This window comes from Neomonachus schauinslandi, chromosome 11, assembly GCF_002201575.2.
Source record: "Neomonachus schauinslandi chromosome 11, ASM220157v2, whole genome shotgun sequence".
NCBI classification, from domain to species: Eukaryota; Metazoa; Chordata; class Mammalia; order Carnivora; family Phocidae; genus Neomonachus; species Neomonachus schauinslandi.
This window is the reverse complement of record NC_058413.1, coordinates 49,615,087-49,756,215: the sequence shown is the minus strand read 5'-3', so window position 1 is coordinate 49,756,215 and position 141,129 is coordinate 49,615,087. Positions and strand designations below refer to the sequence as shown.

Sequence of the window (141,129 nt, the reverse complement as noted above, 5' to 3'; positions counted from 1 at the left end):
TCCTGGGATCGAGCCCCGCATTGGGCTCCCTGGTCGGCGGAGAGCCTGCTTCTCCCTTTCCCTCTGCCTGCCGCTCTGCCTACTTGTGCTTTCTATCTCTCTGTCAAATAAATAAAGAAATAATATCTTTTTAAAAAAATGAAATCTTACCATTTGCAACAACGTGGATGGAACTAGAGGGTATTATGCTAAGCGAAATAAGTCAATCAGAGAAAGACATGTATCATATGATCTCACTGATATGAGGAATTCTTAATCTCAGGAAACAAACTGAGGGTTGCTGGAGTGGTGGGGGGTGGGAGGGATGGGGTGGCTGAGTGATAGACATTGGGGAGGGTATGTGCTATGGTGAGTGCTGTGAATTGTGTAAGACTGATGAATCACGGACCTGTACCTCTGAAACAAACAATACATTATATATTAAAAGAAGAAGAAGAAGAAGAAGAAGAAGAAGATAGTAGGAAGGGAAAAATGAAGGGGGGGAAATCAGGGGGGAGACGAACCACGAGAGACTATGGACTCTGAGAACAAACTGAAGGTTCTAGAGGGGAGGGGGGGTGGGGATGGGCTAGCCTGGTGATGGGTATTAAAGAGGGCATGTACTGAATGGAGCATTGGGTGTTACATGCAAACAATGAATCATGGAACACTACATTAAATTAAATAAATAAATAAATAAATAAATAAATAAATAAATAAATAAATAAATAAATAAAAATAGGAGCTTCTTGGCATTGAGGGAAGAGAAGAGGGAAGCTAAGTTAATAATTATATACCAAGGGCCCACTAGTATATGAAACAAGCATTGTTACAACTTTAAAATACATGCAGCATTGTGAAAGGATGGAAAGATAAATTCAATATATCCTTGCCCTCAAAAAGTTTACAGTATAGTGGGTAATGAAACAATTATACAAACAAAATATAATGAGCATCACACAAGAATGCAACTTTGGCTAAGAGAAAGAGATCACAAGTTTTTGAGAAAAGTAAGAATACTGTTTTGATCAACTGATTATATCACATAGATTTGAGTAGGGGCATTTAAGAGATGATTTCAAGAGCCCACGTGAGAAACAATGAGATTCTAAATGAGGATAATGGCAATGTAACAAATAAGGGACTTGATTTGTGAAATGTTGCATACCTAGCTCCTTCAAGATTTGTTGACGAATTATATATAGGAGATGATTGCAGAGGAGACAAAATGTTTGAGCATTGGTAATTGGGACAGTGGAGGTTGGGTTAACAGAAGTGTTAAATAACAAACTGAAGCATACTAAAGTTTTTTTTAAAGATTTGTTATTTATTTGAGAGAGAGAGAGAAAGAAAGAGTTGGAGGGTGGGGGCAGAGGGAAAGGAAGAGAATCTCAAGCAGAATCCGCACTGAGCATGGAGCCCTAGGCAGGGCTGTACACGGTGCTCTATATGGGGCTTTGCTCGAGGCTGGAGTCTGAGCTCTATCTCAGACCCTGAGATCTCAATCAGAGCTGAAACCAAGAGTCCCGAGCCTCAACCAACTACACCACCCAGCCACCCCAAGCATATTAAAGTTTTTAAGTTTACTTAAGCATTTATCCATTCCAACCAGATTGCACCAAATCCGTCAAGTGGCTAGGAGCACTCCATGACAGGAGCCAGGGTAACAACTTAAACTGAGAGAGTCTAGAAGCAAGATAAGGAAATTATTGATTGGCTATTGCTTAAAGCCTAGCTGGCTGTTTGTCACTGGTTGTCCTTAGGTTTCAATTTTACAACCTTGAGGCATTTATAGGCTTAAGGTTTGGTTTGCTTAGGTGGGCTGCCCCAGTATTAGAGCTACCTCAGTCTAAAGGCCTCCTTCTTTATATTTTTTAAAAATTTTATTTTTTTGAGAGAGCGAGCGAGCACAAGCAGGAGGAGCAGAAGAGGGAGAGGGAGAAGCAGGCTCCCCACTGGGCAGGGAGCCTGAGGTGGGACTGGATCCCAAGACCCCGAGATCATGACCTGAGTCGAAGGCAGATGCTTAACCCGCTGAGCCACCCAGGCGCCCCTAATGGCCTCCTTCTTTAATTAACACAACAGAAGTAAGGGAGAAAAAAGGAAATGGAATGGATGATGACAAGCTTACTGTTTGAGATGCTGCTTTAAATGCAGTGTATATAAGAGGTTGCTGATCATATAGGGTGTGGCCATCTTTTCTTGGCCAGCAAAAACTCCTGTCTTCCCATGCTGTCTGTTCAGTTACATCCCCAGTCTGTAGACACTCTGTGCACCATAAGTATTTATGCCTTGAAAGCCATGCTTAAGATCCATGCCATCACCACCCACCTCCACCCTCTCGCCTCTTTATTTAGCTTTCTCTCCCTGTGAGTAACTCAGATGCCTACAGTTTTATTTTCCTCTATGTGCTGACAAGATGGAGATGAGCCTGCTCAGCTGGACCACAGGAGCACTTCACTACTGAAGCTCTGTCAAGAGAGGAACGGCTGCCTGCAGAGATGCCGGCTCTAACCAAAGACCATCTCTCCTCTGCATGTTTTTGGCTTCTCAGCATAATCTGAAAGTCCCTGATTTAGATGCTGGACAAAGAAATGTACAAGATCAAGACACTATTCTCCATTAATCAAATGAGGCTGTCTTACTAAAGAGAGTCTCTTCAGCTCTTCGTATTCTCCCTGTGTCAGCAGAGAATTGCCTCTTATCTTCCCACCTCCGCTTCACACTCATAAATTCCATTTTCATTTCTAACATCTTTTACTCACTTGAACCTACATTTTATTGTTGTTTAACATTTTTTAAATATTTGCTTTTTCCTATTGACAGCACTAAGATGTACTCATCCAAAAATAACCTGATTTGGAAACTAAGGAAAAAGTATAAAGAAGAAAATATGTGACCTGTCCTCTCATTACGGTTAACATTTTGGTCCTGTCTTCCTCCTCCTAGGCACATTTTAATTTTAAGATGTAGCTGGGATCATACTGCATAAATGATTTGGTTTTCTCATATTTTAAATCATTGTATATTGAAATTTTTCTCATATAATCAAACTTATTTTAAGCCATCATCTTGATAGCTACATGAAATTACATTATGGTGAATGTTGTATTTTTCTATGTGGTATTATCTTCTATGCTTAACTCTTCATAATAGAATTTTCCTGGGCTATGCATATTCCTATAGTTACAAGAGCAAAAGGAAAGAATAAAAGCCAAAATTTATATAAAGAAAAAAGTTACAGAATTCTTAATTCAAGATTTCTGTTCATACTTCTGCTGTGAAAAATATATGCAGCTTGCTTAAGAAATATACAATTTTTTGACAGTGATTGTATGAAGTATTTATATATATTTAAAAGTTAGAAAAATAGAGCTATTTTAGTTATAACCTGAGGACTTTTTTTTTTTTTTTTTTTTTAGAGAGGGGTGGGCAGAGGGAGAAAGAGAAAATCTTAAGTAGGCTCCACACCCAGCATGCAGTCCAATACGGGGCTCAACGTGGGGCTGGACCTCACAACCCTGAGATCATGACCTGACCCAAAATCAAGAGTTGGACGGTTAACTGACTAAGCTACCCAGGCACCCCTAGCTTAAGGATTTCTGAATTAGGTAGAATTTTCCATTTTTTATTACCAAAATTCATACATATTCACAAGTGCAAATAATTGGGGAAGAATAGGAAATAAAAAATATAAGCATAAATTTTCCCATCCCAATGCCAAAAAGTAAATTGTTTTTCTTAAGATTTGTTTATTTGAGAGAGAGAGAGAGAAAGAGAGCATGCACCTGTGCAAGCAAGAGGAGGGGCAGAGGGAGAGGGAGAGGGACAATCAGACTCTGCACTGAGAGCACAGCCCAATGCAGGGCTTGATTCCACAATCCCAAGATCATGACCTGAGCTGAAATCAAGAGTCAGTCACTTAACCAACTGAGCCATCCAGGCACCCCAAAAGTAAATCATTTTCAATGACATATATATTATACATTTTTTGTAACTTTATTTATTTTATACATATATATTTTTTTTAACTGCTTCCAATTTGTCTTTTTTTATTATTATGTTATATTAATCACCATACAGTACATCATTAGTTTTTGAGGTAGTGTTCCATGATTCATTGTTTGCGTATAACTCCCAGTGCTCCATTCAGTACGTGCCCTCTTTAATACCCATCGCCAGGCTAACCCATCCCCCCACCCCCCTCCCCTCTAGAACCCTCAGTTTGTTTCTCAGAGTCCATAGTTTCTCATGGTTCGTCTCCCCCTCCGATTTCCCCCCCTTCATTTTTCCCCTCCTGCTATCTTCTTCTTCTTCTTCTTCTTTTTTTTTAACATATAATGTATTATTTGTTTCAGAGGTACAGGTCTGTGATTCAAAGTCTTACACAAGGAAACTGCTTCCCACCACCAAAGAAGCCTCCTGTTAGTTCAGTGAACAGATGAACTCCTTGTAGTGCATACTAGTGGAAAGGACCCTCTGCATATCTAGATAAAGATGTCCACTATGATTCAATATTATTCTAGGAGTTCTACCCTATGTAATGAGACAAGAAAAAAGTGTAAAATATGAAAAGACGTCATTAATGTTAACTTAGCAAAAGTGTGATTCCATTAAAAATATATATGTATTTTATACATATTATTTAATATTTAAAACATTTAATTCATATTATTCTACATTTGCTAAGTTAACATTAATAATGTTATCTTATAATGACAACCAGAGTACTTAGAGGACAACCAACGGCTGTCCTCCCTCAAAGAGCCACTCTCAACCCATTTATCGGTTTCTTTTATTTCCCTCCATGTAAACCACTCATATTGCTATTTCTTGTTTTTGACTTTATTTTACTTTTCCACTATGGAAATGAGGATTTAGCTCTTAACACCACCACTCCTATGCATCCTACTCCACCTTCATGACTTAGTTACACTGTTATACACAAACTTGTTTATTTAAGTTTTCAGGAATGTAATTTTATTTCTCTATTAATTTTCAGTATTGATTTGGTTTCATTTTAATGTTATATTAATTTAGTTGTAACTTGCCATTCTTAACTGGTTTGGGAAATTTATGAAATATAATGAAATTAAAGAAATATTTATGAAATATTTTCTGAGGTAGAAAATATATGCATGTTTGTATGTGTGTATATGTATATATATATATATGATATATATATACACATACACTTACATATATGTGTGAGTGTATTCATACATACACATATGGGTATATATGTACATGGGTATATAGATAGAGAGGTTTCCAAAGGTCTTCCAAGAAACTGAATTCAATTAAGGTAAACACTGAAATGTTTTAAAGTCTATGTAGGTGTGTTGTATGTGTGTATGAAAAAGTAAGCAGGTTTAAGTTATGACACTAAGGAAAAATTAAGTCTATAATTTAATCCCCCCAAATTGTAAGGACTAGAAAATTTTAGCTAAAACTCCATCAACAAGTGTTTGTATGTATTATCTATTAATTCCTAGTCTCTATTAATTGCATGGGAATGCTGTATGAGAAACTAAGTACTCTGGTTTTTGGAGTAATTAGTAACTCTGGCTTCGTGTTCCCCAGTGTTCCCTTGGACGAGGTTATAGTTTCCTTTAATTTTCAGAAATATTTGTATTATGTTCAAATGATTCTAACACCCTCTTTGGACCTATATTCTATAAAATCAATCTTAATTTTCTTAAACTGTCAGGAGGAAGGAAATGGTACATACTTATTACACCATGCCCCATATTTGCTCTACCTGTATATTTTTCTCATCATCTTATCATCTTGGAAAATATCTTAAAGTAGGAAAGAGGAACATAAATGCAAACCCTGTCCATCTTTGATAAAACTAGGAAACGTGAAACAGCCCAAATCACAAATAAGAAGTGCTGTCAAAGGCAGTGAAGATCAAAGCAAGAATGACCCCAACTGCAAATCACAGAAGATGCACATGTACAGAGCTGGCAGAACGTACTTCTCCAAGGTGAATGGGCGCATCCTGTGCAGAAGACATAAAATTTAGTATATAGCAATGAGAATAAAGTCTGTAGGCTGCTGGCCCAAGGAGCTTCCTTAAAACTAGTAGTTTCCTTCTTATAGGAGTAGAGGTTGCAGAGCTGAACATGGAATCCAACAAACAATCATTTAACAGCAAGTAATTTCAGGAATCAGAAGAGAAATTTTGCATTAATTGCTAGAGAAAAGAAAAAACTCAACACTACCAACTCTGTGTCATAAGAATTCCTGCTAGCCTGGACAATTGCCCTGGCTCATTCACCATATAGTGAACATCCTCCAAATATAGTCCATAAGAAATCACCTCCTTCAATGATAAGCAATAGTTTAAAAAATTGTACAAAATTTAAATAAAGTTACTCTGAGGGGGAAAAAAGGGAGGAAAGGAACTAGCAAAATAAATGGCAGATGAAAAATATTTTTTAAATGCTGCTATAGAGAGGAGGAAAATTATGATCTAATATTTCTTCACGAATTTTAAAGACTTGGCAGTTCAAACTACATAGAGATGCAAAACATGGGCGGGACAATGTGCTGTATATTAGGTCCTCCATTAATTTATAGGCTATCAATTATAAACATTTAAAGATCCAGAGGTTCTTGAATTGGGAATTATCTAAACAATCAAATGCAAGACATAATTTTGTGACATTAGGCCTGATTCTTTTTATTTGTAAAAGTGACATGATAGTGATCCCTACTTTATAGGGCTGACATGAGAATCCAATGCAGAGCTTGGGAGAAGGTCTTAATAAATGTAACCTATTTGTGACCAATTCTTGGGAAGTGCAATCTCAGGAAAGCAAGAGTGAGGGAGAAGGAAGAATTGAGATCCCACCAAAAAAGGAAGTGAGGCAAAGAAGGATGAAAAACAAATACAAGATGGTACAACAAGTGAACTGGCTATAGCTTCTCAAAAAATGTTGATTGATGGGCCATATGGAACCCCTTCAACATGGGAATGGTCCCTTTGGGCAGCTGCTTGGTTGGACCTGAGTGCCAGAGGTGCTGCAGATTGCTCCCACAGTGCCTGGTGCAAAGGAGCTCAAGCCAAAGCCTGGCCCTTACCCCCAGATAGCCAGGACAACAGTTAGTCTTAGGAGATGAGACAAATGTGGTAACTATCAGGGCTTGCATCTTGATCCAGGAAGCAGGGCTAGTGGCTGAGGGCCTGAGGGCAGCATGGGTATGGCTACACAGATCAAGAAAGGACATAAAGGAAATAACATGTGTTGGCCAAGATGTGGAGAAAAAGGAACCCTAGTGCACTCTTGGTGGGAATGCAAACTGGTGCAGCCACTGTGGAAACCAGCATGGAAGTTCCTCAAAAAGTTAAAAACAGAACTACCCTATGATCTAGTAATCACACTACTTGATATTTACCCAAAAAACATAAAAACACTAATTCAAAGGGATACATGCACCCCTAAATTTATAGCGACATTATTTACAATAGCCAAATTATGGAAACAGTCCAAGTGTCCATCAATGGATGAATGGATAGAGAAGATATATATACATACAATGGAATATTAATCAGCCAGTAAAAAAGAATGAAATCTTGCCATTTGCAATGACATGGAGAGAACTAGAGAATATAATGCTAAGTGAAATCAGTCAGAGAAAGACAAATATTACATGATTTTACTCATCTGTGGAATTTAAGAAACAGGAAAATAAAAAGAGACAAATCAAAAAACAAACTTTTTTTTTTTAAGATTTTATTTATTTATTTGACAGAGAGAGAGACAGCGAGAGAGGGAACACAAGCAGGGGGAGTGGGAGAGGGAGAAGCAGGCTTCCTGCTGAGCAGGAGCCTGACGCGGGGCTTGATCCCAGGGTCCTGGGATCATGACCTGAGCCGAAGGCAGACGCTTAATGACTGAGCCACCCAGGCGTCCCCAAAAAACAAACTCTTAAGTATAGAGAACAAACTGATGGTTACCAGAGGGGGAGTGGGTGGGGGGATGGGTGAAACAGGTGAAGGGGATTAAGAGTATACTTATTATAATGAGCACTGAGTAATATATAGAATTGTTGAATCACTATATTGTACACCTGAAACTAATATAACACTATGTTAATTATATTGGAATTAAAATTTAATAGATCGATCAATCTCTCCCTTTTAAAAGATTTTTTTTTTTTATTCATTCGAGACACAGAGATACAGAGAGAGAGAGAGCATGAGCAGGGGGAGAAGCAGAGGGAGGGGGAGAAGCAGATTCCCCGCCGAGCAGGGAGCCCGATGCAGGGCTCGATGCGGGGCTCGATCCCAGGACCCCAGGGATCATGACCTGAGCCGAAGGCAGACGCTTAACCATCTGAACCAGCCAGGTGTCCCTCTCCCTTTTAAAAAAAAATGGAAATGGGGTGCCTGGCTGGCTCAGTCAGTAGAGCATGCACCTCTTGATCTTGGGATTCTGATTTTGAGCCCCACACTGGTGTAGAGAACACTTAAAATCTTTTAGGGAGAGGAAAACAAATGATAAGAGACTTCTAATGATAGAGAACAAAATGAGGGTTGATGGAGGGAGGTGGGTGGGGGATGGGCTAGAAGGGTGATGAGTATTAAGGAGGGCACTTGTGATGGGCACTGGGTGTTATGTGTAAGTGATGAATCACTGTATTCTACTCCTGAAACCAATACTGCACTGTATGTTAACTAGAATTTAAATAAAAATTTAAAAATAAAAAAAAATAATAGGGGCGCCAGGGTGGCTCATTCAGTTAAGCCTCCAATTCTTGGTTTTGGCTCAGGTAGTGATCTCAGGGTCAAGAGACTGAGACCCAAGTCAGGCTCCATGCTCAGCATGGAATCTGCTTGAGATTTTCTCCCTCTCTCTCAGCAATGCCCCCCCACTCTTATGCTCTCTCTCTCTCTCTCATAAATAAATAATCTTTTAAAAAACAATAAAATAAAATGTCTTAAAGTAAATAAATAAATAAGGACATAAAGTGGGCCTAGAATATTTTTAATAAAAAATATTTGAGATTAATTCTAAACAATAGCCAAAGAACATAGAAATAATGTGTCAGATCAAAGAGAAAATTAGAATCAAACTAAGGGACCGAATATGTGAGAATGACTGTGAGAGGTAAAAAAAAAAAAAAAAAAAAAAAATCATGAAAACTCCAAGGAAAAAGAAGACAAAGGACAGACAAAGGAAGCAAGACTGTATTGTGGTTTCTAGGGGCTCTACGTACTTTTGCCCTCATGGACTCCTTCATCCATTAAAAAAAAATTGTATTTTACAACCGTGTTTGTATAAAGGCCAATATAATATTAAAACTTTTTTTTTACCTAAAAGTTCATTTTTTCTTTTGATTAAAAAAAGTAAAACACTCTTATGGCCCAGAAAGGATTGTGGGCCCCAGCCACTGACTCTACTATGCCTTAATTGGCCCTGAGAGGAAACGACAGAGCTCCAAAGAAAAATAAACAGGGCTCATCCAAGAGCCAACTCCTTCAGGCAGGTTCTTATTTATCCTTGTGTTCACAGCACCTCACTGGAATAAATTTGCATATTTTCCAAATATCCAGTAAATGCCTACTCTGCACCAGGTGCTATGCTAGATGGTGGGGACACAAAGAGAAGTAAGATGCTTCCCTTGCCTTCTGTGTTGGTTCCAGCATCCATGGGGCGGTGTCTATTGGGCATCTTTCACTTGCAGGGGAAGACCAAATACACTAAAAAAGCTAAAACCAAGGTTAAACAAAAAGTATGTTTATTAGCTCACATAAATGAAAATGTCTGTGGCAAGTGCTGGGTTCCTGCCTGACTGAATTTAGGGATCAAGTGATCATAACAAAACAACCATGAACAGGGCGCCTGAGTGGCTCAGTTGGTCAAGCATCAGCCTTCAGCTCAGGTCATGATCCCAGGGTCCTGGGATCAAGCCCCACATCAGGCTCCCTGCTCAGCGTGGAGCCTGCTTCTCCCGCTCCCTCTGCCATTCCCCCTGCTTGCTCTCCGGCTCTCTCTCTCTGTCAAATAAATAAATAAAATCTTTAAAAAAACAAAAACCAATAACCATGAACATTAAGCTCTCACGGGCCTGTCACCATCCTGAGCATTTTACACATATCCACTCATTTAACTCACAACAAACCTACAAAGTAGGTAGTGGGGGGTTTTTGTTCTGTTTGGTTTGGTTTGGTTTGGTTTGGTTTGGTTTGGTTTGGTTTGGTTTGGTATATAGCTGCATAATGGAATATCATTCAGCAGTAAAAAGGAATGAAGTTCTGATACACTCTACAATGTGGATGAACCTTGAGAACAGTGTGCTAAGTGAAAGACGCCCAATCCAAAAGGGCACATATTGTATCATTCACTTTATATGAAATATCCAGAATAGACAAATCTGTAGAAACACAAAGTAGATTAGTGACTGTCAGAGAATTGAGGGAGGCAGGAACGGGGTACGGGTTTCTTCTGGAAGTGATGAAAATATTCTACAATCAAGAGTGTTGATGCTTGCACAATTTCGTGAATACACAAAACTCATTGAATTGTATACTTGAAAAAGGTGAATTTTATGGTACATGCATTATATCTCAATAAAGCTGTTATTAAGAAAGAAAAACATCATTCCAACACTCTGGCAGGCTTCAGGATGGTGAGATGAGTGATAGGACCAGTGGATCCTGTGTTCATGTGCCCATGCAAACACTTCTTTTGCTCTAAGGTGGGTTCCTTGATCCCATAACAAAGTAGATAGTGTTATTAACTCCATTTTGTCCACAAGCAAAGTGTGATACTCAATGTCTCTCCATTTCTCAGCTCTGCCTTCCAGTGGGCAGTGTTTCTTCTCAAGTCTTCATGGTGGCCCAAATTTATTAGTTATTTATGAGAGAAAAATTCACAAGAATTCTTAATAAAGAATCTACAGGATTTGGTAACTCATTGGATGTAGGAATTGGGGTGGGGGGGATAAGGGTCAGGTCTTTGGTTGTAACACTTTCTAAGGTAAGTACAGAAGAGAATCTTGACTTTTGAGAAAAGATGCACACAGTTTGGTATATGCTGGATTTAGTATTTTTTTTTTTTAAGATTTTATTTTTTATTTGCGAGAGAGACAATGAGAGACAGAGAGCATGAGAGGGAGGAGGGTCAGAGGGAGAAGCAGACTCCCTGCTGAGCAGGGAGCCTGATGTGGGACTCAATCCCGGGACTCCAGGATCATGACCTGAGCCGAAGGCAGTCGCTTAACCAACTGAGCCACCCAGGCGCCCTGGATTTAGTATTTTGATGAGATACTCAGACGAGTGTACTTTTGTTTTTACTATATCTCAGGTCCTTCTAAAAAGTCGCTTGAGAAACTTACATAAGAAGAAATAATACGGGGCTCCTGGGTGGCTCAGTCGGTTAAGTGTCTGACTCTTTGTTTCAGCTCAGGTCATGATCATGGGGTTGTGAGACTGAGTGCCACGCTGGGCTCCACGCTCAGCTGGGAGTCTGTTTGATATTCTCTCTCTATCCTACCCCCCAGCCCTCCCCTCCCTCAAATAAATAAATTTTAAAAAATAAATAGAAATCAGGATGGAGGGAAGATCATTTCTCCTCAGGAGACCTCCTCTGTAATTACTACCACCCCTGCTGGGTTAGAAGCCCCATTTGTATGCTCCCATAGCACCTATATTTTTCTCATCATAGCATTTATTTAAAACCTTATTACAACTGCCAGTTTAATATAAGTTCTATGAAGGTTCTATTACAGTTCTATCAAGGTTCTATTACAGTTCTATCACATCCCTATCCATGTAATATATCATCCATCTCCATCACATAGTACAACAAAGTTAAAATAAATGAATGAGTAAACAAAAAATCTTATTTAATCCTTCTAAGAGAGCTGGGAAAAGGAAATTATCGTTCGCCAGCAATGAAGCTCAGATGTCTTTTACTATGAAAACCATGCCTCTTTCCATGTACCTTAACACATCCCTATTCAAAATGCATATGAGCAAACTAAAACAATCCACAAAAGAATGGCCAAGATTTGATAACAGATCACAAGGAATGGCTGAATAAGTCAGCAATGTTTGGCCTGAGGAAGATAGTGTGGAAGAGGTTTTAGACGAGGCAGTTGTGTGGCCTGCTGGAGTTGGACTCCAAGGACAGACACATCATAGAAATAAAGAAATTTTGTTTTACAGATGTTGCTGAAGGGAAGCCAACCACCACATAGGAAAAACCATAAAGACAGATTTTGATCTCAGTATAAAGAAGTTTCCTATCAGTCAAAGTTGCCCCAAAATAGAGTTGCCTGAGAGGTAGTGAGTTCCTTGTCACCTGGCTTTTTCAAGCACAGGCCAACTAAGGATTGGCAGCCAGATGGTAGTGGATGTTGTTTTGAAAATGCAGGTGGATTGGATGGCTTTTGGGTTCCCTTCAAAGCTGCGGTTATGTGATTCAATTCTCAATAAAGGACAGACAAAAAGATCTCTAGTACTTAACAAGAAAAGAAATTTCCTACCAGGAATGTATGTATTTTTACCCATGTAGGAGGAATACCACAGCAGAAAATGGTCATACCAGGTTGGGTAATCCTGTTGATTATCTCCATCCCATTTCCACCATTCTATTTTCTTACACTTTAAGACTGTACTTCGGCTTCCCATGCTGCAGAATGGAAAATGTTCTGAATAGCCAGCTAGCTTATGCTAGTTCACTTAGCCTTTGGATTTCTCCAGGATTTCTCCAGCACTTCTGAGGTCAGTTATTGCAATCAGTCTCTCTCAGCCTAATCACGCTGGAACACTTAATAAATTTGTGCTTCTGGTCTGAAGAACTGAGAACCAAACTCTGAATTTTGGTAATCCACCAGTGTGCCTCCCCCCTGCTTAAAGCAGCCACCTAAGTGCCACATATGCTGGAAGACAGGTGGGTACTCTGGGTCAGTCTCCACTCCCTTTAGTTTACAATATTAATAATCATAGCAATAGAGGTAATGACAGAGCACGTAATGAAACAAAGAGAACTATTAAGAAATTAAGCTAGCTTTGTTTTAACTTTTTATTATTTCTCCTGTAGAAGCATCAAGAAGGAATAAAAAATAACACCCGCGCCCAAGTGAGCCAAGACTTTAGCTTCCTAGAGGTCAGAGTCTAGGCTCTGAGCCTTCATGTGCTTCCCAATGAGCTATCAAGACATCTTACGTAAGAAATGTGCAGTTGGGCTCTTAATTTTGTCTATGACTTGAAAGGAGGAAATTGGAATTGGGTATATGTCCAAGGATTTGGAAAAAGAACAAGAATTTGTTTTTCCTTGGGGATAGAGAACTGAGCCTGCTCAGACCAGCCCCTCTGTGATGGCATAACCTTGAAAGGAGTGGGTGCCAGGTAGCTGATACAGTCTACAAAGCCTGCAGGGATGAGCCCTGAATTTCTCCAGAGGAAATGGAGCTATGACAGAGCCAGCCTCCATGGAAGGACCCCTCCCTGATTTAGGGGCACAGAGCTGGACAAGGAGACCTCTGGGTTGTTGAGACATCCACCAGGACACTGGTACCCCAACAGTGGCATCGTGTGGTCACAAGAAGCAATAGCAGCAGAGACATCCACGGTCTGAGAGACAAGGAGATGGTGTGAACCTCCTGGTACACCTGTATAATCTAAGGAAGGAGAGGAGCCCTAAAGTGATTGGTAATAGAATTTCCGCCAATCATGGCCAGTGGGGGCTTAGACTCTTCTAACTGAATCTATATGAAAAAAAAATTTTAAGTCACTATTGAATTCTGCTCCCATTTTATTTTCTCTTTTTTAAACATTTTTATTCATTTATTTGAGAGAAAGAGCATGCGCACAAGGGGGGGAGGGGAAGGGGGAGAAGCAGACTCCCCACTGAGTGTGGAGACCTACCGTGAGCGGTTCCCAGGACCCCGAGATCATGACCCATCTGCTCCCATTTTAAATCCCCAACTTCCTCATCTAAAGTATTCCCCTGCCCTGTCATCATCTGTATCCTTACTCCTTTTTTTCCTTCAGAGCCCATAACCAGAAAGCCCTTCTAGTTCATATGTTTGCATGTTTTTATCTGTCTCATAGGTATACTCGTTTATGGCTGGTCTCCCCCTACATAATCCACAAAAGCAGGGATCTTGTCTTTTTTATGTGCCACTGTATCCCCAGTTCTTAAAACAGTGCCTGGCCGAAACTCCAAGCTCAGGAAATATTTGTTGAGTAACTGGATGAATGAAACAAGCTCTGCTCCAGGCACTGTGCTAGACACATATGTAACTTAACCCTCACAGCAGCCCAATAGGGGCTCTCATTATCCCATTTAATAGATGAAGGAACTGAGAAGCCAAACCATAACCACTGAGCTCTCCTGCCACTCACCATTTCTGTTTCCCATCCCACTATTTACCTTTTCCAAGAACACTGCGTTAAACATCCCCCCACTTCTCCTCCTGCAGGTTAGGTTGTGTCCCTTCTGTCTTTCCTCTCAAAATAACGTATGTATAACAATCACTACATTTACATCATTCATGTTTGTATCTCCCCAAGCTCTGAAGTCCTTGGAAGGCCTCAGGATTGTCATCTTGGTGTTCACAAGACCTAGGAGAGGGCCTGGAATACATTAGGCACTCAAAATGTTGTTATATGACAGTAACTGAATGAATGGGCTGATGACCAGGCTCCCATCCCTAGCTAATCCCCTCACACTTCTCACTTCTCCTGGGATGCTCTTGCTTCATGAGGGCCTACTGTGGGCCAGGCATGGTATGTGGTGTGGGAAATACAGAAATTAATAAATTAACAAAACAGCAGAGGAGCCGCAGTCTAGTGTGGCATGGGGAGAGTAATGGCAAACAATCACAGTCAGCACAGTTAGTACTGCGGTGTATAGGTGGTGCTTTGGGAGCAAGGAAGAGAAGCACCTGGGCCTGAAACAGGGTTCCCTTGCTGGATTTTGCGGGAGAGTAAAGATGAGAATGACAGCACACAGCTCAGTGTAATTCAATAGTAGAATGAGGGAAAGTGGCAAGCGGCGAGGCTACAAAAATGGGCAGAAGCCAGATAGTGAAAGGTTATGTTAAAGATGTTGAAGGAATATTCAAGAACTCACTTTATTCTGAAGGTGATGGGGAGCCACTGAAGGGTGTGAATCAGGAGGATGATGGGATCAGATTGGCAGTTCAAATAATAGTCGGGTGAAAGATAAGGTCTTTAAAAAGTGGTCAGACTGCAGAGGTCAAAGCAATAGGATAACTGTTTCCGAGAGGGAGGGGAGTGAGAGATGGAGGAGCCAGGGAGGACTCCCAGGTTTCTGTGTGGACGATGGTGCCACTCCTTGGTAAAGAAAACACAAGAGGAGGAGCAATTTCAAATGATACATAGTAAGTGCTCAATAAATATCTATAAAATTGAAATTGGACTCAAAAGGTAGATTGCTTGCTTTGGACAGACTGAGTAGAGGTACATTTCAACTGCAACTCAGGACAGTGTGTGTGGCTGTTGGGAAAGGCCGGAGAGTAAATGTTCACAGAGGAGTACCCAGAATGAGAAGAGGGCTGAGAACAGAGGAAAACCCATTAAGAGGTGGAAGAGGAAGGAGAAACTAAGAGGAAAACCACCTGTTGACATTTACTGAGCACCGACAGCAAGAGACTATACTGGATGCTTCTCTGTGAGTAAAGTGCTCCAGACACAAGTGGCCACCAGGGTATTTCTATGTGCCACTAATCAGAGCCCAAGATTCACTGGGAATCTGAGAAATGACACAGTGCTCTTTTTGAAACTGAAACCACATTCCAGGTTCTAACATCTATCTTAGGCCTTGCAAGCCTTTTCCTCCCACCCCTTCACATGGAGTCCGGATTAGGTGGCATGACTTTTATTGACGGTGAGTGCAAGCAGGTGCAAGAGGCTGCTCCTTTCAGGGGACACACGCTAGCCTGAAGGAGCTGGGAAAGGCCAGAGCTGGGCTGTGGGTGCAGGATTCACTCCTTATTTGGGCGTGAATGCTGCATTCTGAGAGGGAGATTTATTTTGGGACCAGGCACAGGAAAGGCAGGCAGCGCCAGCCCTTAGGCCGCACTCTCTATTTGCAGCACCGCGGCTTCGGCAGCCGCAGGCCTCCCGGGGTCTTCCTCGGTGTCCTGTGGAGGTTCTGATTCCGGCTTGGGCTCCAGCGCAGGCCGGGCTTCCGGCTGGCCATCAGTGCTCCGGCCAGGCCCGAGGCGCGGTGGCTTGACCGGCGTGGGCGTTGGTGCTCCAGGGCCTTTCCGGCCAGACAGGGCCCTCCGCAGGCTCTGTACCTTCTGCAACCCGGTGCGCCGCAGCCGCCGGGCCCTGGACTCCACCGGCTCCTCGTCCGAGCTCTCCTCAACTTCGGCCTCGGGCTGCTCTGGGCCGAGCTCGGACTGGTCCGCTGGGCCTAGGGGCTCAGGCGCCTTCTGGAAGGCGCTGGCTGGGATTTCAGCCTCCTCCTGCATGTGATGAACACAGCTCTGACCGTGGCAGTCCCCGACCCCGCAGCAGCCTGAGCCTCACTCCTTAATTACACCGGGGAACCCGCCCCGCCCTTGGCCTCCGCAGCCCGAGGGGCAAAGAAAAGGGAGACGTGGGAAAGTAGGGAGCAGGGGTGGAGAGGAAGGGAGAGCTACTGGGCGAACCGCAAAAGTTTGGAAAGTAGGTAGGACCCGCTTAGGCAGGATGGTGGTCGCAGGAGCAAGAATCGGAGGCAGCGAACTGTCGCGGGATGCACTCCCGCCACCGTTCGGGGATGGGCTGGGACTTGGAACAAATTCTGTGGACGTGGCCTGAGCTCGAGCTGGGCGAACTCTGGTTGGCCAGGCTGGGTTCAGGAGCTGACGGATGGCGCAGCGTGGTGGGAAGTGGGTGCGGCTTTAGAAGTCCGTGCCACCGCGTGGGGTCAGGAATGCGGGTGTGGTAGCCGGGCGGGGGGAGGGGACGATGGGGGGAGGAGGCCCCGGGGGGTGGGACGCCTGAGGTCACTGACCTTGAAGAGCAGGACGTGGAGCTTCCCGCGCGCCACCAGCAGCCCGTGGTTTGCCTCCAGCCGCTGCACCTGGGCGGCGCGGCGCACGGCGCGCTCCTGCGCAGCATCCGCGTGCGAGCCCACGCGCTCCGCCTTGGCTAGCAGCTGCGCCAGCGTGTTGCTCGTCGTGTCGTGACTGCGGCTCAGCGCGCCCAGGCCGCTCTGGATGCGGCGCACCGAGCCCGCTAGGCCGCCCTGCCTCCGAGCCAGGCCCCCCTGCCGCTCCCGCAGCGCCTCCAGCATGGTGGCCAGCTTCTCCAACAGGGTCACCACCGTCAGGGCGTGCACCGGGCCCCCCGCCGGCGCTGCGGACACAGGCCCCGGATCCAGCGCGCTCTCCCCCATGATCCCCGACCGCGCTGCCTGCTCTCCCTGCGGCCGCTGGCTGCACTCTGGGCTGGGGCCTCCTTTCCCCGGCTCCTCCCCGGCTCCAGCCGTGACTCAGGCAGGCGGAGCGGGCCCTCCCGGGAGGCGGGAAGGGGAGCAGGGGGCGGGATGGCGGCGGCGGCGGGATCATTCGGAAGCGCTCCCCCTTCTGCTGCTCCGCCCCGGGGGCCTCTGCGGGGAAGCTGGTCAGCCTCGTATCCGCCCCCCCTTCCCCAAACTCTCTCCCTGTAAGTTTGAATTCCCCTCCTCCCGTCCCAGTTCCCTGGTGTGCCTCTTTCTGGAACGTACTCCCACCACCGCGGAGGGTGAGCCATGGAAAATTTTGTTGCGCACATCGAGTGGGTAGAGAAACTATGTAAATGCGGCACAAGGATAACCTGAGGGACTCCCACAGCCACCGCCTTCGGCCTCCCACGCCCCTGAGGACTGTATTTGTGCCCCCGGGTTGGGCGCGGTAAGCAGGGAGGGATGCTACGCTACAGACCCAAGACTGTTTAGGGCGGAGGCCTCGCTTCGTGACCACACAGGCTGCTCAATGCGCACCGGCAGGCGGAGCAGCCTCTGGTATTTTCCTAATAGTGATCGCCAGGGTTTAGCCACAGGCCTCCCTTACTGCCTCTCTAGGTCTTACTGTTGGGTAGCATTGCCCTGTTTTCTTTCTTCTAGTACTCTTACCTCCCTTTCTTTGTGCTTCAGTGGTAAAGCCCCAGCCACACCTAGCTCTTACACCCTAAGCCTGGAGGGCAGGCAAGACACCTCTTCCTTTGAAACCCTTAAAAGGGTTATTGTAGGTGCTGGTATGTCTTTGTTTCCATGGAGGTCGGCTGTGGCTCCTGCCTGATGTTTCTGGGTTGTTGGGGTTTTTTTGTTTTGTTTTTTGTTGTTTTTTTAATTTTCTCTAGAAATAGCTGAGAATACCTGCAGCGGGTGAAGATTTGAAATTGCTGCTGTAGAGGGGGAGAGAGTGTGTCTGGAGGGTCCAGTTACTGTGGATCATGAATTTGTAATGCCATCAGTTTGGAAAATCCCCTGTCCTGTCTTTAGCAGAACTTGGTAAACTGATTGTAGGCTCAGGAGTCCAAGCAATCCATTGATCCTGATCCCTCTCCTCACCCAATCTGTGAGGGCCACTTGATAACAACTGTGGAAAAAACTATCACTGGGCATAGTTACATGGAAAGGACCCGCAGTCTGACACATACAGGGTATGTACATAAGTACCCCCAGAGGATGGCAGCTATTGCCAGATTTCTGGGGATGCTAAGTTGATGACTGACTTCTACAAATATGAGGTTATGGAGCCTGAGCCCTCTGCTTCACACTGAGGAAAGACTCTCTTGGAAGCCTGATGGGAATCACTCTCTCTTCCATTGGATCTTCCATTTGCTCAAACAGACCCATCAGGATGTGCCAGATAAAATGCTTTCAAATCAGGGGAATAGAAAGCCCAATTCAGGTCTTAGAAGCAAGAAATCCAATCTGAACATAACTGGAAAAGACCACTGTAGAGTGATGATTAATTGTGGGTCAGTCACAGCTTCAAATCTAGTTCTTGACAGTTCTCTAGACTGTGCAGCTTCATTCCCAGGAGTCAGCTTCATTCCCAAACTAGGCACAAGGTGGCTACAGCAGTTTCAGGCCTCGTATCAACACATAAGGTCAAGAGAAAAGAAAGGACCATCTTAAAATTTAGGACATCTATTTCCCAGAAGCCTCCCAGAATCCACTTGCCTTCCACTGGGTTACATGGCCATTCCAGAGCCAAATTCTATGGCTAGGGAAGTTTCCTGCATTGGTAAGCTTTAGCCTGGGTTCCTTCACACATCAGTGACAAGAGAGCTGAAAATTACATTTTGACAAATTAGGCCTACTTCTAGACCTTCCCTAGAAACATGGATGGCATGGGAGGAAAAGTGGATATCTCAGCACTGCTAGGATTAGTCAATCAAAATATCTTCTAGAGGGAGCCTATGAAAGAATCACCAGCCTTGAGGAATAATGCTAAGGGGTCCAACGAATTTGGAAGCAAGACTACATGAGCAGGTATTTTTCAAAGACCTGCTAAATCCCTCTCTGGATGTATAGAGCAAGGAGGAGCATAAAACTTAGCAATAAAGCTACTGATGATTCTATGGGTCTCTCTAAAACCTTAGGTATAAAAGTGTAGGAACTGACTGATGTTGGGAAAGGGAAGCCCATAAGGTAGATAAAAATAACTTGGGGTGACCCAGAAGAATGCCCTGAGTCAACAAAGCCCAGACTGACAGAAATTATGATAGTGTAACCTTGTTCATGGAGTATCCAAGAAGAAGCCATATTGCAGTTTCCAATTAGGATAAGGAAAAAACAAAACAAGGATGCAGAATGAAACCCTCTAAGGCAGTGTAACCTGATCTTAAAGATTTCTGGGGTATGGCTGCAACCCACTCCCTCAAACTCCTTGGTATGGGCATGAAAAGTGGAGACCCACTGCTGTAGGTTTATTGTGTTTCCCGAAAAAAGTATGTTCAAGTCCTAACCTTTGATGCCCATGAATATGTTCTTATTTGGAAACAGGGTTTTTGCAGATGTAATCAAGATGAGATCATACTAGAGAAGCATGGGCCCTTAATCCGATAGGGCTGGTGTCCTTATAAGAAGACGTGGAGCACACAGAGAGAATACCATGTACTAATGGAGGCAGAGATTGGAGTTATGCTACCAGAAGCCAAGGAATGCCTGAAGTGACCAGAAGCTGAAAGAGACATGGAAAGGTTCTTCCCTAGAAGCTTTGGAGGGAGCATGGCCCAGCAACACCTTGATTTCAGACTTCCAGCCTCCCGGAACTCTGAGAGAATACATTTCTGTTGTTTTAAGCCACAGTTTATGGTAATTTACTTTGATAACCCTGGAAAACTAATCTATTCACTAATTAATCACCAACATCATCACATTATCCCTTTACATAGGTTGCCCTCCTCAGTGGCCTCCCCAGTTAATTCTGTGGAAGTACGAAATTCTCTGTAGGAAAAGTTAATAGAGCCTGAAGACTCCTTGTAGATCATAGACAATTAAATTAACAGTTGCCCAAATATAACTGATCTTGCAAAAATTAGTGGAATGCAATGGTGGTGGAGCCAACACAACCTTTAAAAAACTGAAAAAAGGTATTACCTGCTCTATTTGTCAAGGGTTCCTTTTATACACTGGCCCATCCCCTTCCTAGAACTTGCCATACTATGAGGAATGGCTGGCTTTATTAAAAAAATAAAAATCCACTACGCCTCTCAACAGGGTTAAATCTGCCTAACAAAGATCTGCTCACGGATGGCCCTCTGTCTCTGCTGGTATCAAGAACAGTTGGATGTTCCCTTTACTTTCAACGAGAGAAAGGTAAAGGAAACCTCTGAGAGCGACAGACCAGGTTACAGTGCCTTAGGTGGTATCACTCTGCATCCTTGTTTTCTTTCTTCTTTTCTCAGCCATCAGGTGCCCCACTATATGATGTTGCAAAGATCCCCTGAAACAAAGTGGCAGAGGCACTGAGGGGATGAATATGCGCCATCAGTTCTGGGGACCAGCTACAAGGAATCCGGCAGACGGGTTAAGAAGTAGTGGTACTTAGGCCTGGGGCAGGTAGGGAAGCATATGGAATACCTCCCACCACAACAAAGAACAGCTGCTAATGGGGGTGTTTGGGTTTTAGAGTTGGCATATGCTCCACCTTGGAATTCTTTTTTTTTTTTTTTAAAGATTTTATTTATTTATTTGAGACAGAGAGAATGAGATACAGAGAGCATGAGAGGGAGGAGGGTCAGAGGGAGAAGCAGACTCCCTGCCGAGCAGGGAGCCCGATGCGGGACTCGATCCCGGGACTCCAGGATCATGACCTGAGCCGAAGGCAGTCGCTTAACCAACTGAGCCACCCAGGTTGGAATTCTTATACATTCCATCTCTTGGATTATCCAAAAAGGCCACATACTTTGAACAGGGTTCAGAGGAGCTTCGGTGACGGCCCTGACCAGGTCACAGTCTGGTCAGCTCTACCCCTGGTGCCCTATAAGTCAGAAAGAAAGATAAGACTTGAGGCCTCTCTGATTTCTGCCTCTTCCCTCCCTGATTTGGGGCAGGGAGGGAAGGAGGCAGATCCAAGCAGGAAAAATATACCAGAAATATTTCGAGTTTAAATTAAGGCAATGCTTCCAGCCTCTGAGAACTATGTTGTTTTTGGAAAACAATTGATTGTGATTCTACCACAAAAGCTAGTGGAAAGATTCACCAGAGGTTTCAGGGTTGTTTTGTAAATTGGAATGCTCTGTCTCACGCTGCAATACAGACTAACAGTCTTTGATTATTAAATGGGGGGAAATCTAAGAAAGGATGAGGGGTGGCTATGTGAGTTAATTGTACAAGAAGCATCCCTGACCCTAAACCTCACCTTCAGCTGCCCAGACAAACTGGGGCATCCTCTAGGGACTTAACCCTTGAATCAAGAGTAACAATGTGCAACACAGGCAGAACCATGCATTTAACAGGGAATGAGCCTCAGTGGACAGGTGCTACCTTCCACCCTTTGTCATAGACATCCTGTCTACGGAAGGGGTAAGGCCATTCCACACAATGACGGAGCTCTGTGTCACTGGCAATTAAGAGAGCTATAAGTTTGGGGCAACAGGAAGTAGGAATCTGAATTGAATCCAGAAATCAAAATCACCAAATGGATGGAAGATCCTGGAATGGTTTACTATAACCAAGAGGTTTGGGGATGCCTTTTTATAAAAATCAGGCATACTATTAAATTAAGCCACTATTTTTTTCTTGTATTTTTAGTGAGTTGAATGGTGTCCCCAAAAAAGCTATGTCCAAGTTCTAACCTCTGATACCTGTGAATGTTAGCTTATTTGGTAGTAGAGTCTTATTTGGTAGTAGAGTCTTACCAGTTTTACTCTCTTACAGTAGAATAATTATGTTAAGGATATTGAGATGAGATCATCCTAGTTTTAAAATGGGTCCTAGGGGCGCCTGGGTGGCTCAGTTGGTTAAGCAACTGCCTTCAGCTCAGGTCATGATCCTGGAGTCCCTGGATCGAGTCCTGCATCGGGCTCCCTGCTCGGCGGGGAGCCTGCTTCTCCCTCTGACCTTCCCCCCTCTCATGTGCTCTCTCTCTCATTCTCTCTGTCTCAAATAAATAAATAAAATCTTTAAAAAAAAAAATGGGTCCTAAATCCAATGAATAGTGCCCATGTAAGAAAAGGACTAAACAGAGACACAGAAAAAGAAAAAGGTGATATGCAGATTGAAACAGAGATCGGAGAGCAGTCACAAGACAAGTAACACTGAGGATCACCAGGAGCCTCCAGAAGCTAGGAGAGAGGCATGGAGTGGATTCTCCTTCAGAACGCCCAGTGGTGCGTAGCCCTACCAACAGATTTGTGCTTCTGCCCTCCAGAACTGGAAGGGAGTACATTTCTGTTGTTTTAAGCCACTAAATCTGTGGTAATTTGTTATGGCGGCCCTAGGAAACCATTACACAGAAAGACACCTACCAAAAGGATTAGGGGCAGAAAAATTTTAACAATGAAGTAAATCAATATGCCATGGATGAACATTTTGGCCAAAGCACATCAGAACATCATGCACCTGAGATGAGACCGAGGTTGGCCGAAGCCCATAGTTTTGGAGTATGTAATTGCTGCTGGAGCCAATGGTCAGGATGCGGGAGTTGAGCTTTTCCTGCAGAAATGTCCTGGGACATTCCAAAAGGCAAAAAGCCTAGAACACTTACTGAATAGACTCCATTGAACCTCTTCTGTAATCTGAGGAACTCAGTGGGCTCTGACAGGGAGGGCCTTAGCCTCGCCTGGATTTGAGCTTGCATTCTTTGGCAAATAACCAAGGAGCCACCATCAAAACCACTGCAACCCTCTACCTTGAGCTAATATGGCATATCTCAACTACAGCCTCTGATCTGGGACCATATTTTGCCTCCCACATAATAAAGGACAGGACAAATCATTAGGGAATGGTGTGCCCTCCCTCTCATAGGGCAGCCCTCTAGACAGAAAGATACAATGTGGCACGGAAGACAGTCTTAACCATGATGCCATGGGCAGTGATTCCAGACCAGTGGTGACTAACAGGAAATTGTATATAGCTAGAGTCCTGCAGCCACATTCATCTTAGTACAGAGGTCCCCGTATATCTCAGGCTGGGTCCAAGGAAGGAGAAGTCATTATGAGCCACCTAGTATCTATCACAACTGGGAAATGTGGCTTATAAGATTTAGCACTGCATTAGTTGGATGGTGTTTAGTTGTAAGATTTTGTTTGAAAAATAACTCATTTGTTTGGTGTCTAAAAAAAGAGAGAGTTGCTAATCAATTCAACTAGGGAAGTGAGAGAAGTAAGCTTTACCCTGGCAGAGAACAGCTTTGGCTCTGTCATCCCATCCCACTCTAAGGCAATTGGCATGGTTTAGCAATACTGCACAACACAAAGTACCCTATTAAATATTTCTTATCCTATTTGGATGCAGTGGATTTTAAAAGCAGAAGAGAAAGCTCTCAGAGCCAGTATGAATAATCATTCACTAAGCCAGCCAGGTATGGCAGTTAGAGGCTCTGAAAAGGGTAACCATGTTTTGATAGGTCTGCAAGGTTACCCATTTAAGCCAAGAGTGAGAATGATCCCTATGACTGATGGAATGGTCCTTGAGGCTGGTACCCCAGCTTTTTGGTATCAGACCCCATCCTGTCAAAGGGGATGGTATCAGAGTAATCCACTGAATCTCATGGAGGTAATATACTTACAAAATGAGTGCACTGCCAACTAGTTAATTTGCCTGTTTGTGGGAGCTGCAGATTAATCATGACTCCTCCTAACTGTGGGGAGTTGGATGAAGGAAGTATTAATTGAACAGTCAGGACATAAGGTTTAAGACATGCTTGCTGTCACCAAGTTGCATCTAAGCCACACAATGAATGGACCAGAGAGCAATGAGCAAGGCACTCCTTCCCCACAGGAGTACACAGGGCTGCTTCAGGGCCTGGACCAAGGAGAGAGACCAGGGGGAGGAGGTGGGGCTGGTCTTGGAGGCATGAGATTCAGCCAAAGTTCAGTTTGCTTGGAAGCTAATGTAGGTGGGGGAATGCAGGAGGGGGCTGGAGCCGTCCTACTGATGTGGGCTAGAGATTTATGTTAAAAAAGAAAGAGAGAAAGAAGGGAAGGAAAGAAGAAGGATGGCCATGGAGGATGGACAGAGAGGAAAGAAGGAAGGGAGGGAGAGGGAAGGGAGGGCGGGAAAAGAGAAAGAAAAAAGAAAAGATAGATATTTACTGATTGATACTTCCACGACTGGAAAATTTGTGCAATATATTGAGGAAACCATATACTTGCATGGCTCCAACTAGAATAAGAAAGTTTATAAAGATAGAAAACTGCAATGTCTGGATGCTGCTGTACTTATAAAAGTTGTAGAGTTACAATGCAAATCCTCCAACAAAGAATGGAAATGGCTCCTTCCAATTAAGCTAGGGGTTGAAGGATCCTTGGGAAGTCAGATTAGAGTGCCACCTGGTAAAGCCTAATACAAGCAGTGTGATCCAAAACCCATTTTCCTAAATTTGTCTCAGGACTTCTCTAGCCTGGCACTGTCCAGTATGATAGCTACTGGCCACTGGTGGCTGTTTAAATTTAAATTACAATTGAAGGGGGCACCTGGGTGCCTCAGTCGGTTAAGCATCTGACTCTTGATCTCAGCTCAGGTCTTGATCTCAGGGTGGTGAGTTTAAGCCCCACTCTCAGTATGGAGCCTACTTTAAAATAAAATAAAATATAAAATAAAATAAAATAAATTACAATTAAAACTAAGTCCTCAGTCACACAATCCACATTTCAAAAGCTTAACAGCTACATGTGTCAAGTGGCTACCCTACTAACCCACCCACCCCTAGTTAATACTGCCCCTAGTTAATTAACTACTCTAGTTAATACTGCAGGGGTGTGTGAGCCACCCGAATGTTACCAATAACAATAACACAGGTTTCTCTGAGAGATGAGACAAAGAAATCTTCCATTTCACCTGAGAGCCACATCTTAAGGACAGGAAATGATCAGTGTGAATGAAATCACAAAGCAATTAATGGAGAAGTGATTTCTTCCATCAGCATTGGGGACCATTTAAAACTGGTAGAGAAGGAAATAGGAGAGTAGTTTCTGAAATGCTTCAGGACCTAGATGAGCACTCTCAAAAATATATACCTTCCAACATGGTTTATCTTGATTGTGGGAATATTATTATTGGTTTTTTTTTAAGATTTATTTATTTATTTGAGAGAGAGAGAGCATGAGTGGGAAGGGCAGAGGGAGAGGGAGAGAGAACCTCAAGCAGACCTCAGGCTGAGTGAGGAGCCCAACTCAGGGCTCAATCTCACAACCCTGAGATCACGACCTGAGCTGAAACCAAGAGTTGGACAATTAACTGACTGTGCCACCCAGGCGCCCCTATTATTGTTGATTTTATCCTTGGGGGGGGGGGACGTATTGTAAGAACTGTCTGTCGAAGTTAACAAGATCCCTTCTTGTAAAAATGCTCAGGATGTTCACTGCAAGCCTGCCTCACCCTGGAAAAGGGATGTGAGGGTTATGAGAAGGATGAGCATGTTTAGATTGGAGCATGCAGTTTTGAGTAAAAAAGTAAATGTAACCTTGAACCTACCCACAGCTGGTTACCACAGATATTTTAGTTCTTAGTTTTAATAAACAAATGTTAAGCACACAAGAGCCTGGAACATGAAGGCGCCCAATACAGATTTGTTAATTGAAGAAAACACAAAATTTGCTTCATTAAACAAGGTAGATCATGCTTGCAATGACAGCTTAAGAGTCGATGTGTTAATAAGAATTAAGCCCCTGCTTCTGACTGGCAACCTTGGGAGAGAGAGACCCGTGAGAAGCCGTGACGGGAGTGGGGGAAACACCACTCATGGGCCGAGTTTGGTCACGGGCCAGCACTACTATATTTGGAGCAGTGAACCTTGCTGGTGTCAGTGATGCTCCTTGGCTTTCCCTGAAGCCAGCTCACCTGTCCAAAAGGAGTCAGCATCATATTCATTGCCAGATGTGCCCGCCCTGAAGGAGAGCCTGTAGACTATGGAGATATCTTGGCAACAAAAGTTGAGAAAGGAAAGGAAAGAATGCACTGCTTTGCTTTATGTCTATTCCCTCCCCTTAAATAACCCTCTGCTTAGGCTCCTCACAGGACTTGCTTTGTTTTATCTACACAAGTGAGTGAAGGGGAGGCAGAAATAAGCTTTTTCTACAGCTGAACATTTTAAGCACCGCCTCCCCCCCCCCCGCCCCGCCCTTGATCCCAGGCTCAATCTAGGACCTAGATGCCTCAAGAGGGCAACACATAGTGTCTTGGTTGAAACCAAAAGCAGTAACCATAGGGAAACTCTTGGCTTCCCCATGTAGTGCACAAACCTTGTGGGACCTGGATCTTGAGGAAGGGGTGTGCAGAAAGACCTCCTGACACGACTCTCAGAAAGTGGCCTGCACTACCGAGTCCTTGACTGAAGCTTGTGTTCGCCAGGTCAGGGACTCCCTCTCATATCCTTCCAGCCAATCAGGGACCATTAGAATGAGAGGGCAAAATAAACTGGGAAGATTTGAAATGTCAAATATTATGAGGAAGAGGGAAAGAGAGAGAGAAGGAGAAGTTGGTTAAGACTAGAGTTAAAAGCTCAGAAAACAGATTGAGTTAAACATTAAAAGGGGTACCTGGGTGGCTCAGTTGGTTAAGCGTTGGACTCTTGGTTTCGGCTCAGGTCATGATCTCAGGGTTCTGGGATCGAGCCCAGTGTCAGAAGATCATTGAGCCCAGTATCAGGAATTGAGCCGTGCTTCGGTCTTCAGGTTCAGCAGGGAGTCTGCTTCCCTCTCTCTCTGCCCCTCCCCCTGATGCTTTCTCTCTCTCTACAATAAATAAAATCTTAAAAAATATATACAAAATAAAAATAAGCTAAATTTAAATCAAATAAAATCCCATCCCATTTGGATGAGAAATTGATGGTTGAATTTTAGAAGTAAAACTGATCTTTATTTTGTCTGTCCTCTATAGTGCATCTCCTGTTTCCTAGGCTCTTAACCAGTACCTACACTGCTTAGGGTTTCTTTACGAAGTGAACTGACCCAAACCTTCATACTTCAGAAGAGTCTGAACCCTTGGTGAATTAGTCTAGAATTGTGCTAATATTTTAAGTAACCTTTACTACCAGATATGGCAGAATAAGAAGTCATGCCAGGGGCTCCTCATATTCTACCCATAATTCTCCAGGCCTCTATTATATTGGGCGCTACTTAGGCATCACTTTTTTGCAATAAGCAGAAGCCCACTCAAGCTGCCCAGGCTTCACCAAACTGCTCTGCCCAGGATGAAAGAATCTTTACCACTTGATACCATGCAGCAATGCTAGAGACAGTATCCACATTCTTTTGAGGCTCTATTGCTTGCAAACCTAGTTGTCAGAACCACTTTCTCTTCTAGACAAGGATCAGTTGGTTGCAAGGAACAGAAACTATCTTGGTTAATTTAAATGAAGGTGGGTTTATTATAAAAGAATTGGCAGCTACCCCAGCTCCCAAAGCAGACTATTGAAACAATTTATTGAGTCTCGAGCCCTTCCTGAATTACCAAAAGGGAGGAGCCATTAAAGGATAATATAGCTTATTTATTCTTTCAATAGCTTCCCAGGCAGAGCAGGAAAGAAACCAGACCTCTTTTCTGAACAATAATGGGGCCCACTAACTCTGGGAAAAAGGCGAGATGTCCTTCTAATTGAGGAAATATATCCTTTTTCAATATGAGTCTAGATTGTACTCTCTAAAAATTAATGTCTGTTCCTGGGAGCAGTGGATGAGCTAATACAACAATTCTATTAATCAAACGAACTGACATGATTGTTGTTCACACATATAAGAATATGGAAAAGGAAATCTGGCCAGGAAGATCTAAATCCACAACTAATTACAGACCCAGAAGTTCTTCTTCTTCCCCTCCACCCCCGTCTCTTCCCCTATACAGTTCTGTAAGACTTGGGTGACAACAGGCATCATTTTGAACTAGCTTAACATCCTGGGGGCTCACCTCAAATTGGCACAGTGTGACTTGGGATGTTGGGGTGAGGTAAGGATGGTGAATTTGGAGAGAGAAAAGATCCAAGAAGTGAGATCCCTTCCTATGATTGGTGTGGAAACTGGCGGGGTTTCAAATGGGGCAAATTTTAAAAGGAGGCCCATGAAGAAGAAAACGTTGTCCAGCTAAAATCCAGGGAGCCTGAAGGATCTAGATCTGTACATACCATCCCTCTGAGAACTAAAGAAAAAGTCTCAAAAAAAAAAAGTTAAGAGCACTTTATCCTTCCCCTCTCTGACACTGAATCTCCCTTCTGAAATTGCTTCAACTCTTTGGTGAAGAAACCTGCATATAATCACTTAGGCTGTTGGTAATTTGGGAGAGACTAAAGGAAGAGACCTGCGAGGGGAAGGAAGATCTGCCCCAAACACTCCTCCTTTGATGTAGTGGAAAGAGACCTAAGTGGGCTCTAATGGGGAGCTCCTGGTGGTGACAGGCTATACTGAGGGCAGGGGGAAATAACCATAATGATAGGGCGGCCTGGCAGAGATGACAAATTTGAGGGGCAATATGACTGAAGCTTTGGGGTCTTTGTGTAGATTACAGGACTCTGCCCTCAAAAGAGGAAGTGAAGGAGGCTCACATTCCAAGTGACCGATATCATCCGGTTACAGTTAGTTCTAAACGTCCATTTCAAGCCCAAAGTTCTACACACTCTGATCCATTTCTACCATACACATGCATGCACACACACACACACACACACTCAGGGCTCCTACACTCCCTTGGGCTGCCTTGATTCTTCCAAATGAATCTGGGTGCCAAGCACAGACGCTTCATCAACTTTCACTAAGGACATTGAAAATTTCCTATTTCAAGAGATCAGAACTCCAAAGTTTCGGAGGGTTGGTCATGGGAAATGTCACATTAATGTCGCAGACTCTACTCCCCACACTCTTACTCTCTTTCTTCCTTCTCTCTCCAGAATAAGAAAATGCTTTTCCTTGCTCCAGCAGATGTTTTGTCCATACTCAGGCTCCCTGGCTTCTTAGCTTCTACCTCAAGTGAGCCCATCACGAAAGTTCTTCCAGAAAACTACAGTGCTGTCTCTTCAGCAAGTCCAGGGAGTACAATTCCCTCCATCTCATCAACCTAGGGTGAAGTGACCATCTCACTGACTCTAAGACCCAAAATAAGCCTGTGGGACCAGAATAAGGTCAGAGAGCCCGTCTTCTGACTCTGATTCTTAAAGATCTCCTGATCACTTACCTCCACTCCTTTCTGTGTGCCTGCTCCATGCCGCTTCCCTGAAGCTGAGTCTCTGTACCTACTTATCAGCAAGGCACAGGGCCAGAAAATGTCTCTCCCAATCCAGTTCATGCACCTGCTATCAAATAATTAAAGTCACTGTGTCTTAGTAGAATTTCCTGAAAGATAAAGAGAGTGAGCATCTACCTGGTAGCTTTGGGTGAGGTCCAAACAGCTATTGCCCAGGGGTGAGGGAATGAGATGAATACAGTAAATATGGCCAACTCTTTTTTTTTTTTTTAAGATTTTATTTATTTATTTGAGAGAGAAAGCCCAAGCATGAGCGGGGCAGGGGCAGAGGAAGAGGGAGAACCAGACTCCCCGGTGAGCAGGGAGCCTGATGTGGGGCTCGATCCCAGGACCCCAGGATGGTGACCTGAGCTGAAGGCAGATGTTTAACCAACTGAACCACCCAGGTGCCCAATATGGCCAACTCTTAATAGGACCTGTGGGCAAGGAAGGCACAGAAGCTTCTCTAACACAAGTAGCTAGTCTATTTATCCCTGGTGGTTGTTGTAGAGTTTAGAGGCTCCAATAAATAATACCCACCCCATTCTCTGCCTGAGTTCTGAATCAATTGAGAAATAATGCAAAACAATAAGGTATGAGAGGTCAAAATAACAACACTACTGATAAAGTTGATATTGATAGATGTGGCTTTATCATTTAGTAATTGGGCTTCTTGATCCTGAACCCCAGGATTAGGGAAACTAGCCCACTCATTCATAGATTGTGCAAGAAAACTGTAGCTCTCCCTACTCCCCACTCCATCCTCCACCCCATCCAGGGAAGACCCCTTTAAATTTTACTTCCTGGAGGAGGAAAGGAGAATGTATATATCCTGGGAGAGTCTGGCTAAAAAGAGCCAGAGGAGCTGTATTGAGCATACCCAATTCATTCTTTCCAAATTTACCAGAGAAATGACCACTTTGCCCCAAGGGGTCAAATCAAAAATCAAATCTGAATCTGATCAAATCTCTAAATCTAACTACTAATTCACCAGCAATATATGAGACAAAGAAACATTTTCAATGTTATCTAAGCAATTCATGCCTACTGTGGGACCTTCTGCAGGATAAATGACTCAGGTTCCTCAGCCAATAAATTTCAAAGAAAAAAAAAAGATGGAAAGTAAATGTATAGATTAAAAGAGATCTAAGAAACTTATAAACTAATATTAATGATTGGATCTTATTTGGACTCTGATTCCAAAAACAAGCTGAAAAAAATTATGACATAATCTGGGAAATTTGAAGTCTAATTGAATTTTTTAAGGCTAACTGAACATTAAATAATATTAAGGAAATAAGTTTGAGTATCATAATGGCTTTGTGGTTATGTTGGTTTTTTTTTTTAAAGTGTTTTGACTTCCCATGCAGTTGAGGGTACTGCAGTCAAAACCTGGTAGAGGTGAATTGGAATGTTCTTGGCTACTGTTCTCAGTAGATAAACTGATAAAGTCAACAGAATATGTCTGGCATACAAAAAAAGTAAACTACGACTTTATAATTTGCTCACACTATGATTTCTCTCATTTTGAGAAGCTGCCTCTTACTGGGTTTCCTAAATTTAGCATCTTTGAGGGAGTCATTCCAGTCAGCTCTGAAATCTGGACTTTCTTATCTCTTTCTAGATTTATTTAGGATCTAATCACTGTTTCTGAGCTAATAAAAATTCAGACATCTTACTCTGTTCTTATACCCTCTTTAAGAGCAACTAGACCTAGATGCATCTCCTTTTCCCATTTTTATCCACCCATTCTGGTCTTCTCAACATGTAGTGAGAGGAGGTTAGTCTCTCCATGGTTCCCTCTCTTGGGTGAGGTAATTTCAAAACAGCATTATTTTGGATCAAGTTTGGAGCAGTCTGATGAATAATACACCTGGTAAACAATTGCTCTGCACCCCCCATGTCTGAAAGGCTCCTATACAGAAGGACTCTTTTCTCCACGACTGAGGCCTTCCTGCTTCAGCTACCCCTGCTTATTAAGGCACTGCAGCCCACCAGCATCTCTGTGTGGCCCCTTCGTGGCCCATGCACAAATGCTAAGTCTAACAGCCGTGTAGATCAAGGCCGTTGTACCCAAGGTTCTCACTTTTACCGTGGCTATGCCTTTTATGAGAGCAGCGTGGCCAGTACGGGCTTGCTAGATTCTGTGCAGCAGGCACCTGCTGAGGCCAGTGTCAGCTGAGCCATTCCCACCTGCCCCACCCCTCGGACCCTGGCCCAGGGTGGTATCTGTCTAAATAAATCTTGAGGCCACCCACATGCACTGAGACAGAGTAATTTTGGCTGAAGGCAGGACGGCCTGCCCCTGTATCTTAAAGCCAACCCACCGCCCAGCCTCTATAAAAGCAGATCCTCACCAGTTGATAAAGTCCCAAGTCGTGGGGACCCACCAAGGAGAAAACCCCACACACCTGGCACCAAAAACCTGAAGCCGCCATCCAGTTACAACAGATAAGAACCAACTCCACCCATAAACAAGCCATCCACGTGGCTCCATGTAAGCGACCACAGACCACACAGTCACAAATACATGCTTACTAAAGTCCGTACGTACCTAAAGCTATGCATCCTAGCCTCACCAGAAGCCTCTTCACATGTTGGTTGGATCCCCAAATTCTACTCCTTGTTTATTTCTTAAGTCTCCTTTTTTTTTTTTTTTAAGATTTTATTTATTTATTTGGCAGAGAGAGACAGCGAGAGAGGGAACACAAGCAGGGGGAGTGGGAGAGGGAGAAGCAGGCCTCCCACTGAGCAGGGAGCCCGATGCAGGGCTCGATCCCAGGACCCTGGGATCATGACCTGAGCTTAAGGCAGACGCTTAACGACTGAGCCACCCAGGAGCCCCTATCTCTTAAGGCTTCTGATCCAGTGAAATTGGATCTTGAAGTTCTATGGATCCTCAGTAAATAGTCCCCTCTTCCCTCTCCTCAGTTCAAAACCAATTAAAAGGTAGAAGTCAACATACTACTTTTATTATTGATAAAGCTCATATTGGAGAAGGTGATTTATATAACTGGATAAACTTTCTAATAGTGAGTCCCAGAAATAAAGAGAGATTCACCTACCCAGTTACAGATCAGCCTGGAAAACGAAGGTCTCCCCGCTGGGGCAAGTCCCTTGAAAACGTCCTACGGAACGCATGCTTCTGTAGCCAGTCCGACTGCCAAAGAAAGACATGGAAGAGCTGAAACAGTGTGCTACCCTTGTTCTCAAATTTTCTGGTAAGTTACCGACTTCTCTTCTGGGGAGAGAGGCCAAGAGTGTCCCTCCAGAGGAACTCCCTCTGTATGAAACAAACCCCTGAAAGGGAGGGAAAACCACTTTTCTCCAAGAGTAATGTTAAAAAGAAAACCATCGGCACACACCGCTTGCCTGAGGACCTCCACCCCAGTCCACCTGCTCCTTCCACACTATCATCAGTGATTGTATACTGGGGAGCACCCTCTGCTCAGCCTCTAGTTCACCTTTCCTGCTGGCTGACCAACTGGGAATGTTCTATATCTTGACGGAAGTATAGCTTACATAGGTGTGTGCATTTGTGCAAATGCACTGAACTATACACAAAAGATCATTGTTCATGTGTGGATCATGTTCAATCACACTGTGTTGATGTTCACACCATCCTATGGATTTGCCAAAACCTATGTAACTGTATACCACAAAGAGTAAATATTACTGTAAGTTAGAAGGGAAAAATTAATACCCCAGGTAGCGGGGGGAATGCAAAATAAAATACAAACTATAGCAAATGAGCCTACCTGCTTGACAAATGAATAACATAACTACAATGAAGGAGGTGAGGAGGAAACCAAATTTACTTTGGAAAACTATATTTTGAACTGAATATAAAAGTACTGTCCATAAATTATTCGGTATTTCTTTTTTTTTTAAGATTTTACTTATTTATTTGAGAAAGAGACAGGATGAGTATGGGGGGGTGGAGGATAAGGGGGAGAGGGGCAGAGGGAGGGTGAGAAGCAGACTCCCCACTGAGGAGGGAGCCTGACAACAACTGGACGATGACATGGGGCTCAATCCCAGGACCCTGGGATCATGAGCCAAGCCAAAGGCAGATGCTCAACTAACTGAGCCACCCGGGGGCCCTATTCTGTATTTCAAAGATGTGTTCCTCATAATGATACTGATTACCAGTTCTGAAATGATGTGTATACTAGGGTTGATCAACTATATATATATAATATAGTTTATGAGAGCCAGTTTCTCCTGTCAAAGAAATATGTTACAAACAAGGAAAAAGAGAAGGGTGGGATAAACACTGTGGTGTTAGATTGGAAAAGAAAAAAAAGAAAAGAAAAGAAAACCACAGGACCAAAATGGAGTCACTTAAGCCAAGTCACCAAACCAGGTCTTAATAGTAACTTAATTGTGTTAACCAGGATGCAACGGGAAGTTACTCAAATAAGAGGGCTGAAAGCTATCAGCAGAAGGGAGGCGGGGAAGGGACAAAAGCAGGGAAGGAACTATTTTGTTTCAAAGAACCTACAGTTGCCCCCAAGGAGACACCCAACTAGGTGTTTCACCTGATAGCCCCTTGCTAAGTGTGTCTCGCCTGGTATCTCCTTACTGAGCCAGTTTGAGCCGGATTGGAGCTGAGGACCTGCGCAGAAGCCCCCCTGAGTTGTCCTGAAGTTACCTTTAGTTCATTATAATACCAAGATCTCCTTCTACGGCAGTTTTCTGCCATTGTTAGAACATATGATGTATGCACTAGCATGTTGCCATGCTAGGCATGCCCAACTGAACCAGAAGTGCCTAAACTCCCTGCCCCGCCCACTAATACACTAAATCAAAGCTTCCTGTGCTAACCCCACAGGGAGACAGTGCTTTGAGAGCTATCTCCCTTCTCCTTACTTGTACCAAGTAATAAAAAGCTCTTGGCTTACAAATTTCCTTGGGTTGTGTTCAATTTGATACCCCCAAGTGGCAAACCCCTGGAGTTCAGTTACAATTGCAATTTCAATCTCCCATAGAAATGTAATCTAAACCAGTCAGTCAGAACTGTTCTGGTCAGCACCAATGAAGCCATCTGTCACATGGGCCCTGTCCATCCCCTGACCCCCAGAGGAAGATGAGCTAATCTGCATGGTAAGACCCCCTGCCATTTCCCCAAGGGAAGGTGACTCTGCCTGAAACAATCCTTTCTTTTCCTTCTGCTAATAATGTCTTGCCACACCCTCCTTCCTATAAAAATCTTGTATTTTTGTACAACTTCTCAGAGCATCTCTCTACACCCACTAGATGGGGTGCTACAGGATTCACAAATCACTTAATAAAGCCAATTAGATCTTCAGATTCACTCAGTTGAACTTTTGTTCTTTAACAGTCATCAAGATTAATCATCCTAGACAACACTAGGACACCTTTTGTTCCCTTTCTGTTGTGTGTCATGAGAAATGTAAAATGACCAGTTTCCAATTTAGTGGAATCATTACTACAGCCCCCTAGTGGAAATGTTCCTGAGTTGGGTAGTAAAAGAATCTTGGTGTCAGGAAGCCAACATTTTGAGAATGGTACTAAAGTATAATTATGAGTAAGGACACTCCCATCTTCCAAAGAACATCTGTGTCTTTTGCAGAGCTTTGTGCCAATCGGGCATTTTTGTTGTTACAAAAAAGCTGCAATGAATATCCTCAGGGCCCTTCTGTCAAAGAGCCTGAGAGTCTAGTGGAAGAGACTAATATTAAGTCAATAGTTATGAAAATAATTACTTAATTATCATCGTGGCAAATGTTAGAAAATGCTGGGACAGGGCATTATGCGAAGGTCTAACCACATGGGGTTGAGGGTGAGTCACAAAAGGCTGAGGAAGTCACATTTAAGGAAGTCACTAAGAAAGTGACATTTAAGCTGACACTTGAAGGATGAGTAGGAGCTGGTCAGGCAACAGGGTAGAGACAGGTATACAGACGAGGCAGAAGGGTCAGCATGTGTGAGGGCTTCCTGGCAGGGTGTGCACCACCAGCACACCACATATACAAGTGCATACAGGCAAGAGAGGTGGGCCCTTTAGGGAATTAGTTGCTAGCGAACCTGTCTGCCTGATCCTTAGAATGGGGCAGGGAAAGGTGGAGGGGTGGCAGGGACTGGACAGCCAAGGACTTTATGTGCAACTGGGAAGTGCTTTGTATTTAATTTATCCCCTACACGGTAGAGGGCTACTGGAGGGTTTTCAGGAAGGATTTTCGGAAGCTCTAGCTTGTGGCAGTGTGGAGGATGGTCTAGAGAGGGATAGGCTGAAGACAGGAAAACCAGGTTGGGGACAGAACCAGCTGTGTGACCTTTGTTTGGCAAGTCACATAGCCTGGCTGAGCTCCAGTTTCTTCATCTGAAAATGGGGATGATAATTCCTACTTTATAGAGCATTGTCATGGTGGCTGAGATAAAGTGTTACAGACGTTAAATGCTCAGTAAATATTCACATTTATTATTTGCCTAAATTCTTCATTCTTCCTAACTTTTCACATCTACTTTGGTACAAAATCCTATTCATCTTCCCTCCTAAATACCCCTAAATCTGTTTTCTCCTCCCTATCTCCCTTCTTTACTTAATGCTCATAAATTATAATTTGGCTGCCCACCGGGGTTCCTGCATGCAATCTGTTCCTTCCCTAAGCCACCCCACACCTTGGCTACTGGCAAATTAGACAGAACCCTGAATTTCATCTGCCTACCTGAAAACCCCCCTGATTCTTCATGCATTAAACAGCCATAACCAAATCCCCAAATATGGGTTATAAGATTCTTAATGATCCCCCCCACCTGTGTATCTGTCATCCCTACTCCTTACCACCCTCCCAGCCCATCCCCACCCAGTTCCCTCTACTGCAGACATTTGGAGTGCACAATGATCCCTCAACACCCCATGCTCTTTCACACCCCACATCTTTATTCACACTTTTGCTTCTACTCCAGGAAAGTTCCTCACAAACAAAAACCCTGATCATACCTGGAGACCCTGGGTCAGTGTCAACTCTTTCTTCCTTTATGTTCACAAACTCTCCAAATTCTATATTTCTTCCTTCCCTAGACTTCTACAGCACTGGGTACATCCTTATAGTCCTTATCACATGTATTATAATTATTTTGTTTATATTAATGTTTCACCTCCAAGACTATGGATTTCTCAACAACAGCCACCTTCTTTAATCACCCTTGTATCTTCCCTCAGCGCCTAGCACAAACTCTATCAGGTACTAGACCTGCTGAACAACTCAAGGCATGAATGAATCAAATGTAAAAAGTCATACTGCATTTAGTCGGCCTGGCAATTAAGAGGACTTGGCCTCTAGGCGGCCTATGTTTAGGGGATCTGCTTGGGCCATCGTAGCCTGGTTCCTCCCTGCCTCCAGGGAATCTGGTTAGAGGAGCAACTAATTCCCTTTCTCTTGTCTCACCTGCTTGTACCTGGACCCCACCTTGGGAAGCCAGCCAGCAGCCCTGTCCTCCTGTGAGACTGCAGTGCCATCTACTGGTGCCTGGAAGACCTGCAGATCAGGCTGAAGGAGGAAGGGGAGGAGGAATTAAGGGCCACTTCGGCTTAATCTGGCCATAGAATCGCAGTTATTGGACCCCACACTGGACAGTTTTCCCCACCTATATGAGCCCAGACTTGATGGAGGCCTTATTTGTATTTCCCATTGACCAAAGACCCTCAGCCATATCTCAGTGGTCAGAGCTCTTTCTTCAAACCTCTCAAAGCCAGGACCCCCAACCCACAGTCCCCTTAGAAGGTAGAGACCCTAAACATCCTCCTTGGTCCTCTCAGGGAGTAGAGCCTCTCACTTAGGGCCTGCTGATCACACTTGAGAATCTGTGACAGAAGCCTCTCCTTTAGACTGGTTAAGCAGATGCCTCCATCAAAAGCTTCAGTAAGCAGGGCTACCGACAGATGCCTCAGTGATGAGGTACACTTCCTCAGGTCCTCCATGACCAGAGCACCTTGTTAGGCCCCTCACTGACCAGAGCCTACCCTCAGCAATGTCAGTGACTGAGGACCCTCACTCAGACCTCAGTAATGACATCCCAGGTCAACCCCCTCAGTGACCAGGACCCTCACAGAGACCCCTCACTCAGTTATCCAAGCTTTTCCCTCCATTCCCCCAGCCCCTCACTCAGCCTCTCAGTGAGCCAGTTCTTACTCAGGTCTCAGTGACAGGGCCTCTACCTCAGACCCCTCCTCAGGCATGGCATTACTGAAGTAGAACCACCAAAACGAAACTGAAAAAAAAAGTTTTTAAAAAGAATTTGATATTTGCAGAAAAGCATCAATGTAACCATCACAGGATAAACCTGAACTGTATTACTGAACTAAACTTATTTTGTGGTTTGTTTTACTTTGAATGACATATGGAGACCAACCACAATCTTGAACATGTTTAGACCTTTCAGAGTCTTGATCCAGCCCCATTCCCTCAGGGACCTAGTGCCCATCACTTAGGGCTCAGAGATCAAGGGGCCTTCATTAAGGTCTAGTGAGCATAACAAGAGCTAGACAGTCCCTCCAGACCTCCCATCTCCTGCTTCCCTCTGGTCCCCGAAGAAGCTGCCAAAGCCCCTTGCCTCCAAGACTTCTGCCTCCTGCTTTATCCCTGGGCCCCTTGTCCGACAGGGGCCACAGCTGGGCCCAGGTCTCATGAGAACGAGTGAGCCTGCTGGGCTAATTGGTAAATCCCAGGGATAATCTCCCAAAAGGCCAGCTTTGGCCACCTCTGCCCCAGCCCACATGCATCAGAAGTGATTAGCAATAACCCTCCTTGAAACGTTGCTGCCAAACAGTAATCCATGTGAACAGTATAACAGATAAACAAACCAACTTCTACTTTTACCCCAGGTCCCCTGGGAACATAGTACAAGGTCCAAAGTAAATATGATCATGGAAGAAGCTGGTGGGATGGATGTAGGAAATTGTGACTCACCATCCCCACTCCCATTCCCACTCCTCCCAGAACCTTTTGTTCCCTCTATTTTGGCCCAAGCAGGCTCCCCTGCACTTGACCAGACTGCCCATGGAGTCCCTTTAAGCATTAACCACTGCTGTTGGTCACTAACCGCCCCAAGGCCTATTTTCCCCTTTCACAAACAGATCTTTCAGCATTAAGGCTTCTTTTCAAAAAAACAAAACCATCCCCTGCTTATCAAAATCATTGTGGGTCAATCATTCAATTCATTCGTTCGTTCGTTCGTTCATTCATTCCTATCACACACCTTTATTGAACTCTACTATGTGCTGGGCCCTGGGCTAGATGTTGGGGATACAGCAGTGAATAAAACAGTCAGAATCCCTGTCCTTGTGGAATTTACCTCCAAATGGGAGACACGGATGTTAGATAAACTACACAGTTACTTATTTAATAAACAGTATGATGCAAAGGAGTGGGTCTAGCATATATCTAGGCCTGTGCTATATGCTCTGGGTGATTATAAAAGAAGTGGATAAGACGTAAGTATACTGTCAAAGAGTTAAATCTAGGTGGAGAGCCAACCTAGAGCTCCTGCTAGGGGAAGGAGAAGGTTGGAGAAATCTTGCACTCTAAATAAAGTCCTTGAGAGTATCTCAAGGGCTCCTGATGACTGGAAAAAATGAAATGTGGGTAAAGGAGCCCAGGAAAGAGGGCCAACAAGTCAGGGCTGGGATGCTAAACTAGCACCAACAGGCCAAACAAGAAAGCAAACTAAGTTTAGAAAATGTAGCCTCAGAGAGCTGCTGGTAGTACCAGCTGGGTGGGGAGAGAGGCAAAAAGGGAAGGCAGGGTTTCTTAGAGTCAGGGTAAGAGGCGTGCAGGCTTCCCTCATCTGTTCAGTCAGTCTGCACCAATCAATGTCTGGCATTGTGCTGGGCACTAGGGATACAACAACTAACAGAAAAGTTTAATGGGGGAAATACACACACAACGCAATAATTGCTATAAAATATATGCATGAGGCTCAGTGGTGACCCACTACTAAGCTTATCCCTATAATAATGTCACCCTCACTAATTCGGGAGGGAAAGGGGTTGTGTCACACCCAGTACTCAGGAATTGCTTCTCCAAAGCCTGAGCCACACATACAGTGGCCAGGAGTGGGCAGATTGCTAACACACCAAGAGGCATGCCAATTTCAAGTCATCCTATTGCACTGAGATGTAATAGTTATTTTTACCACCGACTTTCACTTCCTGCAAAAATCCTGACCAGGTTTAGATAAAATTGGGTTTAACCTTTGAGAGCGTGTATGAATATGGATGTCATCCATCACACGTGGTGGGTGGAGAAAAGATTGAGAATGGCTGATGCACAAGGCTGAAAATGAGTCCAGTTCCTTAGACCAGGGAGACAGCTGAGTGGGAGGCCAGAGGGAAGGAGCAGCGAGTATGAATCAGGGTTTTGTGTCCTGGAGGCATCCAGTGACATCAGGAGACCTCTCCCATGTGAAGGAATGGAGGGGCCCAGACCTCACAGGTCTGGAACTGGCAGGAGAGAAAGCCTCTCTTTCCAGGTGCCTGGAAAGCCTCGTGGCAGAGCAGTGTCTCCTGACTATGGGATCCACATGCTGTCCTTGGAAATCTGACTGGTGGTGAACTATTTCTGTTTTCTATTTTCTCTTCCTCTCTCTCCTTCAGAAAAACGCTCAGAAATGCCAGCTATATTTGTACTTTCTCCAATGAATATGTATTACCTGCATAATTTTTTAAAAGATATTTATTAAAAGTCATATAAAGAAAAGACTCTCAAATGATAACGCTAGTCGAGCTCTAACTCAGAAGAATTAAAGCAAGTTTTGCTACATTCCCAGAAGAGTTGTAAAAAAAAAAAAAAAATGAGCAGTTCAACCCCAGCGAGGAGTTGGGGGTAGGGGTGGGCAAGCAGCTGGTTTTTAGGTCAGAAAACTCCGAGGTTGCAGGGAGGGTGGGACAGGGAAGTCAGGGTCCTTAGCTAGCTCCCTACCCTCATGGCCACAGCATTCTTCCAGAACACCCCTCTGCCAGACCTCCCCGAGGTTCCACAATGGTTTGTCCCCATGAAGAAAGCTGTTTCCATTACAGACAGATAATGGTGGCTGGAGAGACACGAGGGAGACTCTCCAGCTCTAGGCCTCAAAAGCCTTGCAAATTCAGAGGGAAGCCAGGAGAGTCTCGTGAACAGGAAATGCCACCCAAATGTGTGGCATCTCTTCCCTCCATCTCTGTCAGTCCATATCTGCGAGAACAAGTTCACACTCCACCTCTCCTGTGGAATTTTCCCTGACACTTTTGGCCACCATGGACCTCTCCTTCCTGGGGTTGGTTATCTTTAATTATCAAGATTAAGCACCCTTCTGTCCTTCCTCTTTTGGAAACTATCTGCTATATACTCTGCCTGTTTATTCATTGGGGCCTCAGTGTATTCTTTTAAAGGAAATTTATGGAAGTTCTTGTGGCAGCTGACTGCGAATATTTCCCTAGTTTGTTCGCTTTTTTATTTGGGTTGCCTTTTATTTTTTTTTTAACATGCAAAAGTTTAAAATACTTCTATAGTCAAGTCAGTTAACCTTCCCCTTGCTATCTGCTTCTGTTGCTTATTTTTGCTATATGGAAATCTACTTCCTTCCAGAGATGTGATAAATAGTTTAGTGTTTCCAAGGTTTTTAAAGCTCCTCAGTTCATCTGGAAAATTCTTGGTATACAATGTGAGGAGAAGATGTTAATTGTTTTTTTCTTTGATGGTAGCCAGTTTTCCCAGACCATGTACAGAATAAATCTGTTCCTTTACCAGTAATTCCTGATTCCACCTTTATCGTCTATTGAACCTATGTGTATCTGGGCCATCTTTTTTCCAGGCAAAGTTTTCAGTTCCAAGCAACCACTATTTTGACACTTGACGGTACATTCTGTCTTTCTCTCTGTTAACTGCCCTTGAAATTGTTTAAAGAAAGAAATCACATATTTTCCTTCCAATTTTTCACTCAACAAATATTGGTTAAATGTCGACTATGGGCCAGGCACTTGCTGGGTGCTGGAAACCGAGTGGAGAATAAGACAGGCACGGTTTCTGCCATCGCTGTTCTCACAGTCAAATACACAATGATGATGAAGTGTGGAAAGTGTTTAGCGGCACCATGTGTATCTTAGAGGTGATGGAGGGAAGGCACAGAGAAGGCCCCCGGAGGCTTCCTCCAGATGCCCAGGAGGTGAGCAGCACCAATACAAAGAGGAGGAGGCTGGCAGAATCTGGGATGTGATGCGACCTGGGCTAGACCACCCCCACTAGAACCTTGGCCCCAGCTCCTACAGGAAAAGGAAGAGGTGAAGACAGGAAATTGATGACTCCAGCTGGCTGTCCCGAGCGGGAGGGGGGTAAGGGGGAAGAGTTCCAGCTCCATGCAGGTGTCATGACAACATTTCCATGTGGTTCTCCTTTCGTTCTCAGAACCCTCCCGGAGGTTGCAGTATTTACCCCACTGCCTACATGGGGAGACAAATGCTCAAAGTGTTTACATTACACACCTGCTGGGGGCCCAGATCCCAACATACTCAGGATGAAGGGAGGCCCTGAAGCATGGGCGCAGCCACATTGTCCTGGTGTCTTCCTTCCTCGGGGGAAACACTGCCATCCCTGGACCTTTGTGCTTCCTGTTCTCCTGTCATACGATCCTACACCTAAGTCGTCCCTACACTGTGCAGACTGACCACAGTCCATGGACTGGCAGGGGCCTGGGTCAGACCCTGGAATCTCTGGGCCCATACCCATTGTTGTCTTTTCAAGTCCTACGTTCTCCACCCCGACACACTTAGAGCTCAGTGAGCACACACGTAGTCCTCGGCACCTGCTGCTTGTTGCAGGTATTTACACTGACGCTTCAGTGCGATGCACACAAATGCAGAACCGCAGCCTTACCGGCTGTCTTCTGGGACTGCTTTCCCAAAAGCTTCCCATTCCCACCATCTCGTTCTAAGCAGGCCATGCCCAAGGTCCACCGTATGGCTACCATCTTCCTTCGCACGCTGTGCTCTAGCTTCACGCCATTTGCCTCCTACCCTCTCACCCCCTTGCTGTCCTGCTGTAAATAGAGTCACTATCCTTCCTACCAGTGCTACTCAAGGTGTGGCCTGTGGACCAATGCCAGGCCACAAATTCTTTGTGCCAGTCCATGATGAGATAAGTTCGTAAATCAAGAGTAAGTGCTTAGAGGGCGCCTGGGTGCCTCAGTTGGTTAAGCGACTGCCTTCGGCTCAGGTCATGATCCTGGAGTCCCGGGATCGAGTCCCGGGATCAAGTCCCGCATCGGGCTCCCTGCTCGGCAGGGAGTCTGCTTCTCCCTCTGCCCCTCCCCCACCACTCGTGCTCTCTCTCTCTCTCTCTCCCTCTCTCAGTTGCTCTCTATCTCAAATAAATAAATAAGATCTTTAAGAAGAAAAAGAAAAGTAAGATCTGGTGGTTGAGATAAGAAATAAATATTGGATAGAGGATGTTGAGTGGGTTAGAAGATTAGGGGCCGGGCGCCTGGGTGGCTCAGTTGGTTAAGCGACTGCCTTCGGCTCAGGTCATGATCCTGGAGTCCCGGGATCGAGTCCCGCATCAGGCTCCCTGCTCGGCAGGGAGTCTGCTTCTCCCCCTCCCGCTCCCCCCTCTTGTGCTCTTTCTCTCTCTCACTCTCTCTCTCAAATAAATAAATAAAATCTTTAAAAAAAAAAAAAAGAGTAAGTGCTTAGAAACTTGTATAGCAATTTGACAGAATGATTACGTGATATGAATCCAGGAATAAGAAGTGCGCTAAATGCAGTCGGTAGTGCACTGGCTTGGATCCTGAAACAGAAAAAGGACATTAGCAGGAAAACTGCTAAAATCCGAAGAGTCCATAATTTAGTTAATTGTATTATACTGATATTAATTTGTTACCTTTGGCAAGTGTACCTTGTTTATCTAAGATGGTGATGTTAGGGGACGCTGGGCGCTGGCCATATAGCATCTCTGCTCTCTTGGCAACTTTTCTGAAAATCTAAAATCATTCCAAAATGAAACTTGTATTTTTTAAAATATGGGCTTATGTTTTGTATGTTTTTTCTTCAATTTCATTTTTTGAGCAATTTAACTGCATTTTACAAAAGTGTCAGTCTGCAATGGATCCAAAATGTAAATTTTAAAAATAAAACTGGTCTTTCCCCACAGATAGCTGGAAGAGAACTGCTTTATCTGTGTCTCCTATGTCACCATGATCATTATGGATGCTGATCATGAATACTTGCTAAAGGCACCTGGGTGGCTCAGTCGGCTAAGCGTCTGCCTTCGGCTCAGGCCATGATCCCGGGGTCCTGGGATCGAGCCCCGCATCGGGCTCCCTGCTCAGCGGGGAGTCTGCTTCTCTCTCTGCCTGTGCCCCTCTCCCCCACTCATGCTCTCTCTCTTGCTTGCTCTTTCTCTGTGTCAAGTAAATAGATAAAATCTTAAAAAAATAAAATAAATGAATACTTGCTGATAATGGCCAACTCACAGGTGCAAGTTTGTGGACCCGTTACTGCACACTGTGGATATAGTCAGAGCCCAGGGCCTCTGTATCACTCAAATTCAGGCCCATCTCAGGGCTCAGTCACATACCCAGTACTGTCACAGCTCAGGGCCAAGCATGGGCTGTGACAGGACCCTGGGAAGTACTGACAGCACAGGCTCTGGGTTGCTGACAGGGTCCTAGGATATTCCTTTATTCAAAGGATGACAAGCCCTGCTCTGTGACTGTATCTGAGGTACAACAAAGCCCTGACATGTGACATGGTTCTGGAAAGTGACCGGGCCCTGGGATGTGTGGTATCGATGAGTGCTGGGCTGTGACAAGTTCTGGCTATGGCAAGGAACAGACTCCAATTCTCTCTGGGTTTCACAGGGCACCGGATGTTCTGTGAAACAAGAGCTCTAATGTTCAGGGTGGATCCTAGTTTGTCTTGGATCTGTGGACTGGGACAGCTGAACCAACCCAGAGATGAAAGTGCATCTGGTGTATTAGGCCAGATTTCGGGTTCTTGTTCTGTGCTCCAGAACTACTGAGCAAGCCTGTCCTGGTTCCTGGGGTATGGAACAGACACAGGACTCCTAACCCACAGCACAGAATTCTCCGCTTCCAGGAGAGAGGCCTGGGGCCATCACCCCAGGGAGTTTGGTTGGAGTCCACCTAATGCCCCCCCTACCCTCCAGGCCTTGCAGCTCCCAAAGCTGGTGGAGGGTCCACTGAGCCTGTCTCAGCTGAGCTTCACCCCCAAGGACTGCTCACCAGCTGCCCCTCTGAGAGTCCAGGCTGCATGGGGCCACAGTGCCATCTGCTGGCTGTTGTGAGCCATGCTGGTCAGACCCAGAACATGCAGTGTTCTGGGCAGACTGAGGGCACAGGGAAGCCCTCCCCAGGGACCTCAGCTCAGGATTAATGGAGTGGCCTCCCCCTCAAGAACCCAGCTACCAAGGCCCTCACTAAGACTGCAGTGATCAGAGGACCCTGCTCATGTCCCTTACTGGCCATGGCCCCCAGGTCCCAGGGATCAAGCCCTTCACTCAGCCCCTAATTCCAGTCCCCAGTAACCAGGACCTTTCACTCAGGTCCCATCATGACCAGAAACTTTCACTTGGGCTTCAGTGACCAGAACCCCTCACTCAGGTCCCACAGTGACCAGGGCCTCTCACTTAGGCCGAATGACCTGGCCTTACATTCAAGCCACTCAATGACCAGGACCTATAGCTTATGACTCCTAGAAACCAGGACCCCTCAGTGACCTGGAGCGCCTCATTCAGGACCCTCTGCACCTCAGTAACTAGAGACCCTTACTCAGAGTCCAGTGGGCATATGGAGTGGCATTTTGGGGAGCTCTTGCCTCCCCAAAAGCCAGGCAAGTCCTATCTGGTTCCCCCATCTATCTTCCACCTTCCCTCCAGTATCCAAAACAGAGGCTTCTGGTCCCCAGGACTTTCCATCTTTTTTTGCCGTTGCTCCTGGCCCCTGCTTCAGATGGGGCCACAGCTGTGCCCTGGTCTCATGAGGAAATTGGGCTCTGCAGGGGGAATTAATCCCATCCCAGGAGCTCTGGCCTGAGAAGACTAGATTCCATAGCACGGCAGCCTACCCATTACCACCTGGAGCTCACTTCTGCTGGCCCCCCAACACCAGGCCACACACGTACGTGTCACCTCACACACACATACACAGACCCACCACAGACAAGGCCTCCGTCACATCATGGTCTTGCCATACAAAGGCTGAATGCTCCTCAGACCCAACATCCCACCAGGCCCGACACCCACCCCAGGCCCTGGTGCTGACTCTTCCATTCTCCCTTTCTTCCAGACCCCAGCATGAGTCAGGCCCTTCCCTCCCTGGTCTTTATCCCACTCAAGTTCATCTATTCCTTCAAACAAGCACTAAATGAGCCTTTACATGTGTTGGGAATCACCTAAACCGGGGCTTGGGGGCTTGCATGCAGCGTACAGCAGCACAGAAGGGGCATTCGGGCTGAGATGCAGAGGATGAATAGGAATCTGCCAGAGGGTCAAAGGATGGGAAGGTATTTGAAAAAGGAACTGATGCATACAATGCCCAGAGGGCCAGGCCGTTGAGAGAACTCCATACCCATCTGGCAGGGCACAACATGAAAAGCAGGCAAAGAGGGAGGGAGAAGACAGACTTGGACAGAGTCGGCTATGGAAAGTAGACTATGAGGTTGAGGGCAAGGGTGGATGTGGGGAAACCGGTTAGGATTAACTTGAAGCCATCTACACAACAGATGACACCGCTTTGGCTAAGACAGTAGCTGCAGAGGTGATAAACAGCAGCAGGATTTAGGATAGATTTCGGAGGAGAAATAGATGTGACTTGGTGATGAATAAAATTTAGAGATAAGAGAGTTGAATGCCAAAGATGACTTCAAGTCTCTAGTACAAATAATTACGTAGATTGAGGCACCTAATCCCTAGCTGGGAAGACTGGAGCAGCATCAGATTCAGGAAGAAAGATTCCAAATTCCATTTTAGAGATAGTTAAGTTAGAGATACCTGCGCTCAGAGGTGGGGACTGGAGAAATAAATCTGGAACTCATCAACACATAAGAAGTGTGTGAGGCTGTGGGTGTGGACAAGATCACTGGGCTCTCAGGAGAAGCAGGGATGCCTGGTTCTGGGTCAAGCTGACCCAAAAAAGTTCCCAGAATAGCCAGCAGATCTTCCTTATCACTTTATAGACAGCTAGATTCCCCGTATCTTATTTTTTCCCCCTTGGTCAGAAGTGAATCTCTGCATTCCAGCAAGGCCTTTAGACTCCTATAAGCAAGGCCCCTGCTCTGACCCCATCACTTGGATCAAAGTTTTCTGTGTCCTGTGGTGCCTGGGACTGGCTGGGGCCGGCAGTGCTGCTGGTGGGTCTGGGTCCAGACTCATGCGGCCATGGTCCCTATTTCCTCCCTTCAGAAGAAGCAAGCACAGGATTTTTGTAAAAGGGGATCTTGGAGGATGGAAGATCTTTCTAGGTATGTTCCAAAACTCATAACCCATAAAAGAAAAGATCAAAATTTTAACAACGGAAAATTGAGATTCTGCATTGAAAAAAAACTACCATGAAAGAAAAGACAAACTGGAAAAAAACTGATACTCGTATTAGGGACAAATGCCTAATTTCCCTAATATGAAAAAACTCCTAGAAATCAATCATAATACTACCAACAGAATAATAATCCAACAGAAAAAATGGGCAAAGGAAAGGGTTCCAATAAAAGAATACATGGATGGCCCTAAATATGAAATGATCACCTTTACTTATGAAAAGAAAAAGCACAAACTAAAACAACTCTGAAATATCATTTTTTATCTGATCCTATTAGCAAATATAATGCTTTGCTAGGTGAAATTGTTAGGAGACAGGCAATCCGAGTATTTATTTTTATATGCACAGATGATCTCTAGAAAGACACCAAAGAAACTGGTAATAATGTTTGCCTCTGGGAAGGGGAGCTGATGCGGACAGGAGATAGGGATGTGACACAGATTTGTTTTCATTTTATGTTCCTTTGTATCTTTTGAATTTTGAACCATGCAAATGTGTCACCTTTTTTAAATTTTTTAATAAAGTTCTTCTAATCAATAAAAGGATATAAATTGAAATAAATGAATGTGCTTATTGCCTGAGCCCAAATCTATGTCTTCAACCTTGCTTGGAATGTGCTGTCTCTCTGCTTGGCCCATCCAAATCCTATACAAACTGTAGGACCCAGTTCAGGTACTAGGTTCCTCTGGAGCCTTTCTTGATCACCTTAGCCCTCCCTCCCTTCCCTGAAGAGTCACCTTCAATCTGAGTCAAGTAAATACAGGTGGTAAGAGAACACCAAACTAAAAATTAGAATGCTTGAATTCTTATCTAAGCTCTAGCACTAAGTCATTCAACAATTCCACACAGTCTCTGAGCTTGTATGGGTGAAGAAGGTGAGAGCACTGAGCAGGTGAGAGAATGCAAGGAGGGAATGTCAAGGTAAGTTTAATTAGCCCTGGCACTGAAGGGTTACACGTTGCAACAGAGGCTACTGTGCTGTGCAAGATCCCTGTTCTCCTCTCCTTCTTTGGCCCACAGAATCCCCGGGCCTCCTCCTTGCCCCACTTCCTGCCAAGGGAATCCGAGCAGTAGCATCAGGTACTACTGCAGGCCCAGGGCTTCATGGAAACTGCTTCCAAGCCTGGATCACCTGTCTCTCTCTCTTCCCACCCCCAACTGCACCCACACCTGCTGCCTGGATTTCAACATCCAGGCAATTCCAGGAGTCATGAGCTGAAGGTGATAGAACCTCTGTGTCTACCTGTGTCCCCCTCACTGCTCTTTCACCACAGACCCACACTGGACAGTGACAAGAGCCACAGGTAAATCCATATTGGGTTAAGTCGCTGATAATTTTAGGACTGTTTCTTGAAACAGCTAATGTTACTTATCCTGACTGATACATAAGAATGGAAATAGAATAATAGTCCTATAAATCCAATATTGTCCCACAGTATTAACTGTGTTTCCCTAATCAATTGGCTTTTGTGCTGTCCATAGCACAACTTTCTCATTTTCCTCAAATCACCAACTTCGCATCCACACTCTTCATGCATGCCTTCATACTACGGTGGTACGGATCTGTCTGGCCAAGGACAGAAAACCAAAGCTCCATTCGTAAGCTAAGGAAGCAGACCACCTCCTTAGTCATTTATTGCAACTCCAGCTATCTTCTTACCCAGCCAAGGACCAGAAAAAAGACCCTTTTTGTTTGCTTGTGTTAACGTTACTCATTATGTTCTTGACAGACACTGGAATGCCACACGCATTTCCCACTTTTTCAAGGATGTCCAGTCCCTGCGGCACACTTGCTCAGAGGTTTACATGGCATCCTGGTATCTATAGCTTTTCCTAAATTGGAGGAAAGCTTGACATTTTATAGGCCTGTCTCTAGCTGGCAAGACTTTCACAATGGAATGTGGACAGAGAGAGGCATGCATTGGAATTCTGAGAGCATGGCCTGGAAGCAAGTCCCAAGTCTTGATTCTACTGATCAGTCATTTAATCTCTCGAAGCCTCAGTTTCTTGGACACTGGGGATGACAACAGTACCTGTCTCAGGGTCATGTTGTCATAATTTGATTAAATTCTCTACTTCCTGGCTTCCTCCACCCTTTCTTAGCTGCTGAGATACTAAAGTCCAGCTCCAGAATCTGATTTTACTCCCCACTCCCTCCAGACTGTGTGCATTACATTCTGACTGCAGTAAAAGAAAATAAGAATTTGAATATTTTCAATCCAAAGAAATGGTGAGAGGGACAAACAAGATTTCAACATAAAGGATATGACAGGCTTGGCAAGTTCTAGAAGGTCACCTGCCCTGCCCATACCGTACAGCTGCCCAGGATTTGGAAAGCAGCCAATTTTCCAGTGAGGTGGGACCTACAGACCTCAGCCCCAGTGATTTCCATGCATCTTTGAGTAGTTGAAGTGTCTACTTTAGCACATAAAAGTTAAAGCAGGAGGCTTGCTTTTGGCTAGAGCTCTGCAGCAGATAAAAAGCAAAAGAAAGTCCATTATTGGCTACTGGTAACACTGCATACAGTGTCAGAAGGGAGGAATAGATAAGAGATATTTTTAAGAGGAAAGCGCTAAAAAAAAAAAAAGAAAACTGTTGCAGAAAATAATATACTTGCCTTGCCTCTTGGCTTGGATTTAAGCAAGGCAAGAAAGATAAGGGAAATAACAAGGTTCTGAGCCAGGCAGGCAGGAGGCCCGGTTATGGGATATGTCCTTATGTTAGACAATGACTTCACATACTTTTAGGTGATAAAGGCTGAAATTAGCTGCCGTGGTTAAGAGGAAGCTCCCTCTCCCACCCCCACCAAGGGCAAAGTGCAAGTATATTACAGGTTGCTCATGCCAGAGTTGAGTGTTCTAAGGGGAAAGAGCATAAAGCCAAGAAGGGCAAAGGGCAATACTGGGAACTGAGTGTCACAGATAGGATCTAGAGTTTTTGATGCTATTTGAAGCTAAGAGCAGAACCGTGATTTTGCTTATCAGCCCAGATGACTTGCCTTGCATCTTGAACTCTCCACTGATGCTAGGCTGGGTTAGCAGGTAGCTTGTAAAACCAAGGTCCTTAATCCCTCAATAATATCAGATAATGGGTGAAGAGCACATGTCACCTTGTCACCTCGTGTTTGCAGCATCCCCAGGAAGTCAACGTTGCAAGGGACTGAGAAGGAACAGAAGGGTTGGGAGAGGTGGGAAAGAACAGCCAAAACTGAGGTGTCCGAGAAGCAGAGAAGATAGAGTAATCAAATATGTACAGATCCAGAAGAGAAAGACTGAACAGTGTCCACTAGATCTATTCATGTGGAGGTCATAAGTGCCTCAGCTGTTCTGGTAGATTGGTGGGGTCAAGATGAGATGGGAGGGTTTTGAAGGACAAACAGGTGAGGAAGTGGAGACAGCACATGTGGAGAGCTCTTTCGAGATGCTGCTCCCTAAGAAAGCAGAGAAATTGGGACAGTTGGAGGTCAGGTTAGGTCAGGAGAAGGGATTACATTTGTTTTGTCTTGCTTATGTTTGCTTCATTTTTAAAGAGGGAGTGTCAGTTGGATTTTCAAGTTGAATGGGAGAGGTTGAAGATGCCCGAGAGGTAGACTACGCTGAGACTGTCAATGTCCTCCAATAGCCTTTCTCCTATATTCCATGGCAGTTGAATCTCCGAACTTCATCTGGGTATAGGGCCTCCTGATGGTGTGGGGCAGACTGCTCAGCCACTTGATGGTGACCCTGGCGTAACAGTTCCTCCGGTCTGACCTTCTCCTCCAGACTCCCAGCCCACCTCTTACCACCAAGTCCTTGCTACCAGAGGTCCCAAATGTCCTTTTCTAGTTTTTCCAGGGCAAGAAGGGGGGGATTAAATTATCTGCTTTGTTCTGTTCTCTATTGCCGTACTGACACAAAGTCTATGTCTTGATTCCCCTTTCCTTTTCATTCTCAAATACTTATTTGAAAACAAACATACATACCAGCTACCAACACACCACTCTTAACGTTCTTACTACTACAACAATCCTAATTTTCCTTGAAATAATACGGATATTCCCACAGTCTAGAGCAGGGCTCAGCAAACATTTCCTGTAAAAGGCCAGATGGCAAACACTTTGGGTTTGAGGGTCAGAGGGTTTCTGTGGCGACGACTCAGCTCTACCATTCTGGGGGAACAGCAGCTACACAGAACAGATAAATAAGGGTGGCTGTGTTCCAATAAAACTTTATGGATACTGAAATTTGAATTTCCTGTAATTTTCATATGTCCTGATATACCATTCTTCCATTGGTTTTTAATCATTTAAAAATGTAAAAACCATTCTTAGCTCGTAGACTGCCCCCCCCACCAAAAAAAAAAAAGGCAACAGGTCAGATGTGCCCACCCCAGTCTAGACCTGGAACATGCAGAAAGGGGAAAAAAAACAGGTACACAAAAATATTCCAAGATATCTTATGGTAGTGGAATACTGTTCTGATTTTAAGTCTTAAAGTAGGAGGAGCTGCTTATCACTTCCTTAAGTTTTCATGGAGGGGAAGGATTCTGCTCCATTCTCCAGGAGAAAACTCTACTGGAAGAATACTTCTGGTCTCTTTTCTCCTCTCACTGAACGAGTAATTCAGATGCTGAGATGAGGCAAAGTATTTGCCAAACCACAGCCCAGTCTCCTGGCTCCTGCTCTCTCGTAGGACCTGAAGGCCAACATGGAGCACACGGTTCCCCTACTTCGGTTCTCCAGTCAGACCTAGATTCTCCTTCTAGGACAGCAGGGCATGCCCGTCGCAGGCGGTGCATAACCCAATCCACTCAGGTGCAAGGATAAAACATTAGATAATTAGAGCTGTTATTTATTTTTATTTCATTCTCAAATTTATATTTTAATAAGTTGCTAAAGAAAAACAGTCTGACTGTAAATTTATTATGTAATTTGTAAATGAGGGACATCCTCATTTGAGGATGAGTGCTCAAAAATCATTTATTCATAGGGATTTGTAAATAAAAAGTTTGGATATTATTATTTGAGAGACAGTAATGAAACTGTGTTGCTCTCCTCTCCCAGGTAGATGGGCCAGGTGCCAGGCTATGATCCTGGATGAGGACCCATCCCAGAGTCTAAATCTAGCCGAAAGGTCTTGCTCTGGCCTCAGGCCCAAGCATCCTTCTCCGTACAGTACCAGGTTGAAGCAGATGGTGCCCCTCAATCCTCATATGCCTCTGGGCATTTACCCTCCATTCAGAATCCAGTGAGGAGCCCATGTGATTCACTGGCTCCCTGGAACTCTCCAGAAGTTAGCTCTCTGCCCGTTGATATGAAAAAGATACTTTGCTAAGCAAAAGAAACAATGTACTGTTTTCTCCTTTGTGTATTTTGCACGACAGCCTATAAATACAGATGTAATGAATTTACTTGGAGAACTGAATTCAGTGAAGCACAAATACTCCTCAGCTTTCCTTCCGAACACAGAGTTCACACATGCTACTGAAACCCCTTCTCACACCACCCCTCCCATGATGTCTCGAGCTAATCCCACAGATGGACAGAAAAACGGTTTCAAGTTGATCATTACAACTAAGCTCACGTCTGTGTATTAAAATGATTCAGTCCTGCCTAAATCAAAACAGAAACGTTTCCAATTCAAAATGTCCCTCACCAGCCCTGTACTTCCAGCTCAGGCTAGCTCTGTGGCTTGGGAACTTGTACTAATAAAAGGAGATGTGAACAGTACTTTCATTTCCCATCCACCCTCCTTCACCTCCGGCAACTGGCTCCTCCGGAGTCCACATGGAGTGTCTGGGTGCGAGTTTATACGTGTGGCACTGGCCTGTTGGAACTGAGCTCTGGAGAGTATAGAGGTATAGAGGTGTCTACATTTGCCTCTCTCCTGGGGACATGTGTGGATCTCAGAGGCCCTGTAGGGATATGGACGATGTACGGTTCCCTGACCTGGGGGCTGGGGAAGAGTGGGCAGAAAGGGGTATGCACCCTCCAGCTAATCTCCTGAGTCCCCATCTCCTCAGTTCCTCTCCACTGAAGTATACTCCATAGTCTCTTATTGCCAGTACCAAGGACCCCCTTGGACAAGGTTCCTTCACGTTCAGCTCTCTTCTTTGATCTTCACTGGACTTAGACACATCATACTCTGAGCACATGGACTACCCCACTGCTGCCTTCTCTCCTCGCTCTAACACTGAGGGCTACTCCAGCTGGCCTCCACCTGAAACTTAGACAGGTGGAAAGGAAGCAACAGAGCCCATGTCACATATGAAGCTCTTCCAAGAACTGTCTCACCATACTTTGCTCTGGTAGCTATACTGGGATTGTGTTGGGTACACGTTTCTGCAACTTCCCAAGCCTTTCTCCCCAAGAAAGATACCAAATTCCCAAGCACTCTTGGTGGTTTTCTTAGCAGCGTACCCCCAGGCCCCCCAAACATTGACACAAACATACACACACTTAGAAAAATCATAGCACTTGCCCCTATGCTTTAAATGTCATGGAATTTGGGGCATCTGGGTGGCTCAGTCGTTAAGCGTCTGCATTTGGCTCAGGTCATGATCCCAGGGTCCTGGGATCGAGCCCCACATCGGGCTCCCTACTCCACAGGAAGCCTGCTTCTCCCTCTCCCACTCCCCCTGCTTGTGTTCCCTCTCTCACTGTGTCTCTCTCTGTCAAATAAATAAATAAAATCTTTAAAAAAAAAAGAAAGAAAGAAAGAAAGAAAACCAGCTTTTAAAATGAAACACTTTAGGGGTGCCTGGGTGGCTCAGTCGTTAAGCGTCTGCCTTCGGCTCAGGTCGTGATCCCAGGGTCCTGGGATCGAGCCCCACATCGGGCTCCCTGCTCCGCAGGAAGCCTGCTTCTCCCTCTCCCACTCCCCCTGCTTGTGTTCCCTCTCTCGCTGTGTCTGTCTCTGTCAAATAAATAAATAAAATCTTTAAAAAAATAAATAAATAAAACACTTTATTGGGGTGTGGCTCTCACACTGATGTAACAGAACAGTGTGGGTGTTATTACTCACATAAAGCAAAGCAAGGGCTTTGTTAAATCAACTTGAACAAGTTGATTTCAAGCAAGGGTTAAAGTTTTATTTCAAACTTCCCCTCAAGGAACCTAAGCTTCCAAGAAACACAGTTGAAAAGATTTCTTTGGGGGAATGACATTTTATAAGAAAACCACTCCTTTCTCTTTGAACAAATAAACAGTGACAGTGAGCCTTTACCATGCCCCAGGCACCATGCCAGGGAATGGGGGTAAAATGGAGACACTGAGTCTTGCCCCACAGCCTGAGCCCCATCACTCGTGGCGCCTCAGTGGAGAAACCACTGAGTGAGTGTCTAGTGTTGGGTGCCGGATGAGTGTGCTATAGGTGGAGCACAGGGAGGGCACCCTGTGTGTGCTGGAGTGGCTAAACTGAAACTTGATAGACAAGAAGTCAGGCAGATGGGGAAAGAAGCAGGTCACCAGGGCCTGCGTGACCTCGATTCCTGACAGATCACCTGACTTTGAAATCCTGCTTTCTGTCCTCCTCCTACCCCTACCGTCAGCATCAGAGGAAGCTATATCCCTTTTCTTGTGCCAGTCCAACTCTTAACATGCGTACTCCATTTCCTATCAGCTAAACCAGAAAGAAACCTTGGTGTCTTTAATTCAAGTGTTCCCTCTGTTCATCTGTTTACTTACAGATCTGAGGTGGCCCCTTGGCAGGTATGAAGAGCCCTTCAAGGTGGTTCTATGGATGTTGCTTTTCTTGTAACTCTTCTATTTCCCCTGCTGAACACCACCCTTCTTCAATCCCACCTTTCAGAATTCATCTCTAACCTCACCCATTACCAGCTGATCTCTCTGGCTCTCCTCACTAAAGCTCCATAGCCTATCAGGACAAACTCTAATAAAATCCTTTAATGACTCAGTTGCCCAGATTTGCAAACAAACTCTTCAAGACCTAGGCCCTGCCTACCTCCCTGCTTCTCTTCTCACAACTAGCCTTCACTTAAACTTTTGGAAATTTCCCCTTTTGCATAGTGCTTCATGCCTTTGGCCCTTTGCTTACTCTCACTTCTAATTTATTCAAGCAACCAATCTTAAGGAGGCACTGGCAGATATTGTGGTAAGTACTGGGGACACAATGGGAGCAAAACCAGACATGGTCCCCACCTTCACGAAGTCTACAGTCTACTGGAAGGCAGGCATTAATTAAATAAGCACATAAACAAACGCAAAATTATAACTGCAATTAGAACTATGGTGGAGGATGAAGAAGGAGGAGGAGGAGGGGGAGAGGAGGAGGAAAGGAAGACGAGGAGGGGGAAAGGAGAAGGAGGAGGAGAAAGAGGGGAAGGGGAAAGAGGAAGAAAAAGAAAAAACAGATCAGGGAAAGCATCCCCAAGGAAATCAGAATTGAGCTAAAGAATGAGTAGCAGCTAATTAAACGAAAGGAGAGGGAAGATATTTTTAGGTAGAAGGAACAGCAGGTGCAAAGGCCCTGAGAAAGCCGGGAGCATGTTGTATAGGCTCTGAAAGAACATTAGTGCAACTCAAGCAGTGAAAACGAAGGAGAAACCCCTTCCCAGTCTTGTCCTTCAGGCAAATACTAACTCATATTTCAAGACTGGCCTCCTGGAAAAATTTTTCTCTCGTCCCCATCAACCTTTACTCTCAGGTCAGCAGGAATCAACCACTTCTTCCTTTAACCCCTACAGTACCAAGTAAACATGTCACCAAAAGCCCTTTCTTGTAGGTCTATGCTTCATGTCTGTTTCTTCCCACAGGTCCATGAGCTGTCTGAGGGAAGTGCTGGTGCACGGTCATCTCTGTGTTTCAGGGTCTCTAGCACAACATCTGGCACAGAATAGACTTCTAAGTGTGAATGGCTGGATGGATGGATAAATGAACAAAATTAATAACAAATGCACCCATTCCTTTGGGGATTAAGACTAAACTCTGATGCAATCCTCCTCCTCAGGTGCTAGTGCCAGTCTCCAGCCTCAGCCTTGTACACGCTCCAACTCCCTCCCAGGGCTTGAGTGGTCATACTGTCTTCTTCCTCAGTTTCCAAACTTGCCAGCCCTTCCCTGCCACACGACTGTATATGCAGTTCCCTCTGCGGGGGCATTAGTCTCACCCCACCTGGGCACTGTTCAGGCCTAGTATAGACATAACTCACTTCCTGGGGAACCTGCATGAAGGCCCTCAGCTCCAGCTGACATGCCTCCCCTCTGTTCCCACAACTCCCCATACATCCCTCATGGAAGCTCCTATTGGACTGTTTAGAATTGCTCGATTACTAGTATAACAATAGAGGGAAATTTCTAAATCATATTTCTCTTAGATGCAAAATCTCTCTCTCTGCCCTCTGAAGGGAATTGTTGTGACTGAAAGAATCCTTTCATAAGGAATTTCGGGTGGGGAGAGTGAGGCTGCATGAATAACAGTAGATGACTATAGGGCTTTTCTAGGGACGCTGAATTCTGTGAGGCTTTTGTTTAGACAAATCAGTGTGAGTGTGTGTGTGTGTGTGTGTGTGTGTGTGTGTGTGTGTGTGTTGAGCGAATAAATGTATGACTGCCTGGCAATAAAAGGAGCCAAGTCACCGTCTGTTAAGTCAATGCTCCGCACATCTTCCATGGGTGATTAAGGGAGGTGAGTCAGGGAAAGGCTTTTTTCAAAGTTTCCCACATTCTTTCCTTTGGCCTTCACCTCACCACAGTGAGTTCTTCTCCCCTGGCGATGGACCCTATGAATGGGGAGTGGGGAGCCGGGAGTCCTGGGAGCTGGAACTCATTAAATCAGTGATGGTCAATACAGATGGGAGATGCAGTTTAAAAGGAGGGCATCAGATACTCAACACTTCCTCCACACTACATAATGCTCTGAGCACCCTGGATCTCGCCAAATCCTCACAACAACCTTGTACCATTATTATATCTGTGTCATCTGGGAAGAAATCGAAGCTCAGAAAGTGATGTGTTTTGTCTAGGTCACACAACCAGTGAGCGGCAGAGCCAGGATTCTAACGCAGGAGACCAAATCTGAAGCCCATCCCCTTAGCCACTGTCCCTGCCACTGAGGGTTTTGGACACGCTGTTGGAATTCCGTCAGAAGACTCCATTTCTTCAGGGTCCATGCCCTTAAATTCATCGATTCCTAGGTCTCTGGTACTCCCTAAAAAAGCCACAAGAGGGGGACCTCTTTCTATCAGTTCTAGGCTGCTGTGGGAAATTATGGATTTAATTAGCAGTTTCACAGGCAGCCGGAGAGTTGGCTGGTTACCTGTGGAGAGAATTTGAACAGGTTTCTTGACACAACGGAGCATACCCTAAGTGGGTGCCTGATCCAATTAGCCCAAATTAATTAGGAAGTTCTCTGTCCCAACCAGGCAGCCCATATTATCCCTCTGCCGATCACTCTCCACGCCTGGCACCCAATTTGCTTTGGAAGCAGGAGCTGTGTGAGCTTAGATCTTTAAACACTAGGCTCCTCTCCCCTTCCCCAAGTTTTACCCATCATCTAGTAGCCTGGGAGCCTCCAAAATAGGTTTCAGAGGTTCTAAAATCCAGAGAACATAAGAAAGAATAAAGTTGCTTTTGCCACTCTCACTCCTAGCCCCACAGAGCTCTGCTCATAATAACTCTTAGGCCAGAGGATGTCCGAATTGTATCTATGCCCTTTCTTAAGGATCCTGGGAACAGGAGTGCAGTGCACATTGCTATGGGTCACCCAGTTTCCCCCTTAGGAATGAAAGACAGTCTCCGAGCTGCCAGGGGTGCTGCTGGAATATGGCCCTCAATGATGTGCCCACCCAGGAGCCTCCACCTAGGAAATCCACCTCACCCAAGGTCATACCCTCTTCCTGAGGCATCCTATGACTGATCAGTTTGGGAGGGAACAAAGGTCCAGTCCCCTTGATTCAGCCTAGAACACTTCTGAAAGGTCATCTCAGCTTCAGAACTCACTGTAGGGTCAGCTGAGGCCTCTGTAGAGACTGCACCAAGGTTCATCCTCTGCCTCTGCCTAATTCTACTTGCTTCCTTTCCTTCACAGGTGGCGATCCTGAGAGTGCTCCCTAATAAACCTCAGGCAAGTTCATCTCCATCTTAGGGTCTGCTATTGGGTCACCCAACCTGTAAAAGTTGATGCCAGGATGCTCCGAGAAAGCAGATGGTAAGATGGGATTTTGGAGCTGGATCCCTCGCCACCCAGCCAACCAGGATGCCAGCACCGGTTAGGTGGAGTTCGAGAGTCCCCGGTGAACTGGGATGGTATGCCTGACACTGGCTGGGTCAGGCCATCAGGCTTTTGAGAAACACGAGGGAAATCGTAACTACAAGAATAAGGGAATTGAGTGTAGTTAAGCTCAAGGGATGCTCTAGAAAAAAGTAATGAAAAGTTTAAAATAATTAATCAGCAATTAAAAGCATGGAAAAAGTGATGGCCTGCCCCAAGTGCGGCAGAAACGCCATCACTGACAGGAAGGATAAAAAGGCTCAGAAAGTGGGTGTCAAGAATGGATATATTATATGAGGTTGGAAAAATCATGAAATAACTGTGTTCCGTGGGATACACAATTTTCCAAAGAAATAAGGAATGTTTAGTAAGAGGGGCACCAGCATCACTAAGAAAGTCCATAATGGCTCCCCTATACAGGCCAAGGCTGATGGTAGGAAACACCACTGGTGTTTCCACTGGGCTCGCTGACAGCAATAGAAATGATAGGACTTTCCACCCAAAATAGAGGCTAGGGGGCAGCATATAATCATTAGAAACCCATTACCATAGGCCCAATAGTGTGGGCTCCCACTTACCAAACCTGATATAGGTTTCTGACACATGTCAAATGTCTAACCTGCTAGCAGCAAAAACAGAAGCCAAATCTCCAATATGGCACCATACCTTGAAGAGACCAACTAGCCTCTTAATGGCAAGTTGACGACACTGGATTCCTTCTGCTCCAAAAGGTGAAGCACTTTGTTTTGTCAGGAATAAATACATATTTCATGCATGGTTTTGCCTTTACTGCCCACTGAGACTCAACAATCACCATGGTCCAAGAGCTTACAGTGTCTGAACAACAGGCATGGGATCCCATCACATCAGACCAAGGACCCGGTCTTTAGCAAAGGAGGTGTAAAGTGAGCACATGACTAGGGGACCCACTGGTCACATTACATATCACATCACCCAGAAACCGCCAGCCTGATACAATGATAGAATGGGCTGGTGAAGGCACAGCGAAAGCATAAACTTGAAAGTGACACCTACAGAAGACAGGGTGCCATCTTCCAGCATGCAATGTCCACTTTAAAATAGCAACCTTCATATAGTGCTATGTGCCCAACAGATAGAACTCATGAGTCCAGAAACAAGGAAGGAAGCAGGAATGGCCTTCTTACCATTACTCCTGCGATCCATCTGGGGAATTTGCACTTCCTGCCCCTACAACTCTAGGCTCCACAGGTTTAGAGACCTTGATTCCCAAATGGAAAATGTGTCCAACAGGAGACAGAGTGTGGCTGCCACCCAGGAACTTGGGGCTCCTTGTGTGAAGGAACCAGCAGGCAAAAAGAGGCATCACTATCTTGGCCATAGAGTGGATCCTGGTTACAAGAACAGAAGAGGCAGGGCAGCTGCTACACAAAGGAGATGTAGGCTGTCCTGATACCAGCTACAGTAGCTGTAATTCTTCTCACTAGCTTTCATTTTCTAAGCTTCCATCATGAAGGGAAACTCACCAGAATGTTGAAGGAGCTGCTCCTAGACCTTATATGAAGAAATGGATCCAAGTGGCACACGAGGTGGACAGACTGTGATGGACAGTGTCATTGTTGACTGGTCTCCCTTCAGGAACGAAGGACTCATTCTCCCAGGTGTTAGGAGTGCTCTCAAGAGAAAGCCTTCAGCCATCAGCTATCAGCTCCCTACAGGTCTATGCTACCCCCTAGTTTCCCCAATGAAGCAAGCTCCCTCTCACCATTTCAGTACAATTCTGAAGGGTCATGCCAGCTTCAGAGCTCCATAGGGAGATCTCTACTGAGACAGCATCAAAGCTCAACTTGTCCCTCTGCCCAATCCTGCCACATTTCCCTTCCTTCCACAACTGTAGATTCCAAGAGCACTCCTAAGAAATCTATTGTACGTTCATCTCTGTCTCAGAATCTAATTCCTGAAGAACAATGTCATCCATGTCAGGAGAAGAGGGGCTTCTGATCACCTACCCAGAAGGATAAGGGTGTGTGATATGCAGCAATGATGGTGCCACCAAAAGCAACTATATGAAACACTGTTAGAAAGGGAACTGGGCAAATGAGCAAGGAGGGAGTGAGCAAGAAAGATGTTGTGAAGGAGATGGGATGTGAGCAAAGGAAAGGACCTCCTGGGATAAGGTCTTGGAGAACAGATGGAATTTGGGCCCTAAGAGTCATCAATGTCCTCTTACATAGGAAGGACAGAGACTGAGAGCAGTAACAGTTAAGGAGAAATGGGGCTATCTGAAGTCCCCTCCATAATAACCATCTAAAGATATCCATCCTGCTGTCCATCAAGATGGACCTTGACCGTCCCCTTTGTGTCTCCCCGTTCTCTAGTTAATCTAATGTTTTTATTAGTATCTATAAGACCCATATGGGGAAACTTAGGCAACAAATTTGATTAAGACTTCTTAGACTGTTGCTTGATTTTGCGGCAAAAAAGTTACATGGAGGGCCCATGCAGAAGTGGCCTGCTTAACCACAGTGTTTACCATGACCTGGGTAATAGGCATATTCAATGGGTGAGTATAAAGCCAGGGTCATCATAAAGCCAGTCCCACATGGCTTGCATATGAAGCAGATCACCTGCTTGATGTAGGGCATTCCACTTGGCATTTATAGGGATTGTTTATAGTCTCCCTTGTCAGGGTAAACAGACCTCACAGTGGCTTTTATCCAATCCAGCAGGCTAGCCATTTCCTCAGGAATAATCCTCTGTGTATCTGGATCATGTATAGCCACCTGGATTGTTCCACAGAAAGCTATGGGTCCTGTAACAACCCAAACATGCTCTTCCATTCTGAAGCATATAAAAACAAAGATACTGCCCCTAAATTAGTCACACTCAGAGTCCATTTCAGGAAAGGTTCTTCAGAAAGTTGATGATACTAATCTACAAAATAAAACAACTCTCTCATATTATACCTCCTGATTTCAGTAGTTTCTTGGTTTTGTCTTCTTCCCATGTGGCCTATCTTCCTGTGACCAGAGTCTTAAAGGTACTCTGTTTTCCCCACATAATTTTTCCCTTTGGGGGTAGATCTGAGACTAGTGGCAGAAACTCAGACCAACAGAATCTGAGCTTGGTCCAGCATCAAGGTCTCACCCAGCACTCTCCCTTCCTTTCATTTTAGGTATTACAGGTAACAATAACCAAAAGATTATATAGTTTGCTTTTTTCGTATTAGTTTCCATTGCCTTAAGCATCCAATTAATCAATTCCCCAGAAGCTGGATCTACCTCTAAATTCCACTGGTAAATTTTACCTCTAGTAATTGATTATAGCACAGCTGCTGTTCCATACTTTGGGTGACTATGTGGCCATGGCCACCCTGGAATCAAAGGTTCCTCATCCTCTCCTCCACTCTTTCATCCTCTTTTCCCAAACCACATGTTCCCATGAGCTAGGGCCTGGCTAGCAAATCCTACTTCTTTTTTTTTTTTTTTTTTTTTAAGCAAATCCTACTCCTGACACCACTTCTGGTGACACCACGCAATTCTCCAATTCTCCAAAACCAACTGGCTATACAACAACTCAATTAAATTCTGACACTACCTGGAGTTAACATCAGATCCCACACATTAAAGGACTCAGTTCCAAAAGATTGCCCAGCTTCAGATGCCAGTTGCAAGCTCCAGGTTGCCACCAGTGCTTCTGATCAACCAGTTACAAATTCTGGGGTTCCATGACACTCTCGTCAGGTTTGATATTTTGCTGGAACAGCTCACAGAACTCAGAAAACGCCTTACCTACATTTATCAGTTTATTATAAAAGGTACAAGTCAGGAATAGCCAAATGGAAAAAATGCATAGGACAAGGCATAAAGGGGAGTGATGTCATGGAGTTGCCATGTGCTCTCCAGGTGTGCCCCGTCCTAGCAACTCAGTAAGTTCACCAACAGGAAACTCTCAAAGAGATAGAGAGCTCATTCTCCAGTCCTCCTCCCTTCCCATAGGTTGAGGGTGGAGCTGAAATTTCTCACCCTCTAATCATTTTAAGTCACCAGCCCCATCCTGAGGCTATCTAGGGGGCCCACAGGAAGTCACCCCTCATTAGCATAAATTTAGGTGTGATTGAAAAGGACTTGTATAAATAACACGGAAATTTAAAAGATTTTAGGAGCTCTGTGCCAGGAACAAACAGGAACGGGAGACAAAGACCAAATATATTTATTATACCACAGTTACTCTGAGATGATGAGGAAGAGTCACTTGAAAGAAATTCTCAAAGGAAAGAATTGACAGGACGTGGTAGTTCCGGGCCTCTTGGAGAAGAACGCTAGGAATTAAAGAGCTCACAGGTTTTAATTGGTGTTCTGCCACTTAACTTCCCCATGCTTCATTTTCCTCATCTGTAAAATGGAAGTAATAATAGTATCATACTTACTTCTTAGGATTGTTCCAATTGAAGATAGGATTATAAAGTGTCTGGATCAAGCGGGGAACATGTATAGAGCTCAATAAATGTTAGGTTTCACCATCGTGGATACACGGGGATGGAACACCCAAGTTCTAGTCCATGTTCTTGGCTCTCCTGGCTGCACGCTCTGTACCCCTCCTTAGTTCACCATCTCTGCGCCAGTTTCCTCATCTGTAAAGTGAATGTGTGGGTGTCCCCACGAGGTCAGGGTCCCTTCCTCAGGAAAAGTCTGCATCAAATGTGACTCAAAGATTCTCAGTCAGGGTAACTCAAGGGTGCTGGTGCGAGTGGCAGAACATGGGAGACGAAGGGGAGGCGCTCTCTGGCCAGAGGCAACACACTCGGCGACCTGCTTGGTCGTGCTCTCCCCCCGCCTCCCTTCCCGAGTGGGCGGCCAGGTGGAGAGCCAAGTAGGCCTGGCAGTTAGGAATTTAGTCCAAGTTTGGAGAGAGGAGGCGCCTAGGAGCCCCGACGAGCCTTTCACCTGCCGCACCAGATTGGCTTCACAACAGGTGGGTGGGAGGCTGCGGCACCCTTCCGCTGTTCAGACCGCAGCGACCTTCCCTCCTCCCAGCGGCCCGCGCAGGCGCAGGCGGGGCGGGGGCGGGGCGGGGGCGGGGCGGGGGCGGGTCCCGGGCGCGCTCGGTTCTCTCCACCTCCCCGCCTCTGACAGGACTCCTGGCAGCCGCGGCCATCAGCTGCTGGGGAACAGAGGAAGAGGAAGGGGTGGAGTTGTCTTGCGGCTGGACGCGGAGCAGTCAGCCGGCTGCAGCCGGGGCTAGTCAGCTGTTCCTGGCGCTGCCCGGCTCCTTGAGAGCTAGCGCCTAGACCGGCGGGACCCGGACAGGCGAAGAAGCCTGTCTAGGAACGCGGGCAATGCCCCGCCACGGAATATCTCCCGGCGAGGGCCACCCCAGGTCCAGCTGGGAGACGGAATCGGACCGGTCCCGGGGTTCCCCCAGACTGAGGCTTCTGTGGATAGGCCTGGCTGTGGCGCTGGCCCTGCCCGACTCCCTCGTTCTCTGGGCCCCAACTGGGGCCCACCCTCTTCCCGCCCAAAGCCATCCCGCCAGGTTCGGTCGCTTAGTGCCCCAGCTCCGCAACGCCTTTGGGTGGTGGAATCTCACCTGCCCAGTCTGCAAAGGCTTGTTCACCGCCATCGACTTGGGGCTGAAGGTGAGCGCTTAAAGGGGCTGCGATGGAGCAGCCAAGGGGAGCGCTGGCGGGGGCAGGGGCAAGAACGGGGCTGGGCCTGGGGTCCTGAAGAGCAAACCTAATGGGGAGGCTGGCATCTACAAGGCTTCACTGGGTTTTCTGTCCTTTAGGGACACCCATGACTACACGCCGCTGCCACCTCCACTGTGACCTTGTGAAGTAAGGAAAGAGTGCACTTTGTATGCCCGGCACTGTGCTAGCCATTTTGTACAGGTTAAATCAAACCTGTGAGGTGTTTCATTACAGTTGTTATCTTCATTTTACAAATGAATGGAGTCTGGGAGAGATGAAATCACTTGCCTAAGGGCACACAGCTGGCGGCTAGGGGAAGGGCTGAGACTCCTTTCCTTGTACATCTGACACTGAATCCCCTGTGCCTTAAACTTGGCATCTCTAATCCAGAGCACCAGGCCTTGTACCAGTTACTCAAAAGGGACTTAAATTCAGAAACATCCAAGGGTGTGGGACTAGACCGGGATGCCTTGACCCTGATGGGATTATGATGAGTGCCAGTTGGTAGGTGAGCTTTGCAGTGCTCTCCAGGACCTGCCCCAAACTATGGACAGCCATACTACCCAGCCCCAGTTTCAGGGCACTCTGCAGACAGTGCCTGAGGAAGCCAGCCGGGCGAGCAAAAGGCCTGAAATGCAACTGCCTGCTGAGGGGAAGAGGAAGTATTGGCCTGGTGCCACTGAGTCCAGGGCAGTATCTGTGGGAGGCAGGGAGTGTGTTGAGGTCTCTTCACTGTGGTGGCACTGAGTCCAACCTGGCCCCAGTTCGGAGATGAAGGTGCAAAGGGTGGTAGCCAGGGCTTGGCCTGGTCCCTGTGCTGTCTCTGACCTCTGATCACTGGTTCTTCCCACTACAGAAGGAGCCTGGTGTGGCCTGGGTGGGCTCCATGGCCACCAAGCTCTGCAAACTGCTGAAGATAGCACCACCCACTGTGTGCCAGTCCACCGTCCAGCTCTTTGAAGATGACATGGTGGAAGTGTGGACACGCTCAGTGCTGAGCCCATCTGAGGCCTGTGGTCTGCTCCTGGGCTCCACCTGTGGGCACTGGGACATCTTCTCATCTTGGAACGTCTCTTTGCCAGCCGTACCAAAGCCTTCCCCACAACCACCCAAGCCCCCAGCCCCAGGCGCCCCTGTCAGTCGCATCCTCTTCCTCACTGACCTGCACTGGGATCATGGTTACCTGGAGGGCACAGACCCTGACTGTGAGAACCCACTGTGTTGCCGCCAGGATTCTGGCCTGCCACCTGCCTCCCGCCCAGGTGCTGGATACTGGGGCGAGTACAGCAAGTGTGACCTGCCCCTGCGGACCCTGGAGAGCCTGTTGAGCGGGCTGGGCCCTGCTGGCCCCTTTGATATGGTGTACTGGACAGGAGACATCCCCGCCCACAACGTCTGGCACCAGTCACGTCAGGACCAGCTTCGGGCCCTGACCACCATCACAGCCCTTGTGAAGAAGTTCTTGGGCCCAGTGCCTGTGTACCCTGCTGTGGGCAACCACGAGAGCACACCTGTCAATGGCTTCCCTCCCCCCTTCATAGAGGGCAATTACTCTTCCAGCTGGCTCTATGAGGCAATGGCCAAGGCATGGGAGTCCTGGCTGCCTGCTGAAGCCCTTCACACCCTCAGGTAGTTGAGGTCCAGGGAAACCCAGGAAGGGAAAATGTGGATGATAGTGAAGGGAACAGAGTACCTGGGCATTATCTATGACTGTTTTAGCATGAGTCAGCTCTTCTCACTGGCCCTCCTGATCTGACCCCAACTTCCACCTCCACCCTTATATCCAGACACCCTCCCTCACAGGGCTGACAGCATACCCTCTCCATGCTGGTCTGTGTCCTTGCTCATGTTGGTCCTCTCTAAAATGCACCCCCACTTTAACATCCCAACTTTCCTAGGCCCAGATCATATTCCTTGTGAAGGGCCTTTCCTTCCCACTCTAGCTTACTTTTATCTCTCCCCTGAACTCCTAGAGCCCTTAGCCTCTGAGCCCCTTCACCTCAGTCACATGGGCCCTACAATCAGTCTATTTTTTGGTCTCCAGCTGGACTGTGAGCTCCTTGGTGGATGTCCCGTGTGCCTCGCAAATGCTTCGCACAGGGCTGGGCGCACAGGACCTGGATTATGAATGAGTGTTGACCCTTCGTGTTCACTTTGTTTCAGAATTGGGGGGTTCTATGCCCTCTCCCCACATCCTGGCCTCCGTCTCATCTCTCTCAATATGAATTTTTGTTCCCGTGAGAACTTCTGGCTCTTGATCAACTCCACAGATCCTGCTGGACAGCTCCAGTGGCTAGTCGGGGAGCTTCAGGCTGCTGAGGATCGAGGAGACAAGGTGAGGGAAAGCAGTGAGAACATGGGGGAGTAGGTGCTGACAGGGGTTGGGGGAGAAGCAGACCCTTTGTGACCAGACTCCTATCTAGAGCCAGAGCACCTCTGAGCAGAGAAGCTTGGTTTTCGGACGCTCCCAACAACAGTGTTCCCTAGGAGTTTGGCTCCTGGTGCCCCTTAGAAGCCCTTTCATTCACTCCCCCTCTCTGGCCAGCAACACTGGCCATTGTAGATGAATACCGACTCTTCCTGGCCAGGGCTGCCTGGACCCCTGCTTGCTTTGATAATTAATTAATTAATTAATTACTTTGAAGATCTAATTGGCTTTATTGAACAATTCATGAATCAGACAGCATCCCATCTAGCAAATAGAGGGGCATTCTCCCTGATAACCTTCCTTAACTCTCCCTGCAGGTACATATAATTGGCCACATTCCCCCAGGGCACTGCCTGAAGAGCTGGAGCTGGAATTATTACCGAATTGTAGCCAGGTAGGGGGGAGGTGGGGAGAGGGGTGGAGGAAGAGTCTGAAGGTTGGAAATTCCTTTGAGCATCTTATCATTCCTGCTGCCCCACTGGGGTAGAGAGGCCACTTACTTCAATGTGTGGAGAAAGAAGCATCCCATCTCCCCAGATCTCCTCCCCCTCCCTAGAACCTTCTGAATATAATTAGTGTCTTCTGGCCAGGTATGAGAACACCTTGGCTGGTCAGTTCTTTGGCCACACCCACGTGGATGAGTTTGAGGTGTTCTATGACGAGGAGACCCTGAGCCGGCCGCTATCTGTGGCCTTCCTGGCACCCAGTGCCACCACCTACATCGGCCTTAATCCCGGTGAGTGGGGAGGAAGGGAGTTGTTGGGATAGAGGACGTTGGTGGGATGCAGGAAGCAGAAACAGACTCGGAGCCAGGGCTGGCAAGGGGCAGGTGGGACATGTGACCCCTCCCTGGGGCAGCCTCGGCTCCTTGACTCTCCAGTCAGCCCACCCTCCTTGCAGGTTACCGGGTCTACCAAATAGATGGCAACTACCCGGGGAGCTCTCATGTGGTCCTGGATCATGAGACCTTCATCCTGAACCTGACAGAGGCTAATGAACCAGGAGCCACGCCACAATGGCAGCGTCTCTACAGGGCTCGAGAAACCTACGGGCTGCCCAGTGCGCTTCCTGCCGCCTGGCATGACTTAGTGTACCGCATGCGGGGTGACACGCAACTATTCCAGACCTTCTGGTTTCTCTACCATAAGGGCCACCCGCCCTCAGAGCCCTGTGGCATGCCCTGCCGCCTGACCACTCTGTGCGCCCAGCTCTCAGCTCGCTCTGACAGCCCTGCTCTATGTCGCCATCTGGTGCCGGATGGAAGCCTCCCTGATGTCCACAGCCTGCAGCCAAGGCCACCTTTCTGCTAGCACCCCCAGGGCCCAGAGTTGGGAAGGTGGAATTCGTAGGAGAGGAGCAAACCCCCCAGATGACAGCTGTGGTAAGAAGAGCATTCGGGCCCCGAGCACACCAGGGAAACAGGACCTTCTTTCATGGAGCTGGTGTGGCTAAATACAGGAGGGGGCAGCTGCTCTGCCTGTGCCCAGCATCTAAGCTGCCCTGGGACTGCTGCCTTTCATGGCTGTGGAGCAAAGGCCTACGTTGGTACTGCCCCAGCCGACCCGACAGGAGCTGGGCTGGCCAGCCAGGAACCCTGTACTGCTGCTGTTGTCAGGTTGCCAGGCTGTTAAAATAAAGATAAAAGACTTGGATTCCAGACCCCTGTGACTGTCCCAATTTCTTCTTTGAAAGCTGGGAGGGCAGGGCGCCTGAGTGGCTCCGTCGGTTAAGCCTCTGGACTCTTGGTTTCAGCTGGGGTCATGATCTCAGGGTCGTGGGACTGAGCCTCGAGTGGGGCTCTGCTCTCAGATCAGAGTCTGCTTCGAATTCCCTCTCTGCCCCTCCCCCTGTGCGCACGCCCTCTCTCACTCTCTCTCTCTCTCTAAAATAAATTAATAAAATTTTTTTTAAATAATAATAATAAAAAAAATAAAGCAGGGAGGGCAAGGTGGCTTTGGGACTATGATCCTGAGGGATGAGGGTACTGCAGGTGATGGTGTAATGCAGGCACAGGAAGGCACACGGCTTAGCAGGGCAGACAGACTTTATTAGTGGTATCAGTACAGCAGAGGTGCCATGGAACAGGGGGGAAGGGACCCATGCCTGAACCAGTCCCCTCCTGCCCCTGCCGGACCCTACCAAGATGGGGCCTGGCCTACACCAGTTCCTCCTGCTCCACCTGAAATGTGGGGGTGGAGAGCCTGGGGCTGGCCTTGCTTCTTGCTCCCCTTATCAATCCAGTATTGTCACTTCCTTGCAGGGATTAGGTCTCTCTCTCCCCAGCCCCTAGGCAGGGAACCCCAGCTACTGGGGAGGGGCAACTTTGGGGGGGGGCCTGAGGCCTAACAATAGCCTCTAGGGCCCCTCCCTGCCCCATACCCTTGAGTTCCCTGGGACCCAATGCAAGCAGGTGGAAGGAGGACTGAGGGCTTCAGGGGGTATGGGCCCCCAGGCGTTTGGGTTTGAGGGAACCCCACAGCGACTGAACGCCCCTGCGGACAGTCCACCCTACACGCCGGGCAACAGACTCAGCAGGGGGTGCTGGGAGGCAGGAGGTGGAGGCCTGGGAGCGTGCATCCAGACACTTCTGGTAGCGGAGCTGCAAAGAGGCAGGTGGAGCAGTCACTCTCCAGCCTGCCCCCTGTGAGGTGGGCGTCATCACTGCACCACCCTACCCGCTTACCATGCACGCAGCCTGCACGGCCTCTGAGAGGCTGGCGGCATTGGGCTCGCACCAGAACATGTGGCAGCAGAAGGAGGCTGGGCCGGCAGCCATGATGAATGCAAATGTGTGGACATCTCTGCCCACAGCCAGGAAGGAGAGGAAACGCACCCGACATTCCCCCAGCACTGCTTCCGTCTAGAGGGATGGAATCCAGTTAGAAAGCAACAGCCCAACCCTCTCTTCCACTGGGCACATCCACCTTACTGGCAGCTCTTCCTCAACCCCCCAGGCTCCCCTCCATGGCAAGGCTCAGCCGGCCTTCTCCCACCGCAGTCTTTACCTGCTGATGCAAGATGGTAAGGGTAGCAGGGGCCACGCTGACGTGACTTGGGGTCCACTGCTCACGGCTACTGGAGGCCAGGACTGACTCCAGGGCCCCATTTATCACATCTACCCCTGGAAGATAAGGACACAAACATGACACCACTAGGGGTGGGGAGAGGATACCCCAGGGCCTTTGCTCCATCCCCACTTCACCAGTCAACAGCCTTGGATGATGCTGCGCAGGTCTCCCTTCCTTGGTGCCCTCCTCCTTGGCTTCAGTGACTTAGCACTTTTCTGTTTCTTCCATATTGAATCCTAGGCTTGGTTTTCTTCACTTGACTCTGCCTCTTCCTTCAGCCTCCAAAATGAACTGACCCCCTGAAGCTTTGACCCCCCTTATCTTGGCTCTCAGTGTTCACCCACATTCAGACATCATACTGCATCATACCACAAGGACTCCCAAATCAGCCCCTATAAGCCCCTCCTCTCCCAAGACCCAACCTTTGTTTTATATCCACTTGAGGTGTGTTGACTTGTGTCCTGCCGTGCATGCCATCCATTACAGTGCACAACCCCACGTACACCTTACAACAATCTCTCAACTGATTCTTTTATCACCATTTTACAGATAAGGAAACTGAAGCTTATAGTTCCCCTGCTCCTTCTCTTTATTTCTAGTTTTCAGAGCTTGAAGGACTGTCAAATCTTAGTTGGATTCAGTAATTTCGGTAATTTCTAGAATGTGCTAAAAGGACAAGTAATGCCAGGTTCCTAGCTTTTAGATCAATCAACATCCCCCTGTAACACAGTGGTTCCCTCCACCTCAGACTGCTATTAAACACTTCACTCTTGCTGGCACTCACCAGAGAACCGGGGCAGAAGCAGGACATGGCATGGTGGGGGTATGGGCTCCAGTCCCTGCACTACTCATGAATGGGCTGTGCGATCTACTGAGTCTTTACCTTCGCAGCGAAGAGGTTAGAGGAAACCATGCCAACGTGGAAGCATGCAGTTTTGTGGCCCACTCCTGGGTCCTCTCGCCCCTTTCAGTGCCTCTGGGCTCCTACAGGAGCAGACCACATGGACCCTTTGTGGGCAGAGGACAAGGAAGAGGACAAATGTCTTCCTCGAAAGTCCTCTATCATCTTGGCCTTGCTCATCTTACCTCTGGCTGGATCAAGGCCAAATTCCTCTCCCAAGCATGCAAGTCCTCCAAAAACTGGCCTCATCTGAGCTGTCAAGCCTCATATTTTATAGCTCCCTGAGCTTCAAATGATTTATGTAGCATTTATTAACATTTAATCTTGGCAAATGCCCTGGTAGGCAGATGGGGAATACAAAGTAAGAGAAGAGGATGCCCTCAAGGGATACAGGCTGTAACTGTGGAAAAGCCTCTGTCTGGAGTGCCCTCTCCCTCTTGACTATGTGAGAACTCCCAATTCTCATCCTTCAGGGATCACCCAGGCCCCACCCAGGAACCCTTCCCTGCTGCAGGGCAGAGAGGGAATGTTGCTGGGACAACTCTTAGCACATCTCAAGGACAGAAGGCAAGTTTATTTCATCTCTGTGTCCCCAGTCCCAGCACAGGGCTTATCTACTTAAGGAATTCCAGATGCATGAGCAAGACACCCTCAAGGCAACATGGGCCAATGCATCCAAACTGGTATAACCAAGTAAGCTAGGAGCCCATAGAAGGGTGAACACACAGGCAATTCCTGAGTGGGTCAGGTCCGATTGCCAAGGGCTGTGGTGTGTTTGACATTTATGTCAGTCAGTGGAAAATCTCGAAGACCGTAAGTGTGGACAAGGTATCAAAGTCAAACAACTTAATAAGCTCTTAGGGCCGTGGGGGTGGGGTTTGGCCTTGGAGCATGGGGAGGATCAGCATAGAGGTGGGTAAAGTAGTGGAGCAATGTGGCCTAGAAACAGTCTGCCGTATTTGGTGACAACTCAGGATTAAAACCTATACCCTGACCCCCAGCCCTGCACTCCCAAACCCCCTTATACTACTGTGCATTTTTTTTTCCCACATCAATTGTTGCCTTCCAACATACTACATAATTTGGTTATTGTCTGTCTCTCCTGGCTAGAAGGTCAGCTACCTGAAGGCAAGAATCTGTCAGTTTTGTTCATTAATGTGTACCAAGAACCTAGAATAGTGCCTGGAACAATCAGGCATCCAATAGTCACTTGTTGAATAAATGAATGATTTATGAATATTGCAGCTTCAGGAGGAGCCAATGTTAAACTCCTGGAGGTTAAAAAGGGAGCATAAGACAAAGCAGGAAGTGAGTTTAGGGACTCAAGAGAGCAGACCCATGGAAGTGACGGGCAGCAGAGGGGGCAATCAAGGATCGCAGACAGTTGCTTCATCACAGTGAGAACCTGTGTAAGGTGGTGGGTAGATAGGGGAGTAGGGGTAATAACTAGAAGAGGCAACAAGGGTTTGAAAGCTGAGGGCGAAAGGCAGAAAGAAATGAAAGCAAACGTGTAGAGGTCAGCCAACCTTCCTTCCTGCTCCCTGAGCATGATTTTCTCACCTCCAGCTCCATGTCTGTGGCACTGCCATTGAATCCAACTGGTATACCAACTCCCCTTTGCAAATCCAGGCCTTCTTTCGAACCCCACCTCAATCCCCATCCTTTCTAAGAAGGGTTCCCTTATAGGATATAAGGTGCTGGTCATTAAAGTCAGCATGGTTTGAGGGGAAGAGCAGAGAATTGAGGATGACCAGGTTTGAGTCCTAGGCCTACCATCTCCTGGCCATGTCATTTGAGGCAAGTCTCATTCATTGTTTCATTTGTTTGTTCATTTATCCATCCACCAAACAGCTGAGTTCTTCCTAAGTATCTTTTGATATGACACCTGACCACTTCTTGAAGCACTCTCCTTTTTGCCTCCCTCCCCTCTCCTTCTGCTCCCACAATCTTTATCAATTTCATCCTCCTCTGTCCATTAAATGCTGGGGGATCTAAAAGCTAGGCCTACCCTCATTTCTCTTTTCACTGTGGGCTACCACACTCATGGTTTTGATTACCTCTATAACCCAATAATGCCACATTTGAATCTGCAACCCAGACCTCTCCTCTGTGAATCCAACTGCCAACCTGAGTTTGTCACTCAGCTTCCCCGTCAAACTCGGCATGTCCGAAACTGAACTCCAATCTCCATACCAAAACTGGCCTCTTCCAATATCTGCTACCTTTAAAGAATGGCATCACCATCCGTTAATTCCCAAAACCAGGAAGTCAGGGGTCAGCCTGAATGCCTGTCCCTCATCCCACATCCAGTCAATCACCAAGACCTGTTGATTTTAATTATCTAAACACTTCTTGAATCTGCACACTCTTCCTCAGCTCCACCATAGTCCATGATATTCTTCTTACCGGCCATGACTACCCAAGATCCTCCTAATTGATTCCTCACATCCACATCCACCTGCTAAACATCTTTTTCCATGGTACAGCCAAAGCCAACTTTTACAAAATTCAAATCTGATTATACCGAGTGCTTTCCTGAAAACTCAACTATAGCTCTTTGCTGCTCTCAGGATGAAGAACAAATGGTTAATGTGGCCTCTGAGGTCCCATAAGGTCTGACTGCCACCCAGCTCCCAGCCCAGTCATCTGGCTCCAGTGGCCTTCTCTCCGTGCATTTGAAGTACCAAAGTACTTCCACTGTGGGTCCTCTTCTACACTGTTCACCCTGCCTGGGATTGTCTTCCCCTGCTTTATTCCTATCTCCATCCCACTTTACCACATTAGCTCCCATTCAGTTTTTGATCTCAGTTCAAATGTCAATTTCTCAAGGAAGTCTTTTCCAACATAGTTTTATAGCACCTTGCAGCTTTCTTTCAATGAATGACTCAATTCATAATTACACATTTATTATTAACATGATTATTTGACTAATTCTTGTTTTGTTTTGTTTTTTCTGCTGTAACCTTCTGTAACCTCCACGAAAGCTGTGGTCATCGTTCACCCAGGACCCAGCACATGGTGGGCTTCATAGGTATTTGTTAAGTGAATGAACACATAAATAACAGGTACCGTGAAAGCACTAGAAATAAAAGAGAGAACCAGATAGTCTCTACTCTCAGTTTCCTTATCTACAAAATGGGTATTACCATAATCCCAACCTCACAGGATCGTCAAGACTTGAATGACATATAAGGAAGTACTTCACAAGCAATAAAGCATGTCACAGTTATGCTCACTGCTTCCTCTCTGGATGCTCACAGCTCATTGTTAGTGCTGCAATACCAAACCCAGCTCCCAGTATTTCCAGTCATCTAAGACCTGCCTCCCAACCCAGTCAAAGCTTTTCCATGGAATGCAAGAGTGCATCTCCCGATGTGCCTGGTTCATTGGTTCAAACTCAATGAAGGCCAACTGCTGCTATAGGCAGGACACAGAATGCAGATGGGACAGAGGTACACGAGGGGGGATGCATTTTAAAGAGCGGGGTGACATCAAGCATGAGGAAGTTCTGGTAAAAAAAGGCATTGGGAAGCAGAGGGTGGGCGGTGGTCCCTGGGAGAAGAAGAACACACATACCAACAGGTTTAGCAACAGGCACATTCCCCAGGTAATAGACTTGGAACTTTTGTACCAACTCATTCTTAGGCGCTGGAAATTCCACTGCGGGAAAGAAAAGGAGGATCAGTCGTGGTGGCAGACCTTGCTCACTCTCAGTCCCCACCACCAGGGCATAAGCTGGGTATGCACCCAGCCAAAGCCCTACCTACCTCCACTCCTTCCCCATCTCCCTTTAACTTATTTGATCCAAAGAATTTAGTCTCCATGTGCCCATTTTTTTTATCATGTCCATGTAGTAGCTTGTGCCTCTTCTTGAGTCACCTCACCTTTGCCAACAAAGCTGAGCTGGACCTGGCAGGGTTGTGGCACTGACCTTGGAAAGGGACATCCACCAGTTTAGAGTGGTCCAGGGAGAGTCCATTTACCAAGCAGCGGGCATTACGCCTTTCGGCCATGATCTGAGGAGAGGAGGGGAGGAGCGAGGGAGAGTCTGTTAGGGCTTCATTGCCCTGGAGTCCCCCACCCCCACTCAATGACCCCACCCACATCCTTGTAGAGCAAAGGTGGCAGCTAGTCCAGGGAGCGGAGGGGGCCGTGCCTTAGAGCAGATCTCATGCAGGCTGGTGGCGATGTTCTTGGCAGGTGCCTCACAGCGAAACACGTGGCACTTGAGCATCTGGGTCAGCTTATCGCGAGCTACGTAGGCAAAGTCCCTGTTGGGGGAGGAGCACCTCAGTGTCTCCCAGTGCCATCCAGTGTGAGGCGTCATCCCTACCCCATCCATGCCCTCCCTATCCATCGCAGCTCCTTCAGGGCTTCTGCCCTCGGGATGGTGTCCTGTGGGTGCTGCCTTCTGGCTGGAGGGTAGACAGGCAAGCATGCCAAGGTGGGGGAAAATGGGAGAGCACAGCGGGCAGGAAGGGGAAGGGCAAAATAGGGGAACTTGGGTGCTTTGAGGCATCTGGTCCAGGTGTGGGAGAAGGAACGGTCAAGGTAAATAGACATAAGTACCTCTCTCTGGGTCCAGCAGCACAAGAGAGGCAAAGAATAGAGTTAGGAAGGAGGGCCCCCACCCTGACTGCTGGATGAGCCCCCACCCTAGGATCCCAGGCCCAGCTCCCACCTTCCGCTGTCCCGCCCGACGCCCCAAACACGAATGCTGACGATGGGCTGGGCATGCAGTAGGGCCTGACTCTGCGGCTCCACCAGCTTTAGTGTCTCGTCCTCCAGCTGTAGCAGCAGGTCCTTTCCCTGCGGGCCCAGGAAGCAGGCACTCAGTGGAGCCCCAGCTGGGGAGGTGGCTGATCTCTGCCACCTCCAGCTCAGGGGAGGTCAGCCACAGCTCTGAGGCCCCGGCCTTGGTGTTGGACCACCCACCCTGCAGGCCTCGCTCTACTAGAGTCACATCTGCCATCTCTAACGTGACTCCCTTTATCATCTGGTCACTGTGAGAAGCCACGTCCCCAGGCCCCCACCTGGGATCGCACACCCATCTCCCTGGGCTGTCACTTGCGGGGTTGACCCCTCCCTCCCCCAGTCGTTGCTCCAGCAGCCCAGCTCCCTTTCTCTCTCTCAAGCCCCCTCCCCTTCTCCACTGAACCATAACGGCCAACTCAGCCCTCACCTCCCCCCAGCCCCCAGACATGGGGTCGTGCAAATTGTTCTTGTGGTAGGAGAGCTGACGGATGCAGCTGTTGACGGCCACACTGCTGCGTCCAGGGGCCAGCTCCTCCTCGGTCATCTCCACCCAGCCTAGGGAACGCACGGCGAAACACTGCCAGACACAGAAGAGGGGGTGGGAGGTAGCGGGTCTGAGCTAGGACCGGAGGGCCCCCAACACAGGACGCTCTCTCTGCTAGGAGCAGAAGAGTTCCTGACTCAGAACTTGGCAGCTGGGAGGGTGTTCTGAGCTAAGACTGAAAAGCTCCCCAAACAGGATACAGTTGGCGGGAGGGGGATGGTCTCAGAGGAGACCCCTGCCAGTACAAGGAGGCATCTGAGCCAAGCCCGATGGACCCCCTGGCAAGGCACTGGATTGGCTGAGTTAAACACTGACGTGCCTCTGGCTCAGACACGGGGATCTGTGCTAAGACTGGAAGAGCTCCTAACTCAGGACCGGGAGAGCTTCCTGAGACCAGAGATGCCCCTCCAGAACACGACACAGGGGGTCTCCTGCACACAGAGGAGTCCCAGCCTGGGGAATGGGCATTGGTCTTGAACAAACCTTGATCCCTGGGTTGGCATTCCGTGGGGGCAGCTTCTCCTCCTCTTGGGGTAATGGCTCTGGGCTGGAGGAAGATGGTAACACTTGGTACAAATCCCCGAACATGGAGCTGTCCTAAGGCCCCTCCCAGAGAGATCCATCCCCTGCCAGCCCACTGTATCATGCCTTCCCACTCACCTGAGGCCCTGAGCTGGGAAGGGCAACGTCCCCTCCTCAGGGTCCTTCAGTCCCAAATCCATAGGAGCCTCCTCACTGGGTTCATCCTTAGGAAGGGAAGAGAGGAGTCAGGGCCAAAATGATGCCCCTTCTCCAGCTCCCCCATTGTAAAGCAGGTCCCCTCACCTTCCAAAATTCTCCATCCTCAAAGCCTTCTCGGTGGGCAAAGCCTGTCCAAGTGAGCTAGGAAGAGGGATGGGAGTAGTAAGTGGGTGGCTCACATCGCTCCAGCAGCACCACCCCTCCACCCCTGGACAAAAGAACAACAGGCCTGTGAGCTCACCTGAGACTCCTCTTGGGGGCTGCTCCCCTGTGAGGGAGAGGCCCGGCCCGGGGGCTCCCACTGGGTGGTCCCTGTTGGGATGTGCCAGTAGTAGGTCCCTGAGGTATCCTGGACCCTCATCCATCCAGCCGGCAGGTCGGAATCCGTCTCGAAGGCGTTGGGGTTCCAGAAGGAATCTGCTGAGCGGGGGGACTGATGAGGGTCTGCCCACCCAACAAGCAGACAGTGGGTACTTATGCCCAGCCCCCTCACGGAGACCCCATGGTGGAGAGGAAGGGATGGGGGAAGGGCTCCAGCACAAGGTTCCTGCTTCCTCCTACAGCTTGCAGTCTGGAGTCATAACATGGGGGACCACCAGCAGGGGACATGACTCGGGTCTCCTCCTGGACCCTGCTCCTGACTAATGTGCCCACATAGAGGGAAGGAGGAAGGCAGAGAGTAGGGAAGGAGGTTGGGTGACCCCAACTGACCTCCTATCATACATATCCATATCTCAGGTGCACACACTTATCAGCAGCTCCTGCACACACATGTGCACTCAGACACACAACACATATAAGCCCTACTACACACCTGTGCAGCCACCACAAACACAAGGGTGTGCACACACAGAAAATACCAGCAGAGACGGCGGGTACCACAGGGGCACACACATGTATGGGGGCAAACATACACACACATACCCCAACTCCAGCCATACCCTAAGGCAGACACCATACACAGACGTATGCACACACACGGTTATATGTATCAGCTCCCACCACACGTGTGCAGAAGCCACACCCACAACAACCCCCTACACATGTGTGGGTACCACCCAGAGAGTGAATGCACACTCAGTCAACCTCTGCCACATGTGTGCAAATGCCACACTCACACCCTGACCCTTGCTACACACACATGCAGGCAAACGTTTTCTGCACATGCACACATACCTGTGACATACACCCCTCTTCTTTCAGCAGAGCCACACCACTCCAGCTCCGTAACCCAGCTTCTGCCTCTTCTGCCTCTCCTCCCCACCCAGCCCCACCCCACATCATGCCCCCTCACCTGGGCTGCTGTCCTGCAGGATGATGGCCAGGAAAAAGTCCTGGGAGAACATGGCGCTGGTTCCCAACCCCTCCTGCCTCCACCCTCCCTCCTCACAGCCCCTCCAGCCCAGCCAGCTGGGCTCACAGCCTGGTGCTGGGCTGCAGAGAAAAGCTCATCCCGCCCCCTTCTCACCAGGGCAGAGCGCCTGCCAGGCAAGATCCTCCCCCGCCTGGCGCTCACTAAGGAGGGGCCAGGACCACCATGGGAGGGGACCTCCTTGGGGCTGGGATGGAGGCTCCTCATAAGACCCCAGCCCTTCCTGCTCACATCTCTTCTTTCGAATCCTGGCTCCCCTCCCCCAATCCTGAATCTCCATCCCACCCCGCAACGGGCACCACAGTACCACAGTCAAACGTAGTCTTAGGGACACCAGGAAGCTCAGCCCCTTGGGAATACCTCAGCCACCTGGGGCCCTGCAAAGCCTGTAGCTCTCAGCACAAAAAGGGTGTGGCTTCAGGGCTCCCAGGGATCCCTCCCCTGCCCAGAACCTGTCCTGCAGTTTGAGCCCAAAAGTGGGCCTTAAGGGCTGGGCCCCAGCAAGCTTGAGGTTGGGCTTGGGGCTTCCCAGCACAGCCCCCCTCACCTGCCAGGGCCCAGCTAGGCTGCAGCGTCTCCTCGGCAACCGCAGCACCAGGATGGCTGGGAGTGCCCAGACTGCTGACGTGCTTCCCGTTACCAGGGAAACCAGGAATCCTGACTGGTCCAAGAGACAGCACTGAGGATACAGGCAGTCCCCAGACCCAGGCTGCTGGGCAACCAGGCACAGAGGGGCTGGGAGCAGGTGTGGTTACCCAAGGTGGCTGCACACCTGATGGGAGAGTTATTTGAGCAAGATGTCTCACTACCCTGTTTGCAAATGAGGTGGGCCCACAGAGGAGGGGCTCTTCTTGCCTGTCCAGCCTTCTAGGTAGCCATTACCACCTCATCTTCCTCCACCCTCCCCTCCCCTCATGCCCCAGGGAATTAGAATACCCACTCTTCCCCAGGGACCCTCCATCACCTTCAGGGCTCTCCTGTCAAACCTTTCAGGAACACCGGCACCCAGGGCAACCGTGCCCTCCACAGCCACACCCTTATTCATGAAGGGTCATACACCTCTTGAATCTGGGGACCAATTCACCATCTTCTGACTGAGTCACGCACACCAATCCATCTGCCATCCCTGGTAGCCTGTACCTTCCTGCTTCAAAGAGCTTCATCCTTCCGATCTGTCCTGGAGGGGCTGCTCTCCCCACTCTGACCATCTGGGAGGCCCTTCTGGAGCCTGGCATATCTCCCTCCAAGCAAAGCCCTGCTCAGGTCTTTGTGCCACATGCACACATTTATTCAGGAATGTACATCTTCACTCTTGCATCAACTCATTCAGGTGTTCATGCACAAATTCAAAGGTTTGTGTATCATTCATTCATCCATCCATGCATGCCTTCATGGTGAAACCAGGTGTAGCCATTTGCTCAGGAGTCAGTGAATCACGTAATGCTCTCTCCTCTTCTCCATCCCCATGTCAGTACAGTAGTCCAAGCTACTACCTGCAACTCTTACCTGGATCACTGCAACAGCCTCACAGGTGGGCTCCCTCCTGCAGCCTAGTCTCCTCCAATCTGGACTGCACACTACAGCCCACATGATTGTTCCAAAATGCTGAACTCCACTTTAATACTCTTAATTGTTTTCTCTTGCCCTCAGAATAGAACTCAAACTCCTCCCAGGTGTGTGTGCTGTTCTGATCCCCTAACCTTCTGCCTCGCAGCCTTATCTCTGATCACCCTCCACCCCCCTTGTCTCTCCCTGCTTGGCAGGCCCCTCATCCTTTCCAAGCCCACCCTCCCTCCCTCAATCTTCACCTATCACCCACTCCTCCTTCAGGCATACATGTAAAGGCCATGTCTCAAAACTGACCCACCCCCTCTCCCCCACCATACACACAGGCAGGGCTGGGTGCCCCTCCTGCACCTCCCCATCCCAGTGCTCACCATGCTGATCAGAGCTGCCTGTCTATCTCTGTCTCCCCAACTAGACTGTGAGTGCTCTGAGGGCAGGAACCTCTGTCCCCTGTAGTATACCTTCTCAGCATTTAGGACAAGGCCTGGCACCAAGTATGAACCCAACACACGTAGTAAATTTCATTCACTCATTCACTCATTCATACATTCATTCAGGCACTTATGCATTCAGTCAACAACTTTGTGGCTGGGAAGGAGAAAATAATTTTTGCTCAATTCTACTCCATTCCTACAGGAGCCCAGACTTCCTCCGTGGCCTTCATGATCTTGGCACCACAATTACAGAAGAGTAAGCAGTGACTCGGCCCCTTCCCTAGGCTGGCCCCACACCACTCCCTCCACTTTCCAGAGCCTCCACCAGAGCTTGATCCTTGGCCATCCTCTCTCACTGAGGTCGATGCCCATGCCCAGCAGGCCCTTCCCACATCTTCAGCAGCACCAGCCTCCTCCCAGAAAGCTCACAGGTACAGCTACTGCACTGACCATCCCGGCAGCCCCTGAGCAGGCAGGCCCTCCAATATTTGGCCTCTGACTCAAACCACCCCCCCACTAGAGCAGAGGCTGCAAACTAGCAACCTACAGACCAATACAAGACTCAGATTTTGTATGGCCTGCATGGTGCTTTTAAAAAAAAAAACAGAATTGGTTGCTAACATTTAGAAATTGGGATATTTCACATCAATGTCCAGTTTTCAGTTTACCTTGAAAAGTGGCGTGAACTGGCCCCATTGCAACTGCATTCCCCCGCCCAACCCTATAAATAATCAGCTGGCGTGAAGCAGCAGCTGCTCCCTTTAAAGGATGTCCAAGCAATGACCATCGAAAGCCACTAACATCACAGAAAAGAGAGGCAATCAGATTTTGCCTTTGATAGATGTACTCAATACCACCTACGAGGTGTCCTTGCAAAAAGCAAAACACAAAAAACTCTCAAATCCAAATCTGATCAAGTCTCTAGAACACACTACCAAATTTGCAGGACATCTAGGGGAAGAGAAACCTGCTCAACGCCACCACAGGGAGAGAGTCTGCAAATCCAGACCATGGAAAACCCAAGCCAAATAACCCTGTGTCTCCAATTTAAAACAACAACCTGCAAGCAAAAATAAAGAGACCATGGGATGGAAGCATAACATACAGCTCAAAAGAAACTTTAAGATACACACCCACCATCAAAAGGTCTAGGACTATTTGATTATTGATTCAAATAATCAAAATTTTTTTAAATTGCAGAGTGAGGGGTCATTTATTAAACAACTGGGAAATTGTAAACACTGGATATTTGATAATATTAAGGAATTATTGTTAAATTTTTGTACTCATGATAATGGTATTGTGCATTGTTTTAAGAGTTTTGTTTTCTAGAAATGCATGGGTTTGATTATGGATTTGATTGTTTGCTTCAAAATAACCTAGGCTAGGGCCCAGGAGTAGATCAGGGTATAGATGCAGCAAGATTAGTCATGTGTTGATAATTGTTGAAACTGGGTCATGGGTAAATTGGGCTCACTATTCTATTCTCTCTACTTTTGTAGATGTTTGAAAATGTCCATAATAAGTTTCTGGCATGCCCTTGACTCCATGGCTTCATGAACTGCATGCTCCCCTGCAAAGGCTCCCCAGTCTGGGGTCTGGTAGAGTGCCTGCTGCCAGGTGCTCACCAGAGTCTTTCCTAGTCTCTGCTTACACTCCAATCCACAGAACTCCAGGCTTGTAGCTACAACCCAGTATCTCTGTCCTCTGTTCCTCAACTCTGCATCTCTATGTGACATCAGCAAATACGGAGACTCAATGTATTTAAATGGGACACATTCATTGATCAATCCTTGGATTCCTAATACCTACTTTCTCCTCCTGCCCACCCCATGAACAAGGATCTATTTATTCTTCCTTTATTTCCTAACTTTTAGGCAGTATTCTATTCCTGATACTAAGAATACAAAACAGTATCCTTGCAATGCCCAGAGTGGTGCTCTGCACACAAGCCCCGACCTCAGTCTTTCCAAGTAGATGTGTGTGGGGAGGTAATGCTGCCCCCAGATCCAGCCTGTTAAAAGCCGGCTCACGGGCACCCGGCTTACCGTGCTGTGTGCTTCAGTGGCAGGGTAAGCAGGGCCAAGAGCTCGGGTCTAGACTCAGTTCTACTGTGATCCCAGACTGTCTGTGACTGTGGGAAAGCTACCTCACCTCTCCAGGCCTACTTTTCATCACCTTTACTATGGGTATCATAATAATATCTACCTCACAACATTATTGTGAGGATTCAATACGATAATGCTGAGCATAGGGCAGTACCTGGTAATGCTCCATAAATGCACCGAGCCCACTGTCCATCAGCGTCCATGATGCATGGACCTATCAGTTTGTGCAAGCACTCTGAATATAGGAATGGTTTCGTTCAGGAAAACCTGGTTACAGCCTGCTGAGGACTGATGACATGGGCTCTGTAGCTCACACGCTGGCTCAGGCCCTGGCCTTGATTTGGAGAGGCCTGACCTCTGCCCTCTTGCCCTCCCATCTTCCCCATGTCAAGTTCCATAAGGTACCTGTGTCCTCTGGGGAGCCGTAGGAGGGACTGCCCTGGGATAAGGTAGCCCAGCTTGAGTCCTCGTCACTGGCTGCACTGTTCCGCATGCCAAACAGGAGGCTGGCACTCTTGCTGTGCTCTCGGGGACCGTCTGCAAGGGCCTGGGGTCTGGGGGGCACCTCCACACTCTCCGGGGGCTCAGGCAGCCCTTGGGGAGAAGACAAGTCCTCCTCCTCCTCCTCCTCATCCTCTTCCTCATCATCCTCCTCGGCCTCCCCTGCCGCCTTCTCCTCTCCTTCATCTGGCCCCTGCTCTTGGGTGCTGATGATCAGGCCGGATCCTCGGAGCCCTCTGTTGGCCGCATTGTGGGTGGAGAGCTCCAGCTCAGAGTACAGGTGCATCAGGCCTTTGGGGCCCAAGGGTGCCATCTCAGGCTCCTGACCGGCCTCCTCTGCCAGGGTCAAGGTCACGTTGCGGTTCTGGTCACGATGGGCTGTGGCAGCCCGCCGGAGCTGGTTCTGGCCCTCCTTTAGCCACTTGGCATTGGCAGGGCCTGGCTCAGGCCCACCACCCTCCCCCATGGCACTGCGCAGGTCCTTGGGTCCCACAGCCGTGGCCTGCAGCTTGGAGTTGAGCAGCTGGTTGTGGGCAGCGTGCAGGGGCAGGGGTAGGCTCAGGCCGGGGCCTCCGTGGCTATTGGCATTAATGGCCGACTGGCTCAGTGACGATGGAACAGACATGGCCTTGGCAGATCCTGTGGGGTGAGGAGAGGAGACCGTGTTGAGCCTCCAGGTCAGAACAGCAGCACCCCTGCTTCTGCCCGGGGCTGTGCTCTGCACCGCCTCATCTCCCTTATGCTCAGCAGACCAGCACCCACTGCTCTGTGTCCTGTGAGCTATTTTCCCATGACAACGACTAGGCTCAACTCCTGTCCCCCCTCACCACCACCCACTCAACCACCATCTCCACCAAAGGCTAGGGCCACGCCTACACTCCACCCTGGCCCCAAATCCCCAGCCCTGAGCTCTCTGAGACAGCACAGCCAGCCCTGCTCTGCCCTCACTCCCAACGGCAGAGCCTCCAAACAGTGGCTCTCTGTGCATCCCCACCCCCAGCCGATCCGACCGGGGCTTACTGTGCCAGGGACCCAGCTGGTGTGGGACTGGCTCATGTGTTCTAGACACTGGACACTGACTACCCCCTTCCTCTCAGCACGTTGCTATCCACAGCCTCCTACTGTGAGCTCCCCAGGCAGCGTTCCTATCATCATAAATCACTGGGCCCAACCAGCCCCAAAGCCCAGCCCTACTAGGGACTGTGAGAATAGGAGAGAATGAGCTACAGACCCATCCTTCAAGGGCATGGACCTGGGAAGGAAGGTCACAGAGGAAGGGCGGTCAGCTCCAATCCATGGCTCCTTTGGCCAGCTGAAGCTACATTCTGATGAGTGTATCTATAAAGTATTTCACTTGGGGCACCACTCCATCTGCCAGCCCCTATCATGCCCCATGCCTGGCTCACTGCAGGGGCTTTTGCCCTGTACCCCCCAGCCCTTCAGGTCTTGATCCAAACACCACCTTCTCAGTGAGGCTTTCCCCGACACTGTTTTAAAACTGCAGGCCACCATGCCCTCTCTCAGCAACACCCAAACCTTCCCTAGTGCCTAGCACCATCTGTCAAGCTATTTACCAATATTATTATTACTATTTGTTTAATGATTGTCTCCTCATGACTATAATTTTGGTTTCATGGTGGAGGATTTTGTCTTTTTTTTTTTTTTTCAATGCCATATGCCTAGAGCCTCACACAGTCCTGGTGCAGAACAGGAATTCAATAAGTATTTGTTGAATGAATGTATAACTCTGCCCTCCTATCTCCTCGAGGCCCGATTTTAGCATCTCCTCTGCCAGCTTCAGAAAACACACTTTGGCCATGTTACTGTGCCTCAACCACTGCTCGTGGTGGCCCAACCAAATCCCATCTTCCCTTCAGGTGAGGGCATCTCCTGTTCCACAGTGATTGCCCCCTCCCACTTCCTGTCCCCTTGGACCCCCTCACTACAAGCCCTTTGTGGATCACCTTCTCCGCCTACCCATCCTTCCAGCCACATCACCCAATGATCCCACCATCAAGGCCTCATTCCTTCTTCCCCATCTGCCTCACCTTCCACTGCTCTACTGCTCTCCTTCCCTGACCCCCACTGTAAAGTGCTTACTCCCTGGGCCCTCACTGCCACCACCTCGCAGGCCATTCTCTCTGACCAACCACTACCCAATTCTCCCTTATCCTGGCCCTCTTAGCTCCTACTGCGTCACCTTCCACTTCCCCCCATGCCCTCCCTGAGTCCCCCCTCCCTCCTTGACCCTTGTCCCCATCACACAACTCTCCCTCACTGACTGCCCCTCACTACTCACCTCTCTCTCTGACTCCCACTGTATGGTTCTCTCTCCCCCATTTCTCCCCTGGCCCCACCGAGGAGTTCTCTCTCCCCTGACCCCCCGCGCTGGCCCTCTCTGCACCTCAGCGTAGCTCTCAGCCCTGAGCACAGGTGGCCAGTGCGGGGCTTTAGGCTGCCTGAGCAAGGCTCTGCTGTCTCTCAGGCGCAGTGCACAATGCCTTTCCATCACGCCTCCCTCCTCAGACCCTAGCACAACGCTGTGCACACATCTGTGACATGGGTGAAAAAATGCTCCTGTCTGGGTGTCTGCCTCACGCGGAACTGCTGGGCTGCTTGGTGTAGCTCCACCTGGGCAATAAGCAAACTCATGGTCACTGGCATAAACAAGAAAAATAAACAGCTCCGCCACTACCTAGAACCACAGTAATCTTCCAAAAATGGAAACCAGATTGTGTCACTCCCCAGTTGGAAAACTTAGATGGCTCACTGCTGCCTGTAGGATAGTCTGTGCTCACTAGCAGGACATTGAGAGCCTCCTTGAGCCAATCCCTATGACCTCTCAGACCTCCCCCGTTCCCTGCCTCCTTCACACCTTACATTCCAGCCTCACAAAGTATGGAAGGTTCTAGAAGATGTCACACCCTGACAGCCCTGGCTCTTTGTTTACAGTGCTCCCCCGGCTTGGAATCCTGTCTCCCCATGTCAGAACCTCTGCTCATGTTTCAAAACTTGACTTGGCAGGCACAGCTCCTAAGCAGTGTGCCTTTCCTGTTTAGTCCTCTCTCTTCATGCTCAGGGGCCATCCCCTCCTCCGTGTCTCACGATACCCAGTGCCCCATTCCAACCAAACGCCTGAGACTGTGTCTTATTCAACTTCACATTCCCATTACCAAGGAGCGTGCACTGTGCGTGTGCCACAAAGTGGGCCCTCGGTGTGGACAGAAGGGAAGGATGGAGGGGACAGATGTCACGTAAGAGGAATTCAGAGGCTCAGAACTCAGAATTCGGAGGTGGGAGCAAACACCGCGATAAGCTTGTGTGGTCCCGTGGGCTGAGAGTGGGCAACGGGATTGTTAGGGAGGGTGCTGGAGAATGATGAACTGTACCCAAGAAGGCAGGGGTCCCAGAGCAGTGAGGACCAAGATCTGGGAAAAGGGAGGGAGGGAGTTAGTGTGAACCAATATCCTGGCCCGAAGGCTGTTCCACGGTGGCATCTCCATGAGTGTCAGGATGTGGAAGACCTGTGACTCCGGCAAGCTCAGAGGATCACTGAGATGACGAGCCCTTCTCTGAAGCAGCAGTGTATGCAGCCAGGTTTTTAAGAGGTCAGGATAGGACCCACCTCCTTAGCACTTGGAGGTGTGATCTGGGAAAGGCACATACACTGTGAGTCTGGGACAGTGAAGAACCAGGTCATCTCCAGGGCAGCCCTGTCCCCCCTGGTCACCAGGGCAAAAAGTATTGGGGGAGAAATGAGGAAGCTCTGTTGTGAACAGCACTGAAGCCTAAGCACCTGGCTCAAGGCACTGTGTGGCGCCATCACCTAACTTTTTGAGGTCAAAGGATGACCAGTGGCCCAGTATCCTCAAGAAGGGGCACATTTTGGGGTTAGGTGTACCTGAGGCCTCTCAAAGGATGGAAAGAGCCACACGGATTCTGGCTCAAGGCCGGGAGCTGGGCGAAGCCCTCAAGTCAAGGAGCTAAAAGAGTGGCCACTAAGCCTGAAGGAGCTGGGGTGGGGGTGCATCCTACTCAAGGTCAAGACTCCTCTAACCTGCAGCTTATTATTTGCGAGGCACTGTGCTAGGCATGGGGAAGAGTGATGAGTTATAAAGCAATGGTCCCCCCCTAGTGGAGCACACAGTTTAGCAGGGAAACCACCCCTTACCATGCAGAGCAGTGCCAGTGTCTGACCAGTCCCTGGCACCGATGTGCACTCCCTGTTTGTTGAACAAATGATGGAGTATTGTGATGGGGGAGGAACAAGGCACTACAGGAGTAGGAGGCTGAGTCTTACTCCAGCCCAGACATCAGCAAAGAGCTGCTTAAGGAAAGGACTTTTAAGTTGGGACAAGACAACTCTCCTTGGACCACCCCCTGCACCACGTCTCCCTCCCAGAGGAAGACCTCCCACTCCTCCTTCACAGAGGAAATGGAAGCCAGGAGTTGAGGAATGTCCAGAAACACAAACTGGCTGACTTCAGCACCTATCCTTTTCTCCTTCTTCCTAAGACCAACTGCTTCATCTGTTACTTCGTTCCTTCCTTTCATGCCTTTCCAGGAATTTTATACCACGGTGTATCCATTTTCTCTTCTATATAATCAACCTCTCCTTCTCAATGGGATCCATTATCTACCAACTTGCAAGCAGAATGTTTCTTGACCGACGCTCCTCCAGTGCCACTAGCTGCCTTCCCTCTCTCTCTCTCTCCCCAGCTCAAGCAAACTTCTTGAAAGATCTCTCTCTACTCACTCTTGTCATTTCCTCACCTTGCACTCACTGCTCAACCCTCTCTAATCCTGCTTCCACTCCCAGCATGTCTCAGTAACAGCTCTTGCCAAGGTCAGCAGGACCCTATGTCATCTAATGTGACCCTATGTCACATCATCTTGGTTGTACTCTCAGCATCCCTCGACACCCCGCCTCTCACCCAACTTTCACCCATGGCTTCCTCATGCCACATCTCTCGGTTTTCTGCCTACACCCTAGTTCCTGTCCGGTGGCTTCTTAGACCCTTATGCCGGCTTCTTAGACACCTTCCTCTACAGGCTGTTACACAACTGGGATTTCTCATGGCTTGTTCTTGCGCCCTTTTCTCTTTCTCATCAAATATTCAATGTAAGTATTTATTTGTGCCCAGAGCTTCAGGTGCCACCTATACACTGCTCATTTCCAAATTTACATCTCCATTTCAGACCCCTCATCCGAGCTCCAGACATGTACATTCAACCTCCTACTCAACATCTCTGTTGGGATGTCTCAAAGGCCTCTCAAACAAACATGCCTGCTTATGTTTCTCTCTCCCACACCCTTATTGGTCCTCTTTCAGGATCCTGGTTCATGGAGGGATATAACCACCCATTCTGTTGTGCAAATCAGAAGCAGGGGTACCATCCTTAACACTACCATCTCCCTCACTCCCCACATTCAATCCATCCCCAGATACTGATAATTTTCTCTCTGAGGAAAATTCCTGGACTTCATCTACTCTCTGCATCCATTACCATCACAATCCACACCAAGGACAAAGACCTTAAGATCAAAATCATTAACGGGGCCTAAACTGTCCTGCTCAGTGTGGCCTCTGCCTTCCACTCTGGCTTTAGCACTCTACTCTCCAGCCTCACTGGCCTTCTTTCGATTCCTTGAAAACATCATGCTCTCTCCTTCCACAAGGTGTTTGCATGTGATTGTTCCCTTCTGCCAGGAACCTCCTTCTGCTAACCCTCAGCCTAACTAACTCGAGCTCATCCTTTACAACTGAGTTCAAATGTCATGTTCTCAGAGAAGCCTTCCTTGGTCCTCTCTCTCTACCTCCCAGACCAATTTAGCTTGTGCTCTTATGTATTCTCAAGGCACCATCCACCACCGCTTCATGGTATTTATTACACTTGTCATTTTATTCTTATCTGATTCCCTCCTGGATTGTGGGACAAGATCAAAGTCCATTTTGTTCATAATTATATCTTCAGTGCCTAACACTACCTAATATATAAAAGGTGCTCAAAGTTTATTTGTTGAATGAATAAATGATCAGATAGATGCAATTTTTTTAAAGGATCACACTGTGTTGAGAGTATTTAATGGGAGGTAGGCAAGAGGGTATGTTATTAGAGCAATGAGGGGGCGGAAAAAAGAGTTTTGGCCTAGATTAAATTGGGTAGCAGTGAGGATGGAGTGAAACGAATGGATTTGAAAAATATTTAGGTAGTGGATGTGACAGAATTTGGTGACATTAGATGCAGAGGGTGAGGGAGAGAGGTTAATCTAAAATGTTGCCCAGGATTCCAGCTTGGATAACTCATTGGAAAGTAGCCATTTCTGGGAGCTGAAAGAATAACAGATTTGGAAGAAGGGTAGAGAGGGAACACATGGAAGATAATTCAGCTTGGGATCTGTAGGTAAGGAATTTCTGTTGAACTTCAATGGGGATGTCATGAGGGCAGCTGGATATGGAGTGCAGAAAAGAGGTCTGGGCCAGATACACACATCTGAGAATCATCAGCATATATAGATGAAATCTGAAGGCTTGGCAGTGAATAAAATACCAGAGGAGAAAGTACAGAATGAAAGAACACAGCTCAGGACAGAACCAAGAGCTTTACCAACATCTAAAGGGATGGGAGGGACATAGCAAATGAGACCACCAAGGAGCAGACAATGCCAGACAAGAGAAACCAGAAAAATGCTTCCAGGACAGTTAACACACACCACCACTGAATATTACTAAAAGGTAGAGGGGGATAACAGAAAAGTGTCCATTCTAGTCGGCCACATGGAGGTCTCTAGTGACCTTGGCTCCAGCAGTTTCAGTGGGTGTCAGCGACAGAGACCAAATGAAGTGGTTTTAAGAATGAATGGGGGGCGCCTGGGTGGCTCAGTTGGTTAAGCGACTGCCTTCGGCTCAGGTCATGATCCTGGAGTCCCGGGATCGAGTCCCGCATCGGGCTCCCTGCTAGGCAGGGAGTCTGCTTCTCCCTCTGACCCTCCCCCCTCTCATGTGCTTGCTCTCTCTCATTCTCTCTCTCTCAAATAAATAAATAAAATCTTTAAAAAAAAAAAAAAGAATGAATGGAAAGTGAGAAAACGAAACGAAGACAGCAAATGTAGGCAAGGTTTTGGCTTTGAAAGAGTAGAGAGAGATGGGACTATGCTGGAGGAGCTGGGAATGCAAGAAATGCACAGGCAGATGCAAATAGGTTCGGAATAACCTCTGAATTGGCGGTAGGAAAACTGCTCTTAATGAGTGCTTCTGCGAGTGCTAGGCCTCCCGCTGCGCTGGGGACACAGCCGGCCCCAGGGCACACCCCTCGGTCGCCGAGGGCAACTGAATGCCGCTTGACAGATTCCAGACCTGGGACCCTGCAGAAATCCGTGAAGGCTCTGCCTATCTCACCCCACGTCCCGTTCCCTGCCCTTGACCTCCCCTCCCCCATCCCCCTCCCCCATCGCCCCCTCGCTTCGTGTCCCCCACTCTCGCCCCTCTCCAGACCCGAGGGACACGAGGTAAAGGTTGAGGAGGGGGCCTTGTGAGGACTGAGGTGGAACCTACAAGGGGGGACAGGACAGAGGTCGGAATGCGTGCGGCGGGAGGAACGCCCGCGGGGATGGGGCCTGACCGAGGGACCCAGGCCGCCGCGGGGAAGGGGCTGCGGGGTCCGCCGACCGCTGGGGGTCGGGATCCAACCTCCAGGGCTGGGCCCGGGCAGGGGCAGCTCCTACCTGCGCGGGGAGGCCCCAGGCCCAGGTGGCGGAGGTGGCTCAGGCTGCGGGGCTCCGGCTCCGCGGCGGCTTCTCCATCACAACATCCCCCGCCCTGGAGCGCGCGGGCCGCGGGGCCGCGCCCCGAGCGGCGGAGGCGCGCGCGGGGCGGGAGGGCGGGGGGCGCGGAGAGGCGCCATCTTGGGCCGCGAGCGGGCACGGGCGCGCGAGCCTGTCACGGGCGACACTTGCCGCAGCTTACCCGAGGGCCCCGCCCTGCGGGACCCTTGGGCCTCAGTGCGCCCCACCGCCCAGCTGCCCTGGCCAGCCGCCAGCCCTGGGCCCGGGTCCCAGAGCTCTGCCCCTGCCTCGGCCGACCCCTGCCCAGCCCGGCACCGCCCTCCGCGGCGAGGCCCCGGACTCACCGAGCGCGCCCCGCAGGGCCCTGGGCCCACACCCCCGCGCGCGCCGCACCGACGAGGCTGGAGCGGGAGCGGCGGTGGCGGTGGCGGTGGCCGGGCCGAGGCCGCGTGGGGAGGGGCTCCGAGGAGTCAGCCTGCTCCAGTCTTACGGCAGCAGTCCCTGACGTCCTGGTGGAGAGGAGATGAGGACACAGCGTTGGTAATAATAATAATAGATCGTATTGATTGACCGCTTACACTGTGCCAGGCTCCGTGTTAAACCTTTTTCAGGCATTCATCCTCACATCAGACATGTGAAGATGCCACTGTTATCCTTATTTTTCAGAGACAGATGCTGAGATTGAGAAAGGTAAAGTGACTTGCCTGCAGTCACACGTGATGAAATCAGACTGAAAACTAGATGTTTCTTAACACTCTAGCCCTGCTGTGAAGGTAAAAGCTGTGACACCTAGGTCTCTCGCAGATATACAAAATAAATCCTCCCCCGGTAGAAATTCATAAGAGGGAAGGAAAAAGGGAGAATGTGGGTGAAAAGTATGAAGGAAGGAATGGAGGGGTGCCATGCTGCGCAGATGGTGGGATAGTATCCAGTGGTCAGGTCCGTGGCCAAGAGGCCATCAAGGATATGAGGGGAAATGTTACTATCCAGAAACCTTCTCTTGGTTCATTCCTCTAAGGCAGAGGTTTCAATTTATTGTAAATGCTAACCGTGGAGCAACTGACTGGAGAAGCCCTCAAGGTAAAACCTAAAACTAAAGGTGTCCAAATCTAAACTCATTATCTCATCCCTTTTATTGGCCTCCTAAGAAGTTTCACTGGGGTGAGAAAGGACCCTCCCCGACACACACACACACACACACACACTTGCCTGGATGCAGGTACACTTTGTCCATCCCTCTGAATGGCACCACCATCTACTGGATTACCCAAGCCAGAAGCCTCAAGCTCATCCTTGACTACACTTTCATTTAACATGAGGTGAACACAAATGTTTTAAGTTTACTTATGGAATATTTCAAATATATACAAAAGGAGACTTAACAGTATAATGAGCCTTCATATACCCATCATTTGGTTTCAATAATTATCATCTCCTGGCCAAGAGTTTATTATGATTTGACAAACATCTATGATATAAGAACCATGTACCAGATCCCAACCTAGAACCTAAGGATCCAAAAATGAATCAGATTTAAATGTAACCCAACCTGAGGGATATAACATCTGACCTTGATTCTTGAAAGACAAGTAATTACCCATAAGAGGAAAGGTGTCCTCATTCATTCATTCATTCATTCTCTTTCAACAAATAGTTATTAAGTGTGAGGCACTGTCCTTGGTACTAGGAACATATAAACAAACAAGATTCAGTCCCCATCTTCATGAAGCTTGAATTAACACGGGAATGAGACATTAAACTTGTGGTTAGAAATGTGATGAGTATCTTAAAGGAGATGTACAGGATGCTATGAGTGGACTAAATTTGGCCTGGGAGGTTTGGGAAGGCTTTCATAAGGAAGTGACACATATGTGAGGGGAAGGGGTAAAGGAGATGGGAGGTCAGCCAGAAGAGAAAATTATTCCAAGTCCAAGGAGAAGTACAAAAAGGCCAGTATGGATGTAATAATGGTGAAGTATTCTTATTAGAAGTATTCTCGTCTTATTAGATGAGCTGGAAAGGGTGGGTACGTACCAAGTCAAAAAGGGCCTATTAGGCTGAGGGTTTGGGACATTATTTTAAGGGGAATGGAAAATCATCAAAGTGTTTGAGGCAGGAGAGTGGCATGTCCACCCTTGCATTTTAGAAGATCACTTCCAGCTGCTAAGTGGAGAATAGATAGAGCAAAATTGGCAGTGTGGGGACCAGTTAGGAGGCAATTGATGTTCTAGGTAGCAGATGATTATAGTGGTAGGAGTAGGAATGGAGAAAGTTGCATAGGTTTAATAAATATTCAGTAGGTAGAATTCACGAAAAGTGATCAATCAATTGATTGGCTATGGAATAAAGAGATGACATCCAGATTTCTGCTGGAGCAAATGAAAAAATCCAGAAATATCACCAGTTTACAAAGCAGAACACTTGTCTTCCCACCCCATTGAATAGGGTGGCTGCAATATTCAGGAAAATCTCTTCTGATAACCAGAGGCACACAGATAGTCGGGGGTTGGGGGAGGGTGGAGAAAGGAGTCTAATTAGCTAAGATGTAAAAAGGAAATTGTACAGTTCACATGTAATGCATGCGAAGACACACACAGTCTTCATGAATCCCTGATCTCTTCCTAGGTTTGCAGAGCTTCCTGATCAATGGGGAGTCAACCTGTGTCCTTCATTCTTCCTCTCTCTATTGTATCTCTTCCCCACTTCTGATGTTCTCCACGACCTAGGAGCAACCGGTAGCCTATGAATTGCCTTAGATGCTCAGTGTGTGGTTCTGACCAATGTAGGTCCCTCTGAGGCAGCAATCTTTTAAAATCATTACCTTGGATCTATTTAGGAAAAACTTGAATTAGAAGCAGATCTATCCAGAGTCACTTATCAAGAGTACTGGCTTTATCCTATTTGGATTAATAGACCATCCATTTAGCATTACCAGGCAGTTGGCACCATATATGAGAGAATAGATCTTTCATCTCAATTAGCAGCAAAACACTTAATGAAGCAAAGGCAGCCTTTTCTACCACTACATATAAGTATTGCTTTGATATTGCAATCTTTCTTGTAGTTGATTCAATAAACCCTCTTTTTTCTGGGTGTTGTTATCATTTGAAAATCTATAAGGAGTAAAATCTTTCCAGATTAATGGAATTCATAAGTCACATGCTAGGCCTGGCAAGGGCTTGCTCGATACCCTTCTTCAACAGGACTATTCTAATACATTCCCAGGAAGAGCATATAGGGTGAGAAGAGAAAAGGATCCAGGCCTGAACCCTAGGAGGACCAGTATTTGGGGAGCCAGCAGAGGAGAAAAAGGCTAAGAAGAAAACTGAGAAGAAACAGTAAGAGAAGAATCAGCAGAGAGTAATGTCATGGAAGAAATCCAAGGGAGGAAAGACTTTCAAGAAGGAAGAAGTGGTCAACAGCATCAAATGCAGCAAAGATTTCCAATAAGTTCAAGGCAAAAAAGTATCCTTTGAATTTGGCAACATTGAAGGCCTGGATCCCCATGATATGATCTGTGTCAGCAGAAAATGAGGGCAGAAGCCACAGTGCCGTGAATTGAACAAATGAAAATGAGGAAGTAGAATAAGTGCAGACCTTCCTTTTGAGAAATTTGTAAGGAAGAATAGACTGTGGTGAAGAGTGATCTGAAGTTAAAGATTCTGGTTTTGTCTCTTTTTTTTAAGATGATAGAGACTTAAACATAGATATCAACTACAAAAAGATACCAGTAGAGAAGATGAATTTGAAAATAAAAAAGATGATGAGAGATGGAGGGAGATCCTGGAGGCAACAAGAGGAGGTAGGATCAAGGGCTTATGGAGAAGAATCAGACACCTTAACTTTATATGCTGACAGGAAAGGGGAGAGGGCAAGGGTATAGGTAGGGTAATTAATAAAGTGGAGCAGGAAAGAGGTTGAGGGGTATCGTGCCCAGTGATATCAACATTTTCAAAGTCTTTAGCTGAGGAAGGGAAGAAGTTTGGTTGGAGAACAAGAAAAACCATACAAGGTAGGTATTATCCTGTAGTGAACATGTCATTTTTGTTGTTAATCTGCACAGCATGCGCACCCCCCCCTTCTTATTGGTAATAGCACATAAGTGTTCTTTAAAGATCCATCCCGCCCCACTCTAAGTCTATGTGGTTCAGACAGGAATCACCCCAGTCTCATACACACATCAGTGGCTAGGTTCCTAACCCATCATCAGGTCAAAGTGATCAGTTCAGAAATGGGCACATGATGAAATCAGATCCAGGAATTTTCCTGCAACCGTTGGGCAAGAGGTGCTCATAGAAGGCAAACCTGGTGGACATCCTGCCACCAGGAAAGAGCCTGCCTGAGAACAAAACCAACTCAAAGAAAGCAGAGCTAAGGGGTGGAGAGAGACAAATGCCTGGTAACATCATTTTAACATATATATTTACCTCTGCCTAAATTCACATAAGTCAGTAAATTTCCTTTGTACTTAACATTAATTTGAGTTGGGTTTTATTACTTGCAACCAAGAGTTATGCTGAATCTGTGTGGCAGATATTGCCTGCCAGAACTCATCCCCACACCCACTCTTCTCTAACCTCCCCTGGAAAGGGCTGGAAATCTGAAAACCACATTTCTCAGATGCCTTTGTCACTTCGTTCCAGTTAGGTTCCGCCAGTGGGAACCATCACATGAGGAAGGGAGAGGTCCTCCTGCTCTTGGCGGTGCCTCTGGCAACAGCAGCAGCAGTGCTTGCTGCCTAGCAAAAGCGGAAGTGGTTCCAGGAGCATCAGCAGTACAAACTGCAGGTGCATTAGCAGCTAGTGCAGATTTGTGGGTTCCGGCTCCTTGATCTTTGGGCTCCCCTCTTCTCCCTTTTGCTCCTCGAAACCAAGATTAGTGGTAGTTTCCTGGTCTCTGGGTAACTCTGCTTTCCTTTTTATGTTTCTCCAGACTTCCCTTACAACTTTGTTGTTGTTGTTGTTGTTTTTAAGTAAGCTCTGCACCCAACGTGGGGCTTGAACTTACGACCCTGAGATGGAGCGTTGCATGCTCTACGGACTGAGTCAGCCAGGCACCCCCCTCCCTTACGACTTTGTAACAAATTCTTTGCATTAAATCCTTCTCTACTTGGAATATCTGGAGTGATTTCTGTATACTTACTGAACAGGCATTGATACAATACACATTTCTATTTGGCATACACACACATACACCACTCACAAGGCTCAGAGAGGCTGTTTCTCAAATATACAGAATTAGTAATTGGCCTACCTAGCTGGGATTGGAATTCGGACATGTCTGATTCTAAAGTTCTCACTCTTTCTCTACCTAACGTTGGCTTTTGTATTTCTTTTGTTTTCCTTTTTTATGGCTTGATTAAATAGACATTAAAGGGGACAGAAATAAAAGTATTGTGCATTTTTTTAAAAGATTTTATTTATTTATTTGACAGAGAGAGACACAGCAAGAGAGGGAAGACAAGCAGGGGGAGTGGGAGAGGGAGAAGCAGATTCCCCGCTGAGCAGGGAGCCCGATGCGGGGCTCAATCCCAGGACCTGGGATCATGACCTGAGCCGAAGGCAGATGCTTAACGACTAAGCCACCCAGGAGCCCCGAAATAAAAGTATTATTAAGAAAGTTGTTCAGGTGATTGACCTTGATGTTCAATTTGGGTAGGAAAAGAATGGCTTTGTGACAATGGAGGACTGGGAGATAATAAAGGGCTCAAACATCTCTAAAGGCAAGGAGCTGGAGGAGAATGAAGTTGTGCAGGAGGCAGAAGGATAAAGATAAGAAGTTGTGGTTACAAGTGGGATGGAACTTAAGGAAATTTTTCACAGGTGGAGCAATTGTGAATAATCACTAGAGTTAGAGTTTGGTCATACTAATTGGATGGCTTCACCAACTGAGAGAACATAGTCAAGAGGTTGGTAGATGATAGCCATAAGAATTGTATGGCTCATTTGCATGATGCCAAAGAAGGAGAAATTTAACCTGCATAGAAAGAGGAAGAGAAATGGTACAGATGTGTATGGGAGTCATGCTAAAGCTAATACCGTTGCCCATCTATTGGGACAGCTATAGGGAAAGGAGGAGGGACCCTCGTGCAGAGCTTGATCTCAGTTAAAGCTGGAGATAGATAGAGCGTGTAAAGAATATAGAGAAGCTTATTAACCATGGAGTGAATTACAAGAGGTACCATGGGAAGTTTGGGAAGGAGAGGTGCAATTATGAATGGGGAAAGGAGCCGTGGAGCCGTTTGGAGGTGAGGTTTCTCACTTTCCCTCACCCCTCTATCCAATCTATCAGCAAGTCCTATAGACTGTCTTCTAAATATTTTTTGGTGCAATTTCTTTATTTTTTAATTTAAATTCAGTTAATTAACATATAGTGTATTATTAGTTTCAGAGGTAGAGTTCAGTGATTCATATACATTCATTGTATATAACACCCAGTGCTCATTATATCACGTGCCCTCCTTAATACCCATCACCCAGTTACCCCATCCTCCCACCCCCCACCCTCCACAACCCTCAGTTTGTTTCCTATGGTTAAGAGTCTCTTAAGGTTTGTCTCCCTCTCTGATTACGTCTTCTAAATATTTTTAATCTGCCTTTTTCTCTTCATCTCCATTGCCACCCAGTGCCCAGGCCTTTGTGGTTTACCACCTGGGCCACAGTGCCAACCTCCTCAGTGGTCTCCTCGCATCCACTGTGGCCTCCTTTCACTCAGTATCCTCTCTGCCACAGTCAGAGTAATCTCTAAAATACAAACTTCAGCATGCCATGCCCATGTCTAAAATCCCTTAGTAGGTCTTCATTGCCCCAAATACAGACAAAATCCATGCTTCTCAGCCTGACATGAGCTGACAAGCCCCTGCCTCCTTCTCCAACCTCATCTCCCACCAGCCCCTCACTCAGCCCTCCTAAGTAACTGTGGTTCCCAATCCTGGCTATTTCATCTACTCTGGCTTTTTTTTGCTCAGGTCGCTTCCTTTGCCTATAATGTTCCTGGCATGGTAGTGCATAGTAGTTAGTGAATATATATTTGCTAAAGGACTTCCATACATTCTACTCATCTTTTAAAATTCAGATTAAGTGTTATGTGTGAAGCCTTTCCTAACTCCTCCATCCCAGGTATTGCTGATTCAACTTTCCTTTGTATATAGGCTCTTCCACCTTAATATCTATCTCACTTTATTGCATTTATGTAATGCCTTGTCTGGGGTCCCCTCTTGACTCTAATGTAGAGTTGGAGGTTCTTGAGGGCAGGGATTGTGTGATTCATTGAATGACCTATTGTTCTGCACCTAGGAGGTGCTGAGTGGATGAAAGAAGCATGAGTGGGACCTTTTCTGGGAGTTCCTTGGAGACAAACTAGAGGCTTCCCTGTAACAGAGCAGGTAGGAGAAGAGAAGAAAGAAGAGACTTAAATTTCCTCTTTCGATAGAGAGGAGGAAGTTAATCTTGAGTACCAGAGTTGCTGGATAACTGTTTAGACACCTCCAAGCTCTCTGGCATGATGCAGTGATGGCCCCAGATGTAGCACATTGACTGAATAAGGCCCAGACCTGAGACTCTGGCCTTATCCCCACCTCTCAGACTGAAGGAGGAACACCCAGCCCTCTGATAATCATCTAGACTCCATCAGGGATGAAGGGGAAAGCTCAAGATACTTCTTGGGAGTGGACCCCACAGCTCTGGTGCTTCACCCCTAACCTCTATCCCCAGCCATAGCCAACCTCAAGCCCTGGGTGCATCCTGATCTAAGAAGCCCAGATTCATCTTCTGTCCTCCCTCCCAGCCATTGAGGCTGGTGAAGGAACCTTAGGCAGTTCTCCTGGTCCAGTGGGACCTGGTGCCTGTCAGAAACCACTCTATGGCCTGGCCTCCCAGTACAAAGCCCTGTGTGGCAGTTGGAGCTTGTCAGTCTACTCTTCTACCCACCAAATTCCCACAAAGCAAGGGGCCACCAGGTCAGGAGGGGTTGGCCTTAAACCAGATGAGGCCGTGGTCCAGAGTGTGAGTCTACTTCTGGGAATTTTCCCCTCAGCCCTTCCCTCCCTTGCTTCCCACAGCCTCATCTGAACTTGACAGCCCCCAAAGAGATATTACTAGCTTCTCAATTCAAAGAAAGAAATGAGATTGTTCCAAAACCAGGGCCCCTTGAGTCCAGCAAAGAAGCACTCTGGCTTTATTGTGAGGAAAACAGGGAGAAGGAGCTGGGCCAGACTCATCTCAAGAGACCTCCTCTCAATGATTGCAACCCAGGATGCTCCCCACTTTCTGGGGCTGGGGAAGGGTCTTGGCTGTGCTCAGTTTCTCTGCGTCACTGTAGCAGTACAGATCGGAGCCATGGATGAGGTACAAGCCAGGACCATTGGCAGAACATGAATGGGGGCCGAGGGACTTCTCCACACACAGGGCCCCGTCAACCTTCTCATGGGGCCAAGGAAGCTCTGTCCACGTGGCTTGAAGTCCTAACTTCAGGTCCAGCCACCACAGCTTCCGTCCTGGAAAGAAGGCACCAGACAAAACATAGCTTCCACATCATGGGATCCTCACCTTACCCTTCCCCAAGCCCTGACGGGGATCTACGCCATGGAGAAGTACCAGAACAAGCCACCATGCAGTATCCAGATGCCCCTCACCTGCCATAATGTGGAGCCGAGAAGTCCCAGGACAAGTAAAGGCTGCATCCACAGCCTCAAGGTTGATCCCATGAGGGCTCCTAAATTCCTTCTCCAGCCTCTTTGGATAACCATCTACTAGAGTATAGCCTCCCTTTGTCAGGAAGATATATACCTGAGTGCCCTGGAGGACAAAGGACGTTACTCAGCATAGAGCTGGATACGCTCCCAGTCCCCATTTCAAGCCTCTCTCCCAACACATACCTGGATTAGGTAGACTTTATCGTCCCAGGAAAAGGCAGCATCCACTGTTGAAGGACCCTGGGGCCACTGATGGGCAATGGGCCAACTGTGCCACCCATCCCGGCTAGTGTCCAGACGCCAATAGTGGGACCCTGTGGGGTATCAGAGGTACCTCTAGTGCTGATGGGATAGGCAAGTAACAGGTGCAGGGATAGGTCCTGAGAGGGAGGACAGAATACATCCAGAGGCCAAGAGGGAAGAGGCCAGGTGAGAGGAGATAGAGCAGGACTTGATCAGCAAAGTTGGGCCTGGTGACCTGATTGGAGCTGGAGTCACTAGGGCCTGACAGAAGGGCAAGCATGGAGAACAGTGGCTAAGGTGCCAAGTGAGGCCAATGTCATGGGGTTTGGCAGTGGCTCCCTATGCATCTCAGACATCCATGTACAGAGATACTATAGACAATGAGGGACAGTGACCAAAAATTAAAAGAGAAGCACCACAGCATGCTCCCACCAAGTGTTCTCATTCTGGCTGTGTTCTCTAATTCCCTTGAGGTGGCAGGAGAATGAGGGAGGAGCCAGACATGCCCTAATTTTCTTCTCCCCTTCTCATAACAATTTATTAATGGAATTGTCTAAGTTCCCATTTACCTTTCCTTCCTTAACCACTTCATGTATACTTGTTTCCTCCTCCACTGAAACTGTATTTTTCAAGGTCGTCAGTGTCCTCCAACTTGCAAATCTAATCGTCACTTCTCTGTCTCCATCCTGCTCCACCTCTCAGTAGCATTTGACTGCTCACGACTCTCTTCTTGAAATATCTTTTTTTGGATCTTGGCTTCTGTGATACCAGCCTCTTCCAGTGTTCCTCTTATTTTTTTTTTACTACCCTTCTCTTTAGCCTGGTATCTTATATTGGAATCCTCTAGTTTGGGCCTCTTCACTACCTACACTCACTTTTTTGGTGATTTCACCTAGTCTAGGGCTTTAAATACCATCTATATGCTGATGACTTTGGATCTGTTCTTTTCAGCTTTCATGGACCTCTCCTTTGGGCATCAGGCTCAAACTTAACTGCCTACCCAATATGTCCATTTGGGGCCATTAGGCACCAAAACCCTACAATGTCCAAGCTGATGTCTGCTCCTTGCCAAACATACACACACACACACACACACACACACACACACACACACCTACTCTTTCCCTAATCTTTCCCAATTTTAGAAAAAGGAACCACCAGTCACCCAGTTGCCTAGTCCCAAAAAGCTAAGTCATTCTTAAGACCTCTCTTTTTCATTCCCCACTCCAACCAATATTCAATCCATTGGTTAATGCTGTCACCTCGACCTCGATCTCCAAGATGACTCCTCACCACCTCTGTTTGCTTTAATCCTAGTCCAAGCTGTCATTGCCTCTAAGCCAGACAACTGCAAGAACTACTATACTTACTGGATGCCCTGCTTACACCATTGTGTCTCTTATGACTTGTGTGCTCCAGGATGATCTTTAAAAAATAAGTGAGAACATATCACAGCCCTGCTCAAGACCCCCTCCTGGCTTTCTTTCATAGTTGAAAATCCTTACCAGGCATATGTAATCTGGCCCCTGTCTCCCTTTTTCAAGGCACTCACCTGCTCTTTCATTGTTCTCTAGCCACTCTGGCCTTCTTTCCTGATTCCTCAAAGTATTTGCTATCCATCCTCTCTAAAATGCTTTTCGCCTAGTGCTTTATGTACCTAATGCTTAAAAAAAAAAAAAAGTTTTTATTTAAATTCAATTTAGTTAATGTACATTGTGTTATTAGTTTCAGGGGTAGAATTTAGTGATTCATCAGTTGCATACAACACTCAGTGCTCATTACATCAAGTGCCCTCCTTAATGCCCATCACCCAGTTACTCTATCCCCCTCATCCCCCTCCCCTCCAGCAACCCTCAGTTTGTTTCCTATAGTTAAGAGTCTCTTGGGACACCTGGGTGGCTCAGTCAGTTAAGCATCTGCCTTCAGCTCAGGTCATGATCCCAGAGTCCTGGGATCAAGTCCCTCATCGGGCTCCTTGCTCAGCGGGGAGCCTGCTTCTTGCTCTTGTGCTTCCCCCTGCTTGTGCTCTCTCTTGCTCTCTCTCTCTGACAAATAAATAAATAAAATCTCAAATTGCTTGCCTCCAAAAAAAAAAAGAGAGAGAGTCTCTTATGGTTTGCCTCCCTCTCTGATTTCATCTTATTTACCTAATGCCTTTTTATTACTGAAATCTCAGCTCAAAAAGCATCTCTTCAAAGAAGGGGCCCCTCACTTCCCTCAACTCTATCTCATTATCTTGTCTTAATTTCTTCACAGCTTTTTTTGACACCTAACATTTTTTATTTTATATTTCAAAACATCAACAATTTTTAAAATCCATTTATACCAGCTCCAAATGGTATTTGAGGATAAGAAACATCCTGATGTTCCCAGAACACTTCACAACTACCTAAAAGTATCTCTTCTTTCTCTTTTTTTTTTTTTTGAGACGTTTCATTTTTTACTCACACATTTAAAAGCAATAAGAAATATTTTTAAATATCTCAGTGCAGATACATTTTCGACTTCAAATCACCTTACTGCGTTCACATCAGCCTCCCAACTCTTCTTTCTCTTTCTTATTGTCCTCTCTCCCTCTATCAGGCTCTATGAGGGCATGTCTGCCATTGTTGGCTACTGTATCCCAGTACTTAGAACTACATCCAGTGCTTCTCAGGTGCTCAATAAATATTTGTTGCATAAATAGCTGATGTTCTCACTATAGCCACAAGTTCCCTTTATAGCTGTTTACTGGGCATATCATAGTGACTACATATCCACCTTCACCTCCTCTTGAAACTACCCCTATTTTGAGAATGAGCTGTGGTGCTCTTTGTGCAGAGGAAATAAGTGATGAACCCCTGATGCATCACCAGGTAAGGCACAGACTGACCAGTAACCACTTCAGTGTGGTGTAGAATAAAAATATGGGCTGGGTCAGTCAGATTTCCTCTCTGGCAACCTGACTCGGAAAAGAGAGCAACAGAGGCAGTTCCCAGTTGGACCTGAGGCTGAAAGATCATGAATAGGAGAAGGGAGAGGGCATGATGGGCCTTGTGCAAGCCAACATTGTGAAAAAGCAGAAAGAATGGGTAAGAAGCTAGGAGGCAGAGAAAAGAGAAAGATATATCAGAGAAGGGAGAGGACCAGCCCTATGCTGAGTAGCTGGGTCCCACTAGTGTTGTCACCAAGGTGGTGAGTTCTCCCCTCAGCTGGGGATTTTTAACGTAACAGGGTTCTCGCATCAGCTAGGAAACATATCTAATACTTTTGATTTAGGAGTTCAGTTGCATTCTATTCCTGGCCACATGGCCTGGAGGTTCTGTGATCTCTCCATGGCTGGGTATTCTCTCTACATCTTTATGTGGTCCCTGTGGCCCTGTTTTCTCAGTATCTCTACCTACCTACCTACCTACCTCTCTCTCTGTCTCACTTTTTCTGTCTGTCCTCCCAGTGGTCCCATGCTCTCACCATAGCTGCATGTTCTGATAATTATGTGTTCTTACTATGGCATATATTCTCATTGTAAGTCTATATTTTCACAGCAGGTATGTGTTTCATCATGGATGAATGTTCTCATTACAACATGCATTCCTGTTGTAGGGATATACTCTCCTCATGACTGTGTCTTTTTATTATAGCTTGGTAGTTATATCTGATCAGATTTGTCCAGGGGTTAGGAGCAAAAAAGGATTTTCACTGTTCTATGTTCTCACCACTATTTTACATTTGTATCTGATCATACATATGTCTTAGGCTGAGTATTGTTTACTCCTTCTCTTGGAGCTATTCTCAAGGGTGGATCAAGACTCATCACTATCTGCCTGACTAACACCAGAACATCCCTAGGTATGGCTTTACCAATTAATGCCACAGGTCTGGAGAGGGGTATCTCTCTGGTCACTAAGAGTGAAAATGTCCTCAGGCCAGCAAATCTATCTCCTAAAGGTCTAAGGGACCCAAAATTTCTTGGCTGGTTCTCAGCAATAGGAACATCTCATCCCCAGGTAATGCTGTGCCCAGAAGCCTGAGCTAAGAACGAAGAGGCACTTGGAAAAAGATGGAGCTCCTAAGGATATGCTTAAGGGGAGCTAGAGGACCTGGCAAGACATGCAAGAGCAAAGGGAATATGAGGAGTCCTAGGGACATAAAGAGGGCACAGACCCGAGAGTAGACAGTACTGTGAGGTAAACAGGTAGATGAAATTAGAGGCCTGGGCAATGAGAGACAAAGTTGAACAATATGCATCAGAGGAGATGAGGGATAAAAAACTGCATGCCGAGGATGCTAAGGATGGGATTCAAGGGGACAAAATAAGGCATGCAGTGATGAAAACGGAGGAAGTCTATCAGCGATGGGGGACACATGGAAGAGACAGGAGGGGTGGAGGGCAGAAGTGGGGGCGTCAGGAGGCATCTCTCACCACTGAAGGCATATGTGGCACCATGGTTGTCAGTCAGCAGTGCAGACAAGGCTAGATATGGGCTACAGCGCATATCCCCACGGCCATGATGGGTGTCATTCCCATGGCCCGTCCTATTCCTGTGTCCATGGCCTGGGGAGAGAAATAGGTGAGGGGGAACACAGAGGGAGGCCAGAGGTCAGAATGAAGTCCGAGGGGCGCCTGGGTGGCTCAGTTGGTTAAGCGACTGCCTTCGGCTCAGGTCATGATCCTGGAGTCCCTGGATCGAGTCCCGCATCGGGCTCCCTGCTCGGCAGGGAGTCTGCTTCTCCCTCTGACCCTCCTCCCTCTCATGCTCTCTGTATCTCATTCTCTCTGTCTCAAATAAATAAATAAAATCTTTAAAAAAAAAAAAAAAAAAAAAGAATGAAGTCCGAGGTGGGAGAGACAGCTAGGGTTAGTGGGGATGTAGACTTCTTCCATAGCAGGACAACTGGGAAGGTCCAGAATGGAGACTGGGCTAGGGCAAGGGCCAAGTGCTATACCACAGAATTAAGGTAGGAGCTAGGGTATGTGGGGTCTGCAAACTCAGGGAAGGTAGATGAATTCCAGCAGATTTCAGGGGCCGGGGCTTTCTCACCTCTGCCAGGGCAGGGTATGAAGTAGTCTCGAACATCCAGAGGGTACTTGGGAAGCACCTCTCCCGTGACGGGGTGGAAGCGCAGGAACTGGTTACCCCGGAAGCAGTAGTAGTGGCTGAGCCACTGCAGGGCAGAGGAGCATTCCCCAACAGCTGGCCAAGAGCGCTCCTTTTTGGTTCCCGTAGCCAAGTCCCAGAACCACGTTTGGTTACCTTTGTCCAGTCAATCAACAAACATTCAGTGAGGCCAGGCTATGCCCTCCCTTATGCTAGCATTGGGCTCCATAATGGGCCAGATATGGTCCTGGCTCCATGGAACTCACAGCCCAGCAGGGAAACAGTTGAAGAGAGTGATCATATAATAAAATTCAGCAGGAAAATGCATATGATTGGCTCAGCAAGTGCAGTGAGGAGAGACAGGGAAAGGTTTCCAGAGGTGATAGTTAAACTAATACCTGAAGCAGGAATCACAAGGCAGAGAAGAGGAGGAGATGGAACTCTGAAGGAGGAGAGGAAAGTCTGAAGCTTGAAGCAAATGAGGTGTACAGGGAACAGCATAGAGTCTCTGGAACTTCATACTCAAGGTAAAGGCATGATGAGTGTCAAGGCTGGAGGGTCAGTAGGAACTTGGTCATGGAGAACCTTGTACATAAGACTAAGGAACATAGATTTATCCTAAGGACCATGGGGAACAGTGAAGAACTTTTAGCGGAATTACACCCAGCTACCTCACCCAGGGTGACCTCCTCTCCTTTCCCTATTTGACCTCTAGACCATAACCAGCTTCTCTATTTCTTCCCTTCCTTGGGAAGCCACATGGTGCTCCAACACCACCACCATCCCTGCCACGACCTCAATCACCACCAACCCAGCATCACTCCAGGCTCTCTTATTCCAGCCTGCGCTGACCTTTGAAGAAGAGGACACCCTCCACTTTGCATTCCCCACGGTGACATTCCACAGCTGCATCCACCGGTGATGGGATTCCAGGAAACTCTTCTTGGAGCAACTTCGGATAGCCTTTCTCCTTCTCAGGAGGATACACCCAGATTTTGTCTCCCTGCATACAAGTTACTCTATTTTTAACTGTGGACCCCACATACTGCCACCTGCATTCACACATAACATCTTTGATCTATTGCATTTATACAGTATCCTCCCCCCCACCCCCACCCCGCGGCCCTACACACTTTCAATCCACCTGTGGACGACAATGTGCTGCCCCTTGTACAAACACATACTCTTAGTTTGTGCAAATCCTGCCACTATTGCTATAGCACATGCACACATCTGACCACTCCCGTGACACACTTATCTGTAATACCGTTAGTCTTGGCAAACACATCCACAAATAGTCATCCTGCAATCATCCATCCATTCATATATTCATTTGTTCGTCTATTTATTCATCCATTCACTCAAGAAACAGTTGCTGAGTGACTACTATATGCCAGATATTGTGAAAGGCACTGGAGATAAAGGGATGACAAGACTGTCTCTGCCTTCAAGGAGTTCACTATAGAAAAGCAGAAAGGTTCCTACAATCCTAGCCATGCAACCACCAAAGTGGAAACATGTGAAGTGCATTGGGAATATAAGGGGCGTGCTTAAGCCTACACAGAGAATTCCTGGAAGGCTTCACAGAGGAGGAAGCATTGGGGCCAAGAGTTGAAAACTGAGTAGGAATTCAGTGGGACAATTGTGGAAAGGGTGTTACCAGCAGAGGGAGCAGCAGGTGCAGAGCATGCTCAGAGAATTACAGGTAGTCTCCTGTAGGTGGCACACAGTGAATGTGCTGGGGGAGGAGATAAAGACTGGAAAGACAACCAAAGGCCAGATCTCAAGACCCACGCGTACCTGACTTGCAGGAATTAGCACAGGGTGGTACCACTTAATGAAATAGGGGACACAGCATAAAGGGTGGGTTTGTAAGAAAGATACTAAACTCAGTTTGGGGGATACTGAATTTGAGGTACCCACAGAACATCTAAGCCAAAGATACCTGCCAGGAAATTGGAAAGAGATAGCTGGAGCTCTGGGAGAGATCCAGATCTGGTGCCCACAGCATAGGGAGTCCTCAGAGCCGTGGCAGCGGTTGAGATCATGCAGAGAGGGTGTTTTGAAGGGCTGGGACAGATCTCCAAGGAACATTCAGGGACTGGCTGAGGACGGGAAGCTGGAAAACAGCAGGAAAGAGGCAGGAGGGGACAGAAAGCTGGCAGTGAGGGCTGCCCTAAGCACACAGAGCCTTGTACAAATTAGGAGAAGGCGCGCTTCCTCTACGCAGACACAGCCTGGGCCAGGACATGGGACTTGGTGAGCACAGCAGGCTGGACTTCATCTTCCCCTCACCCCTCGGCCAGGTGCCATTGTTATGAACAGCCTGGTCACCATACGAAGAGTCCGTGAGGCAGAGTCATGGAGACCAAGGGAAAAAATTACCAGGAAGGAAAGGTTGGCCAACAGCATGAGCAGTAGCAGAGAGGTCTGGACAAAGATTGGGCCTGAAGGATAGCCACTGGGTGCTGTGCTTGCCAGGCCCACATGCACATACACTCCCTCAGCTTGAGCTTTTTCAGGAAAGGAAGGCACAGGGGGAGGAAGCCTGGAACCTACTACTGTAAGGAGTCCATGTTAGGGTCACCTGAGGGAGGGTCTCTAGTGTCCATTCCAGCACTTCCCGGCCCAGCCCTGACCTCGGCCCAGCAGTACCTTGATCAGGAAGACACTGTTGTGACCACGGCGGAATGCGGCATCCACGGGGCTGGTGAAATTCTTCCACCTCTCTGAGATTAACTCCCGGACCCATGTGTGACTCTTCCACACAAACTCCCCTGAAAAACACACACTCACTGAAGGACGCAGAACAAACTTTTGGCCGCTGAGATAGTTACAGAGAAGCTGTGGGTGATGCCCTCAGATAATTCCTAAGATCTCCCACAGACAGATACACCCTCGGAGAATAGGACCAGGTCTGCCGTCCCAAATGCCCCAACCCCAGCCCCTCCTACCTTTAAAAAACAGCATGGCCCCATGTTCATCCAGGGTGGTAGCATCAAAGCTCCAGCCATCCAAGCAGAGTTCTGGGGTGGGGGTGGGGAGATGCAAGTAAAAGACCAGTCAGGTAATATAACGCAGAGACACAGCCGGACAGACAGACTCAGGGAGTCAGGGCCTCACCGGTCACGTCTGGTTTCACTCTGGTCTCACTCCCACCTTTGGTCCTGTTCCCAGGGGTACCGTCCCTAGAGAGAAGACAGATGGTTGTCTGGATCCACTGGGCCCAATCCCTCTCCCTTAGCTCCTGTCTTCAAACTTGCCCCGGCCTAAAAACTGGCCCTATGCTACTCTAGCCCAGTCCCCAGTCCTTCCCCAGCTCCAGCTTTACTCACAGAGGAAGAGGGTGGGCAACAGCCAGAGACCACCACAGGCCCAACAACCCCAGTGCAATGGGTGTTCCCCATGCCCGAGCCATGCTGAGATGCCACAGGACAGCTCTGGGCACCTGGCTCAGTTCCCTATATAGAGATGGTGGCAGCACCACCCCCACCACAAGCCTGCTGATAGTCCAAGTCCTGTCTCTCAGAACTATGCCAATATTGGATGATTACGTCAGTGCAAATAAGGTCAGGGTCTGGACAGAAATCTGAGTCCAGGACTAACTCTTCCCGGCAAGAGGCCCCATCCCCCTTCAATGACTTTTGAGCGGTAACTAGCCCATGCCACTGAAGCCCACCTGTGACTCTCATCGCCTTGATGACGGGTCAAGGAAGGATGTAGATTAATTGAGGATCACCTTTCTGTGGTTGGATTTACCTCTACAATGTGGGAGGAGAGAAGCAGAGGAAACTACCATTTTTGTGTACTAAGTGTCGAGCCATGCTCTAAGACAGCTAAAGTCACTGATACTTACATCTATTTAGCAAACACACTTAGAAATACTCAGAGAACAGCTTTTTCCAAGCTTCATCAAGGGTCTTTCTGGGGCATTCCCAAACCCCTTCAGCTTTGCCCTTGATGGGTCAATTATATTTCACTGTCGCCAAATGTCCAAGTCCCACCCCCGGCCCCAGCCCTGCTAGCAAAGTACTTAGAAAAATCACCTGGGAGGGAAAGGCTGAATGGGGCAGAAAGAGGTGTCTCTCTCTTGCATATTGCATTTCTAGTAATTACTCTTTCTTGGTAATTTCCACCTTAAGGGAAAAGTGCTTTATTTACCCATCACAGAATAAACAGAACTGTAACTGGGGTTTCACAATATTTACTGCTGAGTCTTGCCTAAATGCTTTCTCAATGAAGCCTTTCTTGACCACCTTATCTAGCCATTTCCGACACTTGCATAATTCCTTCATGTCACTTATTAAAGTGTGAAATTATTTCATCTACTTATTTGTTGCTTTTTTTTTCTTTGTTTTGCCCATCTTGTTTACCATTACATTCTCTCCACCTAAAATAGTACCTGGTGCATAATAGGTGCTCAATAACTGTTGAATGAAAAAAAAAATGGATTTCACCTACTGACTAGTGTTGCTAATGTTGCAGCCGAATTCCTAACAACTGTCTTTCCTTCTGGGGTGAGGGGAATATCAGGAATTGAGGGTGTGTTAATGATGGGAGGCATATTGTGATCCAGAGGTCACAGGTCCCCTTGTCACTGCCCTTCATCTGACGGTCTTCTTTCTCTCTCCAGTGTCCCACTCCCACATCCCTCTCTTCCTCCAGCCCTGGGATCCTACTTGTTATCTCTAGCATCTGCTATCTTCAGTACTCCTTGGGGCCACTCCCAGATGGGGCCTGCCCCATCTCCATCTAAGACTTGGCTGCTGAATCAAAAGACAAATATGGGCAGTCAGCTATGGGCCAGGCTGAGGTTCCAGGACCCCTGTTCCCTAGTCCAGCCTGAAAGGGCCCTGATCCATCTCAGATGGCTCCATGCCCCTGACATTCCCCTATATAACCTTAGCAAAGATCTCAGATTCCTTTTCTACTCTGCAATGTTTCCTCCCAACAGGAAAACAAAGATTTGTGGGGCCTCTGGAACGTGTCACTGGGCCTCTGCCATCAGGCCCAATGTTCTCGCTTGACTTATAAATGAAAATGTGCCTTTTAACATCATTCCTTCCCGCTAGTTAGTGGGCAAAGCTGGACCCCACAAGCCTTTGGCAGCATGGGCAAATGCCAGGGCTCCTATGGCAGATACCTGACGCCCACCTTCTCCCTACTGCAGGGCATCCCTGGTTGGACCTGCTCCACCCCAGTTTCTGGGCACAAGGCACAGGGAGTACCACCCTAACTCACTCTCACCTGTTTTTTTGCTCCTCAGTCTCTAAAACCTCATATAACGTTCCTGGGGTTCTTCCTACTGAGCTTCCAGTAGCCCTTCATCAGCAACCCCCTCAACCACTGTCTCTAGCTCCAGACCTGTGCCTACATGTCCTACAGATTTCACTGAGCCTGCCAGGGAAGAGGGAGGTTTTCACACTGAGTCACAAACACCCCTCAGAAAATCCACAGTGAGGGGGTCTCAATAGTTATATTATCAGGATGCTGCATAGCCCTGCTGGTCCAAGGGAGCAGCTAGCAGCCTCCTTTGCCCTAGCAGGACTCTGAGAACATATACCGGATGGGATTTTTCAGCTTAGCGTCTTTTTCCCCCACCCAGCACTGGCTCCCTTCACAGCACCCCTGGGTCTATCTATCCAGAAGAGTGATTTGTGGCACTTTTTCACTACTGTTTCCTAATTCTCTTTTCTACCCTAAGGGGGCTTAGGTAGCATTATAGGAGCCTTCCCCTGCCCTCCCTGCTCCCCAGCCTCCCCATCATGCCCTCCCCGTGCCCCTGCCCTTCTCCCCTGCCCCACCTTCACAGGGACTAGACAAGCAGAGTCGTCTGCACAGGCAGGCAGTTCTGTGGAAGCTCAAGTTCTGAGCAGGAGCTAAGAGGCGGAGTTTGGGAACCGAGGCTGTGGCTATGTTAGCCATTCTGGTGTCAGTCACAGGGCACAAGGCAACTCTTCTCAGGGGACCCACATAGGGCTGGCCCTGCTTCTCTGCTCACACGAGGCGGCCATTTCTGCTTCTCCAGAGTCCCTCCCAGCCCTCTGGCCTGGGCTGAGAAAGTGCTTGTCCATACTTGGTCCTGAGCGCCCCCTGGAGGCCACAGGGTTCAGTGCACACCCACCCTTCAACCAGAGGCCAGAGGCTTGGAAACCGGCTCTCCATAGCCTTCTTGCCTCACTCCTCTCAGCCTGGCTATGGGGCCTTAGCAGTACCCCTTCCTCTGCAAACCTCTGCTGCCCAGAGCAGGTTTGGGGGGACCTCAGTCTCTTGCTTGATTTCCTGGGGAATTCAAGCCCAGAAAAAGCCAACCATCCCTTTTCCTTGTGGTCTTCCCAATCCTATCCAGCAACTTTCGGCTTCCCCTGAAGGGCGTCTGAATGTGGGCCTGCAAATGTCTTCATGGGCAGAGCTTCCCCTTACATTGCACGGGCTACATTTAAACTGGACACTGACCCACTGTCCCTTGGAATGACTGTGTCCAGCCTGCCCCACCCCTGGTCTGAGTTCTCTGAACTCAGTCATTTCCCCTGGGGCCCACTGAGGGCTGCGTGTGCTGGGCCTGCAGTCTGTGGCTGTGTACTCCCAGGAGCAGCGCCTGGATTCCTTTTCTGTGATTTAGAGGGCCTGGGATAAAGCTCCAGGCACCAAAAAGAGCTAGCTGCTCCCTCTGACTCTTCCAACCATGCACGTCTGCTCTTGTTCTGCCTATAACGGGCCTCCCTGCATAGTCCATTCTTGCTTCTCTATGAATAAATATACTCATAATTTGCCTATATCTCTTGGGCACATGTATGTGCCTGGCACTGTGCTTCATACGGATTGTTTCATTAAATCATAAATATGAGATATATATATATAATCTCATATATATATGATACTATCTGTCCCATTTTACAAATGAGGAAACTGATATTAGGTATCATAGCCAAATCCCATTGTTAGCAAGTGGTAGAGCTACGATGAAGTGCTGGCTGCCGGACTTCTCGGGCTGTGCTCGTTACTCTATCAAAGGAGGTGCTGATATATGTGTTAACAGCCAGCTCTTCAGAAGGGAGAAAGCCCTGATTTGTAGCATGCGCTAATTTCTGTGGGTAAATCTCCTATTATGGCCATCGTCAAGCTACAAATAAGACATCACCAAAGTAGAATTAAGAAGAAATGCACAGTAATGTACTACTCTCTATATGGTGTTTCCACCAGGCAGATACAATAGATGTAAATAACCTGAAGAACACAGGTAATAGTAAAATGCAGTAAAATAATTAGGAAGTGATGAGTTTCGAGTATGATATTGGACTTCAAATTTACATAACTTAATTTTTAATAATGGCTGGGTTTCAACAACCAGCTGTCAAAATTCCTGAAAATTTAACCCTGAGTCCTGTGAGCCGGTATGAACCAGCTCCAGCACCCCACTGCCCACCAGACTGCCTTAGTAGACAGGACAAGGATGTCATCTGCCCTATTCCCCACTATTTCTTCAGTTCTTAGAGCAGGGCTTGAAATGCTGTATGTGTTAGTATTGAATTCTATTGTTCCTACTTTCTGGTCAGACCTAAAATTTATCCACTTCTCTCTGCCTCCCTCAAAATGCAAACACCATCTCGTTTGACCACTGAAATAGCCCCTCTTGTTTGACCGCTGAAATAGCCCCTCCCTCCCTGCTTCTCCTGCCCCTCTAGAGTACATTCTTCATAGCAAGCACAATCTTCAAAAACATGCCTAAAAACACCTTAATGCTCCTGCTTAAAAGTTTTTTTCTTCCTTGAAGACAAAAATCAACTTTAATTCTACTAATCAGAAAACACCACTATGAACATTTTATCTATTCCAGCCTTTCTCTATTCTTCCAACATCCCTTCTGAAACAAAGATGTAATTTTATAAAACCTTTTTCTTCCTTAGTGTACCTCAGACATTGGCATTTTAAAAAGGATGCATATAATTCCACCATATATTTAAGCAAAACTTTATATAGCTATTCCCTGCTGAGGGACACTTCAGTTTTTCTAGGATTATTTTTTTCCTATTATAAATAAAGCTGTGATAAACATTGGTGCTCACAACTCTTTGTGCCTTTGCCCAATTTTTTCTTAGAAAACTTCTTTTTCTTAGAAAACTGGAAGACTCTAGATGATTTTAAGGTGTCTATGGTCTTCAAGGGGAGCAGTTTAGAGAGGTTGAATTTTGTTCTGTTTTTTATTCTCACTTTTCTTTCCACCCCACGGAATCGCTGTCCAGCTGCCTGTTCATTCCATAAGGCATCCTCTCATCTCTGGCACTTAAACCTTTCTGTGGTTTACTAGGATACTCCAGATCAAATCGAAACTCTATCTGACTTAAATAATCCAACACAGGCCTGACTCTCAAAACTTGTTCCTTTCCTCTCTTCCTCCACCTTCCTTCCTCCCCGTCACCCAGGCCTCCTTTCAGGTCCTCCAATACACCGAAATCTTGACCCCTCAGGACATTTGTACCTATTCTTCCTTTGTCTGGAAATCTCTACCTTCTCTTCTTAACACAGGTGGTTCCCTACCCACCCCCCACCCCAGCCTGCAGGTCACTGCGGCCTTCCTTGCCCACCCGATTTAACATGGTATTCTTCTAGGTATTGCATTCTATTCATTTCCATCACAGCTTTAACAGACTGCCGTTACACATTTACACCCTTGTGTTTACTTGTTTGCCTGCCTTCCCCAGTAAACTATAAGCTCTGTAAGGGCAAAGAACATTTCTGTCTGTATTCCCAGGGCCCACCACTCTGACCAATAGTAAGTGCACAGAAGTACTTGTTGAATGAATAAATGAACCCGCTGGCCACATATGGCCAGAGGGCTGTTCTGATTACCTGACTGCCCTATATAAGACAGGTGTGATCCCTCGTGGGACCACAAAATAACTTTCTGACCTGGCCCAGCGGGGGCTCTGCAGCAATGCCCAAGTCTGTAAAGATGATTTAAGACTTATGCCAACTAAGTCAAGGCTTCGCCGCTACTGCCAGGCACTACTTCCAGCTACTTCTGGGCCCAAGGCCTAAACTGGAGGGGAAATGCCCACCGTGATCAGGCCAAGAGGAAGTGAGTAACCCCACCTTGAGATACTGTCTGCATGGCTTAGGCAGACAACCTAAATTGTTATCTATGGAAATCAGCCCCAGCAGCCTGTTCTCCGTCTGGTAGGAAAGCCATCTGGGGCTTCCCACCCAAGGAAGTTCATTTTTATTGCCATTTTATCCCCCTGCTTTTAGATGTCGAGAATGTGAGTGTGTGACAAGTTTGGGAACTTTGAGCTTGCATCCTCAGTACCGTTGGTGCTTTGTCACAGAGGGCGTATGTACACCCGAAACCAGTGTGACATTCTGTGTCAGCCATACTTCAGAAGGGAGTGCGGGGGAGGGATAGACTATCCACCTGTGAACTCCCAGGGACGACCCCACTGGTGCTGAGTGACCTATAATTGAGCACACCCATCTCTGCTGGCCAGGCAATCCTACTCATAACTGGAGCCAGAAGTGCAGGCCCTATAAGACCACCTGCCCCAGAACTTCAGGGAGTTCATCTGTCCCTATACCTGCCTACCAGGTCCCAACCAGTGAGACAAAGAGGATCAGAGAGGTGAAGATAACCAGGACTTCCGTGTGGTTCACACGGTGCCCCCTTGATCTCGGCAAAGTCCCCATGGTCTTCCACAGGTCCCTGGACAGGCCCGCCCATCCTCGCTCCAGGAATCAAGCCACATAAGGACAATGTCTTGAGCTATCCCAGGACCTCTCATAACTAACCTATCAAGATCCATCGTTCCCCAAATCTTGTTGAGTGCCTTCTCTGCCAGTTATCATGCCAGATGCAAGGGGCATAATGAGTAAGGTGCTACTTTCAGGTTAGGAGTATGACAGCTGTAGATTTAAGTCCAGGCTCTGCTCTTCATCAGTCATATGCCCTACTCCTCTGAGCCTCAGCCTTTTGTAGAGGGAGAAGTCATAGTCCCTCATAGTCCCTGCCTCCCAAATTATTGAGTGCTGGTTGTAATTATCTCTGGAACTGGCAGCCAAACCCTGGCCCACAAGAACTCAGGATGCTAGGACCCCCATTCCACCAAGGAGAATGGGCAACAACCGTAGAATGGAGAACAAGCAGGGCTCCAGGCCTTCAGCACTGAGCTCTAAGACTGGCTCCGGAGTCTCTCACATGCTGCTTCCACGTGGGCTTAGCCCCAAGGTCCAGGTGGGCCCGAGCTTCCAGGATTACTAGCATAGCCTCAAACTGTTCTCCCTGCAGCTGCTGGCTGTGTTCTGGTCAAGGGTCATTTTTTCCCAGGCTCCTTCTCAGCTGTAGGGCAGACAGCCAAAGGACTTACTATTTCTGCAGGAGATATGGGCCTAGGGACAGGGATTTGGCAGGTGGCTAAGAGCCCCACAGATTCACCCTCTCTTGCGCTCCACTCCCGAAACTTTAAAATATCAGGACTCTTTGGGAATCTGGATCCTCTGCCTACCTGCTTGTCCATCCTTTAGTTCAGAACGAGTCCCAACCTCCTGTACCCTCACAGCCCCACCCCACAAGAAAGCAACAAAACCATCTTGGTGAACACATTTACTTAATATGGGGGGTGGGGTATTGCTGTCTCTGTCAGTGTGTACAGGGTGGTAGGGAGACAACCAGAGGGACTTCTGCCCTGGAGTAAGAGGCTGTTCTGGCCCCAGGCTGGGGGGTGTGGAGCAGACTGAGGGGACAGGGCAGGTGTGTAAGGGGTGGAGGGTAGGGTGAAGCTCTGCACACATCCTTGGGACCACAGTCCAGGCCCACCCAGTCACCAAAGCAAGAACCGAATAAATAAAGTGCAACCGTGGGGTTGGGAGAGGGGGAGAGGGAGGGCACCGGGCGCACCCACGCCCACAGCCCACATTCAGTGCTGCCAGGTCCGGCCCACCTCCTGGCCAGACCCTCTTGTCCAATCCCCCCATGACTGTCCCTCCACGAGCCAGGCAGGGCCCCTGTGCAGCTACTGGAGGTAGCGATAAGCTTTAAAGCAGTGGTTGCCAGCATCGGCCACCACCACGTGTCCATCTGAGGTCAGTGCCAGGCCCTGCGGGCCATACAGTGGCTCTGCAGACGTGTTGATGTAGGACAGGAAGGAGCCAGAGCTGTCGAATACCTGGGGAATGAGTGGACAATGGAGGGAGAGGTGAGAGCAGGCGGGTGGGAGGCATTTGCAGGGGGATGGGGAGGGGTGCATGGAGCACAGCAGGAAGCCTCACCCCCATGCCATCCCCAGGCCTCACCTGGATGCGGCTGTTGCCCCAGTCAGCCACGATAATGTTCCCATTGGAGTCCACTGCTACTCCCGTGGGGGCGTTGAACTGCCCATTGCCCTCGCCGTGGGAGCCAAACTTGAAGAGGAACTCGCCGTCGGCACTGTACACCTGGCAGGGGAAAGGGCTGGGGGCTGGGGACCTGGCCTCAGGCAGAGGGCAGGGCCTTAGAGGAGGTGGGGTGAAGCCCCAGGGCTGAGGACCCCCAGGTCTGCAGCTCCAGCCCAGTTCTTCCCACACCTCACAGCCATGCTTCCCACTGCCTACTGACTATCTCCAGCTAGTGTCCCTCGGGCATATCAAATCCAACAGCTCAACTTCCCCATGCTCTCTTTCTCAGGGAATGGCAATACCCATTTGGCCAGGAGTCATTCTCAACTCCGCCTTCTCCTCTGCTTGACAACCAGGGAATTCACACAACGGGCTGATTCTATCTCAGATCTGCACCCTAGTGTATGTATTGCTACTACGGTGGTCCTCAACATTTCTCATCTAGATTACTACAAAAGACTGATCTTCCTGACACTTGTCTCGCCCCAGCCAGAGTGATCTTTCTAAGACCCAGGACTGCATTGCCCTGTGGCCTGCAAGCCTTCAGTGACTCCCCACAGCTCTTGGGAACAGAGCACACGAGACTCGTCGGCACTTGAACCACTCCCCTCTTCAAACTCAGTCTGAACTACTTGTGGTGTTTTGAGCACACTGAAGGGTTCCTGCCTCCAGTTCTTGGCTCCTCCTGTCCCCTTTGCCTCAAATCCTCTCCTCCTTCTCTCCCTCCTGGTGAATTCCCATGCTGCTTTAGGTGGTTCTCTGTCTCACCTGAATCAAATGCTTCTGCTATGCCCTCACACAGTTCCTTGCACTTCCCGACCACATAACTGTAACATAATAATACACTGTAATATGCGGCTTTACCTCTTCCCTACTAGACCATTACCAAGAAGACAGAGCGTATTTGCCTTGTTCATCACTCTATCCCCAGCTTCTAGCATAGTGCCCGGGACAAAGTAGCCATGCCATAAATGCTTATTGTTCAAAGAAATGATCTCAAGGTGGTGGGGGCGGTGGGGAGGTGAGGGAGAGAGGGGTCTTGTGAAAGAGGAAAGGATGTTGGGACAGCGGTCATAGAGGGAGGGAGGACACTGACCTTCACTGAATGGTTATGGAAATCCGTCACTACAATCTCATTCTTGTTGTTCACAGCCACAAAATGGGGCCCTGAAAATACAAAGTGGTTTCTAGGGCAGTGAGCTGGGATACTGAGTGGGATGAATTAAGGGTATCTGGGATGACAAAGCTGGGCTGCGGGAAAAGGGCGGTGCCTCAGAGGCTGACAGGTGCCTTGGGATGATGGTACTAGGGTACAGTCAAGGGAGGGGGGTCCTCTAAGGCCAAGGTATAGGAGGAGGGGTGGTTAAATCTGGGGTAACCAGGGTAGTTCTCTGGGGCTGGGGTATCAGAATTGTTCCACAATACCTGCAAAGTGGCGATCAGTGGCCCCACGGCCCCCAAAACGGCCAACCAGCTTGCCATTGGGCTGGAAGGTAAAGACGCAGCAAGACTTGTTGTCGACCACAATGATATGTCCATTCCGGTCTACGGCCACTCCTTTGGGGCCCATGAGACGGCCAGCTCCAATCTTGGTCTGGAGGAAGGGGATACCATTAGGGGCTTTATCCTGCCTTGTGGGGAGAGTAGTCCCAGCCTGACACTAAAGGAAAACCTTGGGCTGGGGATGGACCATTCCAGGCCCTGACTACCAGGAGGCACTAGAATGGTCACCTCAGCCGGCCATCAGAAGTGCAGAACACTGTGACAGTAGGCCTCTTACCTTGAATTTGCCCTCAGGGGAGAAGATGCTGACCCAACGGTTGTCATAGTCCGCCACAATAATGTCTCCATTGGTGTCCACTGCCACACCTGTGGGGCGCTGCAGCTGCCCGGGTGAGCGCCCTCGGACCCCAAAGCGGAATTTGAACTGGCCTTCATTGGAGAAAACCTGGAGCAGAGGAGCAAGGGAAGGAGCGGGGAGGAGGGGAGAGACTGTGGGCACAGAGGGAAGGGAGCGAGATCCTGAGGGAGGAGACCCCCCATTCATTCAGCCATTCAACCAGCACTTACTCACACCATGCTGGGGGGTACACAGAAGAATCAGACACAGCTGCAGACCTGAGGTGACACGCAGCACAGGTATGAATGAGAGAGACTGTAGGAATATGGGGGCGGGGGGGGGGGGGATGGTCAGGAAAGGCTTTGAGAGAGAGCTATCTGAGTTAACAGCCTAATAAGGATGCCAAGAGACAAACCACGTTGGCCAGGAAAGGACGAGGAAAGGCATTTAAGCAGAGTGAACAGTATGTAAAAGGCACAGGGTCCAGTATGGGCATTGCTCGCCCAGGGGAGCTGGATTGCAGGGAGCACTCCCATGAACAGCAGAAAGAGTAAGGTTTTATCCTGGGTGTAATGAGCATTCACTGAAAATTTCTGGGCAGGGGAGTGACAAGATGAGATTTGCTTTTGTGGTATAACAGGAAATATACTTGGTCTTTGTCCCCAGTGCCTGGTGCAGAGCTCCTCAAACCCTTGGAATTTCCTGATTAATAGGAGTGTCTTTGTCATTCACAAGGAGCCCCTTTTGAGCTTATGCTGATGAGGTGACTTACGATGGGGCTGGAACCCAGAAAGACCAAATCATTAAAGGGCTGAAACTTTCAGCCCTACCCACCAACCTCTGGGCAGAAGAGGGGAAGGTACAGATTTGATGTGCTCCCAAGTTGGTGCTGGGAGGGTGGTGTGCCCCAGTTCTACAGGGACCAAAGTTCCCACACTAGAAACTCTTCTAGACCTTGCCCTATGTACTTCTCCATCTGGCTGTTCATCTGTATCCTTTACAGTAAACTGGTAGACCTAATTAAATGTTCCTCTGAATTCTATGAGCGACTGTAGCAAATTCATCGAACCTGAAGAGGGGGTCGTATGACCCTCCAATTTATAGCTGGTCAGTCAGAAGCATAAGTAACAACCTGGACGTGTGACTGGCATCTGACATGGGGACAGTCTTATGGGAAGTGATGCTATCTCTAGGTAAGTAGTGTCAAAATTCAGTTACATTTGCAGGACACCTGGTCAGGGTCCACTGAGAGTTGCTTGCTGGTGTTGGAAAAAACACATGGGAGCTTTGAAGAAAGAGTACTCTGGCTGCAGGCAGGAGTCCAAAGTGGGCGCTTGCTGGGCAGTCAGAGGTGCTACACTAGTCCAGGGGAGGAGGGATGATGGCTTGTTCCAGGGTACTTGGTGGAGCAAAGATGGACTCAGGACACATGGGAGGAAGACAGTAAGACTTGGTAGTGACAAGAAAGGGTGGGGTGTTGAACAAGGATGAGGATGTCCAGGCTAAGAGGCTGGCAAAGTAACCTTCCTCCTGGACAGGTTTTTCCCCTCTCCTACCTCCTCCCTTAGCCACCCAACATCTCAGGTCTCCCCATCCTAAAAACACCTCCTTTAATGCTCTTTCCCTTTACAGCCAAGCCAGGACCAGCCTCAGGGAACTCAAGTTCTGGGTCTTGGCCTTGCCCTTCCATCCAGACATGCTCCTTCCTTAGTGGACTAGGCCCCCTGCCCCTGCCCCATCCCCATCTCTTGGGCCTGCAGGGCTGTTTGAACTGGTCCCACCAGCAGACATCAATCCCTCCTGATGTGGACTTCCAGCATGCCCTCAGCTGGCTGGCCAACCCAGCGGCTGGGGTCTGCCCTGGTCCCCTGTGGCAGGCCAGCACAAGCCAGCATGAGAGGGAGGCACCCTGAGCGGAAGAGCTGATGTCAGAGTGACTAAAAGTTCCTGCCAGATCAGCAGTGAGGCCGTGTGGCTGCCCCCCACCCACCCACCCACCCCCAGTCTGAGCAGCTCAGTTTCCAGCTCAACACTGAGGCTTTGGGGCGGGGGGTGTCTCGCTCTTCCCTTCCTATCCTATCCCACCTCCGACACCTGGCAACTCCATTCATTTTGTGAATCTCTGAAAATTCCACGTCACTTTTTCAGAGAAGTTCTTCAGGACCAACTCCAGCCCCTGAATCAATACACACACATAAAGGCAGGCCTCCATGACCTATGCTTTACAGTTCTCCCGCTAACAACGGTCACTCCTGTAACTAACTGCTGAACACCCTCATCTCCCAAGAAGGTAAGCGTCAGGCAGCACAGGGACTGCCTGCCTGGTTTGCCACTGCATTCGCACTGCTGGCACGGCAATGGGCACCCGGCAGGCAGTCAACAAATGCATGAATTCCTCCGCTCAAGCTCACACAGAACTGGTCACCTCCACTCAGCTGCCGCACAGCCGTCGCATGCTCAACATGTGCAGAAGGGAAATCATCAACTGATACCCAGGCCTGCTCCTGAACAGCAGCACCAGCGGCCCAGTGCCCCAAGTCCTGCCATTCTTGATCCCGCCTTCTCCCTTGACCTCTCAAAGCTCAGCAAAACCTGCCATCTTTGCTTTCTTAACATCTCCAGAATCTGCTGGTGCCTTCGTTTGGTCCTTGACACCTCTCTCCTTTACCACGGTAGCACTAAGTAACTTCAGGATCTGAGTCCAGGTGGGGGTGGGGGGAGCAGAGAGACTAAAAAAAATAACACAATAAACCAGTGACTCTGATAAAGAATGAAGAGTGTTATAGCAAAGGCTGAGGGAACTCAGAGAAGAATGTGATTAATATTCTGCCTGAAGGAAATGAGGAAGTTTTCACAGAAGAGCTGATAAAACTTCTGGACTAAGACTATTACACAAGGATATAATATATACAAATCAAATTCTTCATTCAAAATCACAAAATGTTTTTTCTCTTCTGTCAGCTGATGCTGATTCGGCACAACAAAGGGATTTGCCTCAGCTGTCACCATAGACAGTCCAAAGGAGGAGAAGTTCACAAGGTCAGCAAACCTCATGAACGGGGTGGGGAGGCAACATCTATCTGGGAGCCTGGCCCATATCAAACTGGAGGACCCCAAAATAAGGGAAGCAGGAACTCAGCTCTGGAATCCAAGAGCCCAGCTCCTAGCAGTTATGAAATTAGGATGCAGGTGGAGAAGGAGCAAGAAGGAGGGCTGCTGTAGGAGCAGCAGGTATCTGGAGAGGACAGGGGGCTGCCCCAGGCCCTCCCTCTCAATTCCCCAGTCCCTCATCAGGGAGACAAAGCAGCATACATCTTTATGTGCATGTGAGCACCCATGTGTGTGCACACCAGGGACAGGTTCCCAAATCTCAGCTTTTGGGCCAGAAGGCATCCCTGGCATAAGAAGGAGAAAAGGAGTTGGAAGGTAGAGGGTGGGACTGAGTAGGGCCTCGGCGCCACCCTCTCCCACCTGATCCCTCCCTCACTGTCTAGGCTGGACCCAAATGCTTCCACGTGCTGCCCTACGCCTCTCCATTCCTCTGCCCTTTGGAATAGGCTAGGAGTGAAAGCAGGCTGGACAGGACCAGGAATACGGCCATGGAAGAGTTCCTGGCACCTTCAGCCTGCTAACATGGAAAGCAAGGGGTGGGGGCAGCTGACATTGAGGGGACAGACCTGTGGCAGGGGTACTCAGGTAGGGTCAGAAAGAACTTTATAGGTGTTGTGAAGTAAGGATCTTCAAGAAAAGTTTTGCAACCTGATAAAATGTTTCCAAGAACTGAAGTGCATGGTAGTTAGAAACAATCCTGCACAGGATAAAATCAAAATTCCACAGCATCCTCTCCAAAACTGTTTACAATGTGCCCTCGGCTACTCGGCTCCTAATAGTAATCTACCTCCAGCTGGCTGGGATCCTTCCAGTTCCCTGAACAACCCCTTCCAGCACTTTCCTACCTCCTGGCTTTTGTTTACAGTCTCCACCTGGACAATGATATTTTTAACAATACCTAACATTAGAAGGTTCACCAGGTGTCAGGCACAGTGCATTATGTCATTTTAATGCTCCCAGCAACTCCATGAGGTATTCTTTTCCTAATTTTACATGAGTTAACTAAAGCTCAGAGAGTCACATGACTTGTCAGTAAGTGGCAGAGCTAGGATTCAAGCCCGGGTGTCTGGTTTCAGAGCCTGAGCTTTTAACTGTGATACTTTTTAACTGCTGGTGCCTGTCTCTAGTCTCTGGGCTCGCTACAAGAAAAACAGAAAGAAAAGCATGCTTCCTGGATTTAAGGAGCTCAAAGTGCAGTGAGGCCACGTCCGTTTGTGTTCTGTGGCAGACGCTTCCATCAGGTGTGTGAGAGGGGTGCCTGGGTGACTCAGTCCTTGGGCGTCTGCCTTCGGCTGGGGTCATGATCCCGGGGTCCTGGGATCGGCCCCGCATCGGGCTCCCTGCTCGGCGGGAAGCCTGCTTCTCCCTCTCCCACTCCCCCTGCTTGTGTTCCCTCTCTCACTGTCTCTCTCTCTCTGTCAAGTAAGTAAATAAAATCTTTAAAAAAAAATCAGGTGTGTGAGGGACGGGGAGCACCAGGGCAGGACCACCTGTGAGGCTGCACTATAGTTTAGCCTCTGGAAGACACCTCTTTTCCCAAGTTACCCCCATTTGACTGTCTAGCCAGCCAGATGTTTGCAGAGACCAGCACCAACAAGAAACTGAGAGCCAGATACTCTGGAGCCAGGCTGGTATGATGAAAGAAAGCAGGGGAGCCTGCATCCTAACCACGTGGGGACAGGGGAGAAAGGAAGCCAGTCAGGTGGAGGCTCAGAGAGAGAAAGGTATGAAGAATGAACCAGATCTTTGGGGTCCAGGAGCTCGTGTGGCCTGAGGCCCAGCCTGGGAGGTAGAGGCTGCAAGCACAGTAAAACCCCGGTGCCTAACTGTGAAGGTGCAGGATAGTGTCGTGGCCAGTGGGAGTGGATGGCAAGTAGGTGGATGAGGGATGGTGCTATGATTCATTGCTCTTTAAGGACCGGTACTATCTTCAAGGACTGGTTCATCTTTCAAGAGATGATCTGTACACTCTTGTTCTTTCAGGAGGCTGTAGTTTGAGGACCTTTATTGGCGTCACGGGAGAACAGGAAAGGCGCTTACCTGGATACATTGGTTGTTACTGTCTGCTACCACTATGCGGCCGCTGCTAGCTGCCGACACGCCCTGTAAATTGGTGAATTCGCCCTTCTCCCTTCCTCGGCTGCCTGTGGGGAAGGCAGGGAAGGAAAACAAAACAATTCGCTGAGGTCCTTTAGAGTCGCCCTCCCGATCCGCCCTGCCCACGGCCTGAGCCCGCCCCCCTCTGGCTCGGCCCGCAGCCATCTGTACCGACACGGAAGACAAGCTCGTCCTCAATGGGGTTGTCCTTCCGTTTGCCGCCCGTGCTGTACATGGAGCTGGGCCTACGCACTGCCTTCTGGCGCACGTGGCTGCCCGGGCCGCCGGGGGACTTGACGCGGCGCTTGACGTCGTCCGGGGAAGGTGGCAGGTCCCCAGGACGCAGGGCTCGCACGCGGAAGGGGCTGCCGCGCACCGGCTGTCCGTAGAGCAGCACTGAGAGGAGCAGCTCGCCTTCCGTGCGCGCCGTGTACACTAGCTCGTACGTGCCGTTCTTGTGGTCCACCACTGGCACGGGAAGGCGCGTGCCATCGGGGCCGGTGATCTCGGCGCGCAGCTCGGCGCTGCCCGTGCGCACCAGCCTCCCATCCTTGTCTTTGGTAGTGACGGTGAGCGAGGCTGGCTGGCCCACAAGCGCTTGGCGCAGGCCCTCACCTGTGGCCACGGTCTCGTGTGCGGTGGCGCTCGTGGTGAGCAGCGCGCCGAGATTGAGCACCGATCGCCGCAGCCCGTCGACCTCGAGGACCAGTTCCAGCTGCGCGTTCTCGTGTGGCCGCTCCGGGAAGGCCTGAGCCGCCAACGCAGCCAGCCGCTCTCGCATGTGCTTGCGCACTAGCAACACCTCCGGGGCAGAGCCCAGGCGCAGCGCCTGCTCCGCGAAGCTGCAGCTGCTGCCGATGTGTTCCTGACCCTGGCGCAGTGTGTCTAACTGGGTCTGCAACACCTGAGGAGGAGGTGGGGGAGGTTTGGGGGCGCACACTGGCACAGAAAGGGTCTCTGTGATTGCTTAGGACCTTACGGTACTATAGCATGAAAGAAATGCGAGAGGGTGAGTATGGACAAGGGACACAGATACCGCGGTACCTATGGGGCCAGGTCGGGAGGCAGAAAGTATAGTCTGGGGAAGGGGGTGCCCAGGTATGGGAAAGCAGGAAAAGCATGGTGGCGATAAGGCCATCCCACAATGGACGGTGGTAGGCAAGGGTAAACAGACGCACCTTCTGCTTGGCCCCACAAATGGCCTCCAGGTCGCTGACCAGAGCCTGCTTGCGCTGCTGCAGCGCTTGCTCCAGGTCCTCGAAGGCCGCGCTGATCTGGGCCAGGGCCTCGGCTTTGCGCTCCTGCAGCTGCTGGCTGATGCCGCCCACTAAGGCGATAGCTGCGGACAGCTGTGGCAGGCTGGGGGGGCGGAGCGGGGACATCGCATACTGGGGTTGCCTGAGGATGCCTTCACCAAACCACTCCTTCTCAGGGGGGAATCTACTGTGCCCCTAGGAGGTCCCCTACCTGAGACCTCCCTGCCCTCCCGAAGAATTTTATTTCTAGCCTCCCCAGGGTCCCTCCCCTGTCCGTCACTCTCCCTGACGGCCCCACCAGCCCAGGTTCCCACCGGGCTCCTACCGGCCGCGCACCGCCTCCAGCTGGCGCTGCAGGGCCGCCTTGTGCTGCTCCACCACGTCCCGCAGCAGCACGGTGCCGTGCTCCCGGTGCTCCCCCGCGCGGCACTCGCCGCACATGGCCGTCTCGCAGGCCTCACAGTAAAACTCCATCGTCTGGCGGCATAAGCGCTCCAGTCAAGCAATGACTAGACACCTAACTTCTTCGTCTCCTCCCCTCCCGCTCTGCCCTCCTGGCCCATCACCTTCCAGGTGTGCCCCTACCTGGCCCACTTATCCAGAGAAACACCCTCTTACCCGCAGCCACTTGGCCCCTCCCCCAACCGCTCCTCGCCCTCCACCCCAAGTCCTGGCCTCACTGGGCCTGCTTGGGCCCACCTTGCCTTCATGGTTGGGGCAGGAGAGGGGGCGGCCAGCCACTGCGCTGAGGGGGTGGGGGTCCTCGGGGTCGTGGGCCCCATCCGGTGCCTGCTGCATCGCCTCCATGAGGCTGCTGATGAAGAAGTTGTTCTGCAGCGCTGAGACGCCCTGCTCCGGGAGGATGGACGTCTGCCGACACACCGGACATGACAGCGTCAGGCTCTGGGCAGGGATGTAGTTCTGGAGGCATCTGGCCAGGGAGGAGGGGGAGTCAAAGGAAGGAGGGGTGGGCAAAATCAGTGCACCCCTCCTCACGACTTGCAGGGATGCCAGTTCTTCTCACAGATGTACACTTCATTCTGAAATCTCGCTGGTTGGCACACACGTCTTGTCCTGCCAACAGGTGTAAAAGGCCTCACCTTTCACAACTGAGTAAAACACATCCCTGATCCCTCTCAGAAGAGCAGACAGATCTGCATTCCTCACACTGTGTACAAACACAGGCTCACCTTTCACAGGTGTTTACAAACCGTTCTCATAGAAAATTGTGCAACTAGCCCCTCCCTCCATTAACTCATTAAACATTTACCGGCTGCCTATTCTTGCCAAATCTGTGCCAAGCTCTGGCAATAAACAGATAAACCACAATGCCCATCTCTAAAGTATTTCCAAGTCAACAGAGAAAAAAAGTCACAGAAAGAGTTTATAGAAGTAAAATAATATAATGATAAGGGCATGGGTCTGGAGTTAGGCTGCTGGGTTCAATTCCAAGATCAGTCATCGATGTGACCCCTGATAAGTTACATAACTTTTATGAGCCAAGGATCCTTCCTTTGTAAAATGGAGACAGCACAGACTTCGCAGGGTGTTGGAGGGAGGGTTAAATGTGAAGTGCTCACATGCCAACTCACAGCACTATATATTGTAGGGTATTAGTATTATTTATTAAAAACAAGGAATACTTTTCATGCAATGATAAGGAAATGTGTAGAAAGGGCATCTGGCCCCCCGGGGAGGGGTGCGCGGGTGGTGGAGAGAAAAGCCAGAAAAGGCTTCAGAGGATGTAAGCTAAATCTTCCTGGATAAATCATTGTTAGCCTAACCAAAGAAAAGTGCAGGGAGAAGAGGAAGGGTGTTCCAGACACAGCATCGTGTAAGTAGGAAGCAGTCTGAGGTGGCTGGAGATCAAGTCCAAGGAAAGAAAGGGTAAAAGAAGTCTGGAGAGAGAGACAGGGGCCAGTCATGGAAGGTCACATGGGCCACACTAGAAGTTTAGAAATTATCCCAGGAGCACCTGGGTGGTTCAGTCAGTTAAGCATCTGCCTTCAGCTCAGGTCATGATCCCAGCGTCTGGGATACTGGGATTGAGCCCTGCTTTGGGCTCCTCTTTGGGCCCTCTCCCTCTGCCTCTGCCCCTTCCCCCACTCATGCACATGCTCTCTCTAATAAATAAAATCTTTTAAAAAAAGAAAAGAAAGGAAAAAGAAATTATCCCAATAGCAAGAGGGAACACCAGGAGCATGGTACAGCCAGGTTTACATTTTATCCTCTTCATTGCCTCTGTGTGAAGGATGAATTTGAACGTGATGAGGCAGCAGACAGCATCATCATCATCGTCATCCAGTCACTGTTTATTAAGTACTATGCGCCAGGCGCTGTGCTTTGCACTTTATGTTTATGTTAATGGACTCAAAAAGGGAAAGTCATCCAAGGTAACAAAGCCAGCGAGCACTGGAGCCTGGATTCAAATCCAAGGCAAAACATGTGCTTAGCCAAGATACTCTTGCAATAGTCTTGTAAGAGATCTTGCAGTAGATGAGAAAAACCCGGAATTAGGCAGTAGCAGTGTAGACTATGAGCTGGAACAAATTTGAGAAGTATTTAAGAAGTACAGCAGTGGGAGGTGTTAGGTCTGAGTGGATATGGGGAGTGAGAGATGAGTCTTGGTTGACTCCCAGATTCCTAGCTTAGATGACTGAGTGGATGGTGGTGACAGTCACTAGGATGAGAAACGCAGAAAGAGGAGTGGTTTATAAAGGCGTTCAGCTTTGATCTGGCTGAGTTTACTGGAACAGTCGGACATCCAGGGAGTGGGGCACAGGAGACAGCTGGGGAAAAGGCAGAGAGAGATGGGATGCCATCGATATCGAGGTAGCCTCTATAGCCACGGGAGAGGATGAGATGAGCCCAAAAGGTGTATTCAGTGACAAGAGCAGAACAGCAAATACTGAATGAGAACAAAGAGGAACCAGCGGAGGGGTAGGAGGAGAGACACTGACAAGGCAGTGAAGTGGGTAGTGCACTTCCAGAAGGAGGGAAGGAGCAGTGATCAGTGTCAAAAGTGGCTGAGGAGTCAGGGGAGGTAAGACCTGAAAAAGGCCCCCTGAATTTGGCCAGTGTGAGAGTGCTTTCATCTGTAAGGAAAATGAGGGGAGGGGGGAGTGCCAGGGAAAGGAAATGTGGGGAGGGTGGGAGTTTGAGAAAGAAGGTGCTTGAGGGACTGCATGGCAGCTAGCTGGGGGACAAAGGGACAAAGAAGAGTTCTTATCTGTTTGTAATGGGAGCCTTGAGCATATTTATGAGTTGCAGAGCCAGGAGAGAAGGAGATGTAGAAGAGACAAGACGAAGCATGGACAGGTCTCTGGGAGGGGGTAATGGCTCTGGGTGGCCTGAGCAGGAGGAGTGGACCCCATTCTCTGAGTGGGGGAAAGGGGAAAGAGAGAGTGCAGGGGTGAAGTTAGAGAGGATGCCTCACTTGCCTCAGGCAAGATCAGCTGCTGAGAGTGAAGGAGGGGTTCAGGAGACTGGTGAGGGCTGGGATTAGTCACTGAAGGGAGGAGGAGAGGAAGCTTTCTAGAAACACAGCCCCGGGCTGTGTTTGGAGACCATGAATCTGTGGAGGGAAGATCTGCATGGTGCACTTTCCCATGTCCCAGTCTCTTCTCTTAATGTTCTCTATACCTCTGGATCTGCATTAATTAATTTTTATTTATTTAATAAACACTATGTGCCAGGCACAATTCTAAGTGCTTCACAAATATTAACTTGTGACCTAGTTTTCCCAGCAGTTGTCTCAAGTAGAGAGTGGTTTTGTCTCATACTCCACATTCCTTAGGGCCAGAAGGTGGGGTTGAGTCCTCCCCACCCGCCCTGCAGCTGGAACATTTCTATTCTCCAGCTCCTTGGAAGCTCATGCCTTCTGTCTTTACCACCCTCCTGTGATTATCTCCACTTGCTATCATGGCTGCTTCCCCAGTGGCTAAGTCTTTCTTCCAGCTCACTCTCTTCTGTTCCTGCTGCCCCCCTCCCCCCATATACACACACTCCTGCCATCACTCTCAGGGGCTCTGACATCCACGAGGTGACCCATCCAGCATCAGGATCTCAATTCCTTGACCTCCTCACACCCAGTGATCTCTTCCTCCATTTCACCTCCGCTGTCCCCTCTCATGCTCCCCCTACTTCCCATTTCTCATCGCCAGTCACTGCATCAACCCTGAAATCTGAATTTCAGCCATTAAAATCTGTCCCCTGCAGCTCTCTGCCCAGCTCACTGAATCTGGGGTTTCCCCTGCAAAATTTCTGTGAACTCATCAAGACCTCATTCCTATGTGTTGAGCATACCTGGCTCACACTACCTTCCTAACTGGTTACCTCTTTCCATTCTTGCTCCTCTGTAATCCATTCTCCACACAGCAGGCAGAGGGAGCTTTAAAACCTAATTTATGTCACGTTAATTCCCAGCCTAAAACAAAAACAAAAACAAAAAACCTCCTCCAATGCTTTCCCATTGCATTTAGAATAAAATCTAAACACTTTCCTAAAACCACCAAGTTCCTCCATGAACTGTCCTGGTGCTTTTGGACCTCACTTCATTCTCCTCATTCAGCCACACTCACCTTTTTTGATCTCTGAACATGCCCAGTCTACCGCTTTCTGAAGGCCTTGGCATGGGTTCTTCTCATTGCCTGGAACAATTTGCAAGTCTGCCTCCTCATCCTCAGGCCTCAGGTCAAATGTCACCTCCTCAGGGAAGCCTTCCCTGATGACTCTATGCAGAATAGCCCCTGACTCAACCACCCCCACTCAATCCTTGTTTAATTCCTGCAAAGCACTTTAGCACAGGCTGTGACTGTTCGATTATTTGCTTGCTTACTGTCAGTCACCCCCTACTAGAGCATAAGCTCTTGGAGAGCAAGGACCAAGGGATAAATGAATGAGTAGCAGTGAACAGTGAAGGCCCTGCAGTCAAACCTGGATTCAGACCTCAGACCTCAGCTTACTGTGAAGCCTCAGAAACAGTTCTTAATTACTCAGTGACTCTGAGCCCTAGTTCACTCCCCTCTAAAATGGGGATAATACAGTATTGGGAGGATTAAGTAATTCAACACAGGTATATCACGTAGCCAGTCCCTGGCAAATAGTAAGCAATCGATACATTGTAGCTACTAGTATCATAATTTCTCAGCACTGATTTTCTCCAGGACTGCTCAGTGATCTGGGCGGAGGAGGAGGTGCAGAGATGTCCAATTACAGTTGTGATCCAGGGTTGAGCATCTGCACAGGTTCAGAAAAGAACCAAGCCCTGAGGGAATTAATTGTGGCACCCAGTCAGATGCTCAGCCATTGGGGCTGGCATGGGTAGGAAAGGATGGAGCTGGAGGCTGGACATCTATACCTAGTCAAAGCTGGTAGAGTGGGAATGGAGTGATGGGAGCCAGGAATGGGATACCCGAGTTTATGACCACAGAAGTGATATTGGGTGATGGGTGATGGCAAGATCCAGGCATCTGGAGGTGGTATGGAGGACGTTTCCGGAGAAACAGTCGAGAACCAGAGGCCTAAGTGAGTAGTGAAGTCACCCAGGTTGATGAAAGAGCTTGCAATAGGCCAGAAGGCTGAGACTGTTTCCAGTTGACGACAGGGTGAGAGCAGCAGAGCTGACCTCTTAAAGAGCGATGGGATTGGAAAGGAAGCGTGTCCCCATGGCAGACGCAGCTTTCTGTGAAGGCAGGAGGCAGCGGGAAGGCTTGGGTGGACACAATGGTGAGAGGACCCAGGGACCAAAGGCTTCCTGGGGCCCTCCGGGTAAAGGCAACAGTCTCTAACAGGTCTACAAAGCCCCCTGTGGTGTGGGCCCCACCTGTCTCTCTGGCTTCACCCCCACCTCTGCTCCCGCCTCACCAAGCTTCCTCCAGGCCCCCTTACCTGACACATTCCCTCAGGCCACATGCCTTTCCCCATGTTCTTCCTTCTGCCTAGAATGCTCCTACCACTCCCTTCGCTAGTTAACTCACTAACTTCACTTAGTGCATCCTCTGGGTTGCCCCTCTGGGAAGCCATTCCCTCTCCAAACTGTTAACAGATCCTAGCTAAACTCTTGTCGCTTAGCACTTTATTTGCAGCCTTATGAAGGGGGTAATATTTTTCTGTAGTCTGGCTATATGATCATTTGATTACTATCTTTCTCCTTTAACTACACTGAAAGCTCTTTAAGAGCAAGTATTAGATCTGTCTGCTTATCATACCCCATGCCTGGGATAGTCTGGCACATAGTAGATGCTCAATAAATGAGTATTTGCTGAATGAATAAATAATGGATAAAAGCCTAAAGGCTGGAAGTGGTTGCCTTTCACTCAGTGCCTCAGGACAACCGTGAAGACAAGCAGGGAAGGACAGACCTTCAACCATCCTCCCACTGGTGACAAACTCTTCTGGTGCCACCACTCGTGGAGAGTCCCAGTTCTGTCTGATGTCTCTGGCAGTGTTGAAAGTTGCCTTGAGGTTTGGGAAGGGGGAGGGACCATGACCCAGTGTTAGCAGCCTCCGGTCCTCTCACACATTCTTGCACCGAAACCTCATCGCCTGCAGGTTGGGGTACATCTGCTGCCCTCTGTGTGTCTACATTTCCCTCCCCTACTACAGGTTTACACATGCCACCCCCGTCTCCGGGGGGCCTGCAAGCTCCTCATCCCTCCCTGGTACACACACACCCTCACCTCTCACAAAAGGTATGCAGGCAAGGCAGAACCTTGGGGCACCGGTACCGATCCAGGCAGATGCTGCACACCAGGAACTGCTTGTCCATCGGCTGGACCTCTGGGCCAGGGCTGTCCTCCCTCTTCGCCATAGTGCCCACAGATGGTTCCCGCCACTCACACCAGCCTGTGTACAGAGAGATGGTCAGCCCCAGGGAAGCCCACGCTCCCTCTCCCTACCTGAGCCCCACCAATCAAATTCCCTGCAGAGAACTAACCCCATTTCTTCCCTGCCAGAGGCAGGACGGGCAGTGACCGGGGCGGGAACAGGGTGAAGTTAGGTGGGCTGAGAGACCTCTGAGCATGGTGCTCTGGTTAACCACAGACTTAGGGTTAGACTGGGTTTCAAGCCCAGCTCAGCCTCTTACCAGGTATGTGACCTCAGACAATTCATATGACCTCTCTGAGCCTCGGTTTCCTAATTTGCAATTATGGGAATAATCCGTACCTTGAATGGATGTTTTAAGAATGTGAGATAGTGCATGTTGAGTGCACAGTACAGGGATGCCCACTTTCAGTGAAACACCCATCCTTCACTTCCTCTGCCTTCCCCAAATCCTCCTCCAGGCAACCCTCTTCATGGAGGGTCTCTCCTGACTACCTGCGGCTCTTCTACCTATGCTCCGATCCACCTCTCAGCACACCTGTCTGCGATCATACTCAATCAGTATCCACATCCAGTCAGTATCAGGTCTGGTGGAGCCTGCCTCCCAAATATCTTCTCCCCTTTTCTCCAAGCACACAGCTACTGCCCTCGGTTCAGGTTGCCACCAAGTCTCTCCTGTGATACAGCAGCAGCCTCCTAATTGGTATCTTTGTCTCCTCCCTTGTGCCTCTCATCCATCACCCTCACAGCTAGACTGACGCTCCTAAAACACAGGTTCCATCTTGTCACCTACTCCCCATTAAAATCCTTCAATGGTTCTCCACTGTCCAGAGGACAAAGTTGAAACTCCTTAGCGTGGCCAACAAGGCTTAGCTTTGTCTGGCCCATACCTCCCTCTACTACCTCATGTCCCATGATTCTATGATCAGTCACATTGGTTTCTCTTCAGTTCCTGGAAAACTCCTTGTTCTCTTTTACTTCTGGGCAGTCACACATTCTGTTCTCTTTGCCTGAGATCCTCTTCCAAGTCCCCCTTTGCCTGGCTGGCTCCCACTTATCTTTCAGGTCTCCACCTAAATGTCACTTTCTTCAGAAGGCCCTCCCTGATTTCCTGAAGTCTGGGTTAGGTATTCCACCTTTAGGTCCCTCCATGCCCTGTATTTCCTCCATTCTAGCCTGGATATGCTATACTGTAATTTTCTTCTCTGCTTCCTCCACTGCATGCAGAGTTCTTAAAGGCAGGCATTATATCTTTTTTTTTTTTTATTCCTAACACTTAGCACAGAGCCTGACATAAGGATTGATCTATATTTATTGAATTAATTCAGTAATTCAACAAATATTTATTAAGTGCCTACTTTGCAGAGGCGCTGGGGATAGAGTGATCAACAAAACAGATCTGGTCACTGTCCTTGTGGTGGGGAGTGGTGACATATATTTTATTTTATTGTTTATTTATTTTTTTAAAGATTTAGTTATCTTAGAGAAAGCGTGTGCACCAGCAGGAGGGGCAGAGGGAGAGGGAGAGAGAGAATCCCAAGCAGACTCCATTCTGAATGAGGAGCCAGATGTGGGGCTCGATCCCACGACCATGAGATCACAACCTGAGCTGAAACCAAGTGTCAGACACTTAACTGACTGTGCCACCCAGGTGCCCTGACATATATATTTAAAGTAAATAGACAAATATATACTTACAAATTGTGGGGGAGGAGAGTGCTATAAAGAAGAAAGGATCCTATAAGAAAGAACACTTTTTTGTTTGGGTGATCAGAGAGGGTCTCTCCAAACAGGCAACTTTTAAGCTGAGCTCTGAAGAATGGAAGGAAAATGGTAGGGATGAGGGTGGGGGCATCAAAGAGTGAGGGATGGAAGGGCACCTGGGTGGCTCAGTCGTTAAGTGTCTGCCTTCGGCTCAGGTCATGATCCCAGAGTCCTGGGATCAAGCCCCACATTGGGCTCCCTGCTCTGCAGGGACCCTGCTTCTCCCTCTCCCACCCCCCTGCTTGTGTTCCCTCTCTCGCTCTGTCAAATAAATAAAATCTTTAAAAAAAAACAAAAAACAGTGAGGGATGGAAATCATTCTGGGCTGAAGGAACAGCAGGAATGAAAGTTCTTAGGCAGAAGGCTCACTGAGAACCTGAAAGGACCATGTGGTCAGTGCAAAGTGAATAAAAGGCAAAAGATGAGTCTGGGAAGGTAGGATGAAATGAGATCACCAAGAACCTTGATGTTAAGAATTGGCATTTTGGGCGCCTGGGTGGCTCAGTTGGTTAAGCGACTGCCTTCCGCTCAGGTCATGATCCCAGGGTCCTGGGATCGAGTCCCGCATCTGGCTCCCTGCTCGGCAGGAGGCCTGCTTCTCCCTCTCCCACTCCCCCTGCTTGTATTCCCTCTCTCGCTGTGTCTCTCTCTGTCAAATAAATAAATAAAATCTTTAAAAAAAAAAAAAAAGAATTGGCATTTTATCCTAATTGGGGGTGGGGAGAAAGGATGGTGTAATTTACAAAAAAATAAAAATAAATTAAAAAGCTCTTCTGATAGCTATGGGGATTAAGGAGGAACCAGAGTGGAGGCAGGGAGACCAGTTAGGAAGCTACTTCAGTTCTTCCTGTCAGATGATGTTGGGTATTAGCAGAGATATAGGCAAAAAGGTAGACTGATTCGAGAAATACTCAAGAGGCTGAATCAAAAAGACATCACAATGGATTGGGTGTGAGAGGGAAAAGGGAATGCCGATAATGACTCCCAGGTTCCTCACTTGAGGACATGTGGACCATGACAGAGACAGTGAAAGCTGAGGAACTGATGTGGGGCATTCCGTTTTCGGCAAGGGAAGTTTGAGGCACTGTAGGATATCCAGGTGGAGATTCAAGTAAGGAATAGAATATAAGCTGGGTAGAATAGAATCTGGCTGGTTACCGATTTGGAAGCACTGGTCTATTAATGGCACTTAAAGCACTGAGACTGGATGAGTCCCCCTAGGGACAGAGAGTGCAGAGTGAAGGAGAACCCAAAGGGGTGGAAGAAAACCAAGAGACCGTGGAACCAAATAGACCTAAGGAAGAGAGTGATTCAAGAAGGAAGGGCTGATGAAGGCAGATGAAGACTGGAATGCCCACCAGGTTTGGCGGTGGGGGCACAGCCGGGGCAGCAGCAGGGCGAGAGTGGCTGAGTGATAAACGGACATGAAGACATTCACAATAGTAGCTGTAGACAGTTCGTGAGAGAAATGAGGCCATGAAGGGAGGCAGAAAGACAGCTGGACTACTTCAAAACAGGCAGTGGCTAGAATCAGGTAACCACTATCTGTGCCCAGCTAGATGTGTCACAGGTTCTGTAAAGAGAATGAATGAATGAATGAATGAATGAACGAAGGCATGCACGCACGCACTCCATGGGGGCCAGTCCAGAACCCTCTCCAGGTTTGGGCTGAACTGCATGTGTCTTATGTTTGTGTAAGAGTGGGCATGAGTAGGAATAGGATAGGAAGGGCATCCCTGAGAGCATCCTCTCCTGATGCGGGCACTGGGATTCTGAGATTCTCTCTCCAGAGAAATCTAACACCAGGACACCATAGCAGGAGGAGGACAGACTGAGGGTTGGTGGAAGGAACAGGAGGCGGGAGCCAAGCTGAAGCTTCTGTCTGGTGAAGGGGAGGGCTTGGAAGGAAGAGTAGGAGTGGTCTATACTGGGCCCTGCTGGGGCCGCTGGATATCAGGCTCCGCCTCTCCAAGCCCAAGGGGCTCTCCCAGCATGTCACACAGGGGCGGGGACTGGGCTACGTCCAAGGACGGACAGCTCCTCCCTCCCTTCCCCTTCCTGCTTCAGTTCCCCACCCAGACTTGCTGGGCATGCAACCGCTGGGGCCATCCCCCAGCCTGAATCACTAAGATTCCCTTCTCCTCTTGGGCTCCTACTCCCACCTCTGCCATCCCACCGTGTCCTAGAGATCTGCCTCCAAGGTCCTATAGGTGATGGTTTAGGTGGACTGATTTTCACAGCAGAAACCTGGAGGATCTTGAACTCAGAGCTGAGAGTTCACCTCCTTCCTCAGGATGCCCACTGCCATCCCCACATCCCTTATCCCACCCATCTTTTATGGCTCAGTTCTAAAAGCAACTCATTTCCTCATGCAGCATTCACTCAACACCTCTGCTCGGACTGGGAATACAAAGATAAACAGTCATAGTGCGGTCCTCATGGTTCCACAGTCTAATAAATAGATTACTGCAATGCAACACGGAAGGCTCTGTGGGGAAGCACGAGTTGCTACAGAGCACAGAGGTCATCTAACCTAGAGCTGGGGCAGGGGAAGGGGTTACTGAAGATTGGGGGACAAGAGAGTTCTCCTGAAGAAAGTGCCATTCACACTGAGAGTTACAGAGCATGGTACCTTCTGCACCAGGAGACTGAATCACACACTGTGACAGAGGAGGGCTAAGAAATGAAATGGAGTGATGGGCAGGAGCTAGATCACACAATGCTTTGTTGGCCTTATTAAAGAGTTTAGGCTTTACTCTTCTCTGCTTGGGGATTAAGGCTTTATCCAAAGAGCATGGGAAACCTTGGGATGGGGGGTGGGAGGGTAGGGGAGTGGAGGCAGGTGGGTAGAAAGGGTTTAAGTATAATCTAATAGAGCCCCAAGAGTCACTTTTTGACAGCTGTGTGAAAAACAGTTTAGAAGGGTCACCAGGGGGAAGGTGAGACTGCATGATATTCCACAGGAGAGGTGATGGTGGCCTTGACTAGGGGAGTAGCAAAGGGGAGGTAGAGAGAAGTAGATTTCATAGGGAAGAATCAACAGAACTTGATGACTGGCTGGTGGAATGTCGAGTAGACAGAGAAGAAAGAATTGGAGATGATCCCTTGTTTTCTGGCTTGGAAACTCTGGAAGAGGAGCAGCTGGATGAAACGATGAAAAGTTCAGTGTTTTCCTAAGACAAATCTGAGGTGGCTATGGGACATGTGAATGGAGAGGTCTGGCTGGCAGTGGGAAAGACAGGCCGGAGCCTCGGAAAGTGGTCGGCCTGGAGGCAGTGATTTGGGAGTCATTGGTGTAGAGATGGTGCCTGAAGCCATGGAATTGGCTGACATCACTCAGACAGAGTGTAAGGAGAGAAAGGAGAGCCTGTGACTGTGCCCCGAGGAACCTCAACATTTAAGGGATAGGCCAGGAAACAAAGCTTGCTTGTAAAGAAATTGAAAAGGTGTGGCGAGAGGCAGGAGAAACCAGGAAGGTGAGACATCGTGAAGACCAAGGGAGAAGAAGCTTCATGAATAAGGGAACAACCTTCATTTGAAATGCGGCAGGGAGGCCCTAGGATCTAAAGCCAAAAAGAAGCTGTCATTAGCTTTAGGGAGTATGGTTTCCAGAGGCTGGAAGAGAGGAAGCCAGATCCAGAGGGCTGAGAAGGAAGTTGATTGTGAGCAAATGAAGAAAGCCAGTGCTGACTCCACTAGATCCTTGGCATCTACAAAGGATATATTTCAAGGCTTTTCAGTTTCTCCAAATTCTCAAACAGCTTCCAACTTCCCCCACGACTTCCTTCTACAACCTCACGAGAGTCCCAGGACACATGATTTACACAGCTGTGGCTAAAGGTAGGTGACCAAGGCATTGTTAAAAAATGATGCAAGAGGCCAGCTCACTTGCTTCTTAAAATGACTCACTCCTGTACACTAACCCCCAAGTGCATTTGATCATTTGAGACCTCAGCAAAATGACAATGACTGCAGGTTACAGTTTTGGGGGGTTTCTCTGGAACAGAAAAATCCCTGGAGGAGGTAAAGTCCTGAAAGCCCAGGAATCCTTTCAGTAAGATTGACAGGGAAGGAAAGTGATGAAATTCACAGGGCCATCTCCCCCACCACTGCCAGACTGAGCAGGTGGATGAAGCATCCAATCAGCTGATCAACCTAGCAAACAATCTGACTGCCCCAGGCATACTCTGGACCAGGTTCTTAACCTGGGAACTGGAGACACAAAGCTGAAACTGATGCACTCCCTGACCCTCACAAGTTCTCAGACTAGTGTGGGAAAGAGACATGGAAATACATAACTATAATGTGCTAAGTGTCATGATACTGACATATTCAAACTGTTGTGCCCGAAACAAGGAGGAAGTCTCTAACTCTGAAGGTGGTGGAGGAGAATAAAGAAGGCTTCCAGAGGAAGGGATATATGAGCTGAGTCTTGCAGGAGCTTGATAGGTACATTGGGAAAACAGTGCGTAAAGGAAAAGAAGCATGAAAAATTAAGAAACATGGACCAGTTGGGGCAAGAGAGCAAGACTCAAAAGGGCAGAGGTTGTACTAGATGTTTTCATGATCCGCTTGATATGGATTCTCCACCTGCCTCTCTGGCTGTGCCTTCACTGCCCATTCCTTAAACGTCTAACTCCCCAGGGCTTTATACTCTGCAGGCTTTCATACTCTGCCTGGGAAATCTCATCATCTCCCATGGTTTCAGTTACCATCCACTCGACTCCCAAAGCCTTATCTCCTGTGCAGAAAACTTTCTGGAACACCAGGCCCATATACCCAACCACATCTTGGACATCTCTACATGGATGATGCATAAAGATTAGCCTAAAACTGAATTCATTTTCCCTTAACCTACTCTTCCTGCTGGTGTTTCTCATCTCAATAAAAGGTACCACCATCCACCTGGCCACACGAGCCAGAACCCTGGGAATCTTCTCAATTCTTCCCGTTCTTTTACCTTTCAGATACTAGCTATGACTATATCCTTGATTCTGCCTCTAAAATGTAACCAAGTTAAAAGGAGCTAGTCTTGACTCTATCACTAATCTCACTAATGCAAGTAAGACTCTGGGCAAGTTTCTACTCCATCCTCTTACTTGTAAATTGGGATTGGAGGGGGGTCTTTTTGTTCCCCAAATCTGTGATTCCCAAAGTTCTCTTTCCAGCCAAAGGTCCCTACAGACTGTATTATGTGCCATGATTAAATCCCACCTTGAGGTTTGATTGCTGGTTTCCACAGTAAGGCTAGGTGTGTTAGAGGGTATTTGCAGTTGCCCCCACCTCCCCTCCAAAATAAATGTTTGCTAAGTTTAGGGCACCCATGACACTCCCTCTGGGCACCCTCTACTCTAACCATATGGTTTTGCTCTGTTTTTCTGAACACGGGCTGTACTATCACAACTATGGGCCTTTGCTCAAGCTTTTCTCTCAGCAAGAATGCCATTGTCCCCTAAGTGGCTGAGGCAGCACCTGGCACACAGAGGGTGCTCAGTATATGCTGGTGACAGGAGGGCCATGTTTAAATCACTGCAGTTCCCTCTCACCAGACAGAGAGGCAAAAGCACAGGCAATAACAAGACAAGTAAACAAAGTTCCAAGGAAAAATACCTCTACTTAACATAAAAAAGCTCTTCCAAAGCATAAGGTAGTAAGTGCTCTGTCACTGGAGGCATGCAAACCAAGAGAGGCAGGGCACCTGTCAGGCCTGCAGCTCTGATTCCAATTTTGCAGCAAATCAGAGCCCTACTTAGGGGATGAATGGGCATTGGTGAGCTGGACAGACAAACAGGGAAAGACCTGTGAAAAAGACCTCTGCACCCACTCCAACCTCCCAGATCTCATCTTCCTACTGGGGCTAGTCCTGGGTTTATGCTGTCCACATCAGAGACCCCCACACCAGGAAAAAGCCCAGGACCTGCCTTCAGTCAGACCGACCTCCCTGGGGTGCAGCCTGCCCCTCCAACCTGCAACCATCTGTCCCTGCAGGTTTGCAGCCCAGGATCTGAAGCCAAGTCCAGAAGGGAGGAGGCTAGAACCAGGGAGGGGCCTGGGGTCTTCCACACGGGGCCCAGGCTGAAGGGGAATCAGAGGGGTCCTTTCCTACAACAAGCAGCCTCCGGATGAGGATCCCTGTCCAGGGAGCAGGGCTGGAGGAGGAAAAGAGTGTCCTCCACCCTGGCTGGTGGGTTTCTGGGTGCCTGAAGAGGATGGAGGGGGGAGCCAGGGGTGGAAGTGTCTGCATCAGGGAGAAAGGAACCCTTCAGACAAGCTGGGCCACAAGATTCCGGAGTCCCATTCAGCAACCCCACCCGCCACACCACCACCACCCTCGGCCGCAGCGTTCGACACCCTCCGCCTACATACACAAGCTCCCAAACCCCGCGCTCCTCCAAGGAACCATCACCCATCCACCCGCGCCTCCCCCCTCAAACATGGACCTCACGTGAGCAGCCACAGCCCGAAGAATCCCCCCACTGCTCTCAGGGACACGGACACGCCTCACGTGGACAGAGACAGACACAGCTTTTGAAAAGCATCTGTGCCCCCACCCACAGACACTCGGACAGACACACCGCCGTTCGGACTTGGACCCGCAGCCGGGCAGACAGGGACACAAATGCACCCTGGGGGCCGCCCGTCGCACTCACCGCGGCGGAGCAGGATGGGAGCACCAAGGCCCAGACTGCCGCCACTAGGAGCGGCCCGCGGCGCTGCCCCCGCTGCCAGCGCCCGTCCGCCCGGCCCTGCCCGCGGCGCCGCCCCACGTCCCGCGCCTCCGCCTGTCCCCGCGCCAGCGCCGCTGCCGGACCCGCCGCACAGGCCGGAGGGAGGGGCCGGGGCGGGGCTGCGGACCAGCCGCGGGAGGGGGCGGCTCGGGTGCTGAAGACCCACCCACGCCCCGCCCACCGCCGCGGAGGCCCCGCCCGCCTCTACCCTACCCGCCCTGCTCTCCCAACTCCCTGGAGGCTCCTGCGGGAGCTGCCTCCGCCGGCCGGCCCGCCGGGCAGCCGCGTGAACCGAATCCCGGGTCCCCGATTCCTGCCAGCGGCTTCTGGCTCCCGACCGCTCTAGGGCAGGGCGGCGTAGTAGGTCTCAGGGACTGGGCTGAGGCTCCGTCCAGAAAACGCAGCTGGGCAGCAGAGATTTCGGACTCTGGGAGCCGGTCCGGGCCCTCCAGGAGGTGCACTTCCCGTCTTTCTTGGGGGCACCTTCGGAATATGCTAGTGTGCTCTCTACTGCGGAGGGGGACACGGATATAGTCTGTACCTCGGCACGGATCCCTGGGCGGCGTAAGGCCCCCCAGGTGGAAGGGCAGTACCCAGAGCGCTAGGAGAAGGGGCGGACGGGGTGAAAGGTTGGGGGACTGGATTTGGCTGTGTGCCTGGCCCTCCCTCAGGAGCCCCCTCGCGAGGAGATTATGGTTCGGACCATTCAGCGATTCCCTTCCACACTCCAAAAACCAGAGCAATTCAGAATCATTGCATTGTGGAAAAGAAGCCCCAGTGGAAAATAATAAAAACTATAATAAAGTTAACAGGGACCGAGTGCTTATTATGTGCCAGAAACATAACGAATCACTTTACATATAGTGTCTCCTTTAATACTCATAATCGTAATAGGCATCTTCTCTTATTAGCTGTGTTTTACAGGGGAAGAAACTGAGGGCCCTTGGCTCAGTTTGAGCTCTGCTTTAGAGCCTGCCTCCAGTCACCTGGAGATTCAGTACCGTATTTCATGTTGGAAGTCCCCAATGGCCACAAAGTGCGGCTTTGTATATGAAGCACCCAACCTAATAATCAAGCCCCAGTCAGACAGCTGCAGGCTGAGTCAACCCCAGAAAGGCTGCCTGGGAGCTGCAGTATCTGTGGCAAAGAACAAAATCAGGCTGCATGGATCTCAGTGCTATGATAATCTGCTGACTGGGTTGTCTTCTTCCTTCAGCCCTCCAGAGAGGTAGTGGACAATGTTGAAAAATTCTGGAGCTCTCCTGGGTCAAGGAGCACAGAAATGATGGTACCTGGGCACTGACTGAATCAAAGTGCCATTGGGGAGATTTCTTGCCTCAAACAAGCTTGATACGGGCTCAACACCTGGGTGCACCCTCAACCTCTCATCCGCATGTTGACTTCTGGCACCCAGCACAGGTGCTCCAATGCTTGTGAATGAGCCTCAGGATTCATGCTTGCTTTTGGGTTTGGGGCCAGGGTTACTAGACTACCCAGTGTGAGGGGGCTTGGGTCTGTATAACACTATTTCAAGCCTCATGAGGACTACTTTCCTCAACTTCAGATTTCTCCCATGTCATCAAACTCGTGCTTGAAAAAGCTTTACAGCTCCCTTTCTCCTAAGGGCAAAAGTCCTTAATCATAAGCCTGAACAGGCCCAGTGTGACCCCTCACTGCC

The 141,129-nt window shown here is 48.2% G+C and overlaps 5 protein-coding genes across 14 annotated transcripts; 1 reads left to right on the top strand and 4 right to left on the bottom strand.

Moving 5' to 3' along the window:
• Positions 1–13,826: 13,826 nt before the first annotated feature.
• On the bottom strand, positions 13,827–17,427 carry CAVIN3 (caveolae associated protein 3). Its single transcript, XM_021685701.2, has 2 exons — positions 16,971–17,427; positions 13,827–16,437 (listed from the first exon to the last, which is right to left on the bottom strand). Exons 1-2 carry the CDS (start codon positions 17,352–17,354, stop codon positions 16,036–16,038), a joined length of 786 nt encoding a protein of 261 aa, XP_021541376.1. The 5' UTR covers positions 17,355–17,427; the 3' UTR covers positions 13,827–16,035.
• A 46,279-nt stretch (positions 17,428–63,706) lies between these two features.
• SMPD1 (sphingomyelin phosphodiesterase 1) lies at positions 63,707–68,334 on the top strand. Of its 4 annotated transcripts, XM_021685702.1 has the most exons (7): positions 63,707–64,198; positions 65,106–65,878; positions 66,413–66,584; positions 66,995–67,071; positions 67,268–67,413; positions 67,578–67,889; positions 68,051–68,329. In XM_021685702.1, the coding sequence occupies exons 1-7, from the start codon at positions 63,899–63,901 to the stop codon at positions 68,311–68,313; spliced, it is 2,043 nt and encodes a 680-aa protein (XP_021541377.1). In that variant the 5' UTR covers positions 63,707–63,898; the 3' UTR covers positions 68,314–68,329. The 4 variants fall into 4 exon arrangements, with proteins under 4 accessions (XP_021541377.1, XP_044775270.1, XP_021541378.1 ...); XM_044919335.1 differs by having other exon boundaries at positions 65,109–65,878; positions 67,578–68,334; XM_021685703.1 differs by having other exon boundaries at positions 67,578–68,334.
• Positions 68,335–68,700: 366 nt separating this feature from the next.
• Positions 68,701–90,563, bottom strand: APBB1 (amyloid beta precursor protein binding family B member 1). 4 transcript variants are annotated; one of them, XM_044919824.1, is made up of 15 exons: positions 90,394–90,563; positions 82,572–83,306; positions 76,928–77,103; positions 76,771–76,827; positions 76,606–76,691; positions 76,429–76,492; positions 75,829–75,978; positions 75,328–75,455; positions 75,216–75,221; positions 74,803–74,917; positions 74,578–74,662; positions 74,223–74,306; positions 69,683–69,798; positions 69,361–69,537; positions 68,701–69,276 (listed from the first exon to the last, which is right to left on the bottom strand). In XM_044919824.1, exons 2-15 carry the CDS (start codon positions 83,290–83,292, stop codon positions 69,109–69,111), a joined length of 2,133 nt encoding a protein of 710 aa, XP_044775759.1. In that variant the 5' UTR covers positions 83,293–83,306; positions 90,394–90,563; the 3' UTR covers positions 68,701–69,108. The 4 variants fall into 4 exon arrangements, with proteins under 4 accessions (XP_044775759.1, XP_021541379.1, XP_044775758.1 ...); XM_021685704.1 differs by lacking the exon at positions 75,216–75,221; XM_044919823.1 differs by lacking the exons at positions 75,216–75,221; positions 90,394–90,563 and adding an exon at positions 88,486–88,642.
• Positions 90,564–98,610: 8,047 nt separating this feature from the next.
• Positions 98,611–107,987, bottom strand: HPX (hemopexin). The gene is made up of 10 exons (XM_021685705.1): positions 107,802–107,987; positions 107,590–107,654; positions 107,421–107,492; positions 107,122–107,243; positions 105,319–105,469; positions 104,410–104,622; positions 103,791–103,922; positions 99,329–99,459; positions 99,086–99,248; positions 98,611–98,947 (listed from the first exon to the last, which is right to left on the bottom strand). The coding sequence occupies exons 1-10, from the start codon at positions 107,882–107,884 to the stop codon at positions 98,688–98,690; spliced, it is 1,392 nt and encodes a 463-aa protein (XP_021541380.1). The 5' UTR covers positions 107,885–107,987; the 3' UTR covers positions 98,611–98,687.
• A 7,056-nt stretch (positions 107,988–115,043) lies between these two features.
• Positions 115,044–137,344, bottom strand: TRIM3 (tripartite motif containing 3). Of its 4 annotated transcripts, none has more exons than XM_044919807.1 (12): positions 137,327–137,344; positions 130,815–130,930; positions 124,834–125,065; positions 124,460–124,611; positions 124,057–124,237; positions 123,050–123,782; positions 122,822–122,925; positions 117,611–117,778; positions 117,246–117,424; positions 116,927–116,999; positions 115,750–115,890; positions 115,317–115,622 (listed from the first exon to the last, which is right to left on the bottom strand). In XM_044919807.1, exons 1-12 carry the CDS (start codon positions 137,342–137,344, stop codon positions 115,470–115,472), a joined length of 2,250 nt encoding a protein of 749 aa, XP_044775742.1. In that variant the 3' UTR covers positions 115,317–115,469. The 4 variants fall into 4 exon arrangements, with proteins under 4 accessions (XP_021541384.1, XP_044775742.1, XP_044775741.1 ...); XM_044919806.1 differs by having other exon boundaries at positions 116,927–116,997; positions 117,256–117,424; XM_021685709.2 differs by lacking the exon at positions 137,327–137,344 and having other exon boundaries at positions 115,044–115,622; positions 116,927–116,997; positions 117,256–117,424; positions 130,815–130,974.
• Positions 137,345–141,129: the final 3,785 nt, after the last annotated feature.

What these genes read in the sequence shown, in the direction of transcription:
- SMPD1 (XM_021685702.1), top strand. Translation starts at nt 63,899, where the DNA reads ATGCCCCGCCACGGAATATCTCCCGGCGAGGGCCACCCCAGGTCCAGC. An exon ending in CCATCGACTTGGGGCTGAAG is followed by an intron (nt 64,199 to 65,105) that starts GTGAGCGCTTAA and finishes TTCCCACTACAG; the next exon opens with AAGGAGCCTGGTGTGGCCTG. An exon ending in GAAGCCCTTCACACCCTCAG is followed by an intron (nt 65,879 to 66,412) that starts GTAGTTGAGGTC and finishes ACTTTGTTTCAG; the next exon opens with AATTGGGGGGTTCTATGCCC.
- HPX (XM_021685705.1), bottom strand. Translation starts at nt 107,884, where the DNA reads ATGGCTCGGGCATGGGGAACACCCATTGCACTGGGGTTGTTGGGCCTG. An exon ending in GGCCATGCTGTTTTTTAAAG is followed by an intron (nt 107,244 to 107,420) that starts GTAGGAGGGGCT and finishes TGTGTTTTTCAG; the next exon opens with GGGAGTTTGTGTGGAAGAGT. An exon ending in ATAAAGTCTACCTAATCCAG is followed by an intron (nt 99,249 to 99,328) that starts GTATGTGTTGGG and finishes TTTGTCCTCCAG; the next exon opens with GGCACTCAGGTATATATCTT.
- APBB1 (XM_044919824.1), bottom strand. Translation starts at nt 83,292, where the DNA reads ATGTCTGTTCCATCGTCACTGAGCCAGTCGGCCATTAATGCCAATAGC. An exon ending in AGGATGGAGAATTTTGGAAG is followed by an intron (nt 76,692 to 76,770) that starts GTGAGGGGACCT and finishes TCCCTTCCTAAG; the next exon opens with GATGAACCCAGTGAGGAGGC. An exon ending in CCGTGCAGGCTGCGTGCATG is followed by an intron (nt 69,277 to 69,360) that starts GTAAGCGGGTAG and finishes GCCTCTTTGCAG; the next exon opens with CTCCGCTACCAGAAGTGTCT.
- TRIM3 (XM_044919807.1), bottom strand. An exon ending in TTTGTGGGGCCAAGCAGAAG is followed by an intron (nt 123,783 to 124,056) that starts GTGCGTCTGTTT and finishes CCTCCTCCTCAG; the next exon opens with GTGTTGCAGACCCAGTTAGA. An exon ending in TCCATAACCATTCAGTGAAG is followed by an intron (nt 115,891 to 116,926) that starts GTCAGTGTCCTC and finishes TTCCCCTGCCAG; the next exon opens with GTGTACAGTGCCGACGGCGA.
- CAVIN3 (XM_021685701.2), bottom strand. Translation starts at nt 17,354, where the DNA reads ATGGGGGAGAGCGCGCTGGATCCGGGGCCTGTGTCCGCAGCGCCGGCG. An exon ending in TCCACGTCCTGCTCTTCAAG is followed by an intron (nt 16,438 to 16,970) that starts GTCAGTGACCTC and finishes CATCACATGCAG; the next exon opens with GAGGAGGCTGAAATCCCAGC.